At 41.3% G+C, this 144,179-nt stretch overlaps 1 long non-coding RNA gene across 2 annotated transcripts; it reads left to right on the forward strand.

Annotated features, from left to right (window-relative positions):
- The first annotated feature begins 28,369 nt into the window (after positions 1-28,369).
- LOC112545266 (uncharacterized) lies at positions 28,370-105,900 on the forward strand. Of its 2 annotated transcripts, none has more exons than XR_003088731.3 (4): positions 28,370-28,449; positions 59,805-59,867; positions 105,009-105,099; positions 105,651-105,900. It is a non-coding gene; the product is annotated as an uncharacterized LOC112545266 (long non-coding RNA). The 2 variants fall into 2 exon arrangements; XR_003088732.3 differs by lacking the exon at positions 28,370-28,449 and adding an exon at positions 55,096-55,181.
- Positions 105,901-144,179: the final 38,279 nt, after the last annotated feature.

Raw genomic sequence — 144,179 nt, forward strand, 5'->3', positions numbered from 1 at the left:
CCATGCAGCATATAAAAACTCCCTCGCTCAGAGGAGCAAGAGGGAGAAGAGCTTTCTCTTTGAGATCTGTTCCTCTTGGCTCCACCGTTCTAGCCAACTACCTATCCAGCCTGTCTCTTCTCTCTTACACTTCTTTCATATTCTTCCATTCCCCAAGCACTTTAACCTTCCCCAGATCATTGCAATCTGCCCATCAGATTTCTTCCAGGTAATTTACTTGGTGATGCAATGATCAGAGTGCTGGTACAGCTGCTAGTGCCCGGTACTCCATCACAGAAGGTTAAGGGAGTTATGGTAGAGAAGCTGAATGAAACCATGAGAGAAAATGACAAGCTTTTCTCGTGCACAAGAACATAAAACTCAACCCAGGAAAAACGTGATTCAAACAGCATTAGATGATGTACACTGAACATCTGTTCACAGCAGATCCCAATAAGAGCAAGGCAGCCGGAGATGAGCCAGGTCCAGTGGGTACAAAAAGGATGTGGCACTGTATGGGAATGATACATTTTCGGTTCAAGTCCACACCTGGCTTCTGTAGCAGAACCCATCCATCTACTCACAATGCAAGGTCTTGTTCAGTGCTGGGGCAGCTCCATAATTGCAGGCATTCACACACTAAAACAAACACTAATGGATGCTTCTGTCATGAAGCACTGCAGTGCAGGACAGACATTGGCATAATGGTGTGATGCATTGGAGAAAGGTCTGGGTGGAGCTTTTTGCAGGAGCAGCCAACCACTTATGCCTGCCGAGCCCTGTCAGAGATGGGTCACTGGTATTCCTAAATATAAAACAGTCCTCTGGCTGTGGTATTTGGAGTAATGCTATTACTTCAGTGACCATTCCGTAACAGTGCAATCTGACCACAAACCCCTACATAAATCATAGCAAAGACTGTTCTTAGTGATCCAAAGAGATTGCAGTTCATGTTAATGTACCTCCAGCACCAACAAGTAGAAATTAGATATTGTCCAGGACAATTACCAACATTAACTGACACCCTGAGTACTGCATTTTCGCCCATCACCCAGTAGCAGGGGAGGAGGGGATCAAAACATTGCATATATAAAATAGCTGCACTACCTCCTCATTTCAACAGCAAAGCTTATGGAAAATGAATGAGGCTACCGAAAAGGACAGAGCTACAGATGGTCAAGAGACAGATTCCAGGAGGAGACAAAAGCCAAGTGCAAATTATGAGCAGAACCATATTTTCAAATGAAAGATGGGCTGAGTGCTCAGGATGAGATCATTTTTTTGACAGAGTTGTTGATCTTGCCTCGTACTTTAGCACTGATTATGGTCTTAGACAATCTCAAATGTGTGTTTACTGGCTGGGAAAGAATACACAACTCTGCTCTGTGATAGAAGGATGTGACATCTACTGGTTGTGTGATAACGGCTAACTGAAAAACACTGTTACTCTGTTACCACATGTCTTGCCCACCTGCCCATAGGAAAAAGTGGTGGACTTATTTATATTCAGGGAAAAGCAGTGCTTGATTACAGTGAGCTACTATTGACATTTTTAGGAGGTTGATGCCATGGCCGATACAAGCAGCAAACCCGTGATAGGCAAGCTGAAGGCTCACTTTGTGAGATATGACATTTATTGATGAAAGACCCCAATTTGCATGGAAAAATTAAAGGGATTTATACAAAAATAGGAGCTTGACCACTATATCTCCTCCCCAGCATACAAACAAGAATAATGATAAGATGAAATCAGCTGTGAAAATGGCTGTTACTTACACAAGGTAGTTTCTTCTGGTTCAGACCACTGGTCAGCATTTCTGGCCTACAGGCATAGTGTATCACAAGGTGTGGGAGAGTAAGAGTCCAGTGCAGGCACAGATGGGGTGAAGACCAAAACCCTGCTACAGTATCAGTGAGGATAAGCTGTTTCAGCCAGAAGGATGGCATTACCCTTGAAAGGAGATGGACAACAATCAGAAAAAATAGGTATTGAAGTACAGCTGGTCAGTCAAGGACTGACCTGTCCTATAAACAGGCATTCCTGTGAAGGTCCAGTGATTGGAGAGACACCAGAAGGAGTGGACTACAGCAGTTGTGAGGACTGCAGTGGAACCTAGCCCATATAAGCTGATTACACAAGAGGGACAAGTGAGCTGAAGAAACAGAAGGCACTTATGAGAAAGCCGACAACTCCCAGAGACAACCCACAGAGGTCTTCTCAGAGCGAAGACCAAGAACAACCTATACTCCACAGAGAGACAGTTTGCTCAGAGATGGGTGAGAGGGACATAGAGGTCAGGCTCATGTGGTCACCTATTGAGGAGCCCAAACTACCCCAAAGACTAAGGACACAGCAAAGACTGTGGGGAACCAACTTGGTTAGATCCTTGCAACCTCTGGCCCAGGGGACAAAGGGTGGGAAATTGGGCATCAATTATTTGGTTTTATATTTATATTAAAATGTTTGTAAAATATAGGTAGTAGAACTGGAGTCAGAAGGTCCAAAAAAGGCCTAGTATTGAGAGGAAAGAGTGGAACAGGTAGGATGGACACTCAAACTTCCCCACAATACTAGACATGCTGCTGTTTCCAGGCTTGGACTCACACTTTCCTGCATGACCTCACACACAGGGGGAAATGGTGCTGACTTTGGGTGTGAGATACTTTTATTCTATGTTAGCATGCCTTTAAAAGCAGGAACCAAATTATTTTAATTTCAGTTGCCTTACACTAGTAAACTGCTTTGTTGCCCTGAAACATACAGAAATGTAAATGATATTCAAGCATCTTGGTGTGGTATTGGCTGCATTAGCAATTCTTTTGTTATTCAGTAAGGGAAACAGTGGCAGATCATCTAGAGTACAAAGCAGCAAAAGAAAGGGAATAGCAGTAAGTACCTCAGGGTATGTCTACACTACAAAGTTAATTCGAACTAACAGATGTTAGTTTGAATTAACTTTGATAGGCACTACACATACAAACCGCTAGTTTGAACTTAATTCGAACTAGCAGAGCGCTTAATTCGAACTAGGTAAACCTCATTCTATGAGGACTAACGCCTAGTTCGAATTAAGTAGTTCGAATTAAGGGCTGTGTAGCCATTTAATTCGAACTAGTGGCAGGCTAGCCCTCCCCAGCTTTCCCTGGTGGCCACTCTGGGCACCACCAGGGAAACTCATCTGCCCCCCTCCCGGTCCCAGAACCCTTAAAGAGGCACGGGCTGGCTACGGTGCCCGTGCCAGGTGCAAGCCTGCCAGCACCCAGCCTGCAGACCCTGCAGCTGGCACGGCACAAGCCAGCCACCCGCTGCCATCCAGCCCTCTGCCTCTTCCCGGGACCAGGCTGGCGGCTCCCAGGAGCCTGCCCAGGTCCGCAAGAGGCGGGCACCCACCTGGTCTAGTGCAGAGATCGTGGACCTCATCCACGACCTCCGCACTAGGCACAGGAAAGTGGTCGTCTAGGGCAGGATAGCTGCCAGCCTGGCCACCCAGGAGCAGGTTTGCATGAAAATCAGGGTGGTCCAGTGAGACCCCCGACCCTGAGCCTTGAGCTTAGAACATAAGAATGGCCGTACTCGGTCAGACCAAAGGTCCATCTAGCCCAGTAGCCTGTCTGCCGACAGCGGCCAACACTAGGTACCCTGGAGGGGATGGACCGAAGACAATGACCAAGACATTTGTCTTGGGCCATCCATCTCCAGCCTTCTACAAACAGAGGCCAGGGACACCATTTCTACCCCCTGGCTAATACCACTCCATGGACCCAACGTCCATGAATTTATCTCACTTCCCTTTAAACTCTGTTCTAGTTCTAGCCTTCACAGCCTCCTGCAGCAAGGAGTTCCACAGGTTGACTATTTGCTTTGTGAAGAACAACTTTCTGTTACTAGTTTGAAGCCTGCTACCCATTAATTTTATTTGGTGTCCTTTAGTCCTTCTATTATGGGAACTAATGAAGAACTTTTCTTTATGCACCCTTTCCACACCACTCATGCTTTTATAGACCTCTATCATATCCCCCCTCAGTCTCCTCTTTTCTAAGCTGAAAAGTCCCAGTCTCTTTAGCCTCTCTTCAGATGGGACCTGTTCCAAATCCCTGATCCTTTTAGTTGCCCTCCCCTCTCCCACTCTCTGTCTTCCCCTCTCCCACCTCCTTTTCCCAGTCTCCCCGAGTTTTGTTCAATAAAGAGAGTTTCTATTTTTGAACACGTGTCCTTTATTTTGTACATCAGGAAGGGGGCTAGGGAGGGGTAAGTGGAAGGAGGTGAGGTAGGAATGGGGTACGAGCCCCCGATGGGGAGGACTGGGCTGGCTCTGTGGGCTTCGGGATGGAAGCTCTCCTGCAGTACCCCGATTGACTGACCCCCCCCCCCCTCCGGATGGCAGCCTGTGGCAAGTGCAGCTGGGCTGATGGCCGAGTGCTGTGATGTGCCTAGTGTGGGCATTCTGGGAACTCCAAGCCAGGATTGCTTTGCAAGCGGGGAACCCCTGAGAACTGTCTGTCCAGGGTGGGGGTCGGGACCCTTTAAGCACAGCTCTCGGCTAGCCTGAGACCTCAGCTCCATGCTCTAAATCCTAATCTGATGCCCTGCCGGCACTGCTTCCGGCCATCCTTAACCTCAGTTCAGGGTCCACTCAATGTGGACATGCTAGTTCGAATTAGCAAAACACTAATTCGAACTAGTTTTTAGGTCTAGATGCACTAGTTCGAATTAGCTTAGTTCGAATTAACTAATTCGAATTAAGTTAGTTCGAATTAGCGCTGTAGTGTAGACATACCCTCATTAGCAATATTGTGCTACAAGTGTGTGAGACCCCACAGACTTCAAGCCAAGCAATCAAACAGGTTATGCTCAATGGATGGCTGAATAGTTCCAATGAAAATCTTGCTTTGATGACATGTGCCTACAGCTACCAGTTCCTAATTTTGCCTGCAGTACCCATCTCTATCTTTTGCCATCCCATACAGTGCACTTCTCTCTCAATTCAGTACCTTCAAGGTACATGAAAGCTGTGAAACAGCAAAATTATAAAATAATGGCCCCTGCTGTACCCACTCATAGTGTGTAGATTGCTAAAATGATTAGATATATCCATTTTAATGACAGAGGAAGATTAGTAAAACAAACTTAAAAAAAGGTACATGAGAACATATTTTGTGCTATTGATGATAATCAAGCCCAGGACATTTAAAATATTATTTGTATGTATTAGTCTGTGGATATATATTAGGTCAGGTGGCAGGAATTTCTCTTCCATCTTAACTTTGTAAAGTGCCTTATACGGCATAACAGAGGTGCCATAAAGTAGAAGCATCCCGTCAGTTCCTGCTTGCCTTTTTCACAGAATTAGGTATTGTTTGCCGCAGAAACCCCCTGCAGCACCTCCAGCTGTGTCCCTTCCCAGCTCCCTCTCCTCCCTCACCCGCGACTCTGGAAGCATCCTTGTTTTGGTAGCATGCATTATAGCAGTGGTCCCCAACCTTTTGGGGCTCCCGGGTGCCCAGGGGTGGGGCCTTTCATGCAAGGGGCACCCAGGGGCAGGGCTGCATATGTGCCGCATGCCCGGTGCCGGCACCACCCATGCGTAGCACTCCCGGGGCCGGTGCCACTCCTGTGCTGCATGCCCAGGGGTGGAGCCGCCAATACGCCATGTGCCCAGGGCTGACACCGCTCCTGTGCTGCATGTCCAGGGGCAGGGCCACACATATGCCGCGTGCCCGGGGCCGGAACAGCCCATGCGCTGCATACCTGGGGCTGTGCGCCCAGGAGCCAGCAGTGCCCATGCGCTGCGCAGCTGGGGCCAGCGCTGCTCCTGTGCCGCATGCCCTGGGGTGGGGAAGCCCATACGCTGCTCTCCTGGGGCTGGCACAGCCCATGCACTGCACACCCAGGGGCGGGGCTGCCCATGTGCTGCACGCCTGGGGCTGACGCCGCCCCTGTGCCGTGCGCCCGGGGGCCGGGCCGGCCCTGATCAGTCGGCGGGCGCACAGAAATGGCCCCAGAGGCGCCATGGCACCCGCGGGCACTGCATTATAGTAACCCCATAAAGTGGTATTGTGTATTAGTAACCTTATGTTATCTCTATGAGCATATCTACACAGCAGGGCAAAAGTCGAATTAAGATACACAACTTCAGCTATATCAATTGTGTAGCTGAAGTCAAAATAGCTTAATTCAGCTTTTGGCATTGTCTACACAGCAGGAAGTTGAAGGAAGAACACTGTTCCTTAGACTTCCCTTACTCTTTGTAAAATGAGGGCTATAGGAGTTGGAATAAGAAGTCCTCCAGCTCGACAGTCTTTCAAAATAATGGCTTGCTGTGTAGATACAATTTTTTAAATTTTGAAATAATGTCAGAAATAATGCTGCTGTGTAGATGTATCCTAAGAGCATTTCAAAAAAAGATGTCTTTAGTCTGGTTTAAGTAATGGGCTAAAATAGCAGTCAAGACACCATAACTAGTTTTTAAGTACCGTATTTTCCGGCGTATAAGGCGACAGGGTGTATAAGACAACCCCCTAATTTTCTAGTTAAAACATAGGTTTTCGTCTTATACTCGCTGTATAAGACTACCCCCCCTTAAGAGACCAACTGGCAGCGCACCAGCGCCCCTCCGCCTCCCCGGCTTTGCTCCCGGTGTCCTGGTCTGCTGGAGACGGTCCCCAGAAGACCAGGGGCACCGGGAGCAAAGCCGAAGTGGCGGCGGGGTGCCGCGCTTCTGAGGCTTTGCTCCGGCAAAGACTCAGAGGTGTGGGACCCCGCCGCTACTGCGGCTTTGCTCCCGGTGCCTCTGGTCTGCTGGGGACCGTCTCCAGCAGACCAGGGACACCGGGAGCAAAGCCTCTGAGGATGCCGGCAGCGGGACAGCCCAGAGGGGGGGGAGGGGCTCAGGCAGCGGGGCAGCCCAGACGCGCCTGGGCTGCCCCACTGCCGGCTTCCCCCGAGGCTTTGCAAAGCCTCGTTCGTACCTGCAAGTCGGGGACAGCCTGTATACCCGGCGTATAAGACGACCCCCGATTTTTGGGGGATGTTTTTTAGTATAAAAGGTCGTCTTATACGCCGGAAAATATGGTAACTTGGATTAGCAGCTCAAAATTAACCCTGGCTCCCTTTCAGGCTATGATTATCTTGAGGTAGGAAAGCTGAGCTGCTTTGTCTTCACTACTATTTTAACTTGATTAGATTAGTTTGTGATAGTTAACTTGAGTTGGGAGAACACCTTTGTCTGCAGTGTAGACATAGCCAGTGAACTAGTCTAAATTAGAAACTGTTTGTCACTTATTCTAGCAAAGAAGTGCTTTTATCAGTTCCCTGAAAGAAATAAGTTTTACAGGTTGCAGCTCTGAAAACTGGCAGTCTCTAGCCTGGCAACATCCATGGTCATGCTCCATGACTAGAGAACCTGGGAGCCTAATGGCAGGAGGGACGGCAGCCTGGCTGGGGTAGGGACAGAGGGACCAGAGCCCCATAGCACAGTGCTGGGATCTAAGCAGGAGAACCCTGGCAGCTCATGACAGTATGGGGCTGGGGAATCTTGGCCATCTGCAGCACACAGGGTGGGGACTGAAGATATCTGGCCCCCCGTGGCAGCGTGACGTTGGGGGCTGAAGAATTCCTGCTGCCAGCAGCAGCATGGATCTGTGGGCCAGAGAACTTTGGCTGCCCATGGCAGCATGGAACTGGGAGACAGAGAAGGTTGGCCACCCACGACAGCATGGGGCCAGGGCTGGGGGGCTCAGTGGCAGCAGGGCAGGCAGTCCGGCTAAGAAAGTAATAGAGGGAACCAGAGGCAAGGGGCCAGCTGTCTCGGAGCCGGAAGCAAGGGACAACTCCCCTGGTCCAGCAAATTCTCTTGATTGGCCCTGGGCAGATCCTGGTCAGTAGTGTTCAACCAGTAGTGTTTAAATTGTTCATACAATAACTTTTTGCTGGCATAGAAACACGCACACAAAAGAGCACTCTCAGCTTTCACACACATTGTGACCATTACAATTAGTCACTGTTCACTTCGCTCAATTTCAATTTGTTGTCTTCAAAGACAGACTGTTCAGGAGTTTTCAAGGACATTTAACTAATCTATTTGAAAAGGCAAAGTAACAAGTTTTGGAGTGACAGAGACACAAACAAGTGTTGGACAAGTGGAATTTTTTTTTAATTACCTACAATTTTAAAACTGGTCAATTTCCTCCAGACTTTTCAGGGAAAAAAATGTCTAGCCATCTGAATGAGTTACATGATTTTTTGAGCTAAAACAATTTCAATAGCCCACATTTTAGGAGAATAAATTATAAAAATAGGATTTTTTAATAAAACCTGCTTGCAACCATGACTACAGATGAACTACTTCCCCTGTATTTCATCTAAACCTATCAACCTTTTGTTCCTTCCCACTTCTCCATGTTATAAAAAGTTTCCCTTCTCTTCCATCATTTTACATCACTTTGGACAATTAAGAGACCAAATAGTAAATTTGTTACATGGTATAGTCACACGCATCAATCAATCAATCAAACAAACAAAAACAAAACAGCAAAAACCCCAACAAAAAGAACAGCCGGTTGTGTTATGTTACATAATTAACAGGATTGGTCAATAATCATTTTCCCATTGGGACAGTTATTACTTCCCTTATTTAAAGGCACACAAACATATCTTAAGACATGTTGCACTGAAAATCTTAACTATATCAATTTGTAATAAAATACTGAAGCAATGCATTAAAACCAGGCTTATGAATTACAGATGCATTGTAACAGGACCTTTACTTTGCTATTTTGCATAATATGGTGAGATGTTTAATACAATGGAATTTTTATGCAGATAGCTTTTTAAATTTCATAATGTCAGCTTATCTGTTCAATGTCTGTCCAGGAAATATACTAACTGGTAAATAAATGTTTACCATATTTTTATCCTGTGCATGGTAAATTGGTTCTAATTAGGCAGGATTAGAGTGGTATTGATGCATGCATGTGAAATAAAAAGACGACCACTAAAGGCCAATTTACAGTCTCATTATTCACCACATGTGAAAATAAAATAGGTTTGGCATGAAAAATGAGGATTCTTTGTCAGTGATCCAATGACAATACATTTGGAACAAGTTCCTACTTCTCATATTGATAGCAAATATCTGATCTGAAGGAAATGATTCTTTCAGTTTTTGAGATGTGATGCCAGCTCATACTGAATTATGTTGCATTAGTTCATATGCCAAGAAAAAATTATGTGAGACACAGTGTAAAGAATGCTACAAAAAGATGAAAGTTTTAAAGAAAAAAGTGATACAAGCAGGAGTGTCTTCTACTTTTTTAGAGAACTTGATAGATCATGAACTATGGCATAGTCATTTCTTACCCACAATTGTCATATACCATTTGAATATGTAGTGCCTGCCTGCCAGGCAGCTATTGTTGTTACTATAATTATTTGTTTGTATTGTAGCAAAGTCTAAGATCCCACACCATGAATCTGAACCCCACTGTATGAGCATAGTTCAAACACAGAACAAAGAGACCATCCCTGCCCACAAAAAACATATTAAGTCTAAACTCATCAGTTAGTATTTAATAAACAAAGAGAAAAAGGTAATAGCTAGAACTTAAATTTTTTAACCATAATTTTACCATGGTTTATTATGCTGTCACATGATATGATGCTCTCTTGTCATTTATTTTTCTTCAAAGCTGCCTAATAATGAAACATTGCATTGTATACCTACGTTGTTTTCTGCTTCCTGAGTGGAGATGAATGGGGGAAACCTGGGCTGGCTAAAAGTTCTGTATGCATCACTTAAGGCAGGTGAACAAACTCTGAACAAATAACAATAACAATAGAAATGTAGCTAATGCCCTTCACCACACAAGATTCCAAAGTCCTTTATTGCTTCTCCGTTGTTAACGGTTCTAAATCCTGCTGGAAAGGGATAACAAGTGGAGTTCCTCAAGGGTCTGTTTTGGGACCCGTACTATTCAATATCTTCATCAATGATGTAGATATTGGGATAGAGAGTACTCTTATTAAGATTGCAGATGATACCAAACTGGGTGGGGTTGCAACTTCTTTGGAGGATAGGGACATAATTCAAAATGACCTTAGCAAGTTAGAGAAATGGTCAGAGGTAAACAGGATGAGGTTTAATAAGGAGAAATGCAGAGTGCTCCACTTAGGAAGGAACAATCAGTTCCATACATACAAGATGGGAAGCGACAGTCTAGGAAGGAGCATGGCGGAAAGGGATCTAGGGGTCATAGTGGACCACAAGTTGAATATGAGTTAACAGTGTGATGCTGTTGCAAAAAAAGCAAATATGATTCTAGGTTGTATCAACAGGTGTGTTGTAAGCAAAACTCGTGAAGTCATTCTGCCGCTCTATTCTGCACTAGTTAGGCCTCAGCTGGAGTACTGTGTCCAGTTCTGGGCGCCACATTTCAAGAAAGATGTGGAGAAATTGGAAAGGGTACAGAGAAGAGCGACAAGAATGATTAAAGGTTTAGAGAACATGACCTATGAAGCCAGGCTTCATGAACTGGGCTTGTTTAGTTTGGAAAAAAGAAGATTAAGGGGGGACATGATAGCGGTTTTCAAATATCTAAAAGGGTGTCACAAGGAGGAAGGCGAAAATTTGTTCCTCTTGGTTTCTGAGGACAGGACAAGGAGTAATGGGCTTAAAGTGCAGCAGGGGAGGTTTAGATTGGACATTAGGAAAAAATTCCTAACTGTCAGGGTGGTCAAATATTGGAATAAATTGCCAAGGGAGGTGGTGGAATCTCCCTCTCTGGAGATATTTAAGAACAGGTTAGATAGACATCTGTCAGGGATGGTGTAGACGGAGCTTGATCCTGCCTTGAGGGCGGGGGGCTGGACTCGATGACCTCTCGAGGTCCCTTCCAGTCCTATTATTCTATGATTCTATGATTCTATGATTCTCACTTAGATAATTTTCTGTAAATTGTAAAAGTGGAAAATTCATCCATGGGCTCCAGAAATATAGGCTGAGAAACTCTGAACTACAAGGCTATGTCTACACTGGCACCCTTTTCTGGAAATGCTTAAAACGGAAGAGTTTTCCGTTATAAGTATTTCCGGAAAAAGCACATCTACATTGGCAGGATACTTTTCCGGAAAAGCACTTTTTCTGGAAAAGTGTCCGTGGCCAACGTAGACACGCTTTTCCGCAAAAAAGCCCTGATCGTCATTTTAACGATCGGGGCTTTTTTGTGGAAAAGACTACTGTGCTGTCTACACTGGCCCTTTTCCAGAACAGTTTTTCCGGAAAAGGACTTTTGCCCGAACAGGAGCAGCATAGTTTTTCCGAAAAAACACTGACAATTTTACAGTAGATCGTCATTGCTTTTCCGGAAAAGCAAGCGGCCAGTGTAGACAGCTGGCAAGTTATTCCGGAAAAGCGGCTGCTTTTCCGGAATAAGTGGCCCAGTGTAGACACAGCCCAAGTGTCAGACTGCGTCTACACTGCAGTGCTATTTTGGGATACCTGAGGTATCCTGAAATAGCTATTCTGCATCTTTTGATCGCACCGGTTATTTTGAAATATAATGGGCTCACTATTTTGACGTGCCTGTAAACCTCATTCCACAAGAAGTAAGGGATGTTTCAGAATAGCAATTTATTTTGAAATAAGTGCTTTCAAAATTGACTTGAAATAAGCTATACTATTTGCATAGCTTATTTCAAACTATGGGTGCAGTGCAGATGCAACTTCAGAGGGGTAACCGTGTTAGTCTGTAACTGAAAAAACTTAACAATGAATGGTCCTGCAGCACCTTAGAAACTAACAAAAAAATGTAGATGGTATCATGAGCTTTGTGGGCACAACCCACTTCTTCATATGAATGGACTAAGGGGTCCAGGGTACCAATGCATGTACCAAATTACAGTGGTAATTTTTCAGCAAGTCAAAAGAATGCTCTTTTGCTGAATTGTTCAGTCTGAAAGACAAAAGGTATTTTAAATTAATCTACCATATCAGATGTTTCTCCTTGTTCAATTTCTGATAAAGGAATTCTTGCATATGAAAAAAGTTTTGGTTTACCTGGACTTTAGTTATGGCAGAATGTTATAATTTCTTTTGAAGAAAGAGGAGTGTCCAACCCATTGAATTAGGGTACAATTTTCAAACGTATCTAAGAGACTAACGTGCCTAGTGATTTGGGCTTGATTTTAAAGATATTTAAGTATCTAAAGATGGAGAGAAAGGCCAGATGAGATTTTCAAAAATTCCTGGGCACCTATTTCCCATCAATTTTAATTGGAGACAGGTATCTAAGCACTTTTGAGAATTCTTTAGGCACCTAAAAAATTCTCCCAAAGTCACTTAGATCTAAAACCTCAGAGTCTCTAGTTGCCTGACTACACTGAACTTAGGCACCTAAAGACATTTGAGGAGCTGGACTATAAGCATTTTTGAAACTTTTATCTTTATCACCTCTGTATGATGTTGGTTACCTAGCCTTACGTGTAATTTTAGAGGGAGCCTAGGAAATTTCCACCTGCTTAGGGACATGAGATGGGACGAAAGTTCAGCATCATGGAAATACTGCCAGCAACAGCAGCAGTACTCTCATCATACCCTTTACCCTGCTGAGAGCTGTGTGCAGACATGAGGACTCCATTAAGCAATGCTACACCGAGCAAGTCCTTTCAAAAATGCTATCCCAGTCATTCAGCAGAGGGAGCCAGCACATCCAGAAGAATTACCTTTCACTTTGCATCCTAACTCCACAAAAACTATTCTATATTTTCAGGAGAAAGACCCTTGGAATCCAAAAGAAAGTACTACTGGTTAGAGCCGAGAAAAGTTCCACCGTGAAATTCTGTAATTTCAGTGTTTGTTCTTAGCTTGAAACTAGACTGTGACGGATGAACCAGGCCTGGAAACCCCCTGCTGGAGGCTTGTGACCTAGCCACACCCTGCTGCCAGAGAGAGGTCTTCCAAGGAGCCTAGAGTGGCTGCCCAGGAAGCAATCAATCATGGGTCTGTAAAAAGAGCTGGAGACTAGAACAGCAGTCAGTATATCTGGAGCCTTCAAGGAGGGGGCCATCTGGCTCATCAGATGCTGGGGTGTGTGTAGTAGTACCCCAACAAATGATCAGAGGGTGCACCACTCACCAGGTGCTTGAGTATGGCCTACGGCTGAGAGGCAGTCTGACAGCTATGGTTGGAGGGTGGGTGGGGCTCTGTGCTTCTCTAGGAGAGGGGGTGGCAAAAGGGTAGGTCTGGTCTGGTATGGACAGAATAGGATGTGATATGATTGCGTGTAACTTCCACAAGCCTCTGGTTCACCCACCACCTATTGGTATCCTATCTACCAAAGCCCCAGCTCTCTAGCCTGGAGAGGGGGATGTGATGGGCTCCCCCCAGGGTGCCATCTGGAACTTGGGTACCATTGACATTCACCAACCTGGGGTCCCTCAGCACTGTGCTGCTATGACAAGCTACAGACTGCTTGTCACCTGCACATTGAGCAGCCATTTCATGAGCCAACAATAGAGAGGCTTGATACTACAGCCAAAGGACCCCAGAACTGTACCTTCCTGCCCTGGTCCAAATCCCAGTCAGTATGAATTTATAATCCCGTTCACTTCCCCCCCCCCCCCCCACACACACACTGAAACTGCCCTTTCAACCGCATGGGCTCCTTTACTACGTCTTGCTGTGGGCAGCCTTCAAGCTGTCTATAGCACACACACAAATAAGGCTCCTTTGTTGAATTACACAGAGTCTGCAATCAGTTCCGTGTGGGAAGACTCAGCTCAGAGATTGTCTAGCTCTGAAGTCCATACACCCTCTGGAGTATAAACCCACAATTATATTGTCTTGCACTATATAGAGAACTATATAGTGCAGGGCTACTCAACTTTGGAAGCCCCGGGGGCCACAATGATACTCACAGCACATACTGAGGGCTGCAACTTAAGTGTGGTTGCATATACATGCAAATATACATGCAAATAGCTTATTTCACACTGATGGGCATGAATACAAAACACTTCCCACAATGTCCCAGTGGCACCTCTTCCCTAGGGGTTAGAAATGCCAACACCCTGTACCTGTCTGTTCTAGCCAGTCCGTCTGCTTGCGTCTTTCAATGCTCACCCCGCCTCACTGTTGTGGAATATGTTCCCAGTGGAGACCATGTTCAAAAGATCTCACCCCCCAAGCCGCGTGTTGAGCCCCACATAAACCCAAACCATACCATGGGCTACAAAGAAATGATCCGTAGGCCACATGTGGCCCGTGGGCCATGTGTTGAGTAGCCCTGATATAGTGTAAGCTCATAAAAATTGTCCCCTTCCTCACTAAGGAGGTTGATATGCACATTCTCCTCTTTCCCATTATGAATTGCACAATTGGGTTTTAGAATAAACAAAAATAAGTTTATTAACTAAAAAAAGATAATGTTCAAGTGATTGTAAGGGATAGCAAACAGATCACAGCAGATTACTGAGCAAATAAAACAAAGCATACAAATTAAGCTTAATTGTTAAACAATACTGGATATATATTAAAAAAAAACCTCACCCAAATGTTGTTTTAAGCAGATTGCAGGGTTTCTTGAAGATAGACTGCATGGGTTGCAGCTTAAATGTCCAGGTATGCTTTTCACAGGTTAGACCTTTATTGCCTGCATTCAGCCACTGCTCCTCCTCCCCCTTGCTTAGTTCTTTTGTTTCTTGAGGTGTTTTCAGGAGTCTTCCTTTTAAATAGGATATGTATATGGCAAGAATCCTTTGTTTACCAGTGGGATCCCCACACCTTCTTAATGGAAAAATACTGGACATTCAGGATGAAATCTAGTACCAGGAATTACTACAGTGCAATAAATAGAACATAATGAAATGAAATATATAATACATATGTCCAAAGTCTTGTGGTCTGAAATTATAGAAGGTAGAGAGTTAAGTACGCTCATCTGTGGTGAGTTTGTAGAAGTACAGCAACATAGTAAGTTTCATTTGCATAAGCTTTCTACCTTAAAATCTTCCAAGTAGCAGTTGGGGAGTCATGGAAACTGCACTCAGACTCTGAAATGGTTGGATAGTCGGACTGAACTGAGAGGATCAGGGCTCCCCTGCCTTGTGGCTAAGAGTGTATCACTGGCAGCAAAGACAGTGCTTAGGGAAATGACAGATCACTGATCCACCTCCTCCAGTGAGGAGTGTGTGAAATGATGACAGAAAGAACTTCATGATGAAAGATGGCCCAGAGGTGGCTCTTTTGCTGAAACTGTGGAGGGAAGCAATACAGCTAAGCAAACTCTAGCGAGGACCTCTATCACCAGCACAAATAAAGTTGAAATTACACAGATTCAGTGTTTGGGGAAGGTTACTCAAGTTAAATATTTAGTTTTCCCATACTCATGTAGGAGTGTGAACCAGTGAGGTGTGTATTAACTTTAAGAGGAACCTCTAGATATTTGGGAATGGTCCTTGTTGATACCGACAGCACCTGGAAGAAAGATTTAGGTTACAATGTCTACACTGAAACTGGAAGGGTAATTTCCAGCTTGAGTAGACATAGCCTTTTATTTTCAATGTTGCCAGTGCTACTGCAGGTATCTATGATATGAGTTGTGCCAGGCTGCAGGTATCTATGACATCATGAATGGAGCCAGACTGTAGCAAATAGCTGCCCAATTATAATTCAGATTTATACTTGGGCAGCTAACCTCTTCTGCTGCTCACACCACAGTGGTGACCCTTCTATTTTTAGCTTTCTATCACAGAGCTAGTACAAGTATGTCTATTCAGGCTGGAAATTTCACCTTGCAGCTTCATTGTGGACTTACACTATGATTTCCGCAGAATCACAGCTCATTCCTTATTCAAAAAACCCTTGTCTTTCCTTCATCCAATTATGCATACGCAACATAACACTACAGAAATCTTCCAAGGAAAAGTCATTTTGCACAATACAATTGCTAAAACTACTATGTGCAGTATAATGCTGGAGAGAAGGAAGCTTGTAATTTTAACTTTTGCAGCTATAAATCAGTGGTTCTCAACCTTGCCTGGCTACTATGCCCCTGATTTGTCTTGCATACACCCGAGTTACACCTCATTTAAACAATTACTTGCTTGCAAAAATCAGACAAATTCAAATGTGCCACATCATACTATTACTGAAAAAAATGCTTCTTTTCTCATTTTTACTATGCAATTATAAAATAAATTAATTGGAATATAAATATTGTACTTAAATTTCACTGTGTAGTACAAAAAGCAGTATAAACTAGTCATTGTATGAAATTGTAGTTTGTACTAACCTCACTAGTTCTTTTTATTTAGCCTGTTATAAAGTTAGGCAAATATCTCGATTAGTTGATGTCACCCCCCACTCAGAAGACCTTTACATACCCCAGGGGTACACGGACCTCTGTTTCAGAATCACTGCTGTAAATGATGTTATGGAATGAAATTAGACTCCACATTATTTCATCATAGCTTTTGTAGGTTCATCTACTGTATATATGACTTGCTGAATGTTAACCTAAACCAGAATTAATAGCATTTCTATTCATTGTGTCTGATGGTCTTTCCTATTTCCATGATTTCCTGTGAATAATTCATACAATCTAATATACTTTCCTTTTAATTCTGTAACATCAGGACATTTAATTTACGGACAAAATCTGTAGAAAAGTTCCTTCTATCAAATGAATGAATTAACTCAGAATGGAAAATGATCTTGATGGTTAGTTTAATGCATTCTGTCCCCTCTACCACCTCCCTCCAGATGAAAAAGACAAAAGGGGTTTTGTTGCTGCTTATGTTTGGGGTAGGTTTTTTTGCGCTCTCTTTTTTTTTTTTAGTCTGGGCTGCAGCACGGTAAATTCTAATGAATAATTCAAATGTAATGGGAAAACAAAACTTCCAGAGCCCCAGTTACTCATTATTAATTGTAGATTTTCTCCTAATATTCTGCAAATAATATTGCATTGGAAGTCGGTACCCACAAAAATCTAATGAATATGATGTGAAGCATTTTTAAAGTCTTTAACTTTCACCAAAGGTGCAATGAAATTGCCTTGGGTTATGTGCATAGATCATCCCAAGAGTCATAAAATGAAGAAGATCTTTTCTGTTTCTGAGAGAGATTTAGTTTACTTCCAATCTGACTAGCAACCCCAGGGACTTTCACTTTTCCTCTATAAAAAAAAAAAAGCTTTACTTTCTCCATATAATTGGATAATTGTGAAGATGATTAACTTCAGCACCAGAAGGGCATTAATCCCAGAACATGAATAGCACACTTTGATGTTGCTGGTGGCCAAAATGCACCACCCATTCATTTAAATATCACAGAAAAATAATCTACTTTGGGAAACATTGGAGGGATTTTTTTCCCTCTGCTTAATTATTACAGGTATGATATTTTAATGAGCTTTAAATATAATTTAATTCATTTTTCTTTATGTAAATGACTCCAAGCCTTTTGTTCTGGGAGATCAAAGTTGCTTGTACAGCCTCTACTACTCTCAATCACATAAACAAACATTTTCTTTGGCATTTCAGAATTTTTAGCATTTTGGGACCTGTATTACTATGTACCATCTGATGGTGAGGAACTGAAGGTCATTTGCAAATAGTCTCTGAGGATATCATTTAGATAAGTTGTACTAAAATAAGGTAGTGCAAATTTCTTTAATGGCCTATGCAAGGAACCAGAATAGTGTTCCAGTGACATTTAGCATCATGAGAGACATATGAATAAGTGAGGACAACAAGATAACAGATGAAAACACATTTGGATCATAACTAGCTTGGGCTATCTCCACACATCAAAGCACAAATGTATTTTTTTGTGGGTAATGAGGATTAAAAAATCATCCTCCATTCTAAATGTCACCATGTATATATCTAAAGTCTTTTGAAATGATGTACAGTTAATTGTTCTATGATTCAAGAAAAAATATTAATGTATTTTTGCATAGTACCTTTAGTTAGAAGAAGAGCTAATATTAATTATGCCTTATTAGATCTCTTAACAAGGGAAGTAAATATGCCCCTCATATTGTGTACTGAAGCTTTTGACTTTGCCTAAAGAAAGGATGATAAGCAGTGAGGATGAGAAAGGGACTTTAGTTGGAATACTCTGTGCCTTGAAAATGTTCTGAAAGACAAAAATGTGACTTGTACTTCAGTGAAGAGTTGAAGTTAGGTGTATGAAGAAAAAGAGTGCAATAATGTTGTACATAATAATATTGCCTTAGCATTCCCCTGTATATAGACAATATTATTGAGAATCCTTTTTTATATGATTCAGTTGTGTATATTACTTAACTTCATCCTGTATCAATGTCAAAGAGTGCATAAATAGTAAAGCTAAGAAGACAACCCAGGAGACCTAGTTTCTAGTGTGCTGGTATAACTGATCCGAATTTATTTTTACTAATTACAAAGATAAAACACCATGTTAGACTTATAGCCACATGTACTTTCATCATGAATGCCATAAAATGATGATTTACTTGAGCAAGAACAATAATCTGTACTGTATTATGTGTCAAGGCAAAGACATTTAGGAGATGGTTTAGTTAATCTGGAAGATGGAAGAGACCATGGTGTTTAGGGAAGCATGCTTTAATATTTATTCTTCCAACACACTTATTAGTGTGAATGAATCAAGGCTTAAAGATATGCAAATTAATTTTAAAATGTGCACTAACCTTTCAGGAATTTGCATAGTGAATAAAAAACTAACATCAGGGAGGAAACCTTGGGACCACTGAAGTCAATGGCAAAACTCTTAAGCTATTACTCCAGACGCTCCCAGTGCCACAGTTTAAAATCATCACAATATTTTTTGGTTTGTACTCTTTTAAAATTCTATTTTCTTCAATTGCCTATCATTATGTGTACTCACTACTCATGAGCTACATAGCAGGCATGTTAAATATATTAAATGCTTGCCTTTCATCAAAATATCCTTTATTTACTTATTATTTATTTAAAATATTTTACCCTGCCTATTTAAAATATTCGAGACAGCTTACAAAAATTTTAAAAATAATTACATCTATGTCTATATATAAACAGAATAAAATACAAATTAGTCCATTCTATTGCATCTTTACTAGTAATGCAAGAGGATGCAGCAGCTTCAAGGTCAATTATTTTACAGAAAAAATATTGTTTCAAGCATGCTTTTATGAAAAAAAACAAAGCTTTAGTAATTTTTAATATTTTAAAGACTACATCTTTAAGACATGAAACGTTAGTACTGAACTTGATTTTGAAAGCAATGTGGTCTTAAAAATTGCATTTGTAGAAGACTTCAGAAATGCACTAGAATTCTTGGGAAATTCAAATTGATTGGGGGGCATTCAAAATTTCTTGTTTTAAAGGTTCAACATGTCTGGAGTCATAAAGATTCACTATGATGACAAAACAGCCAATCTGGTAGCATGGGGATCTCGGCTCTCTTGCTCCCAGAGTTGGGTGATGCTGATGACAGATGACAAACTTGAGCTGCCTGGGAAAATAACAGTGAGTTTGCATATCTTAGTGTTACCTCAGAGGAAGTTGAGCCTCCTAAAAGGTGAGGTGATCACAACTAAGTAAGGAGGTCGACAGTACTTTACAGGTCCAAGCCTCCAAAGAGCAGATTTAATTAAGAAACATTCAAGGTAATACAGTTATGGAAGTGGGAGATAGACAAGTAATTTAATTGGAACCACCAGAACTCATTAATAGCAATAATGCAAAAGGGAATCCAGGGGGTTAAAATAGGAACATGTTCTATTTGTAACAATGGGGCAGTTTGCCTCGGTATGTCTCTGAGGGCTTAATCGAATGCTTACTGAAATCAGTGGGAAAGAATACACCCACTAACTTGAAGGGGAATTGGATTTGGCCCTAAATTATCACCGCAGGAGAAGTCAAAAACAGACTTGTTAAACCCCTAAGAAATGAGTGTTGAGGATAATCCTCAAGAAAACAGCAGATAGGTTTAGATAGTCCAAAAGGTCTTTTTTAGTTCTCTGATCTGTGACTGCATGATTCAAAATTGGTGTCAGCTAAGACGATGACAAACATGAGTGTTATGACTGTAGTCCTTTAGCTGAAAAGTATAAGTTCGCTCAGGAAAGTAATAGTCCTCAGGCAAAGTGGTGGGAGGATCATATGTTCTCCTACATTGAAGGAAGACAAAAGAATAGATAGCTAAAACTCAGATATAGGTAGGATTGAGAATACAATCCTTAGATATTAAAGAACAGTCAAAAGGCATAAAGGGCAGTTCAATGTGACAGTCAATGCGATAGTCAATGCACAGTCAACAACTTTTGCTTTTGCCAGTGGGTGCTTTGCCTTCTAGCTTCACTGTCTACCATGTACATGTTCCTGCCATCAACTAAGCACTCCCCCCCTTTTTTCGGTGGGTGTTTGAACCAGGAAGCACCCATAGATAGGTGCCTAACAACCCTTTGTGACTTTGAAAGTCTCCCTCTTGAATGTTGGAGTTTAAAGTGGTTTATATGAAATATTTTGATAAACAATTTGCATCCGAAACAAAAGACGTTTTTGGGGTGAGGTAAGCACATACATTTTCCCCTAACCCTATTCTGAACAGACTCCACAAATACTCACTTCCTGCAGACCCTTAAGGAATTATTGAAGCAGAGGAACCTTCTTGAGTCAGTAAAAATGTGTCAGTATCATTCTGCAAGATGTTCTGCTGTCAATCTTGTTAGCAGGCAATGACTCACAGGGAGGGTTAAAAGAACTGCTGCCTTACCTTTTGTACATGAAGAGGGGTTAGGATGACAATCTATTACTTTTTTTTTAAAGTGCATTTAACATTCAGGAACAAAAGTCAACTTGTCCAGTTTTTGGTATGTGTGTGTGTGTGTGTGTGTAAATTTTCTGTGAAAAGAATGTAAATACATAGAGGCAGATCAATCTCTTTCCATCAACCTGGTATTCGCAGCACATTGTGTTTAAACCAATATTATTTATACATACTTACTATACTAATTAGGGCATTCTTATATGCAGATATATTTTTGAAAAACCCCAAACCAGTAGCCACTTGAGCTGATATGAAAAAGCAAAATTAAGCTGCTGAAACCATCCTACTTGTAAGTAGATCAGAGGGAAAATATGTCTGCATAGCTTTAAGTCTAGAGAGCCCAGCATAACTTTTATTGCAACCCAAAAGTATCTTTAACATGCAAAAACTTCTCAAATAATTTTTGGCACAGAATCACACTAAGCCTGTCTACAACATAATGCTTCATCTGTAAACACGCAAATTACTTGGCTTTTAACAATAGTCCTATAGAAAGTGCATTCTAATTAAATTTAAAGGCAGACTAAGGTTTTGTAATTAGGATGAATTATAAATATGCAAGTGTTTATGGGAGTGCTCTTTATGCTTTATAGTGTAAAAATGCATTGTAATTTCTAAAATCACTTCAGACTCTACTGGCACACTTGATATATGCTTCTGAACTGTATTAAAGCCATAAATGGCCCAAACTGTCATGAAAATGAGAAAGCCATAAACATTAGGTAGCACAGGATATAGTGTGTGTGGGTGGATGGCGGGAGGAGTATCATTCAGTGGATAGTGGCTACGTTAGAATTATTTTCTTACATTAACAGGATATAACACCAGATTATATTTATGAAAATATATTTATGGAACAATAATGGTAATAGTAATTTTTGCTAATTAAAAAAAGCAAGAGTACTGTACAAAATTGACCTACAGCAGTGACTCCTGTGCATTTCTCATTTTCATACTCTGTAGGATGAATTCTCAGTCACAATACTATAACCTCTTTAGTCAGTGGAGTTATTCTGCATTTCAACCTTGGTAACTGAAGGCGTTATTTTGTGCTGTAACATTTTATATTAGTTATATGTAACCAGAAAATATATCATCAGGCACACAAGCACAAATTTACAGAATATATAACCCTTTAATAATTCTCCCCATCTGTTCCTCAATATTGAGTGTAGCACAACCAGTTCAAGCTGTAGAACAATCTACTAAATATTCAAAGCAGATTTAAGCTATTAATCAACATTTCTACCCCTACCAAGGAAAAATATACAAAGGGAAGGGTCTTTGTATAATGTATTGACTAATATAGATAGTGCATACTGAAATGTTGAATACTCTTGATAATACTCACCTCATGTGAGGTCCTCCAAACCACTTAAGCTTCACAATAGGCCTGTGTGGAAAGGGCCATCGATATAATGGCTACATGATAAAACACTTTCTGCATTGCGGAGGGAAGCAATGGCAATACCTCTGGGGCAGGTTACAGAAATTTATATGATGTAGATCTAGGGCTGTATGTAGCACACTCTGCGAATATTGTAGAGTGGCTGTGCCACAGTGGGTATCTCTTCAGTCCTGTACCTCAGTCCAGGTAAGGTGGTGGATTTAATTCACCCCAGTGCACTCCACCCACTTAGTGCCTAATCAGTTGTGTTGTATGAGGCTAAATTAAGTGAACTTTAGGTTTAATGAACTGACAAGCGCTTAGGATTTAGACTAAGTGGAACTATTTTTAGTACTGGAATACAGTAAATGAATCAGAGGTCCAGAAGTTCTGTATTACCATCTTGTTTCCTACAGTATAACCTCTGCTTTTATGCTCATCTACTACAATAACTCATAGTAACTGCCTAGTCCTCAAGGTTATGTCTTAAAAGCACTCTAATATTTCAATAATCCATTTTCCTGTGGCTCATTGCTTTTCTGTTTCTCAAGACATTCACTTCTTGAACATTGGCACTGCATTCACAGTCAGTAACCCTGAACTTTAACTAATATCTTTTTCTGTATCTTCTCACTAATTACTACACACACCGTATTCAATAAACCTTATCTTCCTACCAGGCAACTCATTATTTTAAAAACTCTTTAACATTTTAAACTAAGCCATGTTCTTGAAAAATTTTGGTCCAAAGACACCCACCTTTCAGTTCAATACATTTCTACTCTCAGCTATTTTTTTTATCACATGTTAGATTAAGGAAATGTTTCTGAATAGTTTATAGAAGGTTACTAAGTGATTAATAAAGGGTTTAATGAAAGGCTAATCAATTGTTTTATGTTCTAGGTCCATAGTTTGCTTATCACACCTCTTATGATGTGTTCATAATCCCTCCTCTTGTAACACAGCAACTATTAATCAGTTATTAAGCCTTAGTAAGTTATTTATAATATCAGGGATGACATATCTTATTCTCCACTGTGTGCTTCTAAGGTCTTTCATTATGCAGACTACTGCTGTTACACTGATTGTTTCCCTTCCCTGCCTTGACTCCATTGTACTCTGGTTTCCTTCTCCTCAACTACACGGCTGTGTCTACATTGGCCCCTATTCCTTAATAGGGATGCAAATGTAGCACTTTGGAATAGACAAATCCACAGGGGATTTAAATATCCCCCGCGGCATTTGCATTAACATGGCTGCCGCTTTTTTCCGGCTTGTAGATAAGCCAGAGAAAAGCGCCAGTCTGGACGCGATCCTCCGGAAAATAAGCTCTTTTCCGGAGGATCTCTTATTTCAAAAGAGCTTATTTTCCAGAGGATCGCGTCCAGACTGGCGCTTTTCTCCGGTTTATCTCCAAGCCGGAAAAAAGCGGCAGCCATGTTAATGCAAATGCTGTGGGGGATATTTAAATCCCCCGCGGATTTGCCTATTCCAAAGTGCTACATTTGCATCCCTATTACGGAATAGGGGCCAATGTAGACACAGCCAATCAGTTTTCACTATGGTTGCCAGTTTTCACTATGATAGCCAGTGATGTCTTCTTATCCTTATTTTCTGGCACTTTTAACATAGATCACTATTTCCACTTCCATTGGCTTTTTGACTATGCTTTCTTTTTTCTTTCCCTTTCTTTAAAAATTTGCCACTGAGCCCCATCCCTTAGGGTGTGTCTAGACTACATGCCTCCGTCGACGGAGGCATGTAGATTAGACAGATCGACAGATCGGCAGAGGGAAATGAAGCCGCGATTAAAATAATCGCGGCTTCATTTAAATTTAAATGGCTGCCCCGCTCTGCTGATCAGCTGTTTGTCGGCAGATTGGGGCAGTCTGGACGCACCACGTCGACAAAGAAGCCTTTCTTGATCGGCACAGGTATGCCTCGTGAAACCAGGTTTACCTGTGCCGATCAAGAAAGGCTTCTTTGTCGACGCAGCGCGTCCAGACTGCCCCGATCTGCCAACAAACAGCTGATTGGCAGAGCGGGGCAGCCATTTATATTTAAATGAAGCCGCGATTATTTTAATCGCGGCTTCATTTCCCTCTGCCGATCTGTCTAATCTACATGCCTCTGTCGATGGAGGCATGTAGTCTAGACACACCCCTACAGTGGCGTGAGTTTGGAGAGGCTTAGTTTCCTCCAGACTGCATTACATGACACCTACATACAAGATGTTGAAAAACCTGTCCTTATTGCTCTCCTTATTCCTCCTCCTCCTATGCTGAAAAATCCATAATTATTCCCACCATCCAGGCTCATAATTCCTCTTTCTTCCTTCAGCCACATTGAGATCTATGGGTACATCTACACTATGCCCCTAGTTCGAACGAGGGAGGCTAATGAGGGTGATCGAAATTGCTAATGAAGCAATGATTAGCATATTCCCTGAGGTTTAACTGTTAATTCGAACTAAGGGGTTTTATCTTGGAATCACGCTTCTCTGCCATGTGTAGACGCGGGCAGTTACTTCGGGCTCGTCAGTTTCCAAAATGGTGACAGGCTGGGAATATGCTAATCAAGCAAGGGATATTTAAATCCCGCGCTTCATTAGCAATTTCTGTCGCCCTCATTAGCCTCCCTAGACATACCCTCAGATCCTGTTGGTTCTTGCTTTAATACATCTGTGATGGCTAGGAGGAGTGCTGGCCTTTTCCCAACATCCCAGCATTTAGTAACCAAAGGTTTAAACTCAGAGAGCAAGGAGGTGTTGGCAGGGAGACAGGCGAGCCAATGGGGGAAGGTGTTGAGATTTGAAATGAAAGAAACCCTGTTTGCTTTTGCTTTTTTTGTGTGAGCTTTAAGCTAGGAGTTGGGGGGAATAAGATGAATTGAACCAGGCAGAACTATTAAACCTACAAAGAACACTGGGCATGGAAATGGACTGGACCTTGAAGCACGAATCTGAGAATCGATGGGAATGGAATATAAATTTATTTTCTTTGTTTTGTTTAGTTAAACTAATCTGTCTTTGCAGGTTTACCTTTCTCTATGTCTTTTCCCTCCTCAGGCAGCAAAAGAAAAAAAAAACCCAAAACTTCCAAACAGTGAACGAAACTAAAACGTGTCCTTTTAAAATCCTAAGATCTATGTACCTGGTTCAAAATGATCCCACCAGTACTGACACCATGTGAAGGCTGTTCCTCACTCTGGCACTCCAAGTGCAGAAGGCGGGGATCCACCAGAGAACTTAAAATACCTTGCCTCTATAGGCTTCTTCTTAAAAGCTCCCCATGGTCACAGATTGGGAGGCCTTGGGAGGTAGCCATCACCACAAAGTGAAAAAAATTCTTTCTTCTTGAACCCAGGAAGAAAGCACTTGGACTTCTCCAGAGGAGTACTCCCAAACTCTTTTCCCACAACAGAGCTCAAAAAGAAAAAGAGAAAAGCTGCTACCTCTGAGTCTTAGGCATGCACACACAGACCTCTTACCCCCAGGATATAAGAATAAAATCATAGCCTTAAAAAAGGTGATTTTATTAACAAAACAAAAATATATACTTGATAAAGCATACTTGCATACGAGGGCTATGTCTACACAGCAGCGATATTTCGGAATAAGTTTTTCTGGAAGAGTATATTTCAAAATAATGCATCTACACAGAAAATGTGTTTTGAAATAGCACGGAGGGTATGTCTACACTACCCCCCTCGTTCGAACTAGGGGGGTAATGTATGCATACCGAACTTGCTAATGAAGCCCGGGATTTGAATTTCCCGGGCTTCATTAGCATAAAGCCGGCGCCGCCATTTTTAAAAGCCGGCTAGTGCGAACCCCGTGGCAGCACAACTTCACAAATGATTGGTTAGCCTCACCCAGTCAGTCAGGTTTGTGCATGGAACCCTGCGCCTCTGACTGGCCAGAGCTGATTAATCACCTGTGAAGCTGTGCTTCCCAGCTTAGAGGGAACACTGCTGTCTGCCCCGCCCCTGCACAGGCTGCAGTCATGTGCTCTGGAGCCCCCTGTGCTTCGTGGCTGTCTGTTATTGAAACAGGTAGTTCCCACTGGCTGGTTTCTGGACAGAAACTGGCCAATGAGACTGTGCTGGCGGTGGGAACAGCTCCTAAAGCTTTCCCCCTCCCCTCCAGACTCTCAGCTTTTAAAGAGAAACAACCCCGCAGCCGCGTTTCTGAGCAGCATATGAGTGGGGCGAAGCAAGCAGGAGCCTGCTTGGCTTCCTGCAGCGTCCGCGGTCCAGACCTGGTAGCTTGGCAGGCTGGATCCGGTCCATGGGCCAAATTAAACCCTTTCTAAGGCCTTTTAAAAACTTAACTTTGCAGTACACTGGAGCCTGCAATTCATAGAAGTGAACAATTTGGAAATGACTGCTAGGCACAAATAACCATGACTGCCATTGCTCTTTCCCCCCCTTGTGAAAACTTCTCACAAATGGTGCAAATAGGTTGCACAATTTAAATGTAAAAAAGTCTTGAATTGTGGAAGATAAATATTGTACAGCAAGATCACTGGAGTATGTGTCCCATGAGCATTGTTTCCAATTTCTGTTTTCATTGGCAAAATGTACACATTATTTCATACACACATTCGTATACACATTGTATGTAAGTTGTACAACTTGGCTAAATTAATGCCACTGTGGAGTTTAATCCATGGGTATTCAGAGATGCTCCCATTGATAACAATGGAACTTTGTGAATGCACAGCAACCTCTGAAAAGTCAGGCCATAATCTTTGACACTTCCTGACTATTTTGACTTAAACTGTGCATTCTTAATGTTGCATAAATGCAGAATTAAATAAATTTTGCATTTAATTAATACAATATTATGAAATCTTCATCCCGCACATGAAGAAAACAAAGCTTGCTTTTGTCATTCAACAGAACTCAGAGTGACGCTTTGCTGAAGGCTAAATTAAAATAATGTCCATTGACGACAAAAAGCCACTCATTAGGGGGCATAAAAAGATTTGACAGAAATGCAATCTTCCATGATTCCATCAGTATGAAATTGTTGCAGGTTGTCAGCAGCCCCAGCAGCCATTGCTAAATGAAATACGGCAAGTGACAATTACCAAAAAAAAAAAAAAAAAAAAAAAAGGCACTATAGGTTGGACCTCGCTGGTCTGGCACCCTCAGGACCTGGCTGGTCCTGGATGAGGGGATTTGCCTCCCTCCCGTCGTGGCCATGCAGCCACCGGGCTAGGGTTCCAGCCTGTCCTGCTGCTGCCGGGACTGGAACGCCATAGCCAGAGCTGCTGGGGGCAGAGCTCTGCAGTCGCCTGGCTCTGTAGGTAGGGCCAGAGCTCTGTGGGCGGGGCAGAGGGCCAGGGCCAAAGCTCTGGAGTTCCCCATCCACTGGAGCTAGAATGTGGCTGGAGCCCGGCAGCTGGGACCAGGACCAAAGCTCTCTGGCTGCCACTGGAGTCGGAGTTCCCTGGCCGGGGCTGGAAGTCTACGACCATGGCTAGGCTAGAGCTCCCCAGCTGCTGGGACTCCCTGCCACGCTGCCCATCCTCTCCCTTCCCCCCACCACACTTTGGGCTCCTGACTGAGTCACTGGTGCCCTTTATGGTGCTCCTGCCCCACTGCCAGATCTCCTACTTCCTTGGCTCTGTGGTCCAGGGACATCCGTGGTTTATGCCGGACCACGGATGTTGCCAGACCAGGGAGTCCTGGTTAAGAGAGATACTACCTGTATAAATGAGGAGAGATATGCCCACTTTCAATTTATGAGTACATTAAAAAAAAAAACTCTCAAAGAAAACATCTTAATCTTTTACCCAGTACATGTCTCCTGACATTGGGCAAAACAAGAAATATGCTTTGGAAATCAGCCTTCTACAAAAAGCCCCCAGGGAAATTGTGAAAGATGTGTTATCTTGGGTTATACATTGTACTCAGACTGAACGGTCTATGCAAATACCTGCCAGGAAAGCAAAGTAATGTCATCTTTTGTGTGCAATACTTTAAACTCTGCATTCAGTTAAGCATGTAGTACAACAGATTCAGAAATTTCATATTAATTGAAAATGGTTCTTTAGATACATTGAACAATGTACAAACCCCAGTACTACAAGAACAGAAGTAACAGATCATAATTATATTGTCAGCTTTTAACAGTATTAAAGTTGGTTGAAAATCACTTTCATTCTCAATATTAATTTCTTTCAGATTTTATTTCCACATAACATCTACAAATTGCATTGTGCCAGTGTGACCAGGAGATTAACTTGACACATAAGCAGTAAGGTATGTTCATAATCCATTTGGTCTGCTTTTGTCATGCATTCTAAATGCACTTTATGATTAGACAAATACTTTTTAATAAAGATTATCCTGCATTATCTCATTGATATATAAATGATATAACTCCTGGCATTATCTGCTTTAGCACTGAGAACTCACAAATTAATGTCTGCTGATAATATCCAGAACTTTCCTGGAGCTTCATAAAGCAGCAAAGCATGATTACTCTCTGCCCCTTTCTTAAGCCAATTTACACCTCCCATGCAAAAATATATATCCCAACATGGATTCAAGGGAATACATCTTTTTCTTCTCATCAGATAGTTCCCCAAGAAATACTGAATAAATACCATTTCATGGCTAGTCTTACCTCCTTATCTTGGCTGGTTCCACTCACTTTCCTCGTGGAATGAGGTTTAACAGTTAATTCGAACTAAGAGGTTTATCTTGGAATCCCGCTTCTCTGCTGCATGTAGATGCGGGCAGTTATTTTGGGCTAGTCAGTTTCCAAAATAGCGACCGGGAATATGCTAATCTAGCACGGGATATTTAAATCCCGTGCTTCATTAGCAATTTTGGTTACCCTCATTTGCCTCCCTAATTCGAACTAGGAGGCTAGTGTAGATGTACCCAAACTTATTAAAAACAGTTACAAAAGAGATGGCCAAGGCCAAGGACTATGATGAGATAGCCCTTCCGTGTAACACAGGAAAGGTGGAATGGGAAACAAAGGACTTTTTATCCCTTATCCAAGGCATTTGATTTGAAATCTGAATGAGACCACCAAACTACCACTTGTGGCTATAATCAGACATTTTTAACTAAGTTTTCCTTCAGAAATGACAGTTCAATGGAATTTCTATCTTAATACACCTTCTTGCTTACTGTAAGGAGCAAATTTTAAATGCATCATTTGCAAGCTATCTTAGAGCTTTTTATATCACAGGTGTTTAGAGTGTACTGAAATGCTAGTATAATGTCACTTTTAAAGATTGGCATTCTTCAGAGGCTTCAATTTTCATCACTAAAGAAGGCTGATCTCAGACTGTATTTAATGTCACACTTCTTCCCATGACAGTAAGTGACATACACCAGGACACAGTAGTAGGAGAAAAAAAAACCCTGCAATGTGGTTCCTATTCAAAGTGCCCTGAGAGTTTCAGCCTGTTTAGTTTGTGCTGCATCAAGATAATGGTGCTGTATAATGAGAACAATAGGGCATGACAGCACAGCACTGCTGTTGTCTGCTTCATCCAATGGTGAGGTCACTATCCCATGCTTGTACTCTTAACAAATGGTAATGCATCACTGACAGCACAAGGAGGCTGAGTCTAGAGGGAGAAAGTTCTGTTTTATACATATCTATTTGGATAATAAATAGTGAGGAAAAGGCATATGGCATTTTAATTGGATTTGGATAACATTGTCTTTTCCTAAAGTTTACTTTCCGTAAGAACAGAAGAACAACCATACTGGGTCAGACCAAAGGTCTAGCCAGACCAGTATTTTGTCAGCCGACAGTGGCCAATACCAGATGCCCCAGAGGGAGGGAACACAAAAGGCAAGCCTTATGTGATCCCTCTCATGTCACCCATTTCCAGAGGAACAGATGCTAGGGACAATATTCCTATCCATCCTGGCTAATAGTCATTGATGGACGTAACCTCCATGATTCTATCTAGCTCTTTTTTGAACCCTGTTAAAGTCCTAGTCTTCAATACATCCTCTGGCAAGGAGTACCACAGGCTGACTGTGAGCTGAGTGAAGAAAAACTTCCTTTTGTTTGTTTTAAACCTGCTACCTATTAATTTCATTTGGTGACCCCTAGTTCTTATATGATAGGAATAAGTTACTAACTTTTCCTTATACACTTTTTCCATACCATTCATGATTTTATAGACCTCTATCATATCTCCCCTTAGTTTCCTCTTTTCTAAGCTGAAAAGTCCAAGTCTTTTTTAATCTCTTTTCATATGAGACCGGTTCCAAACCCTTAATCTTTTTTGTTGTCCTTTTTGTAAGGGGACTGTTAGCCCCTTACTAGAACTCTGTGGGAGTTTTTTGGTTTGCCAGCTCCCAGTATCAAAAGGGGAAGGGTCCATGAGACTGACAGACCCCAGAGACAATGGAAAGCAGCCAACACTCCAGCTCAGCCTGATCGACAAGTTGAACAGGTCAGTGAGAAAAGCAAGAGGCCAGGACCCATCCTCCCTGTGAGCTGGGATTGTTCAGGGTCTCTCTGAGCAAGGAGAGAACTGAGACACAGCTAAGAGCAGTGCAAGCTGTGTGCAGAAGAAGTCCTGCAGCAACAGAGCCAGACACAGACAGCCCAAGGAGTGCAAGATGTGTGGAGAGACAGTTTTTGCAGCAGCAGAGCCAGACACACACAGCTCAAGGAGTGCAGACCCTGTGTTAAGCAGCAGACTGGCAGTGCTCAGAGAGCCAAAAGGAACAGAGAAGCAATGCAAGGAGCTAGAGACTGGCCAAGCAGCACAGCCTGCAGCTGGATGTGGTGAGCAGCTGGGAACTGCAAAGTGTGGGGAAGAGGCTCTGGACTGGGAGAGGGGTCTGGCCACTTAGAGCTTGAGGCTGTGGGGTCACTGCCAGAGCAAGTGTGTCCAGCCTGCAGCACATCCAGGGCCTCTAAGGAAGAGACTGTGAACTGTCCTTACACTCTGCAGACTGCTGTTTTGATGTCCCTGTGCTACAGAGCAGGGCTGTGTGTTCTCATTTAACCAGTCTCATCTTTTTCTTATTCTTTTCTCTTTAATCAGTTGATGTTTAATAAATTGTATTTGCTTTGAACCTGATGAAATAATCACTGGACCAAGAAAGCATACAGTGTAAAGAGAGCAACTCAGAGTGGGGACACCCTAACTCCTGCCCCTACTGACATTAGACTTACTGGTCTGTAATTGCCAGGATCACCTCTAGGGCCCTTTTTAAATATTGGTGTCACGTTAGCTATCTTCCAATCATTAGATACGGAAGCTGATTTAAAGGATAGGTTACATACCCAAGTTAATAGTTCTTCAATTTTACATTTGAGTTCTTTCAGAACTCTTGGGTGAATGCCATCTGGTCCCAGTGACTTGTTACTGTTACGTTTATCAATTTATTCCAAAACTTCCTCTAATGACACCTCAATCTGGGTCAATCCCTCAGATTTGTCACCTAAAAAGAATGGTTCAGGTTTGGGGATCTCCCTAATATCCTGAGCTGTGTATGCATCATTCCAGGACTAGTGCAACTAATGGTCGGCCCCAATGATTGTCAACTTTGGAGTGTGTTTATCAAAACCCTGAGTAGGAAGGCTGGCATCACAAAACAATGTTAGGTTGCACTAGGAATGAACAATCATGGTCTCAAGCTGTGGTCTGCCAATCCCTGGGGATTGTCTAAGAGATTACAATTGTTAGAACAGTGGGTTTTGACCTATTCACCCACAGGGGTCTCCAGACCATGTTTGAGATTTCCAAAGGGATCCCCACCTCTGTGCAAAATTTTGTAGGGGTACACCAACTAAAAAAGGTTGAGAACCATTGATTAAGGTCATGGTTACTTTAAAGGCCCTATGTGACCGGAATTTCTAGCTGAGAGCACAGGGGGCAGACAGACCTGGACCTGCCCCAGTTGGGAGATATGCACCCCTCCTACAGCTGTACCCGCTCTACCTGAAGTAGCCATGGAGAGGCACTTCTCACCTGATCCCAAGTTGCTGTGGTGAGAGAGGGCTGGAATAGTTCTCTCCCTAGGTCAGCCTGAATACTGAATTCCTCATCCCCATTCCCACCCCAGAGCAATGATTTAAATGAAGCATGTACATTTTCATTTTATTTTCCAAAAAACACCCAAAATTAATAAATTGAGTTAAGAATTCGAACACCACAAAGTAAATCTTCTAGTATTACATCTATATTGCGCTATAGAAAAGAGGCCCAGCTGAGATCAGGGCCTCATTGTGCTACACACTTGACTAACAAAGACAGTCCTAGCTTCACAGAGTTCATAATCAAATGATCTTCTGTATTTGGAAAGCACTGAGTGCTACTCTATTGTAAATGCAAATGATAAATATATTAAAAACATTTGCATGAGAAATTTAGTTCCGGAAGATATGCAAATCTAATCAGGTAATAGAAACATATCAGGTAACTTTTGTGACCAAACAAAACAGCTGAAATATTAAATACAATGAATAACCTGCAGATCAAGATTTTCTCCTTGAACATTTGTTTACCATAGAATTTCACGTGGCAAATATTTCTGAGAAAATAATAATCCTTTCATAGTTAATACATACATAGGAAAAGTTAAAGTACAAAGACAGGCAAATTATTTGTAGTTTGTTTGTGGATTTGTTTGTGAAAAATAAAGTTATACTTCGGGATGACCTACAGATACCAAATTTTGCATAAACAATCCTCCCACTTAAATTAGCAGAATGCACTACTTTGTACACCAGAATATGCTGGGTGAAAGGTTTAAATAATTATTTTTGTTTTTCATTGGAAAAAATTCACGATATGATTAGAGTTCATAAAAAGTATTTGCTAACAATTAAAATCGAGTCACCTATTCAACTATTATTTTAGTGAAAAGACATTTTTTACTGTTATAAATCACAAAATATCTCAAATTAGTTATGAAAAGAGTAATGAAAGATTTACAAGTTTCTGATTCAAATTAACTAGGTATGGTAATTATTCAAGAAAATGAATAATGTTTGAAGTTGAAATCTTATACATTTAAAACTGCTCTTTTACTTCCCTTTTGCAAGCATGTTAATAAAAAATTCTGTTACTTATATTTAATTTGTTGAACTTCCCTATAAGTGTAATCTACACAAAATGACTTTGCCCAGTCAACAACGGGCCTCACCTGCTAGTAAGGTATAATTGAGAAAATATGGGTGTTTTCTTTTAAAACTAGTATTAGTTATTTGCTAACACATTTAGGCCCTGACTGAGAAAAAATCCATTGAAATCACCCATTAAAGTCTAAAGGACTTAAGTAACCTCTTAACTGATGGCTTAATCAGGACTTTGATCCTGTGAACCTATTTAACTTTTATAAATACAAACTCCTTGCATAGTTTGTGAATACACCCTCCTCTCAGGATACAAATGTCCATAGTGCCAACTCCAAGTATTTAAAAGTTATGTCAGGCACCAAAATAATTAAATTAGCTTTAAAATAATTACATTTTTTAAATTTGGTGTTATTTGCCTAAGGTAGGAGCACTTACAGTTACAATTTTCACCCTTCACTTCATATCCATAAAGGATTGAAACTTACATTTTAAAAATAAATGATAGCTAAGATTTTCAGCTAATAATCTAATTCCATCAGCTGAGGTTTTAAGAAAAGCTCCAAATATTGAGAGAGAAAAATCACAGGAGTTGGCACTATGTTGGTACTACCACTGCAATTGAAATTTACAGCATTGACTAGTATAGGTCTTGACCTTTTACAAGAATGAGGCTGTCTCTGGGAATTGCATAACCCATGGGAATGAGCAAAGGTGTCAATGAAGCTCTGATGAACCATTATTCACAGCTCTGATGATGTCACAAAATGTTTCATGACTCTCCAACCCCCTCCTAACAAGCTGGGACTTATGCATTATGGAATGAGATAGACTCTAAAAAGGAAGATGGAAGAGTTCCAAGTATATTCTAGCAGCATACAGTAGACCTTCCTGCCAATAAAGAATAAATCAGGACATCAGAAGGGAAGCACAAAACCAGTCTGGTTTCTAGGACGTCGATAGCTGAAGTCAGAGAAAATAAGTGAGGGGTCTGTCTCTCCCTGTATGCTGCACAGCATCAGAGCAGCTGTGCTGTCCTGATCAGTATCACAGGGAAAGAATCTCTAAATGTTGAAATTTGGGCCTTTTCAGCTGCGTGGTGTTAAGACACTTTGTTGTTTCAGGTTATTTGCATATCATTTTTCCTTAGATATGAGCTTTACATGGCATTCCGTAAACTCAGTTCTAAATGAAGGAGTTAAGTTGCACGTCACCACTCTCTTTGAAGGATGGTTGCTGGAGAAGGACAATGATGCCTGTAGCACCAAATGATGAAATGGAACTTCATTCTAGCCCTAACACTGTGGTTTTAATCAGAGCAAACAGTGTCTTGTACTTGGTTTATGTTCTCCATGGCTGGAGGTCTTTTCATGCTATAAACTCCACATCACTGAAACCATTGTTCATTGATGCAATCATGAAGAAAAAAGTCACATATAAACACCGCAGAACATTATTTCCAGCTCAGTGGACCGGCATTGGTTAACAGAATGAAACTTGACAAGTCACGTTTTCAATTCTCAAGCTAAAGGCTTCTACAGAAAATACAGTCCTAACGAAACCACTTGAAAAGTGTACGTCTCTCTCTCTGATACAGTTTCCATCATCACCAAAATTGAGTATGCACATATTCAGTGCTGATAATAAATTGGGGATGGCAACCTTTGGTCAATTCCTTATTGTCAAAAATTCTCAGGGGAGAATACATCTGTATTTATTCAGTCATACTGTGATTCTGAAAGATACAAATATTGTAAGACAGTTGTGCTTCGGTGCAAGGTCAGGTGTGCTGATAGCAACTGCTGTTACCTTCATGAGAGCTTCCTAGACTTATGCCCTGGAGTATCATTTGGGACTAACAGGAGAAATAACTCAGCTGTCTATGCAGATTCAGATGGAATTTTGTTTATGGCCTTGCAGATTGGAATGAATAGAGGAAGTATTTCTCTGAAGAAAAGGATGGAAAAACCTTTTAGCATATTGGTTACATGATTTTTCCTTCCAGTCAATTCTACAGGCATTATTGGAGAATACACACACTGGTATGATATGACGAAAAGTGACAAAACAGTAAAAGTAAAGAAATTCTGTAGATATATAACCAGTTATCCAATCATGGTTTCATAATGTTTATGTAGTCGAGTATCTACATGGTAAAAAAAACCTACTTTCTCTAGGTAATGGTCCAGCTAAAGTCCTACAGGCTATATGCACAGTTGCATTCATATCATTATAAGACATTGATGTAAGCCTGAAAGGAATCTATTTTGTCTGGCAATAAACTGAGTTTGCAGAGGCACCAAAGGGATCATTTAAAGTTGAATTGCACTAGAAATCCTAGAGAGCCTTATTGCCTGCATATCAATATGAGATTAATTAATCTCTCAATGGTATTACAATAAGTAATGCATGGGAATGAAAAAGAAATGCCCAGAGTGTAGATAGTATAATACTTTATTTTAATTGAATTAATTGGATAGTTTGTCATTTTTCATTATAACTCCATAAGGACTTAAAGTATTTATGATTTCATGTATCTGCAAACGATATTAGTTATCATTCCCGCAAATAATTCAGCTGAGATTTTCGTATATTCGCTGTAGCATATACTAAATAATTAATTAAATTCCCAGTCTCTCTGTCCTTTTGTATACTTTGCCCACTAATGTTAGTGGGAGTTTTATGGATAGTAGGGTACTGTCGTCATCAGAGCCTTAACGTGTCATTTGACAATTTGAGATAATGCTGTGAATTCTTTTGTTATACTTGATGAACTACCTATTGTTAAGAGGTTAAGAGAAATAAATGTGAGTCATTAATCCTGTCACACTAGTTCTTTTTTGTGTGGCCACTACAAAAGGTAGCCTCTACACCAAGAAATCTTATAAACTACATATGTAAAGTAATGAGATGGTGTTTGGTACTTATGCTACTCTTGAGAGCTTACAGCCATGCAATTGTACCAATGCAGCTGTGCTGCTGTAAGATCACTAATATAGCTTCTCTAAGATCTCTCCAGTCAACTTCATTAATCCACCTCCATTGAATGGTAGTAGCTGTCCACACTGGTGCTTACATCAGTATAATTTACCTCATTCATGGCATATTTACACTAAGAAATATTTTTGAAATAACTTATTTTGAAATAATTCCCAAAATAATTTCGAAATATCATGTCCACACTACTGGGAAGCCTTGAAATTACTCTGAGGCAGGCTCCATTAATGTGGAAGCGCTACCTCGACTTAGAGTCCCAGAGCACTGGGAAGTAGGTCGTTTGAATTACGCTGGGGAGCAGTTATTTTGAAATAATGCACCAGGGCATCCACACTGCTGCTATTTTGAAATATTTATTTCAAAATTAGCGTTATTCCTTATGGAAATCAGGAGTTATTATTTCAAAATAACCAGCCCATTATTTCAAAATAACGGGCTCGGTAGTGTGGACACTCTGCTTATTGTTTCAAAATAAGGGGAGTTATTTTGAAATAACTCCTTAGTGTAGACCAGGCCTAGAGGTGATTTATTCACATCCCTGAGTAGCATAAGTTATAAAGACATAAGTGGTAAAATAGACATAGGATTAGTTTCCCTGGAATAATTCAGGGAAATTAATGGTTGTCAGACTTTGTCTCAAGCAATAGCCAAGGTTAGTGATATAAATAAAATTAAGCCCTAAGCAGAAGCAGTGCGGTTATAAGAGCCTTTCCTACCTGCTATGAAAAATACATACAGTTTTATAATGGTTTATGCTTTTATTAATTTTTAAGGATCCAGAGCATGGAAAGAAGTACTTTTTATATAGCATATATAAATTTAAATAAATTATTTATTTAAATTCATCTCTAAAATCCAGATTCTAGCATCCACACTCATGGGACTACTTGTGGAGTGACAAACTATTCATTGGGATTCATAGTGACAAAAATATGACCCCATATCCACATGCAAAGAATAAGTCTTCCCAGAGAATTAGCTTTATTCAGTAGTCATAAGATATTTCAGTTCATTTTTTTTTTAGAATATAAAATATTTTAATGTACTTCAAATATTACCTCTCTGTAACTTTCTCAGTTCCAAACACAATGGTACGCAGAGGACTATGGGTCAAACAAGACAGGAGATTAGCATGTACTTTGAAAAGGGCAGCTCCAACTCTCAGGATGATGCAAAGAGATTATAAACCAACTTCCTAGTGTCTGAAGTGGCACTGATGCAAGTCTAGTATCGCAACAACCAGTAACTGGTTTCAAACAAAATTTGCCATATTCACTCCAAATCATCACTACAATTCTTTCCTTCTCTAGTTACTAACAAAGAACTAAAAACAAAATACCAGTTAAAAATTATAACTTCTGACTGGCTAGCTGAAAATTATGTAACTGCACTTAGAATATGTAATGAGAATGTCAATAGTTAGGACTTTAAAGCTTCATAAAATTGATAGATATTGATGCAGTAGTAAACTTAAATGTAAAAGGCTCTGCTCACTTAGTAGGTAGGTATATATTTGTTTTATGTGTTCTCTCTGCAGTGCCTGACGGGTGTGCTGGTTGTACAATATTCATCATAAAGCAATCTAAAAAATATAGGGCAGCAAATAATTAGCAGAAGAGGAGGGTTTGACCACCTTTCTACTTATCTGTGGATTTCAGACAGACACAGAGGGAAAAGAACAAACTTACTTTACAAGTATTACAATTAGCAATGGATAAATCACTTTGGATTAAATGATTACATAACTGTTAAACATTCACAATAAAATGAAAAATTATTCAAAGTACTTGTTTTTCACATTTTATAATGATACCATTTCCAGAAATTTTTCTGTAAGCCTTGCATTTAAAAAAATAGAAAATGGACACATGTAAGTGAAAATTTGATTGACATTTGAGAAAACTTAGTTTTACACAACAATGATGCAGACCCGCATATTTTAGATGTGAAAATATCACTCCATTGAAATTTTGCATCTAGTGAACTTTGAGGGTCATGAAATCATGTTAAACAAGAGAGCAAAATGTTCCACAGAAAAAAAAGCACAAATGTTAGATTTTGAATTTTGCAGTCTAAAATAAGCATCTCCAGCCACAAGCCACAATGTAAGTCGCAGTGAAATCAACTCACTAAAGGGTTCAAGTTATGTGATTAATTTGAAAACTTCTGAGGCTCAGTGCTACAATGGACTCAACACTTTGGCTTGATGCAGCAAAACAGCTACCCAAATACTTATCTTTAAGGAGATGAAGAATTTCAGAGCCCTAAAGGGTATGTCTACACTACCCCGCTAGTTCGGACTAGCGGGGTAATGTAGGCATACCGCACTTGCAAATGAAGCCCGGGATTTGAATTTCCCGGGCTTTATTTGCATAAGCGGGGCGCCGCCATTTTTAAAACCCCGCTCGTTCGAACCCCGTGCAGTGCGGCTACACGGGGCACGAACTAGGTAGTTTGAACTAGGCTTTACTCCTCATTCCACGAGGAGTTCAAACGAGCGGGGTTTTAAAAATGGCGGCGCCCCGCTTATGCAAATGAAGCTTGGGAAATTCAAATCCCGGGCTTCATTTGCAAGTGCGGTATGCCTACATTACCCTCCTAGTTCGAACTAGGAGGGTAGTGTAGACATACCCTTAGAGAGGAAAGAGAAGCACAAGGCTTGCTCCTTCACCATTTTAGTCAGTGGCCAAACTGCCCCTGAAGAGTATAGGAGTAGACTCACATACAGAGAGCTGAACTGAGTTGGCCAAAAGTCATACAATAGGTCTGTGTTATCCACTCAGCCATGCTGTTAAAATGGTGCTTATGAAGAAGCTATGGTCTTGCGATCATTCAAAATAAGTAGCCAGCAAAGGGCGGAGGGGGGAGGGAGAAGTCCTGGAAAACTGGAAAATTACCATCTGTTTGTAGAAAATGTACGACCTTAAACAGATAGTGTTCAAATACATTATTCACTGAGACTTAGTCACACAGCTCTAGTGAGTATCCTGAATGCTGTATGCGAGGAAGAGGGGGAAGAGGAAGTGTAGATGGAAGATGAAAAAGACAAGGGTAGAGAGGAAATTAAGGCTAAAGTGAAAAACCAGACACCGAGCCCAACTTTCTCAACAAGAGAGACAGAACACAAGCCAGTAGTGAATGAGATACCAATGATTCCACAACCTCCCAGGGAAATTTATTTAGGTGCTTAACAACTCTGCAATTTAGGGAATTTTTCCTAATGTCCAACCTAAACCTCCCATAGCTTCTTTTCCTATCACCAGAGGTTAAGGGAAATATTTCTTTTTACTCTCCTTCTTGCAACAACCTTTTAGATACTTGAAAATTGTTATCATGTTACCTCTTAGTCTTCTCTATTCAAGATGAAACAGACCTAATTCTTTCAATTTTCACTCATAGATCATGCATTTTAGTCCTTTAATCATTTGTGTTGCTCATTTCTGGACTTTGTCCACATCTTTCCTGAAATGTGGCATCTAGAACTAGACACACTACTTCAGCTGAGGCCTAACCAGTGTGGAGTAGAGCAAGAGAAGTACTCCTACTACTGCATACAAGAATGATGTTCATTTTTCTGTTGTTGTTTTTTGCAAAATTGACTCATATTCGGCTTATGATCCACTAGTACTCCAAGATTACTTTGTGCAATACATTTTCCTTGGAAGTCATTTACATCACTTAGGAAACAACAGTTTGCATTTGTCCCTGTTGAATTTAATCCTATTTACTTCAGGACATTACTCCAGATCAAACTACTTGCAACCCCTCCCAGGTTAGTATCATCTGCCAAACTTTATAAGTGTACGTTCTATGCCATTATCACTGATGAAAATATTGAACAGACCCAGACCCAGATCCAGGGGCGGCCCGTGGCTATAGGCCGACTCGGCCATCACCTAGGTCACTGCCTTCAACGGCGCCCAATGATGAGGTCATGGGGCGCCCAATGATGATGCCGCCCCATTGATGGCCCATTGACAGCCGTGCAGGCAGGGACGGTGATTGCTCCTTCCACCTGGGACATCAGCTGCTGCAGCCTGCCTCAAGCCACTCCTGGATACCTCCAAGACCCCCTTGATATGGCCTTACAGAAAGGTTTTCTAACCAGTTATGCACCTACCTTACAGTAGCTCCATTTAGGGTAATCATTTTTGCAAGGGAGCCACTCCACAAATTTTGGTACATGGTCATGGACTGGCTCTGGCCCCCCCAGAAGGGATGGGGCCTCAGGCAGAGGGGATGAAGCTGGAGCTCCAGAGAGAAAGAGAGAGATAGAGTGTGTGTGTGTGAGAGAGAGAGAGAGACTTTGTTCGTGAGAAACAGACTTTGTGACAGAGTGTGTGTGTGGCACAGAGACTGGAAAAGTGTGTATGTGACAGTGGTCGTGTGTGGCACAGACTGGGTGTGTGCTGACTGCTGCTGGCTAAGTTTCTGGGAGAAGCCGAGCTCTGTGTCTTTATGGGAAATCTGTCCTGCTCTGTAGTCTCCCCACCCTGGTTCTGCTATCCTCTGAATCACATGCTTCAGATTGTAGTAGCTCTAATGACTGCGTCTCTGTCTATAACCTCTGCTCTGCAGAGATGGGGTACAGAGGCAGGAGGACACTCTGACTTCAGCACTCCCCTCTCTCCTCTACCCCCCTTCACAGCTAGCAGGAAAATCTTGGAAGCAGCTTGGTTGCAGGGTGGAGCAAGGTGGGGGGAGGGCATCTGAACACATGTACCTCTGCTAATCACCTGGTCTGGAGAGCAATGCTTAGTGGGCTGGATACAAGCTCTGAGCCTGAGTTTGCCCACTCTGATCTAGGTTGTATTTCCCTAATTGGTTTATGAGAAGGTCAGACGAGAAAAGATAGTAAATGATGCTTGTTACCCTGTGAAAGAAAGCTATTAAATTGGTTTGACACAATTTGTTCTTGAGAAATCTGCACTGACTCTTACTTATCACATTATTCTCTTCTAGGTGTTTGCAAATAGATTGCATAATTATTTGCTCCATTATCTTTCCAGGTACTTTGAAATTAAGATGACTGGTATGAAATTCCTCCAGTTGTCCTTATTTTACTTTTTTATTGATGGGCACTGTATTTGCCTTTTTCCAGGCTTCTGGAATGTCGCCCATCTTCCTTGACTTTTCAAAGATAATCAGTAATGGCTTAAATATTTCTTCAGACAGGTCCTTGAGTATTATAAGTTGGATTTCAACATCCCCTAAATGATTTGAAAAGATTTAACTTATCTAAGTAATTTTAAACTTGTTCTCCTCCTAATAGTTGAGGCTCCAACTATGACCCACACTCAACAGTTAAAAGAATTTTTGAAAAAAACAACCACCACTGTGGAGCACACAAAACTAATACAAATTGTTCTCTAGTGAATTGTCCCTATGCAACTCAGATGAGGTCAGAGAAGTTGTGTAACCCCACAGAATGTGAACATAGGCTGTGTCCTTGCTATGATCTATAGGTGAGACTCCACTGCTGATGTACACACTTAAGTAAGCTCTTATCAAACTAGTGAGAGTCTAGATAGCAAATGTAGCCATGGCAGTTGGAGTCATGACTCAGCCATGTCTTCACTGGCACTAATGTACACTAGCTTGAGGAGAGCTATCATGAGTACACGTAAATGAACAGTAGTATCAAACCCAGATCTCATAGCATAGATGCAGGGTAGACATAGCCTAGTGAAAGACTGATCAATGATGAAGCTTTGCAAGCTTATATGACATACCCTTTCATCTATGTGTTGTATGAATCCATGATGGTATAAGATTCCAAAAAGATATGAAAATGGTATCACTGTATTAGAAATTTATTATAAAATCCTGATTGCTTTGCTCACACCAGACGTCCTGCTGACTTTAGCAGCACTACTTGCATGAGAGCACTTTACTCAATTTTTCCCTGTAAGTGTCTAATGTGTAATTTGGGATTTAGATTTTTTTCCCTTTGGATTCAGTTGTTATAGAGAGTAGCATCCTGCAGTTTTCTAAGGGTATGTCTATAGAGCCTGCTGAGGGAGAAGAGGCTACTTTTCTCTCTCCTTTTGTCTGTAATGAAACATTATCTTTATGAAGTCTCCAGATTTTATGTTAAGGAAATTAAGATGGCAAATGATATTTTCCATTTTGCACAGTCGTGTTGCTTTATAATTGTTTTTGGCTTCAGTTCAGATAGTACTTGAAAAAAATCAATACATTTTATCACTTTTTAGTGTTTAAAAATATGATCTATTAGTGGCTCTGCTCATTTGGACAAGATTTTATTATTTCCTTCCCCTCACCAACCATCTCAGCTATATCTTAAGACATTCCTAGTGAGGTTATAGTTTATTAAATAAAACTCATCTACTTGGAAGTCAGAACCTAGAATTTTAAAAGGATGCTTACAGAAGTCCACATGCATTTGCATCAAACACCCACATCTAACCAGAGTTGCTCTAATGTGTTCGATGTTTTGCATGATCAATTTCAGTATACACAAATGTCCACACACATTGGAATTTCCATACAGGATCAGACTCCTAGATCTTTCATGTCAGGATGATTTTTTAATTTGAAAACAAATCAAAGGATTCTCTCAGTGATACCTGGTTAAACTAGGGGTGATGTCACATAACTAATACTTGGATAACAGTATTCAGGGCAGATGGAACATGGGGAACTGAAATTCCGATTCTCTCACTCTTACAATCCCAGAATACCTTCACTGAAGCCTGTAGAAGTAACTGATGAAAAGCTGGTGTAAATTGAAAGGAGATTAAGGAACAGAATGATCAAAAACACCATGTCCATGCAGGCCAAATTAAAGCACAGACATTATAGGCCTCTGCTTATGACCTCATGCCCTTGAGCGTAACACTTTGTGGGCTATGTAACCAGGCGCCTTTCTGCCACTCTGAGTCTACACCCAGGCTACGTCTACACTGCAGGCTTCTTGCACAAGAATTGTTTTGTGTAAGAGTTCTTGCGCAAAAGCGCGTCCACACTGCCATGTGCTTCTACGCAAGAGCATCCATGGCAGTTTGGACGCTCTCTTGTGCAAGAAAGCTCTGATGGCCATTTTAGCCATAGGTATTTCTTGAGCAAGAAACCCCTGTTGCCCATCCACACTGCCTTCTTGCGCAGGAGGGCTTATTGCTTAGGGGGAGAGGAATAACTCTTGCGCAAGAAGCCATCTGTTCCAACGCTTAAATGTAAATTTACTTGCGCAAGAATGCACATGCAGGGTAGACACGCCGGAAGTTTTTGTGTAAGAACGGCTGTTCTTGCGCAAGAAGCCTGCAGTGTAGATATAGCCCTGGTGTCTATTATAGGGTGGAGGAGGTATGTGTTGTACCCAAAGCAGGGATGCAGCACAAGTACCATAATCTTGATCTTAAACTTTACTTCTACTTCTGCAAAAAGTGAATTAAAAAAAATACCCTTACTTACCTCACAAGGGTTTTGTGAGGATTCAATATTTGTAAAGAACTTTGAAGATGAAAGAACTATATAAGTGTTAAGTAGGCTTCTAATTTTACTCTCTTCATGTTATCTACAAGGGAATTTTCCTTTCAGGTTTATTTTCCTTTTTTCTTCCCTTAATTTTATTTCTCTTCCCTACATCTATTTTCCTTTTAGCTTCATTTATAGCATAAAAAGTGATCTCTAATTTTCTTTGAGTCAAACTTGTGAGCATATTTATTGATGTTTTCTAGATCATTTTTTATTACTGATTCAGATTTATGACTAAAACAGCTGCCCCATTTCTTTTGTTTCCCTGTGAAAGAGCTCCTTGCATTTAGCCATGAGACCAGTAGGAGAAAGGAGCATAGCAAAATAGTGGACTATAACATGCTGTTGAAGCCAAAAAAAGAATTTTTGCTTAAAAACAGACAGCATGATACGGTCTGTTGTTTTGTTCCATGTTATTACTAAAGCAGTTTTCCCCAAAATACATCCTAATTCATTATGGTCACTAAACTGTGATTCTGAAACACTAAGATATGGAATTAGAGAGAGAAGTTAGGCTAATTAAATTGGCCAGGACACTTCAGGAAAGCATTTTGGGCCAATTTAATTGGTAGTGGATGAGGGAAAATTCAGGAACAATTCTGTGAAATGCTGTTGTAATTATGTGTAAGGAGAAATGTTGCCCTTATTTTCAAATTTCTTAATTAGGAAAATGAAGCAGCAGCATTAATAACCTTTGTAGTCCACAAATATGGAAATGTTGGATAAAGTTTGTTTCATCAAATTTTATGTTAATTAGTCAATTACAGGAAAGTCTATATACATTACTTTATACTCCCCTCCCCCAGTGCTGTTCTTAGGATTTATGGGCCCTATGCAATACCATTAAACTTGTGCCCCTATGTCTGATGGCAGCTGGGGAAGATGACGATTTTTTAGAGATGTGATTTTATAATCTTCAGCAACACACTAATGACATATTTTGAAAACAAATTTTAAACTAAAGCCAGAAACTGATAGTATGTACGTAGGGGTTGGCAAATGCCGATTAAATGGCTTCATTACCACTTGAATGGCTCTTTCACAGGTTCAGTGTTCTGTTAGTAGGTCTGTCAGGCTTTTTCACTTTTTAAGTTAACTAGATTCTTTCCGAAGGAAGCAGAGCCACAGAACAGGAACAGGAATAGATGGGTGGCCATTAAGACCCAGTGCCAAATTTTTGGGCGACCTATGCAACTACATATTCTGCGTATGGCTAAGGATGGATCTGGCCTCTCCTCTCCAGATCTATGAACAAAGAAACAAAGAAAGAGGTGGAAGAAGAAACAAGAAAGATAAACATAAGTGGGAGGCATGCAAATATTCCAAGAAACAAAAGTAGCCAGAGGATTAGGGATGGGACTGACTTGTACTCTCCAACTTGAAAAGCAAGCATTTCTCTTTATTATCCAAGTGATGTGTGTGCATTTGTACGCGCATGTGAGTGTGCACACTTCATTTTACCACACACACACAATCCAAAATGGTCAAATAACAGAAAACTTATGAGTCAGGAAGAATACTAGAAACAATTTTATATCTTCAAAAGCGGCGAAGAGTCCTGTGGCACCTTATAGACTAACCGAAGTGTTGGAGCATAAGCTTTCGTGGGCAAAGACCCACTTCATTAGATGCATGTAGTGGAAATTTCCAGAGGCAGGTGTAAATATGCAGGCCAGAATCAGGCTAGAGATGACGAAGTGGATCCAATCAGAGAGGATGAGGCCCACTTCTAGTAGCTGATCTGGAGGTGTGAATACCAAGAGAGGAAAAGCTGCTTTTGTAGGTAGCTAGCCATTCACAGTCTTTGTTTAATCCTGAGTTGATTGTGTCAATTTTATACCTTATAATTCAAAAGTACCTTTACAGGTTTCATGTAGTATTAGCTCTGTCTGCCTACCCATGTAGCATCCAATCCAATACTAACCTAATAAAACTGTTATATTTTGAGAGTCAAAGGCTTAATCTCTTGAGTTTGTGTCCATGCTGGTAAAAAACCTACTGCTGACAATGTATATCCATAACTGGTAAGCTAAACTAGATCTGAATATAGTTTAGTTACAAGTGTAACCAAGGACAAAATATATTCAGCACAGTTTCTGAAACCATGTGTTTTTAACATCTTTAATAATTATTCTCAGTGGCTTCAAATGAATACTCAAGAAGCTTAGCTTGAAACAATAACAGTAATATGGCAGTGAGCAAAGATAAAAGAATATTATAGATGCTAAAGTGTGAGAAACAGGCCATATGTTCCCCCAAAAGCTAAGGAAAACTTGCAACATTATGTGACTGCTATAATTAAGGGATACTGCATGGTGTAAAAGGAATGAAGGACCATTTATTCTCTCATTTTTAACAACTAAAAATACATCTAGTTTATTCCAACATAAAATCAGGCTATAGAGACTCAAATGTGAACCATCAGACCCAAATTCAGAACAGGAGCAATTAACCAGGTAGCTCACACACCAGACTATACCTATCATATGACAACATGCAATAATTTGAGTAGAACTTAATTAACCCAAATATTCCTAAAATGTGAGTATTGTACAGTACTGTTAAGATTTATTTAAACAAATCAACAGCTTTGCTTCCTAATTTTGTATTAAGCTGAGCAAAGAAATGAATATGGTAGGCTTGATTCTTAGGACAGTTACAACAACTTCAGACCCTTGAATTCCATGAAGCACTCCTCATTTTTAAGGCTTGTTCCTGTGAAGTAGTGAGGGGGTGTCATGGAAGATCATGACCATCTTTCTGGAATGACTTTGTGCTCGTGTTCTAGAAGTAAGTCTAAAATAATGGTAAAAATGGGTGTTCTGTTAAAGGGGGAAGTTAAAATTGGGGTTGAATTCCAAATTATACTACTGGGGGCTCTCATCTTGGCCTCTATATGACAGACCAGTATGAAAATGTGTTAGTGGATGGTGACAATGAAATAATTGTAATAGAGGTCCTAGACAAGACAGAGTGAGACCAGTGATTGTAAGGAGAGACAAAGAGGCCATTGATCCTGACTAGGGTACTATATTTTGCTAAACTGTATGTTAGAAGACCTCCACCCATTAAGGAATTTCAGTCTGAATTGAGAGATTTGTAAGAGCTCTGTGCAGAACACAGATCCCTTCTCAGTCAAGTTAGAAAAAGAGTTCAATTCTTCACTATGTATTGAGCACAGCTTGGGTACAGCTGAAGGGTGGGGGCTGAAAATGATCCTACTGTGACTCCCTAATTTTACTCTCTACAGCCCTAGTGTAACTTGTGGCTGACGGGAGCATCTTAAAGTCTTGATCCTGGAGAAGACCATGCACTATCAGAGAATCAAAGCAGAATTTTACTCTTTTCTCCCTTCATTCTCATCCCATCTGCTTCCTCCTGTCATTGACCTGTCTCTTGCTCCTCCTCCAAGCCTCATGCTGGGCAACTCCAGCAGAGGAAGCAGTGGGTGGCAGAATCAATGAAAGAAGCAACAGAGCTGCTTGTCAGCTTTACTCTGATTTGAGATTCTTGATACAGAGGACAGGACACAGGTTTTCATGGGGTTTTGCAGTACAAAATTAACTTACCAGAATGGAGAATCTGGCCTCAATTCTTTTAAAAAAATATTAACCTAAACGTTTTATTTGAAAATCTTCCATTTTCTTTTGGACCCAGTGGAAAAAAAGCTGAATGGGTATGTTCCAAACTTGCAAAAACATCACTTTGGAGCCATTTGTGCCACGTTTCATTTTAAAGTCTGAATTATAAACTCCTGAAAATAGGGGATTATTATGGAAAGGATGACACAACCTTGACTATAATGTTATCAAAGTGATGTTATAATGTCAGTGCCATGATTGAAAAGAAAAATTGTTTTAAAAAAATGTTTCTAAACTCAGTTTGAAAACTACACTACCTGTGTATCCTGTTAATAAAAATACACTGCCTTTATTTTAGTGGGACATTTTGATAGCATATTGAAGACAAATACTCACACAATGCTGCATCATGCAGCCTTTTAAATGTAGGTTTTTATGCACTATAGGCTTGGGAAATTTTTTTGAAGGGATATCAGCAATATCAAAAATTCAACAAAGAGAAAAACAAAAGTCATTATTTAAAATGTTCACAAATCTTTTCTGAACAACATGTTATATTTCTTGGTATGTGTCCATTAAAATTATATAATAGGATTCTGATGTAAAGGTACTTTCAGATGTATAGTGACTCACATTATATTTTAATACATTATAATAGAGACTGCTAATTATGATTACATGATATGAAACTGGCTTTTAATCTGGGATATAAAGGGGATCTAAAGCTTTAAAGCATTTATAGGGGAAAAATATCATAAAAAGCTTTGCAAGGTACAAGCTCATAAACTGTTGTAGGCAAATAAACATTTCTACATGCCAGCCTCCTCAAACTGTACTCATAGAAAGTTCCCTTTTTTGAAAAGTGCATTATCCGTACACACAGATTTGGATATAAAATATGACTCAATGCAATAGTAAGTGGTTGGGACATCTTTGGAAGGAGACTTCTTACAGCACATTGTCATAAGTACATAAATATCAATTAATACATAGCAATCTAATTCCTATCTGATTTATGACTGCTGACATTTTTTGAACTCAGGAACTAAGAGGCAATAAAAATTGTCACTGTGGCTAAAATGCTTAGTGTTAATTTTGAGTTTCTTCCTTGGGCTCATGCTTTTCCTCAGTTATGTGTCTAATTTCCTTGGATAACGTTCTACTGATGTTAACATCCATAGTAGATTTACTTTATTTCCCTGCTGTCTGCTAGGACTTATATGGTGTAATGAAAGCATTTATTTTATAGTGCCTATAGAGACCAGCTTTCAATTGACCCACTACTCTAAACTTTATTAGAGCTTAAAGAATAAATGAGTATAACACAGAAATCCTAATTCTTTTCTGCACTCTAGTTTATTGTAAATTCATGTTCAATTGAGAGATAGATAGATTGTCATAATTTGTGACTTGTACAAGAAAAGAAATGTTTTGAGAACATTCCGTTTCTCCTCATTTAGAGGCAGACTGTGATCTAGAGGAGTGAAGTTATATCTAAACTACAAAGCCTAGCCCAGTAGAGGCCCTAGTGTAGATGCAACAAACCGTGGCAGAAGGAGTTTTACTGAGGGCATAGGAACATAACCTCCCTGAATGACAATGATGACAAAAGTTGAATTTTTTCAAAAATTTAAAATCACTTCTTGACTAGCCCAGTGCGATTTGTAATAGCTGAGATATAACCCCCACTCCCTGCTCAAATGGGCGTATAATGGAAACAGTGAGAACACCTTAATTATAGGGCACCACTATAAAATCTATATTCATGGAAGAATTAAAGTGCAGTTCTCCTTTTTAAGTGGCCTTTCGTCACACAGAAAAGTGCAATTAGGAATTGCATCTTGGCAGGTAAGAAGCAAACAACTCTCTTCAGTTCCAGCTCTCCCAGTTGTTGGGGAGCAGATTATTTGTTGCTATAGTATTTTCTCCTCTTGTTTTTACAGAGGTCAAGTGCTTGGATATAGTTCAGCTACCAGAAAAATCACAGGTTGATAGGACCAGAAGCTCTCTCAGATTTCAACATGCTTGAAAGTGATGTAAACACACAGTACCATGGAAAATGTTTCAGTCCTGCAGGGTTTTTGTGCTAGCGTCTTCATTTAACAATGATCTGTTTGCTTATTTTGTACTTATGTAACATGCAGTCCATTGCAACATCCTTTTTATACTGTCAAAGGTGTTAGGATTGTGGGGGGAGAGCTTTGATCCAAAGGCAATCACAGATTTCATTAATGCCAATGGGCATTCTCTAGTCACGGCTTCGTCTAGACTGCAGGCTTCTTTTGGAAGAAGCTTTTCTGGAAGAGATCTTCTGAAAAAGCTTCTTCCAGAAGAGAGCATCCACACTGCCAAAGGGCATTGAAAAAGTGATCTGCTTTTTTGAAAGATAGCATTCACACTGAATGGACGCTATCTCTCATTTAAGCTGTGATTACTATGGACGGAGTGGCCACCAGGGCACCTGTGCTTTTTCCTTTTTCCTCTTCTTTTGAAAAAACTCCCTCTTCCCCATCCACTCTCCTTTTTCTGAAAGAGCTCTTTTGGAAAACTCCCTTGTAGAAAGAGTTTTACCAATGTTAGGAAAACCCCTCTGTTTTGAAAGAACGCGATTGCAGTGTGGACGTAAGTGAAGTTTTTTCAGAAAAACTGATGTTTTTCTGAAAAACTGTAGTGTAGACATAGCCTCTGTCAGGCTCAGTGGTAGGAGCAATGAAACTCTTTATGTAGTGGAACAGTTGCAGACGATAGAGACTACTCCTGGAGCCATATTGCCATACATGAGCAAAGCTAACCCAGCTAGAACAGGGCATTTCTCTTCAGGGCTTGAAGACTGAACTGCTGCCTGTGTGTGCTGGAAGAAGAAAGCCTAGGGAAGGAGGCATGAGCATGACCTTGGGAAGAAGAAAGATGGAGCTTCTTAGGTAAGTCTTCACTGGAACAACACTATTGGAGAATTTCAAACAGGAAATCTGCCCGCTCTTTGTATCAGAAAAACAGGACTTCATGTACCTGGCTCTGTATCACTGATTGCTCATCCTCATGAAAGCAAGACCCCAAGTATTGACTGTTTACCCTGTCCAGTAGATAGGACACTAGCCTCAAAGACCTGGATACAATCCCCATCTCTGCCACAGACTTCCAGTGTGACCAGACCAGTCACTTAGCTTCTCTGTTTCAGATTGTAAGATACAGATAACACTTCCTGAACTCAGAGGCATGTTGCCAGGCTAACTACATTAAGAGGTTCCTGGGTATTATAGTGAAGGGAGTCCAAGAAATATCTCCAGATACTTTTCCAAGGAAACATTCCCCTTTTAGCTGGACCAAAGCCACATATTCAGATTAGAACTGAACCTTAAATTATGTTTTGATGCAAGGTTTTGCTTTGGCTCCAACTTTTCTGCATAGTGTTAGGTAGCATTTTATCCTCACTTTGAATGGCTTTAAATGATTTACAGGAAGTGGAGGGCAACAGAGAAACAAGCCCAACATCTCGGGCCTTCAACTACCCCAATGTGTGGAATGGGGATAATTGATATTCACCCCTTCTTTGTCCTCCTTTTACACCATTATTTCCTGTCACACATCACCTCCACATTGAATTTTCTTAGGAGTACTATTCTGCCCAGGAGTGGAAAAAAAAATTACAGGGAACATTATGTTTGACCTGTCCTCTTCATAATTTACCACTTCCCCCATCTGTGTGTCATCTGCAAAAATTTTTAGCAATGATTTTGTACGGTCTTCCAAGTCATTTATATAAGTGCTAAATAACATAGGGCCTAGAACAGCATTTATGATACTTCTAGATTGACACCTGATTCAACTTGTAGGTTTCGAATTTACAGTACTCAGCCCTGCAATGGAATAGATTGTGGTTACAACTTTCCAGCTTACAACTGTAAGGAACCAACTGTGTTTTAAATTCAAGGATTCCCTGTATTTAATTTGTGCCATGTAATTTTTGTATCACCCCAGTTTCTCATTCAAAATATTGTCCCATACAAAGTCAGATGTCTCACAAAAAAATCTAAGTATCATACATCTGTGCTATCACCTTTATCAACCAAATTAACAATCTCCTCCATCATTAGACAGCATCTATCTCCATACACCAATATTGACCTTCCTTTAACTATTTATTAATTGGCTCCCATATCAGCTGCTCCATTATTTTGCACAAGATTGGTGTCAAGATGAAAGGCTTATAATTATCCATATGGTCATCTCTACCCTTCTTAAATATTGGCACAATATTATGTTTCTTCTAGTCCCCTGGAACTTCCACAGTGTTGCAGGTATTACTAAAATCAATGTTAATCAACTAGTGAGCTCTTCCAACATCTTTTTGAAAATCTCTTGATGCAAGTTAGCTGTACCTGCTTATTTTAGTGTTTAGCTTTAGTTTCGACAGTTTAACGTCCTCCTAAGTTACTGTTGGAATGAAAATATGTTATAATTGTATTTTATGAATATATCCTCTCTTTTTCCAAATATAGAACTGCAATATTTATTGATTTCTTCTGCATTTATTATTGACAATTCTACAATTTCCATCTAGTAATGGAACAATACTACTGTTAGGGTTCTATTAGTTTGCAGTATATTATTTTTCATTGTGCTTAACTCTACTGATTATAGATATATATTTGTGTCCTTTTGATTTCCTCGTCAGGTTTTGACAGTTCTTTCCTTCTAATTTATCTTATGTTATTACCTTTCTCTTTTCCACTTCTGATTTATTAGTGAGTTTTTAGTGGCTTTCCCTATAAGCCTATATAAGTTTTTAGCAAAAGTAGCCTTCCTTCCCAATTGCAGCTTTTGGGACACCTTAAAAAAAGGAAAATTTATCATTCAGATATTTCTGTTTTAGGTACTCTCTTCCAGCAGATTTGGCTTACTTTAGTTTTTTAATTTTTGAAATTGGTCTTTTTAAAGCATGAGTGTTACAATCTGGGATTTTTTGTGAAACAAAGTAAGTGCAAACAACTTAGCAGCCATTAAATTTTAATTCTGTGATCAGTTAAGATCAGTTATAATAAAGAATTCTATGTTGGATTTGACACTTTTGAAATTTTCATTTAGAATTTCTAAAAATTCCAAGGTCATTTTAGTACTAGATTCATGAGGACTCAGCATATGTTGCTCAATTCAAGTCACCCAATATAATAATACATGTTATAGATCGATGCTTAAAGAGACAGTCATCTTGTTGCCTCATGTGCTTTGGTGGCCTGTACAGAGATGAATTAGTACCCACCCTATATTTGTTAGAACACTGATCAATAAGCATTCAAACCATTTGTTTGTCAGTGACTTGAAATGGGTAATGGCATTTTTGAGAGAGTGCAGTTTTCCCTCTACTTTTTGTCCACTGGATCCTATCTACCTAAGGTTATTTCTATTCTTAAAATGCTACAGTTGGAGCAGTGCAACTATGCCACATCAGCAGTTCAGTATAAATGCTTACAAATAGAATAGTCTGGATTACTTTGGATACTGGGTGCAAGCAAACAATGTGTATTTCAATAGGACTAAATTTAAGGTCACACCTCCAGGAACAAAAAAATGTAGGCCAGGCTTACAAAATGGCCTCTGTTTCCTGCAAACTTAGTTAAGTATCAAGCCAGGTCTGTTTCACTCAATAGTCACTTAGACACACTTTGATAGAAGAATCTCTGGACCACTCGGTCTTACAAATTCTGATAGTCACAACAAACAGGAAGCTCCTGACCACACAGTGGAGTCGATTATTATTTCCATTGAGCCCCTACGGGGGGCTGTGATAGTACCTAGATCTTATAAAACTACAGGATCCGCCCAGCTAGAAATTCCACCAGTGTGGACTAGCCAGGGCATCATGTTCCCCTTCTTGGTAACTCTGTTTATAGGGATTGTCAGCAGGAGAGGCGGGCATGGTCAGAGTGCTGCTGCACATCAACTATAGTTGGCTGAAACAATAGCCCTGAAGGAAGAAGAATAAGCAATTGATATTATTTAGAGCAACCCTCTCGTTGCATCAAGTACACCCGGGCTGATATAGAGTTCCCAAAGTCCATCTTGACCACACTTATATTGGGTGCAGTTCAAAATGTCATCTGTTTTCTTTACTGATGTTAGATCTGTTTTCTCTATTGACAGAGTGAAACAAAGACTGTTTAGGTTATTTTTGTTTTTTAAATATCTATATGTTGTACTGTTAGCTTAATTAAAACATTTCCCCAGTATCTGCAATTTAAACGATCTCTTAGAATTCTATGAAAATTGAAAGAACCTACTGAAATTTATTGTGGTTTGCTTGGAGTTAATATGTAATTCAACATGCAATGGAGCATGTATGGTTTTCCCAAGCAACATCTTATGGAGTTGATCAGCTCACAATGGAAGTGAGTTGAGACAAAATTCATACCCATAAATGGTAGAAAAGGGTAAAGAACCTTCTGTTTCATGAGCTGATTCCTTCTTTAGACTCACTAATTTTAATATCTACTGTATGTGTAAATGTGATGGTCATCTATGCTGAGACTTACAGTCAAGATTGTCTATAAGCTTTTAAAATTGTTATTCACATGCAAAGCAACTATGTTAGTGAATCCTTTAGCTGTGAAACTGTAAAAACAGCATTGGACTGTTTTTTTCCTCTGTGCCTTTTATTTTTCTTGTTGAAGTAACTCTTCCTGATAATCTTGGAGTACATTCAGATATCAATAATGTACAGTGATTTATATTTTTGCTAGTAAGTTCAGACATAAGGTAAGCCTGTGGCAGATTAACCTAACTGATCACCAAGGTGGAAGGTTAACAAGGGCTATAAACTAGGCAAATGTTTAGATGTGATTAAAGTGAGTTTTCTAGGGGAAACTGTACCATAAGGACATTAGTACCCTTTTAAAAAGCCTCTGCCTCTTCTTCACTGTCAGGTAGGCAAAATGCCCTCTAAATATCCATATGTTTTGGATGAGTTCCAGACTGGCTGAATTCACAGCTTTGGTTCATCTCTAGTTACTGCAGTAAGGTGATGTATGGTAATGGAAATTTCACTGAGGAATGGCAATTTAAAGCAACAGAAAATAATGGTAAAAATATTTGGCTATATTTCTCATTACCATGAAGAATTGCAACTTGAGACTTCATGACATGAAAAAGCTGCTTACTCATCTCCTTTGATGAGATCTGAGATATTTCTAGAAAAAGGAGTAATCGAAGGCGGACAGATTCTATCTGGTGTTTCTTCAGGTGCCTAGTGGAGTGAACAGAAGCAAGGAGCCTTTCCTCCTCCATCCCTGCTACACAGAGTGTATGTGTTGCCATGGAAAGGGAGAATAAGGAATTGGCCCAAAGCTTTGCCCCCTCCCATACAGACTTGCAATAGTCATCACGGGTTGGCTGCCTGCATGTTGTCCCTTACTCAGCCATCCTTAGACTCCGGCTCGTGACCCTGTTTTAATGGTATTCCCAGGGATGGTATTAGACTTGCTTTGGCCTAGGATTAAAACAAGAGCCCAAGCACCAAGTGGCTTCAGCCTTGGGTGGTGAGGCTCTGGTTACAGGCCCTTGGGCTTTTTGCTCCCTGCCTAGAGCAATGGAGCTCAAGTGGGCTCAGGATTTGGTCCCTCCTGCTGGGGTCCTGGAGTAATTTTTATTGTCAGATGTGTGTGGGGGGAGGGAGGAGTGTCTCAAGTTTGAGAACTCATGATCTAGTCCAGAGCCCATAAGACTTGAACCCAAAGTTCTGGAATGTTCAGATGTTTCTAATGGCTATGTTTGAAAGACAGGCACTAACTGAATCCACCTGCAGTGTCCTAACATTGGTAGCATGTCTCTCAAGGGCAACAATCACCTGACTGAAGGTCTTAGTATAAACCAAAACCATATTTCAAGAAACTTGGGTGATGCTATGGCACAAGTGTCCATAATCGAGCTTTTACACCTTCCTCTGAAACACTGGGTACTGGCCATTGCTGGAGAATCTGGAATGGCCAGTGGTCTACTCCCATATGGCATTACCAGTGTTACCATAAGAACACTCAAAGGTGCAACTTTTTTAATGTAGATGAATTTCACGGCATATTAATCCCAAATCCTGGAAGTGAATGAGTTTCACGTGCCCTGGGGGATCTTTGGGTTCAAGGGAGGAAGAAGTGATTCCTAACCAACAGCTTCAGCTCTTCCCCTGTTCCCTTCCATTTCTGTGGTGTTATCTATGTGTGAAGCCCACAGCCTTAAAACTCAGGAGATATATCTGGTCTTTTTTCTCCTGAATGGAAAGCAGTGGTACAGGAACATTTTTAAGGGTGGGACTGCTAACACCCTTCTTACCTCTATCTCCGCTCCCAGCTGAGGCTAGGAGCAAAGTCCTGTCATAGAATCATAGGTCTGGAAGACACGTCAGAAGGTCATCGAGTCCAGCCCCCTGCCCAAAGCAGGACAAATCCCAACTAAATCAAACCAGCCAGGGCTTTGTCAAGCCAAGACTTAAAAACCTCTAGGGATGGAGATTCCACCATCTCCCTTGGTAACCCATTCCAGTGCTTCACCACCCTCCTAGTGAAATAGTTTTTCCTAATATCCAACCTAGACCTCTCCCACTGTAACTTGAAACCATTGCTCCTTGTTCTGCCATCTGTTCCTACTGAGAACAGCCTTTCTCCATCCTCTTTGGAACCTGCCTTCAGGAAGTTGAAGGCTGCTATCAAATCCCCCCTCACTCTTTTTTTCTGAAGAGTAAATAAGTCCAAATCCCTCAGGGTATGTCTACACTACAAAGTTAGTTCGAACTAACGGACGTTAGTTCGAACTAACTTTAATAGGTGCTACACTAGCGCTCCGCTAGTTCGAATTTGAATCGAACTAGCGGAGCGCTTAGTTCGAACTAGGTAAACCTCATTTTACGAGGACTAACGCCTAGTTCGAACTAGCTAGTTCGAACTAAGGGCTGTGTAGCCCTTTAGTTCGAACTAGTGGGAGGCTAGCCCTCCCCAGGTTTCCCTGGTAGCCACTCTGGCCAACACCAGGGAAACTCTATTGCCCCCCTCCCGGCCCCGGACCCCTTAAAGGGGCACGGGCTGGCTACGGTGCCCGTGCCAGGTGCAAGCCTGCCAGCACCCAGCTAGCAGACCCTGCACCTGGCACGGCACAGAGCCACCCACCCGATGCCCCCCAGCCCACCCCCTCTTCCCGGGACCAGGCTGGCGGCTCCCGGGAGCTTGCCCTGGACCGCAAGAGGCGGGCACCTTCCTGGGCTAGTGCGGACATCGTGGACCTCGTCCACGATCTCCACACTAGGCACAGGAAAGTGGCCGGCTAGGGCAGGAGAGCTGCCAGCCTGGCCACCCAGGAGCAGGTGTGCATGAAAATCAAGGGGGTCCACTGAGACCCCCGACACTGAGCCCTGAGCTTACAATGGCCGTACTGGGTCAGACCAAAGGTCCATCTAGCCCAGTAGCCTGTCTGCCAACAGTGGCCAACCCTAGGGACCCTGGAGGGGATGGACCGAAGACAATGACCAAGCCATTTGTCTCGTGCCATCCCTCTCCAGCCTTCCACAAACTTTGGGCAGGGACACCACTCCTACCCTCTGGCTAATAGGACTCCATGGACCCAAACTCCATCACTTTATCTCACTTCCCTTTAAACTCTGTTCTAGTTCTAGCCTTCACAGCCTCCTGCAGCAAGGAGTTCCACAGGTTGACTATTTGCTTTGTCAAGAACAACTTTCTGTTACTACTTTGAAGCCTGCTACCCATTCCTTTCCTTTGGTGTCCTCTAGTCCTTCTTTATGGGAACTCAGGAAGAACTTTTCTGAATGCACCCTCTCCACCCAACCCCTGCTTTTAGAGACCTCTATCCTGTCCCCCCTCCGTCTCCTCTTTTCTAAGCTGAACAGTCCCAGTCTCTGTAGCCTTTCTTCATCTGGGACCTGTTCCCAACCCCTGATCATGTTAGTTGCCCTCCCCTCTCCCAGCCTTTCTCTTCCCCTCTCCCACCTCCTTTTCCCAGTCTCCCCGAGTTTTTTTCAATAAAGACAGAGTCAATGTTGGAAGAAACGTTATCTTTATTTTGTACATCAATAAGAAGGGGGGCTAGGGAAGGGTAAGTGGAAGGAGATGAGGGAGGAATGGGGTACGAGCCCCCGATGGGGAGGACTGGGCTGGCTCTGCGGGCTTCTGGGGGTGGAAGCTCTCCTGCAGCCCCCCAATTACTCCCTCTCCGCAGATGGCAGCCTGCGGCAAGTGCAGCCGGGCTGATGGCCGAGTGGTGTGATGTGCCCAGTGTGGGCACTCAGGGCACTCCAAGCCAGAACTTCTTTGCAAGCGGGGCACCCCTTAGAACTGTGTGTCCGGGGTGGGGGTCGGGACCCTTTAAGCGCAGCCCTCGGCTAGCCTGAGACAGCATCTCCATGCTCTAAGTCCTCCTTTTATGCCCTGCCGGCACTGCTTCCGGCCATCCTTAAGCCCTGTTCAGAGTCCACTCAATGTGGACTTACTAGTTCGAACTAGCAAAACGCTAGTTCGAACTAGTTTTTAGTTCTAGATGCGTTAGTTCGAACTAGCTTAGTTCGAATTAACTAATTCGAACTAAGTTAGTTCGAACTAGCGCTGTAGTGTAGACGTACCCCCCGCCTCTCCTCGTAGGTCATGTGCTTCAGTTCCTTAATCATTTTGGGTTCCCTCTGCTAGACCCTCTGCAATGAGTCCATATCCTTTCTGGAGCAGAGGCTCAGAACTGGACACAATACTCCAGATATTTACTTTTCTAGATCTTCTGGCAACGCTCCTCCTAATGCAACCTAATGCAGAGATAGCAGCTAGGACCTGAGGTAGGAGGCTGGCACTGGAGCCCCCAGCATGTGGGGCCATCAGTCAGGACCCAAGGCACGGAGCCAGCAGCAGAACCATTGGTGCACAAGCCTAGCAGCAGAGCCCTGGGCACACTGGGCAGCATCTGGGACTATGGTTGCTGAGCCAGCAACAGAAATCCCGGAGTAAGGAGAGGCAGCCTGGACTCTAGGCACTAGGCTGGAAGTGCGGGGACTGCTGCAGCATCTTCTGCACCACTAGTTCCCATGCCTATGATGGAAAAAGTGATTGCATAACCTGCATCTCCCTTCTGGTATTACTGACATGCTGGCCCTAGCATGTACTCACCCTCAGCTGCTTCAAGGATCTTCAGAGGGGACACGCTCATGTCCGAACCCCATTTCAGCAACAACAGGAAGGGGATCATTGCTGTTGGCATGGGAGAGTGTTCTCTCTCAGTTGGAACAATCTGAAATGACTCCTAGGGTTAGCCTGGGAACCCTCATTCTGAGTTTCAAAACCTAAGCTCAGGGAATGAAACCTGATGTGAGCTGAAACAGAACAAAAGACTGCCTACCTCCTGTGAGGCACAACAGCTAGCTTTTTGCACAGCTCTAACTGATACCGGAAATTAGTATTAATATCTTATTCTGTTTTAAGGAACACTTTTCCATCACGTGTTTCTTTTATTACGAATGTTTCTCCCCGGTCCTTTTTAAATTGAAATGTTAATTTACACTCTTTTTAATTCATGTTCAGATGGTCTAATTTTGTTCCATCTTAATAAATGATAAAAGGCACATGAACAATAGATGAAAATAAACTATTAGACATCCCTGCACTTGAACAGTCTGATTATAGCAGTGTGCCTTTTGCAAAGTGTTTGTTTCATAAGGTTCACTGTTATTTAGTCTTCAATACAGAATTAGAATGACGTGGTGAAAAGGTGTCATGCATAAGGCATACATCAGAGTGAGAATACCAGTTTTTACTATCATTTGTATAATTTCCTGATAACCAGACAAATGGTGCAAATTGAATTATGCTTCTTGGTTTGTGGTTATGAATGATTTCTTCCAAATGTGATACTCTAATGTGCAACACCCATAAAAGCACAGCACATTATGTGAATACTCTGGGCATTGTCATTCCACAACTGATTACTTCTTTGATCACACTATCGCTATGTCAGCCTGTTTAAAGCTCATCAATAGGAATAAACAAGCTCAAAGTGTTTGTCTTGGAGTGACTGCACGAAGCAGTCCGCAATCAAGACTGAATGTTTAAAAGACAAAGCACTGAACAATAAAAGGTTAACTTATAACCTCTGGTAATATGATAAAATGTTGTTTGGGTAAAAACATTCAATCAAATTCAAATCTGACTTTTCTTCATACAAAAAAGCCTTTTCAGTGCAAATTGATCTCCTCCCCAAAGTGCAAGACATTCAATAGCATTCAGGATGCCCTATTAGATGCCCATTTTCTTTACATTTCATATGAAAAGCATGTCTAAAGTGAAAACTGGCGATGTTTCATTTTAAGAGGCAGCAAGTAGCACAGATGGGCCAATCATTCAGTAATCTAACCGTTTTGAAAGCCTCTGAGTAGAGCCAGTGAATCAAAGAGTAAATCAGTGGAGCACCAGTCTAAACCACCCTGTCTGTAATTGCAGGCTGCACCTTGGAAAACTGGATACTTCATCCTGGCACCAACTTTTGCAACTAAGAACAATTTGGTAAGTTCAAAGGTTGGGGGAGGAGCCATATCATCTGCACATCAGCAACAAACTTTAGGATTGTTTTTATGGCGATAAAGATTATGGGATGGCAGTCACCATCTTAATCTAAGATAATGATTAAAGCTGTTTACTGTACAAAGCCACAGAGAACAGATGCTGGAAACAAATAAGCATACCTATGACTGGTAAAGTGCTGGACTGAGGCAGTTTGGTCCTACACTCTCATTCATTACTGCAGGTATTACCAGACTTTATATTCCACTAATAAATGCTAAATTTTTGGCCAGATTGTCTGCTGTGACAGTTGCTTTGCATGCCATTGCTGGTGGAATCTGGCTATGGAGCTGGCACTGTCTGAAACTGGGAAGATGAGTCCAAAGTAAAGCTTATCCCGCCAATACTTTAGAGGCTCCTTCGTTACCTGACTCCTTGTGGCAGAGTAGGGACATGGCTAGACTGATGTTATGTGCGAGAGATTCCTGGCTCTGGGTTTAACATTTGGGGCAGTTGGCAGGCAACATATGTTGGAGAAACTGACTTGAGCTACTTCTGACTGACTTGCGGAGCACTGCACACAGCCGCCTCATAGTCAAGGGAGTGCAGAAGCGTACTTTGTGCATTTTTTGCCTTCCACTCTGAGATGTGCTAAATATAGTTTATTTGGACTCCAGGATATGGGTCTTACTCTCTTCCTTTGTAACATACTTGTAAAATTCTACATAAAGTTGTTTGTTAGAATATATAAGCTAGATATTGATATGCATAAAGTGCATCCTAATGATATACCTCAGCACATTTTTATGAATTGTATGCATGTGCTAAGCATTAGTTTACATTAACTGAAATATGGAGGCAGTAAACACCTACTGAGAATGCTTAATTTTAAAAAAATCATCATGGTAGCAGTGTGTCCCTCGTAATTCTAGATAATATGTTTCTGATTACCATTTGCCTCTCAGCTCCATAATGTGAAAACAAACGCAAATGTAAGTCTCTGTCTATACTTATGGTCATATGTCATCCTATCCAACTGGGCAATAAAACAGCAGGATGAGGCTGGTGTTAAATAATAAAAAATGTGATGCATGAAGAAGGAGGTAAATATGTGCTTATTTAAGTTACGACTATCCATACTGTTTCACTGTGCATTTTTGCATCATCTCTGCAATGAACAGAATAAGCTGTTACACAGTTTACATAGGTTTCTGTAGCATTCTGAATATATGAATAATTTATACAAGTCTCCTAGAATTGACTCCAACTATTACCAGATTAATAGGATTTAAAGATAGGAATACTGTGAAAAAGTTGAGACCACCGCAAAGATCTTGTCTCTCTCTTTTATCATTCTTTGGAACTAGTCTACTTAAACCTCAGTCTCAGAGGATCTACTGAGTCACCTAAAAAGATGGTTCTATTTTGTGATTGTAGCAGGGCAGCTGCCCTGTACTGGCCCTTTAAGAGCCCAACCCCAGCCTGAAGCAGGCCCGGGAAGTTCAGCCCAGCTGGGCGGCGTTGGCCAATTAAGGCCCAGCTGGGAGCTATAAAAGGGAAGGGCTGCTTCAGCCAAGGCAGTGTGAGCCTGGCTGCCGAGGGAGCAGGACGCTCTCTGGAGCTAGGGCAGGGCTAGAGAGTCAGGCTGGGCCAGGACGCTTGGACAGCCAACCGGCCAGCCTGCTAGGCCTGCGGCAAGGCGGGGAGCCTGGCTGCCGAGGGAGCAGGACGCTCTCTGGAGCTAGGGCAGGGCTAGAGAGTTAGGCTGGGCTAGGGCGCTCGGACAGCCAGCCGGCCAGCCTGCTAGGCCTGCAGACAGGCCCGCTGGAGAGACACCAATCCCCCGGAAGGGGGGCTCAGAGCGAGTGACTTGGGCACTGCCGGAGGGCAGTGTGGCGAAGAGAGCAACGCGACTAGAAGATTCGAGAGGGGAAACGCCCCGTGAGCGGAGGCCTGTGCGGGCGGAATGGACTGATTCCGGGGACAGATGACGGACCCCCGCTACGGTGGTGAGTGACCCCCTCACAGATGGTGGAGAATGTGGGTACTTGAAAATACGCGACCCCGGCCCTGACGTAAGGGCTCCGCGTGTGCCTCAGTGGACCCTAGTACACAAAAAAAAAAAAAAAAAAAAAAAAAAAAAACCCCACGCAAAGAGAGAGAAGTTTGCGGGGTTCCCTCCTCCCCTCTCGGCGAGCTCGGGCGGGAGGGCCATGGAGGGAGAAGCAATGCCCGAAGGACTGACTAAGGGGCGACAGCCACCCGTGAAGCTTCGAGCCCAACGATTGGCAGCGCAGCTCCTACAACAGCAGAGGCTGGTACAGCAGCTGGACGCCCAGTACCGCCAGGCTCTTCAGGAGGTGGCGGAGCAGGATCCGGCCGGTATGGGGGCCACCCTGACTCCCCCGGCTAGCTCCCCATCCCTGACTACGGGGGGACCCGCGGGGGACCCCGCGTTGTTTGCCCTCCTCGACTCGGGATGCAGCCAGACACTTATCCGCCCCGATGTACTGCCTGACACCGCGACGCCCGAGGGGGAGCTGCAGCTGCAGTGCGTCCATGGGGATGTGAAGACCTATCCTCAGGTCCGGCTCCCCTTGATGGTGCGGGGAGTCACCCGAATGATGCGAGTGGGCGTGGTGCCGCACCTGCCATACCCTATGGTGCTGGGTCCCGACTGGCCAGGTCTTACAGCTCTCATTAAAGACTCACCGGCGCCGACCGAGGCCCGCGTGGAACTCCTGGGGGAGGAACTCCAGGCAGTCCGACCGCAGGGGTCGCTCGACAGGGAAGGCCCCGCCGAGCGCGACGCATCTGACCTGGCCGACCCAGGGCGCTCAGACACGGAGGACGTGCCGGTCGTGCTGGACTCGGCGGATTTTCCCCGTGACCAGCGGGAGGATCCCACCCTGCGGGAGGCCTACGTCCAGCTCGCTGCTGTTGATGGGACGGTGGTGGATCCACAGAGGGCGGCACACTGGCCCCGGTTTGAGCTACGAGCCGACCGGCTCTACCGGGTTGGGCGGAACCCGCAGACGCAGGAAGAAGAGGCCCAGTTGTTGGTACCCCGGGCCCATCGACGAGCCGTGCTGAGGTTGGCGCACGACCTTCCCGCCGCCGGGCACCTTGGGCATGAGAAGACCCTGGCCCGAGTCTTGGCTCGCTTCTTCTGGCCTGGGGTGTACCAAGAGGTCAAAGACTACTGCCAGTCATGTCCAGCCTGCCAGCTCGCCGCCGCTCCCGGGGTGCCGAAGGCTCCCCTCGTCCCTTTGCCCGTGGTAGGGACCCCCTTCGAAAGGATTGCCTTGGACATAGTGGGGCCCTTTCCACGGAGCGCGGCTGGATTTCGATATATTTTAACGATCATGGACTATGCAACCCGGTTCCCTGAGGCCGTTCCCCTTCGAAACACCCGTGCCCGCACGATCGCGAATGAGTTGGTGAGGATTTTTGCCTGGGTGGGGCTACCTCGGGAACTACTGACAGACCAAGGAACGAACTTTACATCCCGGTTGCTGCGTCAGGTCTGCGACCTCCTGGGTATTCACAAGCTACAGACCTCCGTCTACCACCCCCAAACCGACGGGCTGGTAGAGCGGTTCAACCGCACCCTGAAGGGGATGCTGAGAAGATTCCCTCCACCGGACATGAAGCACTGGGACCAGCTCATCCCCTTGCTCTTGATGGCGGTGCGAGAGGTGCCACAGGCCTCCACTCGATTTTCCCCCTTCGAGCTCCTGTACGGCAGACGACCTCGTGGCGTCCTCGATCTGGTTAGAGAGACCTGGGAACGGACCCCCTCCTCCGCCGTCGGGCTGCTGCAGTACGTACTCCGACTTCAGGAGAGACTCACGCAGGTGGGGGCCTTGGCTCAAGAGAACCTACAGGCGGCCCAGCGAGCGCAGGAGCGAGGGTATAACCAGGGAGCCCAGGAAAGAGTGTTTGAACCCGGGGATCGGGTGCTGCTGTTACTCCCCTCAGAGGAGTCAAAGTTGCTGGCCCGCTGGCAGGGGCCGTATGAGGTCTCCCGACGAGTGGGCCCAGTCACATATGAGGTTCATCAGCCGGACCGGCGAAGGAAAAAACAAATATACCATGTGAACCTCCTCAAACCTTGGCGAGAGCGAGAAGGCATGTTGGTCGCGCCCTACCCGTCGGAGCCCGTGTTAGGTCCTAGGGTCCCTGACGCCAAGGAGGAGGAGGAGACACCCCAGCTCGCGGACACCCTGTCACAGAACCAACGGCGCGCAGCCCAGGTGCTTGTCGAAACCTTCGCCAGGACCTTTACCTCGCGGCCGGGCCGAACCTCGGCGATAACACACACCATCCGAACTCCGCCCGGGCAGGTCGTGCGGGAGGGAAACAGACCTCTTCCCCGACGGATGCGTGACGTCGTGGAACAAGAGGTCCGCACCATGTTGGAGTTGGGGGTGATCGAGCGATCCCGAAGTGAGTGGAGGACTTGATAGGGACGCATGGAACTGCGGCCCTGCCTCGTAGCGGGACGGGGCTGGGACTTCTGAAACAGGGCGGGCAGCAGGGAACCACCCCCCCCCCCGGGAGATAGTTAAGGGGGAGGGTGTGTAGCAGGGCAGCTGCCCTGTACTGGCCCTTTAAGAGCCCAACCCCAGCCTGAAGCAGGCCCGGGAAGTTCAGCCCAGCTGGGCGGCGTTGGCCAATTAAGGCCCAGCTGGGAGCTATAAAAGGGAAGGGCTGCTTCAGCCAAGGCAGTGTGAGCCTGGCTGCCGAGGGAGCAGGACGCTCTCTGGAGCTAGGGCAGGGCTAGAGAGTCAGGCTGGGCCAGGACGCTTGGACAGCCAACCGGCCAGCCTGCTAGGCCTGCGGCAAGGCGGGGAGCCTGGCTGCCGAGGGAGCAGGACGCTCTCTGGAGCTAGGGCAGGGCTAGAGAGTTAGGCTGGGCTAGGGCGCTCGGACAGCCAGCCGGCCAGCCTGCTAGGCCTGCAGACAGGCCCGCTGGAGAGACACCAATCCCCCGGAAGGGGGGCTCAGAGCGAGTGACTTGGGCACTGCCGGAGGGCAGTGTGGCGAAGAGAGCAACGCGACTAGAAGATTCGAGAGGGGAAACGCCCCGTGAGCGGAGGCCTGTGCGGGCGGAATGGACTGATTCCGGGGACAGATGACGGACCCCCGCTACGGTGGTGAGTGACCCCCTCACAGTGATTAATGGAAGCTTTCTGCATGTATTAATGTGTCATGTTTTGGCCCAAAGAGCACCATACCTTTCAAACAGAACAAAGGTTTCCCTCACTCCTGTCTGCAAGGAGAGCATGAAGCTCTGATAGCAAACCTGCATTCTAATGCAAGCTACCTTCCAAAATAAGTGACCTGACTTTTGCTGTAATGAAGATTATATTACAAACTTCATTCTTATTTACAGTAGGATGCCTTAACACCACTCTGGAAGTGTGAAGGGATTTTAAAATGTGTGTAAGTTAAGGCCATATTATGGCTTCCATCTCTCTTCCTGAATGGTGAAAATGAAAAAGAGGCTGTGTGTGTTGAAAGTGGTGTTTACAAGCATTCAACAGTTCACCATAATGGTTTTGTGCCAATACAAAAGTCAATAACTAAATTTTGTTAATCTTGTTTGATTTCTAAATGTTATAAAAAAACCACAAAAATCCAGGTACAGGGGGAATACAGAAACAGGTCCCTTGTGACCTGGGACAGTTTGCTTGAAATACTGTGGAAGGACATTTCTTTCAAGATATTCATGAACTTATTCTGATGGGGAAGTTATTTCATTTATAGTCTTCAAAAATGTTAGCCAAGTTTTCCCTGACTCTAATGTCACAGGACAGGCACCGATCACTAAAAGTTAACACAAGCTTACATACTCTGTGGGATCAGTCCTAGAGTACTCAGCTCCTTGTAAGATCAAACACTTGGAAAGTATAAGCATGATTACACTATAGGTCACTTGACTTCTTCAATAAAATGGGTTGGACTCTGGTTTCTTACAAGTCTTAATATCACAATTAATGGACTCCATCCACAACATACGATTTTCAAGTGAGAACTTTAACACAGAGACCGAAGTTTAGATAAAATTAATTTTATCCCTAGTCCTATGGAAATTTTCTAGCCTGTGGATGGAAGACATTTGTACACACGAATGGCCCTTCTGTAGTTGTATTCCAAAACAAGTTGGCTGCTGCTTTTTCATGCAGTGGAACTATCAGAAAATTGTGTTGAGTTTTGAAGTCTCAAAAAACACAATATGAAAAAGGTATCTCATTTGATTTTCATATTCCATGCAGTGCCTAAAGTGAGCAGAGCTCACAAGACCTGATCTCTTGACCTTTTCTCTAACAGGACCTGATTATCTGAAGTAAAACAAAGAAAAAATACATGATTCCATGCAGTTGAACAAGAATAAAAAAGACAGAGAGGTTGAGCAAAGAACTACAAGTTTAAGGAAGTAAAATCTGAAAACACTTAATTTGAGAGCCTGACTATTCATGTTCTGCACGTTTTTACTTTACTATCCTGCTTTATCCCTTGTGATCTTCCCCCATCTCTTACCTATGTTAGTCTCTTTCTGTGCACTGAATATATAATATACTAGCACAAGACAGATGTACTGATAAGCATGTCAGCAAGTCAATCTCATCTCTGCCAGGATATAAATTAGAATTAGGTTTCATGATGCCCAATCTTAAATAGGTTTTCCAATATTCTTTGGGCCAATCCTTCCTTCTCCCAATTGACAAAAATATCAGGGATTAGTTATTTCATCATGTAAATCAAGATGTAGTTCACCTTTAATGGACATAACTTTTTGTATCACTGTTGGGAGTGTAAGTGCAAACAATGGGACAGTATTAAAAAGCAGGACACAAGCCCTTTATTGGTTGTAAGTTCTAAACTTAGATTTCACCAGCAAGTCAACTGCACCTAGGGCAAACTTCTCAGATGCTTTAACAGCATTATCACTGAATCACAGGCAGTCCCCTTAGATAATCCAGTCTTTCTTGACACTCAGGTGAATGTATCTGTGATAGATGGCACCTTACACTAAGAACCACAGCAATAGTGAGGGTAACTCCTGATGCAAAAGGACCAGTCATTTACTCCAGGTGAATTGCATTTTAAGTCTCACACACAAGCCCATGCGTGTAGCCAGTCCTATATTGAACTACATGAAGATCCATTCAACAGGAAATTAGCGTACATCTACACAGCAACATTGTCTGTGTCTACACAGCAGGCAGTTATTTTGGTTTGGGGTTTTTAAATCTCCCGCCTTCCACATGCTCTGAGCAGCAAATTCAGGTGAGGGGAAGAGTCCATTGCATTTCTCATCTTCAGAAGAAGAACAGAAAAAATAGAGTCTTTAGTCCTTTTCTTGGTAGCTTCTCGATCCAGATATAGGCAGTTTCCAGCTGTAAGATTCAGTCAAAATCTGTCAGACAGTGGGTCTTCTTTTGCAGGAGGAGAATGAGAATTTCCGTAGAAGAGCAGTAGCTCTTCACACTGATTAAAGTCCCTCTCTTGTATTCAATATAGTTATCCTTTTAATATCTTGGGACCAACATGGCTGCCAGATGGGTAAGGCAATAAATTTATTTAGACCAACTTCTTCTGGGGAGAGAGAGACAAGCTTGAGAGCTACACAGGGCTCTTCTTCCAGTCTGTCCAGCTCAAAAGCTTGTCTTCTCAGCAACAGAAGTTGGTCCAGTAGAATGTGTTACTTCACCTCTCTTGCCCCTCTGTTGAGTTATAGTCACCACAGCTCACCATACAACCATTCAAATATTACAAGATGGAATTCTGGTATTAGAAGTAAAATTAATGCATGCATTGTGCACAAATTATTCAACAGATTCTAAACACTACATACTTACTTTTATCTATAATACATTCTCTGTCGATATGACCTTGCAAGTGAATCAGATAGATGCATAGATGGAATCCATTAAGTGCTCAGATGAGACATGTGTGGCTTGGCCTGTGCTGGCATCTGGTCTGCCAGCATCATGGTTTCTGCATGTGACTGGACTGAGTGGTGGGTGATAAAAGACTCAACAATCTTTTCGGTCAGTGAGTCAAATTTTTCAGTGACAGCTACATCTTAATGAACTACTTATCTTGTAGCCCACCTCCCATTTGTTTTGTGATCACATAGTCCACCTTCCTTGTAAATCTTAATGACAACGTCCCTGTGGCAAGTGCAGCAATTGCTTCCATGAGAAAGCATATCATGTATTTTTAGTTTTTGTTATGCCTTTTAGAAACTGCATACAAGGAGAAGAGCCAAGTGTATGGGACCATATGGCTTGCTGCAAACCACTATACAGTGCTCATTTGGAACCTTTGCTTTCAGCCTCAGCCAAAGGAAAATGAAGCTTCCTCTATCTTACCCCTCTGGGAGGTTTAGCTAGCTCACTACTGAAGTGCATTGATAAGGTGCACGTTATTTGGAACCTCACACTACATAGATAAATAGTGTTTGGAATCCACTGTTTGAATTTTCCAGGACTTTAGTTCTGAGGATGCCAGTCCAGTGCTTTTTTCACTGAGGCTTTCATCCTCTGAGCACTTTACTTACAAGAATAGTGAGTGCTTCACTTCTTACATAAATAGTTAACTTGATTCTAACAGAGCTACTCATCTGAACAAAGTGAAGCTCATGTGTAAGTGTTTGAAAGGACAGGTTCTAAATTAAACTTTGCTTTTTTAAAAAATTCAAATTTCAGTGAAAGCGACGAGGAGTCCTGTGGCACCTTATAGACTAACTGAAGTGTAGGAGTCAGGCCTGTTCATGATGACAACAGCACCTCCTTTGTCAGCCTCTTTGATTATAATGTCAGAGTTGTTCCGGAGGCTGTGGATGGCATTGCGTTCTGCACAACTGAGGTTACCAGGCAAGCAATGCTGTTTTTCCACAATTTCTGCCTGTGCATGTCGGCGGAAGCATTCTATGTAGAGGTCCAGACTGTTGATCTACAACCCATCCTGGACAATGATCCCTCGCTTTCACAGGCCTTGGGAGGTAGGCCGGTCCTTGCCCACAGACAACCCGCCAACCTGAAGCATATTCTCACCAGCAACTACATACTGCACCATAATAACTCGAACTCAAGAACCAATCCTTGCAACAAACCTCGGTGCCAACTCTGCCCACATATATACACCAGAAACACCATCACAGGACCTAACCAGATCATCCATACTGTCACTGGTACATTCTCCTGCACATCTACCAACGTAATATATGCCATCATGTGCCAACAATGCCCCACTGCTATATACATCGGCCATACTGGACAGTCCCTATGTAAAAGAATCAATGGACACAAATCTGATATTAGGAATGGCAACATACAAAAATCTGTAGGGGAGCACTTCAATCTTCCTGGACACACAATTGCAGATCTAAAAGTAGCCATCCTGCAGCAAAAAAACTTCAGGACCAGACTTCAAAGAGAAACTGCTGAACTACAGTTCATCTTTAAGTTTGACACAATCAACTCTGGATTAAACAAAGACTGTGAATGGCTTGCTAACTACAAAAGCAGCTTCTGCTCTCTTGGAATTCACACCTCCAGATCAGCTGCTAGAAGTGGGCGTCATCCTCCTTGATTGGATCCACCTTGTCATCTCCAGCCTGATCCTGGCCTGCATATTTATACCTGCCTCTGGAAATTTCCACTACATGCATCTGACGAAGTGGGTCTTTGCCCACGAAAGCTTATGCTCCTACACTTCAGTTAGTCTATAAGGTGCCACAGGACTCCTCGTCGCTTTTGCAGATTCAGACTAACACGGCTACCCCTCTGATAAATTTCAGTGACTACACACTACCTAGACCTAAAACAAAAAACTTCAACTTGTGTGATTCAAGATATCTAGCAATTTTAAGAATATACATAAAAAGAACCATACGTGGAATTATTGGTGCTTTAACTGACACACACAAAATTCAGACATCTTGGGAGTCTGGAGTCACATTTAAGAAGTTTGAAAGCCTGAGGAACACAATTTCCATGGAGAATCAGCTTCATCATTGATGCTGTAACCATATTTACAGTACTTTCAAATGTTTATTCAGTGTAGGTATTTTCTCCATCTCATTCTGAACCAAATTGAAACACAATCAAGATTTGCACTGGATCCTAGATTTGTGGCCCTACTGTTTGATTCTATAGAATTTGCTCTTTTCACCTCTTGTATGGGTTATTTAATGAAAATGCTTCTTTCTGTTTGTGTGATTTCATATTTCTCCTAGCCTATTTTTCAAGTGAGATTACAAAATCCTGTCATTAAAGTAGATCTTATTAGCAATAAATGACTATTTTGATCCAGTGTTTCTTTGAATTCAGTGATCAAATTACATTTATATTTTTTCAGCTTCTAGATCACATAAATCCAAATAAGATGCCTCACAATAGCGAGGATGTGCTTGAAGTCCGACATCACTGTATTTAAATTTATCACCATTTTAAGAATGTTTCCTCAATAGAATATACAGGCAGTCCCCGGGTTACATGGATCCGACTTACATCAGATCCCTACTTACAAACGGGGTCAGGCAACCCCGCACTAGCTGCTTCCCGTCAGCAGACCAGGGAGATGCGAAGCTAGCGCCCCCCTCCCCAGCAGACCAGGGAGACGCGGAGCGGCTTTTCTCAGCAGACACCTCAGCTTGAGAATAAAGGACTGAGGGAAGTGAGGTGTGGGAGAATAAAACTGAGCTCTGGAGAAATGTTTGGCTAGAATTTCCCCTACAATATGTACCAGTTCCGACTTACATACAAATTCAACTTAAGAACAAACCTACAGTCCCTATCTTGTACGTAACCCGGGGACTGCCTGTACGTCTTTTTAAAGAGTTATATCTAAGAGCAAGTGTGCTATTAAAATAAAAATGTGAAAAGTGATTTGTCCACTTAAACTGAAGTGCTGTTTTATGAAGTGCAGGTTATTTTTTTTAAATGTGAAGATACTGGCAAAATGAGTCACCCTGCTAAGAATATAACTCAACTATCCTATGTTTAGCTGGGTGCTCGCCATGTTCTACATGTCTTGCCTGTTACAGCCTTATCTCCTACTCAAATGATGCAGAGCTTCTATCATTCTACCAACTGTGCTAACCTGTCACAGATATATCATTGGCATCTGAGCCATGCTGCATTTCCTAAATCAAAATTTAGAATGCAAACTTCTGATATGGTATTAGATAATGTAAGGAACAGAGATGAATGAATGGTGAGGGAAAATAGACTGTTAATATTAGCTCAGATTCAAAAGTTAATTTTGATATGATCATTTTTGTGCCCCTTTCATACACCCTTTCAGAGAATACTGAATGGCTTAGAAACTGGTGAGGCTCATGCTCAAATGTTGAATAGTCACCACTTTTAATTTAAGTGAAAATTCACAACTAAGGCTGTGTTGGCTCATCTGTATAAATGATGCAGTATTGTTTCTGCTCCCAGAATGAATGGTTTGAGGGACTAATTGATGTAATATAAACTGTGAATTTTGCATACAAGAAGGATATTTTCAAAAGTAAAAAAAGTAGTAAAGCAATGATGACTTTGGGCATTTTGGCTGTTTTGTATGTGTTACAGGTTGGTTTGTTTGTTTTTGCCCAGATCCCAGAAATTCAATATTCACTGCAGCAAATACATTGGATAATACTGTGATCTGTACTCAAATATTTGAAAAGATGAAATTCATTAAATTCTGAGTTATTAACTCACTTTTAATAAGTCTAACAAAAATAGTGACAAATTAACTTTACATGCCCATCTTTATAGCCTTTAGATGTGTGAGAATCCCACTAATTTTACTTGCATAAAGAGTGCATAAAGAATCCCCGTAGGTAAGTTATTTAAAACATCTTTGATCCAATGGGATGCCCCAAAGCAAGTACAATTTAAAGGCAGAGACAGCAAAGAAATTTATGCCAATGCCATGATTTATTTTTTAGAAACATAGTAAGACTGTAGAAAACCATGAGGCAAGTAGTTTTACCTTAGCACAGAGAATTTTCATAACTGCTGTGCATAAATTTTAGCAGTATTCTTATGTGATCGATCCAGTTCATTGTCACCTAAGGGCTTTATTCTATATAGACTGCTGTATATGCCCATACCTTTTCTACCTCATTTGGCTTTTGTGCCTGACAAGATGGTGCTGTTGTTTCCTGACCCAAAAGCATAAACAATATGTGCCTTGCTCTGCTCCTGGGAAGAATTTAGCCTATGGTATTAGTAAATGGAACTTCACTCCCTCGCACTTCTCCTTTTTGTAATAAGCAAATGAAACATGTGTCCATAAGCAAATTATATAATTAAATAAATGAACATTTTAATTATCATAGGTGAGGATCTCTCAGATTATTAGTTTTTGGTGGGGATTTTCCATATAACCCTGTCACAAAGGCAGGTTCTCTCTTTGGTTGATATGGATGAATTGTTTGGAGTAGCATATTAAAAAAAACATGCAGAAAGGCACAGAGGATCCCTCCCCCCCATACGCTGTCTAATATTTCAATTCTAAAAAATTTGGGGTGATGTAGATAAAAGTCAGGAAAGCATCTAAATTGTTGTTAGCAAATCCACATTGAATCATTAAGGTTCTCTCAATTGCCGTCTTTCAGCTTGGGAAACAGAAATATTCAGAAAGAGATAAGATATCCTCAAAGGAAATATTCTATAATAAAATGAGAACAAAGAACTTAAATCCTCAAACTTCCTTATTAATCTCAAGACAGTATCTACTAATAAAGAGGTGATATTGGTAGAAATGAGCAATGAGCCTTCTATCAAAGAAATATTAGCTATAACTTGGCCTAGCTGCAATCCTGAAATACAGTACTCACTGTGGAGAAAGAATCCAATATTAAATACATTTTGTTCCATTCAGCCAGGAAATGATTAGTGTTTTTTTTTAAATGGAACATGTGCCACTTCAGAATGTCAACTCCTTTTCTATTGAGAATGATACAATATTGCATTCAAAATTATAGGCAGAGATTATATTTACCCACTTTGGTCAGCAGGGGACTGGTTATTAATATGTAAGTTGGAATGAATAGCACTGTTTTTTGTAATGTCTGAATGTTTGTATAACTTTGTACATAAATCACTGGGGGTATGTCTACACTACCCCGCTAGTTCGAACTAGCGGGGTAATGTATGCATACCGTACGTGCAAATGAAGCCCGGGATTTGAATTTCCCGGGCTTCATTTGCATAAGCCGGCCGGCGCCATTTTTAAATGCCGGCTTGTTCGAACCCCATGCCGCGCGGCTACACGCAGCACGGGCTAGATAGTTCGAACTAGCAAGCCATTCCGAACTATCTGTGGAACGAGGCGTACAGATAGTTCGGAATGGCTTGCTAGTTCGAACTATCTAGCCCGTGCTGCGTGTAGCCGCGCGGCACGGGGTTCGAACAAGCCGGCGTTTAAAAATGGCGCTGGCCGGCTTATGCAAATGAAGCCCGGGAAATTCAAATCCCGGGCTTCATTTGTACGTTCGGTATGCATACATTATCCCGCTAGTTCGAACTAGCGGGGTAGTGTAGACATACCCTGGGGGACTAGATCAGGCTGAAATATTAAGAAGGCACATAGCACAATAAAGCAATTATTGCAACAGTAGCCACACAGAACTTTTTTTTAAGAATTAATTTACATATTAATTTCATATGTTCACATTAAAAAAGCAATGGTGTCCTTGAGTGCCCACCAATCAGACTAACTGTACCCCTAACCAGTAGTTGGATGTTCTGCTCCTCATTCTCCTGCAATCTTGCGGAGGCCCTCACGCCACTGCAAAGTGGTCATTCTGATGTAACAGCATTTTGTGCCCCATTTGCAATGGCATGAATATTTACACAGGATCCAGGATAACACAAAATCAGGACTAACATGTGGGTGTCCTCCTGTGTTCTCTCTAAACTGTGCAGGAGCACAGCTTCACAGGTGATTAATCAGCCCTTCCCAGTCACCATACATGGAGCTGACTGATTAGGCGGGGCTGATTAATCACCTGTGAAGCTGTGCTGCCTCAGGGAGGACATAAGTCGGGGGGGGGGGGGGGGGGGGGGTTTCAGCCCTTTCCTCACTTACAAAAATGGTTGTAAGTGCAGGGGGGGGGGTCACAATTTGAGCCATCGTAAGGTGGGAGGTTCCTGAAATCTCAGCTAGGGCTTAAATACGTGTTTTAAAGTCTGTAGTTAGCAACCCTGCCTACAGAGTAAAGGGACAATCTCTTCCCTGCATATCCAGGAGGAAGGAGAATGACACCCTTTGTGTGGTTTATACTTTTTTAACATCTGAGATGCCTTTCAGATATGACCTGATCCTGATTTTACTGAAGTCAATGGTAAAGCAGCTATAGATTTTAATGGGGGCAGGATAAGTCCTGTCCAAGACTAGCTCTACTTGAAAGCAAAGGTCAGACTCTAGTCCCCTTTCTATCAGCAGCAGAAAGGGAGTGGAAACCTCCACCAAGTTTCCTCATTTAGTGTGGCAGATCCTAGCAAGCACAAAGCCTGAACACCAGTTCCCATGACTTTATCTAGGAGCTCCAGGAGCAGAAGGCAGCAAAGAGAAGAGATTCTGAAGGACTATGGACAGATGGCACAGTTTACAGGAGCATTGAAGCTACTCTAGCCTGTGCCCAGAGTCAGGGCCAGAGAGAAAAACGAAGCATAATCTACTGTAGTCAGTATAAGTAGAATGTGACTTTAGATAGTCTGTCCCACAGAATGGAATCATTTATCCACAAATGCTGAAGGTTCAGATAAAAAACCCAAAGCATATCCAGGGTTTTGTCCACATTTTATTTAACTATTTGCAAATATACCATTATTTGAATATAAACATTATTCACGTTTGGCCATGAGAAACACTGCTGGCATCACATTACAGATTTCTGAAAACTTGGTCAGCAAAGGTATGACATACACACATGACAAGGCACCTATTCTTCCAAACGTAATTAGTATAATTCTGCATAAAATTGTATTCCTGCATGCACTTAGGCTACTCTGCGCTTTGGAAACATAGTGGCCATATTGACTGAAGTTGCAACCAGCAGTCACCTTTCTGCATTAAAGTAAGGAATTTTGGCTGCTCAGTGATGAGCCATTAATTTGGCTTCAAAGCAATTTCAGCTCTGGGGCATATTACTTGACTCAGTTATCAAGATTTTTCCTCATCTCTTGAAAGTTCAGCAATATACTATAGGCCTAGCTGAAGCCTAGCTGTGCTCTGTGCCAAGAAAAAACTAAAATCCAACGTCCTATTGAGAGATAAAAGCCGGATATCAATCACAGTAAGGAGAGACATATAATTTAGCAGTACCTTTTAATACATTATAAAATTCAGAAGATTAAAAGATCGGTTCAACAATGCACTAAGAGGAAAAAATACAATAATGTTCTATTTCTGCAGCATACCAGAATCTCTAATCACTGACAGTGCTAATGAAATAAGTCTAACAACCCCAATGTGAGGTTGTGAAATCCCATTTTAACAAATGAAAAGCTGAGACTCAGGCCATGTATACAGTACATCCGGCAGTTCGGCTTCCCTTAAATCGGGCTTGGCACTATTCCCAAAGCGGGAGGCCGACAGGAGCAAATGCTCCCATCAGCTTTCCTTACTCATGGCAAGAACATCCGTACCAGATGCCAGTGGGGTGCCCACTGAGTTCAATTTAGCAAGTCTTAACTAGACTCACTAAATCAAACTCCAGAAGATTGATTGCAAGAATGGCAAGCTTCTGCAGAGTGAAGACGTGGCCTCAGAGAATACGGGACTTATAGAAAGAAATTCAGTGCAGTTCTAGGGTAAAAGGGAGATTTCCTGATTCTACCTGTACTTTAATTACAAGACCATCAGTCCCTCCAAAATTAAGAAAGTCATTAGAATTTCTCTTCTGCTATTTTTAAAAATCAATCATCAGAGTAAGCGAGTGGTTGTAATGTGCTGATTTATTATTAAGGATTCTGCTATAATTATATATATTTCCCACGAAAGGATTAACTTGACTATTTTTTTCCTGAGTATATCACTGCTGAGGCCCTGCAAATGTGCATCTCTTGTGTGCCATGAGACTCTGCTGCTCACTGATGTTCCATTAATTTAATTGGAATATCAATTTAGAGTGTCAGAACACAGAGAATGAGGAAATATTTCTTGACAGTGAAATCTATTATGTGATGGACTAGCCTCCCAGATAGCATGGATTATCTACTGGAACTTTTTAACCACTAAGGAATCAGATTTATCATGATGCTTGTATTTTGATATCTTCCAAATATTAAGATTTTGGATCCATCAGAAGGGTTAAATTCCCAGAAAGTTTGTATTACATGAATTTTCCGCTTATTAGAAGAAGCCACCTTCACTTAATATTGCAAGCATCTGTTGGATTCTCTCCTCACCCTGCAAAAAAACTATTCATGTTATAGATCCAGCTTTATAAACTCAACCAAATGACAGATGAGTTGCTAAGGAATTTTCCATCTGGACTGGGAGAGCCAAGAGGTAATATATGACAGGAGCTCCACATGAAGAAATATGGAGGCATTCATTTATGGAAAAGTGAATCCATTGCCAACTGCATAAGTCTGCTTTCTCATATCGGCCCCATTAACTCTGCAATGAGCTGTTGAAATAGCAATGCAGTTGGAAGCTACAATACAAGAGGCTAATTGGCTGGCAGACATATATTACCTATTCCAGTCTCATGAAGAGAGTGAAGTCCAGAACCTTTGTATGCATAACCATCTTGATATAATGAAGTCAGAAAAACAAGACAAAGACTTGTGGGTGCTATCACGGAGCTAGTGTATCAACCAGCTCATGAACCACAGCTGTAGAAAGAATAGCAATATAATGCTATTTTGGGGGCAGCCTAAGCTTGTCCATACTTAAGGTTGTGATGAAATTCCACCTGAATAAAAGATGGAAAGCTTTCTATTTTTCACCTCAGCAAGTGAATTTAGCCTCCAATTTTAACACATTCATGCTTCATAGGCCAGCTGAATTTACCATATTACCTTTTTTTTTTACCAAAAGTTTAAAACGAAACAAAACTCTTGAAGTTTCTCCTGAGAGTTTAACATTTTTTTCCAGAACCTTAAAACTGGGGCTGCTGATTTGTCATGGAGGGAAGGGGGTGTCACAAAGCAACTTTTTGTTTATCCATTACTTTTTTGCTGGGTTTATGATTCATCCACCAGGGATGGCACTCGCATTTCCACGGAACTGGGCCCAGTTCTCTAATCTGAGCATTGTAGTGCTGCTCAGATTTGACCTGCCCAGCCCTCTACCATGATGGAAACAAGAAGTAGGGGGAGCAAACTTGAGTGGCCTTGTGAACTAGCATGCCAGGTCTCAATGCCCAGGTCAGAGAGCTGGTTTAAACCCGGCAGGACACGAGAGTGGTGGGAGCCATCTCTCTGTGAGGTAAGTGTGGTGCAGGCTCAGTCTCCCATCCTCCTTCTTCTGGGACCTCCCCTCATACCAGGTCAGGATTACAGTGTTTACCTACTACAAACAATGCTGTAAGTTATCAAATATAAATCTAGTAATCTGAGCTCCAAAATGGTAACTATATCTAAATTATAATCATAGCTCTAATAAACTTCTTTCTGCTTCAGTTTCCTCAGCCATAAAAACCAGAGTGTGACATATCACTAGAAAATGTTTCAGGTGCTTTGAAGATGCCAAGCACTAGTATATATACATATGGCTAATAATAAAGTAGACTCAATACTGCTCTCATACCAAAGGCCTCACATTGGTCCAGACAGAATATTTAAGACACAGGAACCCTGCAGTAGAGGAACTGCAAATATTGGTGATATGTGATATGGTAAAATACTGATACGTCATCAAGTGCCAGAAAACCCAAATCATAGAAGAGTTAAGGGGTGTCTAATGCAGGAGTCTGAAACTGCCAGCCCACAGGACATCCCTAGCCAGAGCAATTGTGCAATCCAGCCTGGGAGTCCCTGTAGTAATCCAGCCCTATATGGGCCCTTACCACACATTACTGAAGATAGAGAGGAGGCACAGAAGATAATTGAAAGGTATCAGATCTTCCCTTTGGAAGAACGGGCTCTAGTTACAAATCTGTCCGATCCAAAGCAAAACACCGAGTTTTGGAATAGACTTAACAGCTTGTGGGAAGTATTCCTCCAAATTCTCAAGGAAGGAATGCCTGCCAACCATCAAGCCATATTGGCCCTAGGCATTTTGGTTGGAAACATATACACAGAACACAACGCAGGAGTAGGAAAGGGCTGCCAAGCAACTTCAGGAGATTGTCAAGCCCTTGTTACCGAATAGATAACTACAGCCTCTCTGGCTGGAATCGCAGGCTACCCAAGGATGTTTCACAATGCACAAGTCGGGGCTGTCCAGAAAAAAAAAAGTTAAAACCTTTCCCTCACACACTGTTATAATTGGCTTGAGGGCGTGGGAGGACGTAACCTAAAAGCCACCCTAAAAGCCAACTAGTGGTAATTGAATTTGAAGATGTAATCATTATAAGCTAAATCTGCCCTAACAAGGAGACACATTCTGCAACATAAATCTCCTTACAGAGCATGGTCGAGTAATCCACCCCAGAGTTAGCAGCATAGATCAACTGCTGCAGCATGGATGTTATGAAAACCCTATACTGAGAAGTTTAAAATTAGTAATAGCTGACTGCAATAATACACATTTGGATTTACCTATTGAAAAGAATTAGGAGGTGTGGAGGCTAATGGGAAAGCCCACCCTCCTTACCAAATTAATACTGGACAAACCTGTGTCATTGAAAAAAAAAAAAAGGTCATTTAGCAGGAATCAGGACAGATCATAAGACAATCAGGACAATCCAGCCTGGGTAATCCTCGAAGCCGCATCCTCAGGGGGGTGTCATGGGTGGAGAGGACGGAGCAATGATTGGAATAGTCTGGGCTTGAGGAACAGTAACAGACAATCCCTCCCTCCTCTCTGGCCCACTGGGACTCCTGGGTCAGATCATGCTACTGCTCTGGCTGAGAATTGCCTGTGGACTGGGAGTTTCAGACTTCTGGTCTAATTAGAATGGAACAGATAGGCTTCTCGCCAAATGACATAGACATAGTAGACAGAGTGAATTTGAGCAAGTGGAAACAAAGAATCATATAGAATCATAGAATACTAGGACTGGAAGGAACCTCGAGAGGTCATTGAGTCCAGTCCCCTGCCCTCATGGCAGGACCAAATACTGTCTAGACCATCCCTGATAGACATTTATCTAACCTACTCTTAAATACTTCCAGAGATGGAGATTCCACAACCTTCCTGGGCAATTTATTCCAGTGTCTGACTACCCTGACAGTTAGGAACTTTTTCCTAATGTCCAACCTAAGCCTCCCTTGCTGCAATTTAAGCCCATTGCTTCTTGTTCTGTCCTCAGAGGCCAAGATGAATAAGTGTTCTCCCTCCTTCTTATCACACCCTTTTAGATACCTGAAAACTGGTATCATTTCCCCCCTCAATCTTCTCTTTTCTAAACTAAACAAACACAATTCCTTCAGTCTTTCCTCATAGGTCATGTTCTCTAGACCTTTAATCATTCTCGTTGCTCTTCTCTGGACCCTCTCCAGTTTCTCCACATCTTTCTTGAAATGCGATGCCCAGAACTGGACACACTACTCCAACTGAGGCCTAACCAGTGCGGAGTAGAGCGGAAGAATGACTTCTCATGTCTTGCTCACAACACACCTGTTAATGCATCCCAGAATCATGTTTTCTTTCTTTGCAACAGCATCACACTGCTGACTCATTCAACTTGTGGTCCACTATAACCCCTAGATCCCTTTCTGCCATACTCCTTCCCAGACAGTCGCTTCCCATTCTGTATGTATGAAACTGATTGTTCCTTCCTAAGTGGAGCACTTCTCATTTGTCTTTATTAAACTTCATCCTGTTTACCTCAGACCATTCCTCCAATTTGTCCAGATCATTTTGAATTATTACCCTATCCTCCAGATTAGTCGCAATCCCTCCGAGCTTGGTATCATCTGCAAACTTAATAAGCGTACTTTCTATACCAATATTTAAATCGTTGATGAAGATATTGAACAGAGCCGGTCCCAAAACAGACCCCTGCAGAACCCTACTTGTTATGCATTTCCAGCAGGTTGTGAACCATTAATAACTACTCTCTGAGTACGCTTATCCAGCCAGTTATGCACCCACCTTATAGTAGCCCCATCTAAGTTGTGTTTACCTAGTTTATTGATAAGTATTGTAAAGCAGGCTTTTTCTGTCCATGGCCTTCGCGTATAGCCCATCCTGCCACACAAGGCCCCTCACACAAAACCCAGATACTCAGAGGAGCCTGGGCAGCACAATGCAGTTTTTGTGAATGGAATTTGACCTTATAGGCATCCTGGAACTCAAAGGCACCAAGAAAATAGGGAAGTAAGCATAACTAGATAACGCCTAGCTGAATTTACAGATAAGCCTCATTTGACCGTAGCTTGACCAGTCTTAGGGGCAAGGGGAAAAAGTAAACATAGGGTAATAAAACACAGTTGTCTCACACTAACTATGCCCCATCTGGTCCTGTCCACGAGGGGATCGCGCATACATCACGAAAATTCCTATAGGGCAGTATTGTCATACTACCTCATCACTAGCCTATCAGGCCCTGCCAAATGCAGACCCTAGCATGGCACAGACACCGAAGTTTTGTATAAAAGACCCTCAATCCCTTTGTTCAACGGAGGTTCCGTGTATTGAGGGCACGTGTCTTTTTTTTGCCCGGCTAAAGGATTGATCACCCTGAGGCTGCCTCCCCACCCTTCGAGTCAAATATAGGGGTGCACGAGTCCTGAGCATGCTCCGAGTTCTAGTGTGTCTTTCTGTTGTTATTGTTACTGGATTTGTAAGTATTGCTTAAATGTATTAGTTATTGGTTTAATTAATAGTTAGATTGTGTTAATTTCACTGTGTAATTCTGTAAAGCGTATCTAAGTTCTGTTAACCACACTGTGTAAATTGTATAATTTTGTGTTGTCTAGTAGTGTTGTATTTAGGTTAAGTATAAGTGTTAGAAATAGAAGACCCAGAGTTGTTAAGTTGTAAAAGTAGATTTATGACTAACTCCACCAGCTGTCCTAAAATAACCATAGAGGGGCTGGCTTTGGACGGTTCTTTTATTATCATTACTTTGGCTTTGTTTTTTGTATTTTTTATTTGTATGCTGCGTTGTCTTAGGCAAGTTAGGGATAGTGATTTGATATGAGTTGAATTGTAATCAAAGAAGTTTGTAATTAGTTAAGTACAGCGAAGTTTAGGGTTTTCTATGCAGTAAAAGTATTGAGCAATTGCTAGTTTAAACACCTATTTGGTAATTATTGGTTTTGACCACTTAATAAAAATAATTTGTTTCACCATCATCCAGTAGTTTTCACTGGGTAGTCAGCTTTAACCCTTGAGGCTCTCATCACATCACCGAACCAAGGTGCAACAATAAGAATATCATGCAAGACCGTCTCAAATGCCTTACTAAAGTCTAGGTATACCACATCAACTGCTTCTCCCTTATCCACAAGATTCGTTATTCTATTAAAGAAAGCTATCAGATTGGTTTGACATGATTTGTTTAAAAATCTGTGCTGGCTGTTCCCTATCACCTTGCCACTTTCCAAGTGTTTACAGATGATTTCCTTAATTACTTGGCTCCATTATCTTCCCTGGCACAGAAGTTAAACTAACTGGTCTGTAGTTTCCTGGGTTGTTCTTATTTCCCTTTTGATAAATGGGCACTATATTTGCCCTTTTCCAGTCTTCTGGAATCTCTCATGTCTCCCATGATTTTCCAAAGATGATAGCTAGAGGCTCAGATACCTCCTCTATCAACTCCTTGAGTATTCTAGGATGCATTTAATCAGGCCCTGGTGACTTGCAGGCATCTAACTTTTCTAGGTGATTTTTGACTTGTTCTTTTTTTATTTTACCTTCTAAAACTACCCCCTTCCCACTAGCATTCAATATGTTAGGCATTCCTACAGACTTCTCAGTGAAGACCAAAACAAAGTCATTAATCATCTCTGCCATTTCCAAGTTTCCTGTTACTATTTCTCCCTCCTCACTGACCAGTGGGCCTACCCTCTCCTTGGTCTTCCTCTTGCTTCTTCCTTTGTCCTTTGGATGGTGGAAAGGAAGAAGTTGGCCATGAAAGTCAGAGAACAAACCTTCATTTTAAATTAAAATCTCATGTGCAGTACATGATTTGTAGGACACTCTCTCCCATGATTTTCTATCCAACTGGGATATCTTTTTTAAACACCACCCCGCTTAATCTGTTTTATCACAACACAGCAAGTAAAACATGAGGCTGCAGATTCCAGTACTACATTTCCCTAAAATTATCTGATTTATTTTAAGATGTTTGATAAATAAGCAGCACCATGAAGCCCATAGTAGAGACCATTTTCTCTTTAAAAATAGAGAAAATACTGATAACTGGGTCTACTTTCATACCTTAACTCCATTAACAAGGTCTACTGACTTGCTCGAGCTATTTTTTAGCCCAGCTGGTATTTTTTATCTTTGCTGATTAGGAAATTAGATTTTTAAATCTCAATGGCTTAAATCCTGGCTAAATTTAAAATTTACTCTGTGAGCCTTGTACCAAGCAGCATCTATAGCCATACATCACTTGCTGTGCTTTTCTTCCCAGAATTTGCATTGAACAAACAAACAAACATACATACATTTTAAAATTCACCAACTGACCCTACTCAAAGTCTTATAGATATTGAATAGAAATAGGAAGGAAGTAGTTGTCTAGGATTGTTAAACACTGAAGATGCATATTGTAGAAATACCTAATCAGCATCTGATTCCCATTGTGCTATGACATACACACACACACACAAGAAAATCTCGTAGTCTTGATAAACAAGGCAGAAAGCAATAGACAAGTGTCAGTTACATACATTAGTTCTTTCCTCACAGTCAGCCGAAGCATCTCCTTATCCTTCTGTCCACATGCTTGAATCAATGTGCCCCTCCCCAATGCTAATTTAATATGATTTGATTCTACAGAACCTGAGATTCTTTGCATTCTACAGAAATAGACTCAGGATCACCAGGGTGGAAGCAACTGATCAGATGGATGCTTAGAGGACCGAACTGCTTTGCAGTTATTATACCTGACCTCCAGCACCTTGTCTTATTTCAGGTGCCGGGGTGCCTGGTTGGCTTCCATCTATAACTGGGGCCTTTGTCCTTAACAGTGTATGTATGTTTGGTACAGGGACCTGGGTCCTCCCTCTCTAGAAGGTCCCAGATTAGATCCTTGTAGGAAGCAAGACCAGAAAGGTACTCCCTGCAGAAAGATTAACTCCATTGCCAGGAGTACTTCCTACCTATGTGCAGCTTCAGTCTGGCGCACAGTCTCTATAGTACAGTCAATATTTGAACAAAAAGCATTCAAATTAGTAGGGCCCTGCAAATTCTCAAGAGGGGGCACTGCTTGGAGGATACACTGCCTGCAGGCCTAACTCACTTCATGATCCCCTCTCAGTTTCAACCTTCTGTCCACCCTTAGTGGGCTTCTGAGCTTCTTTTATCCTACCCTCCAACTGGAACATGCTGGGCAGGTCCAGAAGGCTGAAGCAAGATGGCTCCGAGTTGCCTTTTAACCACCGTTGGGCCAAATGTGGGGTTTGTATACCCCATCATAATTCCTCTCTTATAGGGTCACTTAAGGTCTCATTCCTGAGTTATATCCAGTTTATTCTTGGCACAGCTGACAGAGGGCACAGTGATAATAACCAGCTGTAAGTCCTAGGCTAGCCTGGAGTAAAAAAATTCCTCTCATAACTTGAGGTTACTCAAATTTATGTCAGTTGCAATGCAAAGCAACTAATCTCAAGCCTCAAATGTCTAAAAGCCTCTTTGCAGCTCTTGCAGGCAATTCCAGTGAACTTTCTCCCATACAGGCAAGGGTGACACAGCAGCCAGTATGTACTTAAAGGATCCCTTGGATCTGGGAGTTGGGAAAAGCTGCTCTGAAGATACGTGCTGTCTCATTAATATTGTTTAAATATAGCTTAGGAGTGTTTCAAAAGAACGGTGAAAAAATAAAATGGCTAATTATCTAAACACCCACGGTATTTGAGTATAATGGTATTATTTGATAAACTACAGTGACTATTACATACACTCTCACAAACATAGGAATCATTTTAATCCAAAGGAGGATGTATGTGCATTCCTCTGGAGCAAGAATCATTCACTAGGAGCAGATGCTATTCCTATCACAACAGATATGTTTGCAACCATAGGAGGTTGGATATAGGTTGGGTTTATTCTTAATTTTTAACTCCTTTGTGCAGTGCAAAACGGACCAACAGCACTGTGAGCTGTGTAACGTTCAGATTTTCTTACCACTGAGCTCCATGTCCAATAAGAACCACCATCCCTTTATATCTAGTATCCACAACTATTTTTGTATTGATAAGAACTTCCAGCTTTTTTATGCTTTACAAACAATATATGGAGTAATCACTCAAGACCACTTCACTAGTCTAAAAAAATATAAATTTCAATCCTGAAAACAATCTGCTGAAAATCCAGTAATTTATCAAAGTTTATCTAGATTTTTTTCAGAAAGTATTCTTTTACATTTTAGGATATAAACTTAGGACAAGACTGAGAAAAATCTAACATTTTAAAATTATGGCCCAGGTAATAAATGCATGCCTAAATTTCCTCCTGCTAAAGAAAGGAGGCCAGCATAGTAAATGTTACCTAATTTCCCCTTATTACTTCAGTAATTCAGTTATACAAAATAGTGACATTAATTCAAACAGAAAGGTTTGTTTGCTGCTGTGATTTTCTTTAATGATCCAACGTAGACTTAGCGTATGTCTACACAGCAGCTGGGAATGTGCATCCAAGCTCAAGTCGTCAGACCCTCACACAGGGAGCTGACAGACTCGCCAGGACCCTGGGCAATGTGTGCGGGGTGGCTCCTCTTTCCCAGAAGGGGCATGGCTAAGGGCAGACAGTGCCTCACTGGCTGGATAACCATTCTCAGACAGTAGTTAACAACTGTTCACAGTCATGCTAGAAGGGCATATCCAGTGGGATTCTGCAGGGCTGTGTTTTGGGACCAGTTCTGTTCAATATCTTCATCAATGATTTAGATGATGGCATAGAGAGTACACTTATTAAGTGTACAGATCATACCAAGCTGGGAGAGGTTGCAACTGCTTTAGAGGATAGGGTCATAATTCAAAATGATCTGGACAAACTGGAGAAATGGTTTGAGGTAAGCAGGATGAAGTGAATAAGGACAAATGCAAAGTGCTCCACTTAGGAAGGAACAATCAGTTTCACACATACAGAATGGGAAGCAACTGTATAGGAAGGAGTACTAAGAAGCAAACATGATTTTGGGATGCATCAACAGGAGCATTGTGAGCAAGACACGAGAAGTCATTCTTCCGCTCTACTCTGCACTGATTAGGCCTCAATTGGAATATTGTGTCCAGTTCTGGGAACCACATTTCAAGAAAGATGTGGGGAAATTGGAGAAAGTCCAGAGAAGAACAACAAAAATGATTAAAGAAAACATAAGCTAGAAAAAATGAGCCATGAGGCAAAGCTGAAGGAATTGGGCTTGTTTAGCTTGGAAAAGAGAAGACAGAGAGGACATGTTAGCAGTTTTCAGGTATCTAAAACGGTGTCACAGGGAGGAGGGGGAAAAATTGTTCTCCTTGGCCTCTGAGGATAAGACAAGAAGCAATGGGCTTAAACTGCAGCAAGGGAGGTTTAGGTTGGACATTAGGAAAAACTTCCTAATTGTAAGGGTGGTTAAACACTGAAATAAATTGCCTGGGGAGGTTGTGGAATCTCCATTAATGGAGATATTTAAGAGCAGGTGAGACGGACATCTATTAGGGATGAACTAGATGATGCTTGGTCCTGCCATGAGGGCAGGGGACAGGACCTGCCCCTGATGATTTCTTATCTTGATGATTTCTCGAGGTCCCTTCAAGTCTAATATTCTATGATTCTATGCACTACTGGTGAACAACCACCTCAAAAAAATCAGCTCTTTACACATTTATACAATGAGGGTCTAGCCATGCCCTTGTCAACTATTAAGATTTGCACCCAAGCATAAAAAATGAATATGGGTTAATCTCTTCTGGACAAATTTGGAAAATTCTCAGCAAAGAGAGCCACTGACATAAGAGAAGCTTTAGAAATACTGATATGAAAAACAGGCTTTTTTTTCTAATCTAACAACATATTTTCCTGGAAAAGGAGGCTGAGGAAAGGATAGTGGAATCACTGATGTTTGAATTTTGGAGATAATCAGCCACAAGCATATGGCCATGCTGTGGATGATCTGCAGGTAAATCATCCCAAAGGGCGACATTCTGCTCTCTGTTTTACTGACACAACTCCTGTTAACTCCAAAGGCAGTTATGTGATTGCATCAAATGTCAGAATTGGGACCTCATGTGCAGTACATGTGCTCACATTTCAGGCTTGACAAGTGTCACACTTCTATACTATAATTATAGCAAATAGCCTGTGGAGTCAAGGTTGAGAAAGGTCTGTCCATCAGATGTTGACTTTTGAGAACATTTTCTAACCTGTGCAAGTGATTTATAAGACAGCTCCTTAGTAACAGGGGGGGATCTTGCTTTACAAAAAGATCTAATGTAAAAACATACTACATGGTGAGACTAATTCTTTCCATTGCTTGTGTCATTTTTATTTCAGTTGTCTGGATGACACACACAATCCCAGTTATCGGTCCATACAAACACTATATAAATTTTTGTTAGTCACTAAGGTGCCACAGGAATACTTATTATTTTTAAAGTTACAGAACGACATGGCTACCCCTCTGAGACATATAAACATAGGCAGTAGAACAAGCTGCACAAGTTTCCTCATGCCATCTCACCATTATGCCTCATCTCTAATCTGCAGCCCTATGAAGAGAAACAGGTAGGCCAGTGGTCAAGTTGTTCCCAAACAGGTTCCAGACGTTCCATCTTATAGGCTGTGTCTAGACTACATGGCTCCATCGACGGAGTCATGTAGATTAGGGTTATAGGCAAAGGGAAATGAAGCGGCATTTTAAATAATCGCCGCTTCATTTAAATTTACATGTCTGCCGCGCTGAGCCGACAAACAGCTGATCAGCTGTTTGTCCGCTCAGCACGCTAGTCTGGACGCTCCCCTGCCGACATCAAAGCCCTTTGTCGGCAGCCCCGTTATTCCTCGTGGGATGAGGTTTACAGAGGCTGCCGACAAAGGGCTTTGATGTCGGCAGGGGAGCGTCCAGACTAGAGCACTGAGCGGACAAACAGCTGATCAGCTGTTTGTCGGCTCAGCGCGGCAGCCATGTAAATTTAAATGAAGCCGCGATTATTTTAATCGCGGCTTCATTTCCCTTTTTCGAATACACAAATCTACATGCCTCCGTCGATGGAGACATGTAGTTTAGACGTACCCATAGATATGGAACAGGGGCAGAAGGTATGCAAGAGGCTATCACCACAACAGAGAAAGATGGAGATGATTTGTTAGGAATGCTAAGCCATGATAATACATAAAGAATCACAGTGAGTTGAGGAGCCCCTTTGTACTGGTACCCACACAAAATGAATTCTGTATTTTCAGCTGTTCATTGACACCATTTCAAAATTCAATTCATACCTGATGCTCAGAGTCAATGAACTGCTGGAAATACAGAGGGTTATAAAGCATATATCCACCTCCAACTTGGTGAATGGATACTAGCAAATCCACTTGACACCTGAATTTAAAGAGAAAAAAAAGTCTTATCCAGAGCATGGGGCTATCCCAATTTAAAACCACATCCTTCAGATATCATGAAGCTGCTGTCATTCTTCAGCCACTGATGGACATAGCGCTATAGCTACCTGGTTTGAATTCAACATATTGGGGCCCAGGAGAGAAAGGCCAAGATCAAGCACCACTGTCCAGGCCTGAAGCTGAAGCCTGAGCAACTTCAGGGGCTTTTCAATGGCCCCTGCAGCATGGGAATCCATGCAATTGCTCTGCTTGCTACCCTAACACCAGCCCTGCATGGCTGCCTGCATTGATGATATTGTCATCAACAGTGAGAGCTGGGCCATGCATCGGAAGCACAATGCAGTGGTATTGCAGAATCTCAAAGAGATGGGTTTGATGGGCAACCCAACTAAGTGCTGACTGGCCACCCAAGAAGGCACCCTCCAATGGTATGCTGTGGGGGCAATGGAGGGGCAGCTATGACTCTTGGTGGACAAAATCCAAGTCCTGCCTGGGGGTCTTGTCCCTTGCATAAAAAAGCCCGGTAGTTTTTGGGACTAGCGGAATGCTATCAATGGTTCGTCCCATACTTCACTTGACAAACGTGGTAAAGACACAACATTCCAAATGGCCTGTTGGACCAAAAGACATGAGGAAGTATTTAAAGACCAGTTGACCTGGGAACCACCATCATTCCACACAGATTTCTCACAGCCCTTTATTTTCAAGACAGGCATGTCCAATGTCAGACTTGAAACAGCACTCTCTCAGAAATTCAGAGGAGAATAATACTATTCTCTCTCTCAGCAGGACGTTGCTCCCACAGGAGGAAGCATGCTTGATCATGGAGAAGGCAGCCTTCATAGTGAAGTGGGCCATAGATGCTCTGCGCCATTATTTGTATGAGCAGTTCTTCTGCCTGTTAACTAACATTGCACCATTCGAGTGGCTGAACTCAATGAAGGATAAGTCAGGCATCATGTGGTGGTAGCTGCCACATGCAGGCATGGAAAAGCTTCATGAGATGGTGGGGACATGAATCAACCCCTACGCACCACACCCCAGGGTCTCTGAGCAAAACTGTGTGAAGGGTTACCCAAACCCTATGCTGGGCTGGACAGGTTAAAGGATACTACTAATCCTAGGTTGTCCCACCCTCCAGAACATCCTCCTATCCATCCCTGAACAAGGGATTGCAAAGGGAGCAACCCAGTTCAGGAGGAGGAGGCTGGAGAAGTAAGACTGTAGTAAGACTGTACACTGAGCCTAGTTGACACAAATGGTTTGGTTATCTTTTTCTTTTCACCTTATTAAGGATGAAAGCTGAGAAAGGAAATGAAAGAAAGAAGTGATCCAGGAAGTGTAACTCAGAGGGCATGTTTGGAGGCCAGGCACTGCTGATCCTTTTGTAACTCAGAGGGCACTAGGTTGGAGCCTGGTGGAGTGGATGGATTTGGGCTGTCCTAGCACTGTTCCCACTACAGGAGCGACTTCAATTACTTGTACTCCTTACTGCACCTTCGAGTAGAGAAGAATCAGGACTACAAGATTGACTTACTGGGAGAGGGTACTGGGGAGCACTAAGTGTAATAATCACTAGGCTACCTACCCCACCAGGAACTCTCTTACAGAGAGAGAGTGAACAATGCAGTGGGAATGTTCAAAGCTGGGGAAAATAGCTTTCAAAACTAACTGTAAGCCTAGGTGTTTATCTTTAAACATTCTCTTAAGTCCTTTTAAAGTCAACCTATGTATGTTGACCATCTTCCTCAAGTACTGCAGATAGGGAAAGAGGAGTCTTTGCTTTGCTATTTAGCACAGTGAAGCTGTTCACGCGGTGATTTGTGGGAGGCCTCCTATTTAGAATTCTGAAAGAACACTGGAGGCAAGTTTGAGCCAACTAACTGTGATGGAATTTACCAGTACCCAGGAAGGGATGAATTTCATCAGAGTTAGGGTAATTGGCTCGAGCTCTCCTTTCATATACTTTCAGAATTTTAAACACTTTCTCTTCAGAGGCATCCCTGCCAGAAATGACTTATCCCGGGGCTAATAAAAATACTCCCAAAGAGAGAACAGCTTTCACTTTTTTGATGGACCAACTGCACAAAAAGTTATGTACTTTCAAAGTTTACCAGAGAATGCTATTTTCCCTTCCATGCAAGACTTGCAACAAGTTCTTCACACTTCAGTTTTTATAGATGGAACACACCATAGTATATCACATATAATCCTCAGGCTTTCAAGCAAATACACCTAATATAAAAGCAGTCTTGTCTCCTATTATGCTAATTGGTGTAAGAAATAGTTTTGTAGAAATGGAAAAACAAATGATTTTACAATTATCCACTTTCTGCACCCCCTCATTGCAAGCACACACATCCTCAGCAGACAGTAGAATGCAGCTTTTCAATTGAAAAACCAAAACCAAAATAAAAACCCAAACCTAATATATTTTTGACATTGAGATACATCTATTAAGTAGTACTTTAATCAATAGGACTATTCATGAAGTATAGTGGAGCTGTTTGTGATATTATGTCATATGAGTAAGGACAAATTCTTCCAACATATTAGTAACACATCTCTGTCCATATTGAAGAAAAGAAAAGAAAAACATTTTCTTTCTGATCCAGATGCTTACTGCTGTTACATATCTAAATTCGCAGCACATATTTGGGAGTAAGCAAAGTTTATTCCATGAATTTTGCTAAAACTGGGGGGTAGAGATTAACAACCTATTTAAAAGTCCGAGGAACAGTGTACCCATCAATATTTAATGGTAATGTTGAATGGTTAGTTCAATTCACAAATAAAAATAAGGTTTGGAAATGTAATGATTACAGTGCACTTTAGTTATAATTACAGTGCGTGGACCAGGCAGTGTTTGCTTTTTTATCATAAATCATTATTTCCCTTGCTTTGGAATAGAGGAGTTTCCTTATTTCCTGAGCAAGATAATATGTATATTGTCATCAAGGTGATAAAGATATTATTTGGATTGGTTGCTGTATAATGAAAGGTTCATTAGTGCATTAAAAAACAGAGAGCTTTGCTAGGAAATGCTAATTTGTCATAGTGAGGAATATTTATCTGCTTTGCAACTCGAGGGAATTTAAGTTATTCTTGTGGAAATGAGTAATGTAACAAAATAGGAGCCAGTAATCAAAAATAAACACAGATCTTCCAGAATAACACAGCTCTATCAGAACTTTGTATATTAGATATGAAAAACATTTTTGTTAAGTAACTGATGCTAGACTCCATGTGTTTCATACCAGTTTATTGCCTCAGTGCCTATCCAGATGAACAACATTTGCTGCTCCCCCTCCCTCTTTTTTTTCCCCTAAGTACAAGGCTGATATAGGTTGAACTTCTCTAGTCCAGCACCCATAGGGCCTGACTGGTGTCAAACCAGAGAATTTGCTGGACCAGGGAGGTCAATATTGTCTAGCAGCATTAGCAACACTTCCACTGCTTACTGGGCCCTTAGAAGGCATTTATGAGTTAATTAGCACTAAATAACACAGAAACATTGACAGCCAGGACTGGTGGATGTAAACAAAATTTATGGCACTGTGGGAAATTTGGTCACACCCATGATAAGCGGCTATCTGGCTAACTAAAATCATGCCAGACCATGGATGTTGCTCGACCACAGAGTACCGGACTAGAGAGATTCAACCTGTGTTGCTGTGTCTTGCTGCCTGTTTGAAGAAGATTCTCTGTCTCACGCATTGTGTCAAATGTAGCCGTATAGTGAACAAGATCTATCCAAGTGAGGGAGAAAGCTTAGAGGTATATGGCTGGTTTCTGAGTGACCAATTAAAAACAAAAGCCAGAGACAGAGGTACATGTGGATATTTAATGAATGTTCAGAATACTAAACCTACTTACATATGTATGTAATCTTATTTAAATGAATAGTGGTAGAAATGTAGCCGTGTTAGTCTGGTGCCACTGAAACAAAAAACAGGACTGTGTAGAGCTTTAAAGACTAACAAGATGGTTTAATAGGTGATGAGCTTTCGTGGGCCAGACCCACTTCCTCAGATCAAATAGTGGAAGAATATATATGGTTGTGACAATTTTCTTCTACTACCGTATTTTCCGGCGTATAAGACGACTTTTTATACTAAAAAACATCCCCCAAAAATTGGGGGTCATCTTATATGCCGGGTATAAACATACAGGCAGTCCCCGACTTACAGGTACGAACGGGGCTTTTCTCGCCCCGGAGGACACGGACTGCGGGACCTTGTGGTCCCGCCGTCCATGTACTCCGGGGCGAGAAAAGCTGCTCCGCGTCTCCCTGGTCTGCAGACCAAGAAGACGCGGAGCAAAGCCGCGGAGGGGCTCCGGCAGCGGGGCAGCCCAGACGTGCTGCCCGAGCCCCTCCGTGGCTTTGCAAAGCCTCGGGGGAAGCCGGCAGCGGGACAGCCCAGATGCACCGCAGCTGTCCCGCTGCCGGCGTCCTCAGAGGCTTTGCTTCCAGTGTTCCTGGTCTGCTGGAGACGGTCCCCAGCAGACCAGGGCACCGGGAGCAAAGCCGCAGCAGCGGCGGGGTGCGGCGCTTCTGAGGCTTTGCCAGAGCAAAGCCTCAGAAGCGTGGCACCCCGCCGCCGCTTCGGCTTTTCTCCCGGTGCCCCTGGTCTGCTGGGGACCGTCTCCAGCAGACCAGGGACATGGGGAGCAAAGCCAGGGAAGCGGAGGGGTCCCGGAGAAAGTAGGAATAAGAGATCCTCCGGAAAAGGGTTTATTTTCCGGAGAATCACGTCTAGACTGGCGCTTTTCTCTGGCTTATCCCCAAGTCGGAAAAAAGCAGCAGCCATGTTAATGCAAATGCCGCGGGGGATATTTAAATCCCCCGCGGATTTGCCTATTCCAAAGTGTCTAATCTGCATCCCTTTTCCGGAAAAGGGGTGCAGCATAGACACAGCCTCAAAGTTTTGTCAATTATTTACATGGAAGTAGGATCAGACTCCTAAGTAGCAAGTGTGGATTAACATCAGGCTAAATATTTGCTGTTTGAAAACCAGTGGGCTGAGCAAACAAAATAGCTTCCTTTGAGATGAGAAGAAGACAGACTGAAAACATTCTTGTCCCATCTTAAGGAGCAATGGTTTTGGTGCTGCTCTTTTGTCCTCCTTACTTTGACAATGGCAGGTACCCTTTTGAGCTGCTAAATTCCCCTGTTCTTTTTGTTTGAAGCATACCTCTTTCTGGCTGCTTGTCTTTACCAAGCCCAGTGTTTGGTTTGGATTAAAGTACAGGTTGGACTTCCCTAGTCCAGGACCCTCGGGGCCTGAGCAGTCCTGGATGAGGGAATTTGCCAGACCAGGGAAGGTCCCCTGCCACTGGCCCCCTCAGCCTGCTGTCCTCCCCACCACCAGCAACTTTGGCTCTTCAGCCATCCGAGTGACACAGCTGCTCAGGCCCTGATGCCAGAACAGCGTAATACAGCCCTGGCCGAGCTGCCCTGGCTGATCTGCATTAGTGACAGCACCAGCCCCACTGCCAAACCAGCATGCAGCCCCAATCGGGCTACTGGTCTGCCCTGGCCCCAGCTGGGTTGCTGTGGCCCCAAATGGGCTTCCCCTGCTGGGCTGCCACAGCCGAGCCTTACTTCCAGCCAGGCTGCCATGGCTCTGCCCCGGCTGCCGGGCTGACACACAGCCTCGATCGGGCTGCTACACAGCCTCCATCGGACTGCTGTGGCACCAGCTCTGCTGCTGGGCCAGTGCATACAGACTACCCCAGCCAGGTTGCTGGGCTGCTGCTGCCCTGCTTCCAAATCCCTGCTACCGCTGCTGGGGCCCTGGCACCACCACCACCACCACCAGCCTCACCATCTGCAGAACTCTCAGTTGCTGGCCCTCCTGCCCCGGGGTGCTCTCATTCAAGAACATGGATGTTGCTGGACATCCTGGTTTTAGGAGGTGCAACCTATAGTAGGGAGTCATTAAATCCTTTCCTGGGGCCTCCTATAGATTTAATAACAGCCTTCCTTAAAAAGCCCGTGACAATTTTATTTGCTTATCACATAATTTATAAAACTCACACTTAAAAGCTACACAAGAGTGAACATCTCAATGCTCCAATAATCTCTTTGAGCATATCAAAGTAGTAAGTAAAGAAGAAACTTCTCACAGTTTATTTTTGACTTCAGAAAAGTCTTGGCTAAGACCTTGCGCAAGTGTTTCCTAAAGAAGCTGATTGGTCACCAAGGCAAAGGCAAAACATACCCTGGCTCAAAACCTGGCTATGAGACAGAAAGCAAAGAGTGCATAAAATCATCAGTTTTCATCATGGCAAAAGGTTAAAAGGGGTGTCTCAAAGTTCCGTACTCATTCATGTGTTGTTTAATATATTTACTAGTGATCTGGAAATGGAGGTGAGCATTGAGGCGGTAAAATTTGGAGATAAAGTTATTTAGGTTACTCAGGACCAGAGGGGACTGTGAGGAAACCCAACCAAGCTACAGGAATGGGGGACATGTTGACAAAAGAAATTCACTATTGACAATTGTAAACTAGAGCACATTTGAGAGAAAAAAATGTGACAGACTACTCAGACATCTTACTGGGTTCTAAATTAACTTCATCTATTCAAACAAGGCATTTGGGACCATTGTTGATGTTCAATGAAAGTGACTAGTCAACATGCAGCTGCTATAGGATGCATAAGGAAAGGGATGGTGAATAATAAAAAGACTATTGTATTATTGTATGCAATACTGGTCATTCCATCTAAAAAGGATATTTCATACTGAAGAATGTTCAGAGAAGAGCAATGCGAATGATTAAGGGACTGGAAAAAATTCATAAGAGAGACTGAAAAGAATTTGATTGTTCACATTACAAATGAAATGAAAAAAGGGGACACGATAAAATCCATAAAATAATGGGTATTATAGAGATGGTAAATCAAGAGTTTCTGTTCTTCCTGTCCCATAAAGTAAGACCATTGGGCCATTTAATTAAACAAAAAGGTGGGGAAATTCAAAGGAGAAATTAAACTATGGAACTTGTTACCAGAGGTAATCACTGAGGTCAAGATTCAAAAGGTTTTAGACATTATAAGGCTATCAACTATGAATAAAACATGCCCCCCACATCCTCATCCTTTCCCCCACATGGATTTCCAAAATTTAGTAAATATACACCGTGACATCAACAGTAATATTGAAACGTGAAGAATGTATCAGCATTTTGCTTCATTATTAACCTTGTTTTGTTTTTTAAACTACCTGTTTGATAAGGACCAGATCCTGTAATCAGCATACTTCTACTGATATCAATGGAGTTGTTCTAAATTGCCATTCCCTAATATATTTTCCTTTGTGCAAATAAGTCCATATTACATCACCACACACTTAAAGGACTCAGAATGCATTGAACGAGCTATAGACTTCTTACTACTTATCAGTGTCTGTGTATTTCTTGTTAGAAACAGGAACATTTTTGGTCTTGCCTAAAGAAAAGATATTTATATAGAGCCCAACGCATGCTTGATATTATACAAAGTAAAAGACAGGTCTCTGCCCTGCATGTGTGTAGGAGTTGGAGATCAGGTGGGGAAGAAAGGAGATCACTAAAGTGAAAATATCAAAAAGGTTAGGTATTTTGGTTTTGCTCTGGTATCTTATCTATACCAGAGAGAGCCTCCCAATCTTTTCTGATTCCCATTTTGCTTATTGCAAGGCACCCATGTTGGTGTACATGAAACAGAGAATATTATATCTAGAAGAGTTTCTCTAATTTTGTTGATTTAAGAAATGTCTGCTCTAAGTCACAAAAAGTAACTGTGATTTACAAGGTTAGCTAACTAATCAGCTTCATTCAGACAGGAACGTCGATCCTCATTATGATTTTAAAGACTAACTGATATGCAGAGGTACTTAATCCAGACCAACTGAGTTTTTCAATAGTATACTGCCTGTCTTCATTTCACAATATTTGCATTTGGATTATATAAAACATTTAGAGATGATATTAAGTGTGGATTCATCACCATTTACTGCAGGAGCAGTCCTCTGTTCCACACACATTTCAGGCTTTGTTTGTGAACTGCTTTTCAAAACAATTATCAGAAGCCACTGTGCCTGGGATTCCTATCACATCAGAGTAGAATGGTGCAGGTGTGTCATTTCAGGAGGGACCCCAACATGTAATTTAGCTCTTGGAATAGTAACATTTTCCAGATTGCTGTAGATGACATGTGGCCTTTTGATATTAATGAACATTTTGCCATTTAATTTGAGGCAGGATCAAAGTTATAGAGGATTTGATACTCTTTTATACACAAGCGCCACTGATCTTGTCAAGCTCCACCCAGTTTTCTGTGATGAGATTTAGCCACTGCATCTCTTGTGACCTTTTAAGCTTCCCTGTATCCTTGCCATATTGTTTCCTCCCCTGGGGTTTCTGGCATAATTCTCGGGCAATGACTCAGTCTTTCATCACATATATCAAAATCAGCCTTTTATAACCTTCTTGTTCCTCTGTTAGGTATTCCTGGATCTACCTCCTCAGGTGGCTTTGTTACTAGGTGACCTTTCCTATGACAAACTAGGTATCTTAATTAGAAGGCTGATCAACAGAAATAGGTGTTTGTATTTAACGAGAAGATCATCCAGATTTAATGACCCTCTGTTAATAAATTACAAGGTCAGAAGAGACCTTTGTGATCAACTAGTCTGACTGCCTGATTAAATTATCACAATATAATTTCTACTTGAATCAGACAGTATCATAAAAAGGACCATGCAACATATCCACCCATGATTTAAAAATTGCTGCTGGTGGAGAATCCACCCAAAATCTTTAGTTGTCTTAATGGTTAATCTTTTATAGATTGTCTGGTTTCAACTTCCAGCCAGTGGATCTTGTTACACCTTTGTCTACAAGAGGGTAGAGCCCATGATCAAATGTTTATTACCCATGTGGGTACTTACGCAATATGATCAAGTTGATCCTTAAACTTCTTCTTGTTAAGCTAAATAGATGGAGGCTCCTTGAGTCTATCACAATTAGTGATGTTTTCTAATCCTTTATTGTGAGCCTGTATCAATTCAAACTGGGCTGAAATTCCAAGGTGTGGGCCACTGACAACAAAGATGGTAAAGAACATCTAAAATGGTATCTGCAGTCTGGTATAGATACATAAAGACGGCCTCTCTTATGGAACAGAATTAATACATTGTACATAATTTTGAGAATCTGTGCCACATAAAGGGCCCTTAACACAGCCACAGTGGTAGTCTTGGTGTTAATGAGAATGAAGCCCAGGGTGTGTATGCCTTGCTTGGCCACAGTCTCAAAAAGATTAAAGTGTGTCTCATGGCAGCAAGGGAAAAATCTAAGTCTGTCTGAGTAAACTTTGAAACTTTTTTGTTAATATAGCAGCTGGACTAGAATTTTATATGTTTCCAATTACATTCCACAGTCTTGTAATTAGGGTGTAAACTGTGGTTTTAAAATCAAACCCGTCACTAAAGGAAGCAAAATTGGACAGGAAGCTTCTTGAAGACAAAGGAGTTGTGAAGGCAGCTCCTCATGCCTTCCAGAGGGTGAAAGGAAACACATCCATTGCTACACGTGCCAAAAAAGGGTTTAACTGGATGGGTAAAGAGCTCGGTATCCGTAGTTCCCTCTTTGTTCCATTTGGATTTTCCAGATGTGGCTCTAGAAACTACGGTCTTTTTATAGAAGAAATCCAAGGGCTGGGATTGTGCTTTGGTCAGAGTATGTAACCAGCAGGGCAAGGTGAAAGCACACTTATACAGACACAATCTCACATTGACCACTGTCAGTGCTCTAATGGCTCTGCGAATGCATACTTGTTCATTTCAATTCTCAATGGTAATGATAACACATATACATTTACGGTCCTGCCCACTTGTAGTCATTAGATTATCTATTTTTCAAGAGAAAAAAAAGGGGCGTTACTGCTAACAAAATTCACATTGGAAAAATTACAGCCTGCTTATTTTAACCCCCTGCCCACGGCCCTTGTATCAACTGGAGGAGATATTCCACATCATTTTCTGCCTAAGAGAGTTATGTAATTTGGCTGCTTCAGTTTGTAAGTTAGTCACAAACAGCATGGTCACCTCAGTATCCTAAGGGGCTACCTGATCTCATATTGAAGCTGAAATAGAAATAAATGAGACTTACTATTTTTATTCTACTTCTCTACCCTCAGTATTCTTTTCAAACACACACAAACACCAGACTTTTAAAAGAGGTTTATGTGACCTCTCCCAACAACTCAGAAAGTTAGGGTAATTTTAAAATTATCATAAAATTTGGATACACTGTAACAAGCCACACAATGTTGATGGTATGTCCTGTTCTACCAATGTGAGTGGGTTTGCTAGGAATTTGGCTGATTACTTTTTTTTTTTTTTAAAGTGTTTAGTTAGCTAAAGTGCTCTGAAAAAACCCCTATAAAAGCCAGACTTGAATATCCAACACTTTAAAGCCTGACTGTGCTGGTATGAAAAGAGAAACAAAAAGCAATAAAAAAATGAATTGTCTGTCTTAGTCAGTGCAAAATAGAGTCTATATTGTTTTCAAGTTATTTTTTAGTGGAAGATAGATCTTTTGTTTGACTATGACAATTGGGATTATTTGTCTGAAGCATTATTCTCTATCGTATTTGTCCTTATTATCTAAGCAAATAAACATTTAATTGATTTGGAGATTAACAACCTCCAACTTTATGCAAAAAATTAAGTTCCCATTATATTAATGGAATGAAAAAGCTGCAGACTGGAAAAAATATTATTTACTGAAGTTTTGGTGAACTTTCTGGAAAAGCAGCCATCACACTGAGATTCATTGAGCCTAAAGTGTACATAGTCATTGGCCCCTCCACCTTTTTTTTTTAAATGAAAATCTAATCCAAACCTAATCCACAGTAATTGTCTAATAATTTTAACTATCATTAAATAGTCACATTACTCTCTTCCAAAAGATATGCAAATTGATTAACTCCATCCTTGCAAATATTACTTTTCATGGAAAACCCACTCATAGTGTTCTTCAAAAACTTTCTCTTTGCCTTAGATTACTGGGAACCACAGCTTGGCAGTCTTCATGTTCAGTAACACAGGTTGCACCTCTATAAATCGAAACTCTCTGGTCCAGCAACATCCAGAAGGACCACAAATGTTCCAGGATCAGACAGTCCCGTTGGTGGGAGGCCAAGAGCACAGTGTGAATTAGAGGGGGGGGGGGAAGGGAGGGAGGGAGCAAAAAGGGAGGTGGGCAATGCATTGCCCAGTTGGGCTGTAGAGGAAACCAGGAATCTTGGAGGGGGGGGGGGAGAGGAGGAGGGTAGGACAGGGGATGGGGCTGGCAGCAGGAGGCCAGAACTGACCTCCCTCGTCTGGCAAACTCCCTCATCTGGGACCAGTTAGGTACCAAGGGTGCCAGACCAGGGAGGTCCAACCTATAGTTTAGATTTGGTCTATACTTAAGTTAGATTGATACAGTTACATCAATCAGTGACAGGGTGATGTTAGCAGTTATAAATAGAGTTTCTTTAAGAGTCAGTCATCTGTCCACTTAGGGTACATCTACACTGTATAAAATATTCATGGCATGACCCTGGCTAGCATGGGTCAGCTGACTTGGGGTGGGGAACTTAGGTAAAAATTATCATGTTGCTATCTGGATAACGGCTAGATGCCAGGTGCCAAAAGCTTGTGAGGGAGGGTCTCAGAGCCCAGTCACCAACATGACCCTAAACATCTACTCTGACAACTACATCATCTACTTTTGGGGGTTTGACTTGATGACTTCCTGAGGTCTCTTCAAACCCAATGATTCTATGCTGTTCTCAGGCCTGCAGCCTATGCCCTGTGAGACCAAGTGAATTGACTCAGGCGGTGAGGATAGGTGCTGCAGATTTTTATTGTAGTGCAGACACACTTTTAGAATATGCAAAACACTGTGTAGTTACAGTAGGAGAGACTTAGGCAGTCTGATTGAGGTTGAAAGGTTAATGGACATTATTTGCATATGCCTGGATATACAAAAAATAATAAGACAGACACTTAGCGAAGGTATTCTGGTGCAATAAGCATGTGTATCCTGGGCATGTGATCCAGAAGGAACCTGCTTACATTGAGGTATAAAAACAGTCACATCCCTAATAAGTGCAACTGTGTTGACCTAACCCCAGTATAGATGTAGCGGTCAATGAGAAAACATTTCCAACAGTGGAGCTACTACTGCAGGGGGGTGGTGTTCCTACACTGTTGGAAAAATCTCTTTAATCAGTGTAGGTTGTCTACACTATGAGGACATACTTCTAGAGCTATAGAGACATGTCTGTGCTGGTATGATCTTCCCATTGTAATCATACCTTGATTCTTTAAGCAGTCACACGGATTTAAAAATGGAGTGAGGTGCTACGCTGAGTAAAGCTGACAATCTATTTACCCTAAATCAGTAGTTTGCTATAGAAAATGCACAGTACAAGGAAATAGTTAGGCACAAATTCAGGCATGGAGGTCACTATTTATGTAAGTCCAAATTGGCAAGTTTTTAGAAAGCCACTCTAATTTACTCAGAATTGGTCAGGGTCTTGAACTTGAAGCTTTCATGAACTGAAAACGTGGGCAAATGACCAATGGTTGGGTAATAGCCTATAATTAATAATGCAGTATGTGAGAAAATTTATCATCGTATGGGTAAGATTTAGGGTAACTGGAAGACTCAATTAAACTGCCAAAGTGAACTAGGGTGTGCTCTATTACTATATAGACTAAGGTTTTAATTAAGATAGAAATGCCCTTTTTCTAGAGGTGTAAAATAAATAGCTGAGGGCATGTCTATGATGGGGAGTTATTTTGAAATAACACCATTCATTTCAAAACAACAAGGTGAGCATTCATACTACCAATCCCATTATTTTGAAATAATGGGCTTGTTATTTTGAAATAACTCTTGTTTGTGAAGAGGGATAAGCTTATTTCAAAAATAGTTATTTCAGGAATTATTATTTTGAAATAACTTGGTAGTGTAGACATAACCTTACTGAAGAATCAATTTAAGATTACATATTTAGGATGTATAGCAGAAAATAAACTTTGACCTTTTTAACAATGGAATTGTGTTCTAATATAAAGACAAAATAGTGAACTTACCCTGTCTGGAGAAGCAAACCGGTAATGTATCTAGTCATTGTGAAATAAAACTCTGAAAACTTTTTCCCTTCTAAATTTGAATGAATTTTAAGAGTTTCAGGTCATACCTCTGGGGTCCCACACAATGTTTTGCTGAATCAATTCAAAGGAACCATTCCACTGATGCAGTCCAATAAAACACCCTTGCAACATAATATACTACAATTGATTTAGGTAATTTTATTTCAGTAACCTAAGTAAAGATTAGGACTCTTGTGTAAGTCAATCAAGAAATAAATGAATATAATATAACTAAAACAGCAGCCTAGAAATTCTGTAAGTTGCAGATAAATATTTCTTGGTTACCTGCACTTCTAACAAGAGTAGATCACTCAGAATAATAAAGAACAGGTCCATAGGTTTTACTAAGCACTTTTTTCTTGTTCTTGTCTTAAAGGATATTGCCTATGTAGTATTATTTATGATTTACATTCTTTTGTCTTTGATTACTATCCTGCACACCAAGAGCTGCTGTTCTTTTCCAATGGACAAGTAATGTTTTGCTCCATTTTAAAGTGAATTGAATGTAACCTATTTTCTCTCTATTTCTATTCTTTTTTAATATAACAAGTCAACCTATATGGTATCTTAATCTACCCGAGCATCATTTCAGCACAATGGTACTGCCCAGTCCTGGCCAGTTCTCCACTACTGCCATTGAGGGAAAGAGGGAGAAAGCTGGTCTGGAATCATGTAGTGGAATCACCTCTCAGCTCTGTTCTTAGCCTATGTCTACACAGCAGTGTAATTTCAGAATAACGTTAGTTATTCCAAAATAATAAAGTCTGCATCTACACTACAAGTAGTTATTTCGATATATTGTCAAAATAATATTGAGCTGGAGGACTTTTTACTATGACTCCTATAACTCTCATAGTATGAGGAGTAAGGCGAGTTAGAGGAAGAATGCTCTTTCTTGGACTTACTGCTGTGCAGACAGCACCAAAAGCTGAAATAAGCTATTTTGATTTAAACTATGCAATTGACATAGCTCAAGTTGTGTAGCTTATTTCAGCTTTAGCCCAGCTGTGTAGATGGGCCCTTACACTGCAGGTGCTGGAAAGGTCCTCTTTATTCACACTCCTTGCAGTTGGTAAATCCCAGTTGGGTTTAGAGACATAAAATATCATGTGAGGAAAGTCACCTTTGACAATTTCAGAGGGAATATTATAGGAAGATTGATCGTCAACAGATAAATTATTATTCCTGGAGATGTATCATTGTAGAAACAGAATAAAGTGATTCTTTTCTGAACCCCCCCACCCTGTTGACAGCGATGTAATCTAATTATGTATCTATACTATGTCCCTGTCTGTGAAGTTTCCTATATTGTGCTTATCATCAAAAAATCTGAGTGCCTTCCAGCAATGTGTTAAGTAAAACAACTGCACATCTGTCACATTTGTTCTATCATCCCCTCCCCAGGAGAAAAAGCATGCACAGTGCAGTGTCTTGTTTTGGAATTTTTTGTTTTTATTTTGGTTTTTATAATACTATTGTGATTCCCCTGGAACCTTTTCCACTTAGTTCCTTAAGAATTCAGTCCAACTCTAATCTGGTGTCTCAGTTCCTTTATCTGGCTTACAGCAAAGCTATTCTGAGTTGATCAGACTCAAGTGTAATGGAGGAACATAAGCATATAACACGTCCAAAATTACACAGTGAACCTCTTGCTTTATATATATATATTTACTATACATTGCATGTATATGTTTTGTTACTTTGTAGAAACCAATCTCTGTAGAGCATGCACAATTTACTCTTTACACCATCTTATCCATTTTTACCTTGTCCATTGGAAATGGCTCCCTAGTCATCCTTCTCTTATCTTAGCTAGTGTGGACATTATGTTTCCAGCTTGCTTATCCAAATCCCCTTCTCTCCCCCGCTCCCCAAGAAATGAAGACTCATCCAGGTTCAATTACTCATGTTGGGCCGGGCCTACACATACTCATTGCTCATTCATATTGGAGAAGGCAAGTTACAAGAAGTGCACCTTGCACTTTGAATGGAAGATGAGGATTTTTGTGATAGTGTTGTGGGATGTTCTACTCACATCCAGAGTACCTCCTCCTGGCTGCATCTAGGGATTAGCTTTGCCAGGCTAACACACTTTCCTGTGATTCTGTCCCTCTATCCTTCCTGGGACTTGACTGCTCCTGCTTCATTGTGTTGGCCCTTCAGCCAGATCATTGTTGTTTTCCTCTTTCAGGGATGTATTTAAGTCTTTCAGGACTTATTGTCCCAGGCAGTCTTCCCATTCACTGACTCTTCATGGTGCCACTTCCCCATTGGCTGGGAACCCAGGCCCATCCTCTACACTGGGTTCCAGACCATGGACCCTCCAATAAGCAGTTAAGGCATGGGTGGGTTAGTCCCTGGAGGGCTCCACTGCCACATTTATCTGTGCCTCTGCAGGTATCAGAGAATGGCAGTTCTTGTTGGCCACGAATTGCCATTCACAGCCAATGCAAGCAGCAGGAAACAGCGTCCCAATCCATAACTCTTCCTGCCACTTGCATTAGTCACAAAAGGAAATTCGCAGCCAACCAGAGCTGCAAACCTCTGATACCTGCTGAGGTGCCAGTAAACATAGTGGTGGTGGCTTGCCAGGGACTAACCCTGCAGGCTACTATTTTTTTATTGCCCACCCCTGAGCTAAGGTCTTCACAGTCCAAAACATGACTGCCATATCCCTGGGCTACTTCCTACCTTACCTTCTCTCACCCTGAGAGCAGCTGCATCCCATAGCTGCCTTCACCTACTGCACTTTTTTCAAGTCCCTCCTGTCCAGCTGAGCCTCATCTCTAATTAATCCTTGTTGCTTGGTTTCTCCTCTAACTGCAGTCTAGGTGGTTAACTGGCTTACCTGGACATCTTACCCCATCAGGTCTTGTGTGGGATGGACACCCCATCACAGATGGTTGTTCATTCCCTTGAGAGTTCATTTCATAATCTCTGACCAACCCTCTGAGAAAGATCTGTCTCCTGCAAAGAAGAGCTTTGCTCTTGGTATAGAAAGATCCATTGTGCCATGGGAATATAGCTGTTGACCCTGGTTTTCTCCTAGACCTTTAAATATCCTAGGCCTGGGCCACAGAGTGATTTGAAGAGAAAGACTCAGATCTCCAACTTGATGAAATATTTGCATGTATCTATCAAAATTTGTGTAACTATGTGTGTCAATATTTTCTATGCTTTCTCTCCAAATGCAAACAGTTGGGCATCACACCAAATGGACTGAAGGTGAAAAATCCATTGCAATCAACATACTGCACAGACAACTGTGAGAGATTATGAACCTCGTTATCTCTAGCCTGCATATTTATACCTGCCTCTGGAGATTTGCACTACATGCATCTGATGAAGTGGGTCTTTGCCCACAAAATCTTATGCTCCAATACATCTGTTAGTCTATAAGGTGCCACAGGACTCCTTGTTGTTTTTGCAGATCCAGAATAACACGGCTACCCCTCTGATACTATGCTTAGTGGGAACATTTTAAAAATGAAATTAACATTAAGTACATTCACAAGATTTATTTTTGGTATCTACTGTTTGTGTCTGTTTCAAAGCAAGGATAAAACACATAAGGTGCATTGACCTTAGTTGTATTTGGACAGCCAAATCTTTTAGGCAGTTTTAAAAATATCAGGCACAGACAACATGAATATATTCACTCTGCTGGACCTATTCTTACTACAGTACCTGTTGCTTGGCTGCTAACTGCTTTGGGAACAGGAGCCAAATCATTAGGTAATGTAAATTGGTATTAAATTGTAAGTTTCTTGGGGCTGGGACTGTCTTTTTGTTCTGGTTTTTTTAGGTGCCTAACATGGAGGGGCCCTGATTCATGACTGGAACTCCTAATTGCTCAGACTATACAAAAGACAAATAGTAATGTCAACAGTGGATAAAAACCTAGTCGTGCAAATACAGGATGATAAGTAGTAGTATCTGTTAAGATTTTCTGAACATATACTCTCAGTAAATTCCAGCTCATTATTCCTCCCAACCTTTTTGAGGCTTTTTTTGTGTGTGCTCTTTATAGCTAACTAATTTCAAGCTTGTTGCTCATTAGTTATACAGTTTTCTTTTCTTTTTTGCTTGATTAGTTGGAAACACACAAGAGAAAACTCTGCAAGGAGATTGTAGACTTAGAAGTAAATTATTGTCAAGGTACAAGTTAAAATCCTTTTGAATAAGGTAAGCAGATGATCCCATTCTAAGCAGATGATCCCATTTGGAGTTCAGCCCTGCCAAATCTGCAAATGTTAAGATAACAGCTAGAAAATGAAGAACATATGCAATTAGTTTTTTCAGAAATGTCTGATAGCTGGTATTATAGATAGATATTGTTTATTGGAAATGGAACAAAGTAGATTACAGAAATTGTAGTCTGAGTTTCAGAAAGTGGGATGGGAAATGAAAATAGGCTAATGTATTAAAAGATGTATTGTGAAACTGTGGTTTAATGGTCTACATGTACAATGAACAAAGAAATGTTATAATGACTACTTGCCAAGAGAATAATGCAAGTGATCACTCGATCCCTAATGATCCTGTAGTTAAATTGCCCTGGGAATCCCCTCAAAGACACCTCATAAGCAAAACATAGTTTAGGGAACACAGGATGCCACTTTATTAAATAAATAAACAGGAATATAAAAACCCAGCGGGAAATTAATATGCTCTTTGTAATAAAGCTTGGCTATAGTTGCTAATTCTGACATCAGCCATTGTATCTTAATTCACAGGCTTCAAAGCTGAACATTTGTCAAGCCAGGAATATCATCTGGCACCCATGCCTGGACACATCACTTACATGAATCTATGCTCCTGCCTTGAAGTGAGGGTTAAACTGAATTAAACTAAAGGAAGTCTCTGCTAATGAATTTTGTTTGGTCAAGGTACCCAGGAACACCACCACTCTGGGATTCTGAATATATCACTATAGATATACTCCTCACCTTCTTACCATCAGAGCCCAGTCAAATAATTATCCCTGAAAAAAACCTCTAAGTCTGCCCCTGGAGTTGTGATATAGTATAGTACAGTTTGGAAAACTCAAACACAATGCTGGCTTGTCCCAAAGTAAGGTTGCCAGCCCTCCAGGATTGCTCTGGAATCTCCAGAAATTAAAGATTAATTAAAATTATGTCATGTGATAAAACATCCAAGAATACATCCAGCCAAAATTGGCAACTCTAGCCCAAAGAGTAAAGACAAGACAACGGTAAATTAACATCACAAGAATGTTCAGGATAAGAACCAACCACTCACCCTAAGCCCAGCGCACAGGAGCAGGGAGGTTAGCAGGGCAACCTTGCTGAAGCAGAAGAAGAGGCATTTGAATGGCCCTTAGCTCCTTTCCCAACCTAAATGAAGAGGGGTGTAGCTCCCTCCTTTCCTCCTAGCCAATAAGGCAGCACCTTAGAGCCCGAGGCTCAAACTTTGGAATGGCCTGACACAAAGCAGGGCTATGATTGGTTGTGAGGAACAAGTAACCCCTAGAATCCACGTAGGGAAATCTCCAACAAATCCAGTCCAGTTGGCCAATGCCTAAACAACCTGCAAATGGAATAGAGGGGCTAATGGGGATATGAGATGAACTGTCTAAGTACAAACCTGCCTCATATAAATATTGTGCATACATAAATCTATATGGTCGCAACATATATATTAATATGTATGCATTAGGATCTGGCTTGTGACCCACTTGGGGAAACTTATTTACATTGCCTCACTACAAGGGCAAAATTATACAGCAATGAAGCATGAATTTGTAACAAATGACACTTGCCAAGTTTTTTAGTTCTATTCAGAGGCTATCACTCAGTTTTATGACTGTGGTAAATATTAGATTGTTAAGACTGGAGGTTTCCAGTCTTAAGTGGGAAAAAGTTCATGATAAGGGAAAATAAATTAAATTGATGGTTTTGAATTCAAGTTTGGCAGGACGATGGCAGTGGACTTCATTTAAAGAGAAAGAACTGGTGGATGCAATAGTGAGTTAAGCAGGGGACACAAGCAATAAAGAGAAATAGCACAGATGGATTAACAGGTGGTGTGGGCATAGCACAAAGAGAAGATGGATGGAATACTAATAGTGGAAAAATATGACCAGATTCAATAAAAAGTCAGCTGAATTGCAGTGTAGGATACTAAATTTTGGAGAGCAGAACCACAAATCCATCTGGGACATTTACTGTTGATTCAGGATCTTGCCAATGCCTGCGACTAAGTCAAGAAAAGCAATAGAAGAAATAAGATGGTGAGGGCTATCAAAAGATATTGACAGCTGATTACTTTTTTTGCCTAGGATTTCAGTGGGCAGTCTGATGGTTGCAAATTTTGGATAGTAGCTTTTCAGTAATTATCAGGATATCTGGTAACCCAGAATGTAAAATTGTATGATAGAGTCCAAGGAATCCAATCATTCCCCCACCCCCTTTACATTTAGTAAGAATGCACACTATGTTTTTCTTCCAAACACTTGTCTAACACTTTTAGAAAATGAAAATATTAACTGAAGTTGTTAATGTAGCATTGCAATCAAGAAATACTGAAAAGCTTTTGTGGAGACCTTTTTTCAGAGCTAAAAATCAATTCCCATAGGCTCACTGAACAAGAAGATAAAAGACAAACAGTAGAAATAATTGTATTTAGATAATTTCCAGAGTTTTCCAATAAGACACTGATGTTGGTGCTGTATAAACTTTTTTTCCCTTAAAGGCTAAATTTGCTGCAAGTTATGCTATGGGACAAATCCTGTTCATCTGATTCATGCGAGTAGTCTATTTAAGTCAATCCTTGCTTAGTCTTATGTAAGTAAATATTCACTTGAATAAGGACTTAGTTCTCTGTGTTGTTATTGTTTCTGGCATTCTGATTGTCTTGCTATAGGCTTAATGTGAGCATTAGTTTGCTTTTTGGAAGGAATCTCAAGTGTCATTCTCCCTGATATTCTTAGCTTTACATTTTTCTTGTGTTGTGTTGTAGTTTTGTTATAGTCCATTGTATTTTGAAACCATATAGCTAGGAAGTCAGTACAACACATTGTTATCTTATCTTTGAACTTTTTTGAAGTACATTATCAATTTTAGGAACTTTTACAGGTGCTCATTACCCCAGTACCGCTCATTCCTTTAGTCTTGAATCCTGAACACTTGAGTTTATAGGCATTTATTCTGGGGTTTTTACTAGGCATACAAGTTACTGTAAGATTTCTGATATAAATAGTACACAAAGTTTTACATTTATCCTTGACAATTTCACCAGTCATGACTGGCAATCAGAAGATCACCACATGTCTGCTTTCTTTACCCCTACAGTCTTCTCCAAACACCATTCCACTAAACTGTAGCTCAGGTCCAAGAGATTGAACCCAGATTTTAACCCCCCAAATTCTGGATTAATAATGGCAAAGCATCTTTTAGGCTAAAGCTAGTAAATGAAAGTAATGTTGAATGCAAAAAGTTTGAGGTAAATCTGCTAGTTACAAACAGGAAACCGATCAGTTGTTGTTCATGTCCACTGAAGATAAGAAAAGTCAAAATAATATACTTAATCTGCAACAAGGGAGATTGAAGTTAGATATGAGGAAAAAAATTAACTATAAGAATAGCTAAATATTGGACTGAGTTATCAAGGAAGGTTGTAGAATCCTCATCAATGAAGGTTTAAGAAGAGGACAAAAACTGGCCAGTGATGGTCTAAGAATCTATTTGATTCTGCCTCAGTTGAAGGGGTGATAGAGGAAGAGGAAAAACTTGAGGTCCTTCAAACCGTAATCTTCTATAAAGTCTAAGAAATCAGGTTTTATTTACCCCTTCTAACGTAGAGGTTGACATTTCCATACCAGGCTGGTATGACCAGATGGGGTTTATTAGCAAGAGAAAGCATTTATTATATGAAGTACTGCCCTTCTAATGGTTTGAATGAAGAAGGCTATTTTAAATAACCGATGTATTAAAATGCAAATGTTGCAAGGAATTTGTACTCCTTGGTCATGCCTCTTCAGGATTTTGGAACCTTGATGGCCAGCTCTGTGCTCTTTGGCGAACCAAGGAAGGCAGATTTCTTGTAGTGCCATAGTTCCATTGCTGAGGAAGATTCAAATTTTTAAGTGTCTATCAGATGTTCATGTGTAGTTGAAGAAATTTTTAAAGATGCAACAGAGTTACAAATAGGCTGTGCAATTTCACACATCTGGGTATATTTTAATTCATAGTTTACATGATCCCATTGAAGAAAGAATACTGATTTTTTTGGTTTTTAAAAATACTTTGGTGGAGGTGGTCAGGAAAGTGATTTTTTTTCCTGTGAGAAACTGAACAACAAAAATCCATTCATCTTTTCTGTTGGAAAGTTTTGGTTTTGCTATAGAGGATATTAGTGTCAAAAGAAAAAAATGTACATTACAAATCAACATTTTGAAACAAAAAATCATTTTGGCTTTTCCCATTTCAAGTTCCTCTTCCTCCCAACATCTATTTTTAAAAGTTATCAAAATTATTAATATGATTAAAATCATTTTGAAATGTCATGGGGGAAAATAATTTGTATTTTTGTTAGAATTTATATTCTCCTATGAAAACTTAATTTTACATTAAAGTATATTTTTGGATAAGAGGGAACTTTGCTCAGAACATTTTTTGTTTAGCACTATATTTTAGGAATTATTTACTTTGCTCTTGCTGAAAACCTCAGCTATTAAGTCACCCATTAGTCTGTGGAGTGCTCCAAAATCATTGTTGTACTAGAGAGATGAACTCTTTAACTCTCTGCTATTTATTAGACTATTTTCCAACCCCCAAAATAAAACTAAATGTTGAAGATGAAAAAAACCCATTAATCCTCCTTTAATAGTCCTGTCCTCCAATTCTTTATAACCTAGAGACAAATACTTTATAACCTAGTGACAAAAGCGCTTTTCACAAGATATTCCATAGATGAAAAACAGCTCTAATAGAGAGAAACTTTCACTAAAAACTGTCAGTACAAAGCGATTTTCTGCATATCTTATGAAATTTAACAGTGTGTTTAAAACAGCTTCATTATAGTTTAAAGGGGAAACCCTACAGCCTTTATTCAGGACTTGCTGAACTAATGAGAATTTTGCCTGAGTTAGGACTGCAGTTGGGATTTTCAAAGATATCACAGGGATTTAGGTTCCGAAATCTCAGTGTAGTTCAACTCTCTTGCACTCCTTGGAAAAATCCCATCGAAAAATAAATCTTCCCTTAATCTGTATTTACTGGTTACAGTTTGCAAACTTTATCTATCTACCTATATATATTAGAGTGCATCCTGTCTATCTGTGTGTCTGTGTGCAAGTCCATTTGTTCAAGAACACCTCCTAAAGAGAAAGAGCTGAGACCACCGAATTTGGTATGCAGCTTCCTCTTCTCCCAACTTAAAACAAGGTCAGGGTTTGGTTGTGCCAAGAGTTGGACAACTGGAAGCACTCGTAAAGGGATGGTATTACATAACATTGAAAGGAGGAGCTGTTTGGAAGATATTAGGAAAACCTATATCACTAGGGGTATGTCTACACTACCCCGCTAGTTCGAACTAGAGGGGTAATGTAGGCATAACGCAATTGCAAATGAAGCCCGGGATTTGAATTTCCCGGGCTTCATTTGCAATTGCGGTATGCCTACATTACCCCACTAGTTCGAACTAGCGGGGTAGTGTAGACATACCCTAGGAGAGTGGTGAAGAACTGAAATGGGTTACCATAAATTAGCAAATATAGCATGCATCCAAGTATAACACACACTCATGTATTACCTGCAGTTTTTCTATTGTATGTAAAAAGTATATTAGAATACTTGCGGGCGTACATAACCCGCAGGTTTTCGTAAAGAACAATAAATGACCGACATCTGTGTTGGCTTCTTTTCATTAGGTATAAACATAGTATAGAATAGTAGGGTATGGTGGATCATCCTCTCTGTTTATAGTATCATTGAAACCCTAAACTGTCTACGGTACCGTAATCGTCCTGACTTTGAAGTTGTCAGCATTCGCCAGTACAGCTATTGCTTGCATGAAAGGCAAAGCCAGTATAATTTTGTCAGTCAGTTAACATATTATCACAGAACAAAGTCATCAACTATCGTATCAAAGAGACTTCTACCGCCTTCATAAAAGAATATGATGGTCTTCGATGTTGTTGCCACTTGCCAGCTATAAACATTGGAGAGTATGACATCATGCAACCTGATAATACTGGGTCTTGGTATACCGGTAATGAACCATGGCTGAGGCTGCTGAGCTATAAAAAGCAATAAGCACTACCCTATTACCAGTATATAAACCTACACCAACCACAAAGTTTTAAAACTTTTTCAGTTTATAACAAATATAGTCCAAGAAAATATTTTTAAAGATGCCTAAATGCAAACCATATACAGCCGATTTTCAACTATCTGTTGTTAAATATGCAATAGAAAATGGCAATAGAGAAGCAGGCAGAAAATTTTCCATTAATGAAAAGTCTGTTTGCGAGTGGAGAAAAGAAGAAGTGGCTATTGAGAAATTAAATCCTCACTAAAGAGGAAAGAAAGTCAAGTGGCCAAATCTAGAAGAAGACCTGGCGAAGTGGGTTCTTGCACAGAGAGATAGCCAAAGTGTGGAAACGAGTCTTAAAATATTACTACACCATGATACCAGTAATATGAGTAAAAATTAAACTGCATAACAGCGGACATATATATCCGGGGAGGGAGGGGGGAACTTGGACAACCCATGGGCTATATTTGCTAATTAACAGTACTGAAGGAGGTGGTAGAATCTCCATCCCTAGAGAATTTTAAGTCCCAGCTTGACAAAGTCCTGGCTGGGATGATTTAGTTGGGATTGGTTCTGCTTAGGACAGTATGTTGGAGCCAATGACCTCCTGAGATCTCTTCCAGCCCTATAATTCTATGAGTGACCACTGGGGGCAGTGAGCCTGCAAGGGAGAGCTATCCTGCAGAGTCTCCACTGGGAGCAGCCATACCATCAAGTGAATGGTCAGGAGGGCTGGAGCTCTGCCACCTTGCCTGCCAGCACACCAGCTAAGTAGCCCCCCTGTTCCAAACCCTTCCCCCATCCTGGGCCTTGGATGCAGTGCTGGGGGGAGGGGAGAAAACAGGTACCTGTAGGCTGGGAAGTAGCAGGGTGGGGGAGAAGAGAACGGGCCCTTGGTGGACAATGGGAGGAAGAAAACAGGCCCTGTGTAGTCTGGGGTTGGGGAGAGAACGCTTCTCTGGCGCCCAGACTCCTGCACCCCCCCCCCACAACCCCAAGTCACTGCCCTGAAGACCCAGGCAACACCAGCTAAATCTGCTAGTATATTATAATCCAAGGGTCCAGATAATTTACTCCCTTTGCAGAGTTTATCAATCATTCAGTCAGTCAGCAGGGGAGGAAAGGGGCCCTGTCTCCAAATTCCACTAATCCTGGTAGATCTGCAGAAGGTTTTGTGCCTCTTCTTTCCTCAACCAAAGTGTGTGATATAGGGCCAGGGTAGTCCATTTAATAAATATTATATATATCTCTATGAGCCATGGATAATATGCTGGTTCCTTTGCAAGGCATACCATGCTTGAGTCATTAAAATAAAGGGCAATTAATGTAAAATCTCACAGCTGGTTATGCAGATATCCAGTCCTTTGAGTGTTTGGCCTACTAGGGGAAAAGGGAAGTGACTAGTTTTACTTGTTTTCAGTAAGCTGGCTTTTGGGGCAAAAAAGTTGAGCCAAACAGACTCGAGGGACTTCTTTTTGATCTGGCAGACGTGACCTTCTGTCCAGCAGAGGACTCCAGTTTCTTGAAGGGTTGGAAAGGCTGGAACATGCCATGGTCTCCTTAAAACCAATGTAGGAGATAAAATAAAGTGTTGTAATCCCTAGATTTTTTTTCTTTGTATGTTTTTCTTCTTAAATAAATGTCCCCTGCTTTGAATAAGCTGTTTGGGACACAAGTAACCAACAGAATACACTGATCAAAGCCATTATAAAGAAAGCAAAGTGCAGGGAGAGGGGAAATGAGGAGATGCTGGATTTTAGTCATAGCTCATTGGGGAGAATCACAGTGAGTGGAAGGGATGCAGCCTAGACCTCAATCTAGAGGATCCCTCCCCTGAGAGAAGTGACTGCTAGAGGTTTGAGTCCTGAGCAGGCATTCCTGGAGCAGGTATTGGAGGAGAAATGGGCCACAGGTGCAGTTTTCCTGAAACTAATATTTCTGATTTCAGTCCTAGGCAAGATCAAGAAGTAGAGAGGAATACAAAAATGAAGGGAAAAAAATGTTTGTCTTATCTCAAACACTCAGAAAGCTTGGATTTTTTTTTGAGGAGATTTGGATCTATCCTTATTTTAACAACATTCATTAGCCAAAGCCTACTGGAAATATTATTTGTATCTTTTTCTCTAATTATCTTTACTTTTACTTCTAGAAGATGAGGCTTGAACACATAACAAAACAACATAAATCATTCCTCTCTCCCTGGTCTCTTTGCCAAACTCATTTTTCTAATAAGGGTATTTAGCCTAATTTGTGTATCTTTTAAAAGTAAACTGTGCCTATTTTACTCATTCATCAGATTAAAAGGTTACACATTTGTCACCATAATATGCTTTGAACAATAAATATTTAAAATTTTCATTTAGTTGGCAATTCTGAGGAAAATACAGGAGGTAGTGATTTTGTAGAAAAGCTGTGAGATTCCAGGGGCAGTGTAAGGCAGGGGTGGGCAATTAAATGGTGGCAGTTCACAAGGGTTAGCTCCTGATGGGCTGCTGCCACTATATTTACCTGCACCTCCACAGGTATTGGCGATCACAGCTCCCATTGGCTGGGAATAGTGATCCACAGCCAATGGGAGCTGTGATTCCTTGTACCTGCAGAGGTGCAGATAAATACGGTGGTGTGAGGGCCAACCAAGGGCTAACCCTAGCATACCAGATCTGGCTCATGGGCTGGTATTTGCACAACCTTGATGTACAGGCATAATACAACAGTATATAGGAGCAGTTTCCATCCTGCATTCATATTTGCTTAACACTCTGAAAAATAATCCTTCCATTTAACATTGACCAATTATGTAAACTGAGTGGTGGGCTGATTTCAGTTACAGGCAGTTCCCGACTTACGCGGATCCTACATATGTCGGATCTGCACTTACGAACGGGGCTTTTCTCGCCCCGGAGCTCACGGGCAGCGGGTTGCCACCCGTGTCCTCCGGGGTGAGAAAAGCTTCTCTCGGTCTCCCTGGTCTGCTGGGGAGGGGGGGGTCCATCACAGCTGCTGGACACCCCCAGCAGACCAGGGACACCCGAGCAAAGCTATCGCCTGTACATCAATCAATAACATGGCTGAGGGGGTTATGCAGTTTTCTGTTACAATGGATGATCCCGGTGTATGAAAACTTTAAAAACAGTTTGAAATGTAATAGGGTTATAATATAATTGTCCTTTGTAGCAAATGACAATAAACAGTACAGACAGTGAAAATATGAAAGGTTGGGAGTCAAGGACTCAGGAAGTAAAAGAAATACTTCAGTATTAACAGCCAAAAAAGTAAGATCCTGAATCCCCTTCTCTTTCGGCTGCTAGTAGAAAAAATACAAAACAAAAACTAGGATTGAGGCTGAGATTTAAATAGTTTTAAATTATTTTAACATTTAACACAGTGATTCTAGAGTGCATATTGATCAAATCTGTAGATGACATGAAGCTAGGAAGGATTGTCAACAATTTGAAAGATATAGCTAAAATTCAAAAGGATCTTGATAAATTAGGGTGGGTCTACAATTCACCGTAACTCAAAATAAAATATGTAATTTGAACTATGCAAATTGAGTATCTTATTTCGATGTTATTTCAAAATAGCTTATTTTGTCATTTTGCACTGTCCACCAAGTGCCAAATTTCAAAATGAACCGCTATTCCAAAACATCCCTTACGCCTCGTAGAATGAGGTTTACAGGAACGTCAGAATAGCAAGCCTGAAATAATGGGCTTGTTGTGAAGACGCAGGATAGCTATTTTGTGATATTCTGGTATCCCAAAAAAGTGTTGCCATGTAGATGTAACTTCAATGAACTGGGTTATAGACAACATGAAATTCAACAAAGACCAATGTAAGGTGCCACACTTCAGAAAGAAACCCCCCCCCCCCAAAAGCACAAATACAGAATGGAAGATAACTGGCTTGGCAGCGGCACTGATGAGTAATAATCTCAACATGAATATGATGCTGTTGCCCCAAAAAAAAAAAAAGAATGCAATTTTAGGTTGTATTAAAAGAGGCATAGCAGGCAAGTCACACAAGGTGATAGGACCTCTGTATTTGGTGTTGGTTAGGCTTTAGCTGAAGAACTGTGCCCAGTTTTCATCATTCATTATATAGAAAGGATGTGGAGAAATTGGAAAGGATCCAGAAGCGAGCAATAACTATGATCAAAGGTATGGGATGAAAGCCATATGATAAAACTCTGAAGGAATTGGATATGTTTCATTTGGAAGAGAGGAGATCAATGGGGGTCTTAATAGCAGTCTTCTTTGAAAGACTGCCTTAAGAAAGATGTTCTCTTTTGGTATAGACAGCTGGGCAAGAGGCAATGGGTTCAAACTACAGCATAGCAGATTTAGATTAAAACTCAAGGGGAAAAAAAACTTCCTCACTGGAAGAACAGTAGGACAATGGAACAGACTGCCTTCACTGGAGGTTTTCAAAGGAAGATGGATAGCCATGTCTCTTGGATGATTTAGGCATAACAAATCATGCATTTTGGCATTTGGTATTCCTGCATTTGGGTTAGGTTAGACTAGATGACCCTTGCAGCTCCTTCTAACCCTATGGTTCTATGGTCCTACCTGGGCTGGGATGCTCACTCTGAGATGTAGTGTAGACATAACGATAGCTAGCGCTAGGGCTATGTGTACACTATGGGTTTTTTCTGGGATATCAGAGGTATCCCGGAAAAACTCCACTGCGTCCAGGGAGCATGTCTTCTCTTCCACTTTCTTTTTTGCAGAAGAGCAGATGCGCTCTTTTAGAAGCCCTATCTTCTTCCTCCTCCCACGAGGAAGAAGGGCTCTTCTGAAAGAGGAGGCTTTTCCAAAATTTGGCCTAGTGTAGATGGGCCAAATTTCAGAAAAGGCTCTTCCGAAAATCTATCAGAAAAAGGTACGCAAACTGCGGAGTACAATTTGCGTACCTTTTTCCAATAGATCATTGTATTATAGACATAGTGTAGGAGGTTGAGCAGAGGTGGGCTGGTTCAAGGCGTACCTTAGAAAGGATTGTATACCTTTATTCCTGGGAAACATCTGCAGTTGTTGCATTTGGAGCCATAGTAAAATTCCAGCATCACCTTTAGGCTGATATCTTATACTAATCATATAGTGTGCTAATCTTTTGTATTCTTCTGCTATTTCTTCATTCTAACATACACTAAAAATATTGACAATTTTATTTTCCATATAGACTGAATTTATCTGAGACAGTTTTTTTAATGGTCATATCCCAAATTTGCTTTTCAAATAATGAGGACAACATGGGTATGTCTAGACTACAGGGTTTTGTTGACAGAAGTTTTGTTGACAGATACTGTCGACAAAGCTTCTGTCGACAAAGAGCGTCTAGACTACATCCAGTTCTGTCGACAAAGCAAGCCACTTTGTCGACATAACAGTGTGGACGCAAAGGACAGTGTAGATGCAATAATGCCTTCTATCAGCAGAACTCTGTCAACAAAAGGCGTTATTCCTTGTAGAATGAGGTTTACATACGTCGACAAAACTGCTGAGTTTTGTCTACATTATGTCGACATAACTCAAAGGCAGTGTGGACGCAGGTATAGTTTTGTCGACAAAAGTCCACTTTTGTCGACAAAACTCTGTAGTCTAGACACACCCCATGTTGAGAATTTGATGCCTAGCTCCTTAATTCATATTTTGGCACTTAAATAAAGGTGGCCCTATTTTCAGATGTTCTTAAATCCTGTCACCCACACTGAAGTCAGAGTCACATGTGTGCACATCTCTGAAAATACATCTGTTTTGCATATAGGAACTTAACTTCAGGCACCCACATTTCAATATATCATCTTGGGTGTGCAATTGGAAGCACTAGTTTTTGCCCACCCCAGGACTTAGATTTAGGCTTCTAAATTGGATAGTTAGTTTTGGACTTGCAATTCATTTTTGCTCTCAATTATTGGTTTTCTAGATATGTCTAAACTTGTTTTAAATGTAACCACTAAGAGATGGGATTGAAACCACGTAAGAATCAGCTATGAATACTTTTCAGACAGCGTGATTTTTTAAAAAAGGCAAAGATCTTTGAATTTTGCAGCTTACCTTAGACTCCGTGGAACAAAAAAATACAGATGATATATTTAGGACATACTATGGATAATTAATGTGAGAAAGAACTTTCCATAAGCAATGCAATATACTGAATATGTGTGGGCATGTGCATGCACAACACACACAAATAAATTCTATGTATAGATATATATGGAGAAACTCCTGGGAGAGTTCAGAAGAATTGTGTAGATGACCTTAAAACATACAGAGTAACCTCATTATCTACATTCTTCCCCAAAAAAGCAAGGCGTAAATTCAGTTTTAAGAAAAGCTAACACTTTCCATTCTGTTTTAAAGCAATTTCTTACCTGGCAGATGGATAATTTTGTCTTCACTTACATCTGTTGAGGTGCAAATTAATTTTTGCTTTCGATAGCAAGTTATCCCTTTTTGTAAAAGAACTTGTAACAGTAAGATATAAGTTTCTTTCCAAGCAAGATGCTTATGTTTAACGCAGAAATACATGGGATTCAGCAAATAATTTGTTTGCTTAAAATTAATTTGTACTTTCTAGTAGAATACACATTCAGAAGGACCAAATACTCGGTAGTATCATCTTAAATATTCCTCTCTTTTGTTACCTATTCCTAGAAAGAAATTACATTTTAATGGTTTTATACTGTATTAACAGATGAAATAGCTTGGATTTTATATATTTTAGTAAGCCTTTTAGAAAACACCAATAGCAATATTCAATAGGCTACTGCATGCTCCCTATATATCATACTTGTACAGTACTCCCAGCAGTATTATAACAAAGTCAAAAGAGAATCAAACAGTAAGATCATAGTAGCCCAAAACTTACATCTTTATTCAAAATATGGTGGAATTGTAATCTTTGAAACAAAATTATAAGTTTGTATACTTAAACACTACATCATTTTATATATATATATATATATATGAATATGAGAGAGAGAGAGAGAGAGAGAGAGAGAGAAACATTTCAAGTTGTAGTCCTTTTTGTGTAATATTGTACCTTTGAATAGACTATTGTATTCTCATATACAGAAACTGAGTTTTGAGTCTCCTCTAATTTACCCCAGTGTAAGTCAAGACTAGCTTTACTGAAATAATAGAAGGAACATTAATTTATAATACAAGACTAAGTGGAAAGAACATTAGGGCTTTAAATTACTGTCATCGTCTTAAGACAGGAGTGTTAAATCATGGTAGTTATTTTTATGCAGTGTTTACACAAGTGACAAATGTAAATTGTATTAACATTATTAGGCTGCATTTTCTTGTCATGTGACACTTTAGTAACATACAATACGTAGCCTTAAGTGCATTAATTTATATCTATATAAAAACAACCTACCAATCATGTTACCAATTAATGACATTCTGAAGTGAAAAGGTACTTATTACATAGAATTATGTAAATGTTTTGACTGCTTCTGATTTATTATAGTTTTTGCTACCAGAATTTGATGGATACCATAGTAATCCTGTAGGGATTTATCTCATTCTTTAAAAGTAGTGCAAGTCATCAAATTAACATATGTATACTTGCCAATGATGTTGGATGTCACTGATAGACATTCATAATCCTTTTTGGTAAGTGATATAGTGGAAGCAAATATATTCAAAGATCTTTTTACTGATTTTTTTTGTTGATACACATAGCTTTAAAACATAAACACACCTGCTTTAATACCTTGCTGTATCAGGGACTTTCAAATCAATTCTTTCCTTTAGAAGAAAGTGTCCAAGAGACATTCTGGTGGTTTTTCCTTTTGCTAGTTAAAGATCAAACACCTTTGTTTATGTTAGTAAAAAAAAAGACTACAATTTCACTCCCAAAGTATAATGTGCACATAAAAGTGTGATTTTTAGAAGTTGGTAAAATATAAACTATTTTTTACCTGAATACATACCATTATTTCTCATTGAATTTTGTTTTCCTGCCACTTTTCTGCTGATCTTTCTATCATTTTAGTTCTTGAGGTATTTAAAAATTCTTTTTAAACTGGAGAAAGTGAATTTTATTCACCCCTTATTTGAGGGTGCCTGAACCATTTTTTGCGTATACTTTCCAGTCCTCCCAATTTGCTATAGGGTAAAATAGAGGTGATACATATGAAACATAAAACTAAACTGCATTGCTGATCTAAATGTATTTTAGAGAGATAAGGTGGGTGAGGTAATATCTTTTATTGGACCAGCGTCTGTTAGTGAGAGAGAAAGCTTTTTAGCCACACACAGCTCTTCCACAGGTCTGAGAAAGGAACTCCCAACATCACAACAGAATGCAAAGTGGAACAGGTTGTTTAGAAGTTTGCTGCGATGTTGGGAGTTCCTTTCCTAGACCTGAAGAAGCACTCTGTGGGGCTGGAAAACTTCTCTCTCTCACCAACAGAAGCTGGTTCAATAAAAGATATTTCCTCACCCACCTTATATCCATTTAGCTCAGCAATATAGTTTAGTTTTATGTTTCATATGCATCGCCTCTGTTTTAGCCCAAAAAAATTCAGATCTTTGTTCTCTCATCTGGCATTCTGAAACAGATATATACACATGCACTTCAACTATAAATGTATAGTTATAACATTTATTACATTGATAACTTATATTACATTCTCTTTGGACAGAGAGTTGACCAGTATGGGAAGTTGGAGAGGTTAAGATATATTCAATACATTTACATTAAATCATTTCATAGCTCTTCATATCTGGTACACAGACAGGTATGCCCTCTTGGCCACCTACCAGACTGCTGTGAAGAGAATCAAAGGCTCTGGGACCCTGGACCTATCAGTGTTTTAAGCTTCCAGAGCTGAAGAGTGTCCAACTGCAGTCCAAATCTCAAAGACCCTGGGCACACAGTTGGGGTGCAGTCCTGTAGTCTAACACTCTCTTCTGAGAGCTAGAACCCGCTGTTCAACTGCTTAGCAGCTTGGGGTGCAAGATAGACACGTTAGACTGACCTACAGTTAAACACAATGTTAGTGAAACAGATCCCCTCTTTGAACTTTATTTCAAAGTGTGACGCTTAGGGTTTATTGTTTAACTCTCAGACACACATGATAATTGAAAAGCAGATAATATACACACCCTTGCTGTTCAGAAGTCTAATTAGTTAGCCCTACAAAATACAAGAAAGTACAGATTACATAGAGAACAATTAACATCCTAACTGCAATGGCCCTTTCTAGCTCCTCCTTCCCTGGAGCACCCTCGGGGACTATCTGTGTCTGGGAAGGCTGGCAGGCAGGGCTTCCCCTGCCTCATGCAGGCTGTTACGTACTCAGCCATTTCTCACAGGATCTCTTTCCCCTATGATGCAGTCATTGTTTAGCCAACTTTTATGTTGTCAAGGCACAATCATGAAAGTTAAACATTCTCCGTTGTTCCTCAGTTGGTATGTCCCTGCTGCATGCCCCGTCTTCAATGGTGAGTCCACATACATAGACATAAGCGTTCTATGTTAGTAATTTCATGATGCCTCCAGAATTCATAAGTTGTACAGATAGACCCCCTAAACTCATCATAGGAAACAACATTTTTATGATACTTCAGCCAGCTGAGTTCCAGATAGTACAGCATTAGATCAACCAAAAAACCAGGACCTACAGCATAATGTAACTCATGCCAGAACATAATATATGCTATGAACATACATACATACTATCAGTCCTATATAATGCTATACACAAGTGCAATTGCTTGAGTGACAACCTAGGGCTGAGCTAAAAAACTGATTTTACCATTAGTGGAACAAATTTTTTTTAAAATCCATTTGATTAGAGATAAATTGGTTGAGATTACCCATATTTCAATGTAAAATGCTAAACAAGTTGGCCTAGTGCCGTTGAACCAGAGCTATGTAATGTCATTTCTTCACAGAGTTGTTTTCATGCTACCAAACAGTTTATTATTGGTAGGTCAGCTGCATGTTCAGACTTATATAATCTCTAAACTTGTAAAGCAGGGGGAAGGAAAGAAGGAATACAGCCCCAGAAGCACATTCAGAAATCAATCTACTCCAGAGGCCTTGAATGTTTGCTGAACCTAAAATTGGTAGCAAAGACAACATCAATAAAGGCATATTGTATGATTTATAGAATGATTATTGCACTTAACCTGAACGGCTATTGTGTCTTCCCAATATGGACTGAAAGGAAAAAATGAATAGCACCACAATAAATTACATTTTTTTTTGAGAGCACATAATTTATGGGCAATCTGGCATGTCTCAGAATAGATATAAGCTCTCAGTTCAGAAACATGGGAAGTAATTTATCCAAATGGATTAAATGCAAAACAAAAATCTGCCTCTGTCTAGTAATATTTTAAATTTTAAACAACATCTTTTTACAAAATCATTTCCCAGAAAATAAATAACGATTCCAGATTTATGAGGGGCGTTTATTATGATGATTTCCAGAATTTTTAATTTATTAAGAAACACTCAATAAAATACAAAATCAAGTCCAACTTGAACAAGGACTATATGTGCTTTACATGCCTCTGTAAAGTATTTCCTGGGTATCCAGCACAATCTGATTCTAATCTTTAGTTAAAAGACCACCTTACCACTAACAAAAATATGTTGGCCGGTTCCTAATATCATTTCTTATAGTACAGCAAAATCCTGAGTGTGGACCACACAGGTTTCAGACCAGGCTGCAGTATCTCAGGGAAGCCACTCATCTAATTTAAACCAGATTGTGATCTTCTGAGGTGGTCTGCTGTCCTCTAGCACTGAGGCAAACTGGAAGTGGTTTTGTCCAGTATAGGATGGGGAGGGAAGGGAACTCCATTTTGAAGAACACATCATAGCGACCTCACACACACAGCATGCAATGTCACAGCAGCAGGGGCAGGGCCTCAAAATGGCTCTGCCTGTGCAGTGTGATCTTGCATGCATGGTGAAAGTGTTGACATGATGGCTGGGATGAGGTATGTGCTCCCCACAATGGTGTGTGGCCCTGTGGCAAGTCCTCAAACACAGTGTATGTGAGCTGTCTCGCTGGCAGGGTCCATCCGTGCCATTCCAAGAATGTCCAGTATGTGGGAATGTGTGTGGGTACCCTAAGTACCTATGATCAAGGGCATGCACTCAGCACCTACATCAAGAATGGCTTCCATACCAGACAGAAGACAGGTGCAGAATTCCTAGACCTCATAACTGCATATAATAGAGTCTGGCATGAATTGATCAGAAAAGTGAATTAATCTCTGTGAGGTAGTAGTGTGACAGCTCCCTTTCCTTCTAGGCCAGTGGTTCCCACCCACCAGTCTGCAGACCGGTGCTGGGCTGCAAACTGCTGGCTGCCAGGCTGTGGCACACTGCAGAGCCAGCATGAGAAGGGACTGCTTAGTCTCAGCTCACATTGGCCCCAGGAGCTACCCCCCGCTGAATACCACAGCAAGGGTAACTCCTGGGGCAGCAACAGGACCGATGAGCCCTGTTTCAGGGAGCCCTGGCTAGGTGGGGCAGCAGCAGGACCGGCAAGCCTCATCCCCGGGGATCCCCAGCAGGTGGGGCAGCAGTGAGATAAGTGAGCCTCTTTCCCAGGGATCCCTGGCAGAGCGCAGCATAAGTGGGGCAGCCAACAAACCCAGTCCCTGGGGATCCCCAGCAGAGCATGACAGAAGTGGGGCAGCCAGAAAGCCCCATCCCTGGGAATTTCCAGTCTGACAGGAGAGAAGCGAGGCCACAGCGGCTGGGGAGCTCCACCCTCAGGGAGCCCCAGTGGGCTGGCGCCCAAGTCCAAGCCATGCAGGCTGCAGCGCAGTGGCAGTGGGGCTGGAGCAGAGCCAGAGACAGGGGAGGGTGGGGGGTATCCTGGGAGACCAGGGGCAAGAACTTCCCCATATCTGGCAAATTCCCTCATTTGGGATGGGTCAGGTCCTGAGGGTGCTGGACAAGGGAGGTCCAATAGTAAGGCCTGCAGGAGCTCTTACTACATTTGAAATGCAGCGCCACAGTGGGGTTAGTTCCCAGGCTGATGCAAGCCGGGATTAAGCAGTCCCAGTTCGCGCTGCCTCTGGGACTGTGAAGGTTGAATAGGCATTTTAATTAATTAAAATAATGAATATGCAAATGTTTCTGTGTCAGTCCACCAAAACTTTTTGAATGAGTTTGCCAGTCCACGGTATAAAAAAGGTTGGGAACCCCTGTTCTAGACAGTCCCTCTGTTTGCTATCCTAACCTCAATGGGTGGGACATACGCTCTGTAGTTGATGCTGTGATGTCCTGTCCTTTTCAATATGGGTATGTCTACACTTGCTCCCTAGTCTGAACTAGGGATGCAAATGTAGCATACCGAAGTTGCTAATGAAGTAACATTGCACAAGGAGTAACGATAATCCGAGGGAAGGGGTTTCTTTCAGAATACCACGTCTATACGCGGTGAGTTAATTCAGACTAGTGGATTTTTTAAATGGTGACCGGCCGCAAATATGCTAATCAAGCACGGGCTATTTAAATCTCGTGCTTCATTAGCAACTTTGGTATGCTACATTTGCATCCCTAGTTCGGAATCGGGAGCAAGTGTAGACATATCCTATTTGAGCAATGCCCTCTCTTCTGTGAAATGCCTTCCTCTTGGGTTTTCAGTTTTACTGCCTGAAGCTCTAATTAGCAAAGTCTCTCCGGTAGGCAACTGTTTCTGTCAGCTCCTTCTGTATCCTCCTCACCATCTCCTATGCTCAGTCCAAACGGAAGAGTTGTTGTGCAAGTATGTGGGGTGGCTGCAGAGACCAGTGGTCACCTGTCCTTTTGCAAAGTGTCATTCTGCAATGCAGGGGTTGGAGCAAAGAGTTGGTACTGAAATGTAGAGCAATCTCTCTTTGCTTTATGTCAAGTATATATAAAAAATAAAGGAGTTGGTACACAGAAGTACTCTTTCCCTTGATAAAATCAGCATAGGGGCTGGGTTTGTGGAGGGCTTGCAAATATTGTAGATGTACAGAACATTGCCCACTGTATTTGTGGGGTGATTTTAAGCAAGGTTATATTAAAGTGGGTTTCAAATGTCAGTGTGAATGCTGTAGATCATGGTCATTCTCCAAAAGAACATGTTGGGGCAGCGGTATATGCCTATCACAGTTGTGTAACCCAAAGACAAAAGTTGTATCCCCCTCCACATATCTGTTTAATTAACAGCCATCTGAAATGAGTATACTAGGAACAGATGTCTTGTGTATAACTGATTCTAGACAATTTCTGAGAAAAAGATCCCAAAACACCATTTGTATAAGCCTGACAAGACGTATATTCACTTGGATCTTGATTTGAATAGCAAAGTGATTTGATCCACCGTTCAGCTAAATCAGATATCCAAATACAAAATGCAATTCACTGAAACATTGTGCAATTTTTTTTAGCCCTACAGGGAGCGCAGTGTCCAGAAACCAATGAATATATGTATTTTTAAAGGTGGCAAATATATTTATCACACTCTTCCTTTCGCATAGTAAACAATCAGGAATAATTCAATTAAAGTTATGATGAGAAGTTAATATAAAATACTACTATAAGGTTAAAGCTGCTTTTCTACATGGATTACACTGGTTCAGAAAAAGTAACAGAATGAAGTTTGTCAAAAAAAAGATATTTAAAAATAATTAAATGTGCATGCATCAAGTGAATTCTATTACTGGGTTATAGGTATGCCTTATTTGTGACAGTTAGAACATAATAATATAAATGGGAATATTTTCCACTGAAGCCCCCCACTGTACTATATTTCCTCCTCTGTCAATTATGTTTCAGTCTGCTAGGAGCTGCTTTTACACCACCATCTTTCCTCCAAAGCACTCAGAGTGCGTTTGAACAAGCTGCTCACTTCATCTGTCATCTTTACATAAAGAGACCTTCTATATCCTGAATCTCCCTTGGTCAGTGGGCTGCACTGGGAGGCAAGTGGGTCAGGAAAATGGCCTACTCACACTGTTGCAAGGCTACTGACCACAGTTGGAGATGTCCCAGAGCATGATAATTATAGAAACATTAGGGAAGAATGTAAAGACCACTCCCCTTTCACCTAAAAAGACTGGAAAAGTTAAGCGAACAGGATCCATTGAAGAGAGATGAGGGGCAAAGATATTTCTACAAACATGAAAGTTTGGGTTTGTTGAATCCTGGTGACCTTCACCTACGTTCAAATGTTGCTCTCAAACTTTCTCTCAGCTCTGATTCTGTCATCTTGTTCTGGCTTCTTACTTGCTCAGTTATTTCAACTTTGTGGTTTACTAAAGATCTGTTTTGTACTCGTTCTTCTATCTTGTACCCAGGATGGGAAACATAAGATCAAATTGAAATAAATGTCCTGCTGATGGAAACTAATATAACTCCACAATCACCTGATGCCTATTTATATCAGCTGAAGAGCTGAACCAAACTGAAGACGTGAACCAAAAAAAAATGTATTTTTTAGACTTATCAAATTAATATTTAAATGTGATATTCAAATCCTTTGGATATCATAAGATTTTGCAATATCGTTTATTTGTATTCATGTGCTTCCTGAGTTCTCTCCCTTACTGTTGTTTTAAATCATCCCTTGGACACATGTTATTCTATGGTTAACACTATAGAGAATACTCAAAAAGTTGTTTTAGTCTATTCTTCTAAAACTCCTAGCTTATCTCTGGATAAATGTTTTAACAAAAGGTAAAGACTGTGGAATGTCATTTAAGCTGCAAATTGCTTGGTTTAGAATTTGCTAGAGGGTAGAAAAAAGAAAAGCTTTTCCTTTATCTCTTCCTTAATCATCATTAAATCCTCCTAAGAACCAGAGCTCGGCAGGCAAACAGATCTAAAAGGAAGAAAATATTTTAAAATGGAGTAGAGGATATATGCAGCCTAACCTTGGCAGTGATATCTTCTCCAGCACTTGTCTCTGTCTATCAGATTTCTCTCTGTCACACCATCTGAAACTGATACCCCCGATGCCCTTCTAGGCAACACCTCTCTGTGTCCCAGCTCATTCTCGTCTGTGACACTTTCTTTCAACAAGACTCAGGCAGGCTTTTAAATAGAAAAGGAAAAGAAATCTGCCTTTACTTCCTTTCAGAGTTGATTTATGAGGAAATATATATTAATGCAGTCTGGTTTAATTGTTTCTGCAGAAGTTTTCTACCTGAGCAGAGGCTTAACTTCATGACTCAGACATGTAGTTTTATACTGAGCTTCAAAGGCACATGGCCTGGGCAAGATACAGCTCTCTCTGCATATTTGTTTGCCTCATTCAGATCAGAGACATGAATTTCACATTTAAAGTATTTACATAATTCAGTGGTGTTGTGTACTACCTTATTCATGAATATCTGAAAAGACAAATTGACATCGCATATCAAATAGGATGCTGGTAAAGAGATGGCAGTGAAGTATTTCTGACAACCTAAGACCTGCTGAAGTTTGGACTCGGTAGAACTTTATGACTGATGGCAGAGTCAGTAGGTGTCACTTTAATTAATTTTCCTTCTGTGACGGCACCCATTCATACTGACACTGGAAAGACATTCATATAACTGGTACAGTCGCATGAATTCATGGGAGATTAAAAAGAAAAAAATCTCTGGTCTTTGCTAGGAGTACTGAGATCACTCACAAAGAATAAATCATAATTCTAAGAATTCTAAGGAGGAGGACAAAAGGGGATTCTAGTACCATATGTACCAACTCCATGGGTGCTGTGGGGTTGGAAAACCCACAGGAAAAAACAGTGGCTACTCAGCACCCACCCATGGGCTTTGTTTATCTCCCTCCCAACTGCTGCAGATTAGCTCCTGAACAGCATGAACGAGGCACTGGAAGGGGAGGGGTTAGAACACATTTGGGGACACAGATGGGAGAGGCAGAGCAGGGGTGGGAAGAGGTGGGGTGGAATTGTGTGGGAAGGGTTGGATGTGGGTGGGACATTGGGTGGAGTGGGGGAGTCAAACACCTTTCAGGAAATGAGAAAGCTGGCGCCTGTGCACAGTACTACTATAAGATGGAACAAGTGAATACCTGACAACTCCACTTGAGTTTGGCCTGATGGAGGGGTGGTTGGGTCAAACCTGCTTCTCTAAGCAAATGCCTTGTTCACTTATCACTAGGCTGATCCCTATTGAAAAGGACACTATTAACAAAGGGATTAATTGCTTGATCCAATCCCATTGGTTGAAGGAGAAATAAAACGGGTGTCTAAATCTTTCCATGTTTTCATCATTAGTACTAAAATCTGACATTTTAAGTGAAGAAGTTAATTTGCTGCTGCCAAAATTGAAATATTCGATATTCTAGGCAGCTCATTTGTGGATACTTCCAGCACAACTTCAGTATTTATATGCTTAGCGTAACACAGCCTGAATTCAAAGGCTGAATGAGTTTATCTATCTAAGAATACCTTCAGAATGTATTGCATAATATCACTCTGGAAAAGGATTGTGTGAGATTATGGCCCAAAGTAATTAGTCTTCCTTAGCTCGAACACTGCAGAGTAAATACCAATGCCTAGCTCCTATTTAGTATTTTTGGCCATTTAGTACTGAATGAAGAGCGGCTTGACAAGTTGGTACAGAAAATGATGGAAACAGCTAAAGGCAAAAGAAGAGATGCTATTTTATAGAAGTTACACTGCAGAAGTGTTACTCTGTACTGCATGCTGCATACCATGTGAAGGAAGTGGCTAGTCTCTTCTTTCACAGTATTACAATACTCCTTAAAGACAATAATCTCAAATAGGAGGCACAATCTTTGAGAAGACAGGAGAAAATAGGGACTGATGCTCTTTAGATTTTGCAAAACTGTAACACCCATCTGGAAAGCCGTTACAATTTAGGTATGCCCTTGATTGCTTTTGGAGCAGGGGTAGGGAACCTAAGGCCTGGGGGCCAGATGCGACCCCTGCCTTGCTTGAATCAGCCCCTGAGGCTCAGGGTCCCCCCCCCCCCACCAGCATTGGGGAGCCTATGCTGGCAACCCAATCCCCCCATCCCATCAAGGGGCTGGACCACACAAAATGCATTATCCTGGGCTCGCCTAGGCTCTGGTGTGCAAGTGGAATATGGGGAGTGTCTTTCTCCTTCTCAGTCAGGGGGCCACACCAGTGAGGGTTTGGTTTTTGGGTTTTTATTGCTTCTCACTTGTGTGGCCCCTAGCGGCTTTTTCCATGGGTCAGCAGCCCCCAACCCAAAAAAAGTTTCCTTGTCCCTGCATTAGAGAATCACTTTTAATTGTGCTAGGTTCTGTACACGCAACATACCTATGTATTTCTGAATCATAGAATCATAGAATAATAGGACTGGAAGGGACCTCGAGAGGTCATCGAGTCCAGCCCCCCGCCCTCAAGGCAGGATCAAGCTCCGTCTACACCATCCCTGACAGATGTCTATCTAACCTGTTCTTAAATATCTCCAGAGAGGGAGATTCCACCACCTCCCTTGGCAATTTATTCCAATATTTGACCACCCTGACAGTTAGGAATTTTTTCCTAATGTCCAATCTAAACCTCCCCTGCTGCACTTTAAGCCCATTACTCCTTGTCCTGTCCTCAGAAACCAAGAGGAACAAATTTTCGCCTTCCTCCTTGTGACACCCTTTTAGATATTTGAAAACCGCTATCATGTCCCCCCTTAATCTTCTTTTTTCCAAACTAAACAAGCCCAGTTCATGAAGCCTGGCTTCATAGGTCATGTTCTCTAAACCTTTAATCATTCTTGTCGCTCTTCTCTGTACCCTTTCCAATTTCTCCACATCTTTCTTGAAATGTGGCGCCCAGAACTGGACACAGTACTCCAGCTGAGGCCTAACTAGTGCAGAGTAGAGCGGCAGAATGACTTCACGAGTTTTGCTTACAACACACCTGTTGATACAAGTAAACTGCTATCTATTTTCATATATAACCTAGAGGATAAGTGAATATTCTCCTGATGTGATTATATGAAACTTAGCTTATTCCTGGCAGGGGCAGGCACAACGGGAGCAATCAGGGGAATGCCCCCAAATTTAGGAATTTAGGAATGCCCCCACCTGTAGGAGGAGGAAACAACAGGGTAGATTGCTTCTGACGAACCTCCTTTTCCCTCCATGCTGCCACTACTTCCTTGCTGCTGGAGTCCAATATCTTGCCTCTGCCTCCATCACTGTTTCACCTCAGGGGCAGTCTGCACAGCAGACCTCAGCACTGGGACTCCAGCAGCAGAGAAGGGAGAGGAGCTCAGCCAGCAACCATCTGCCTGGCTGCTTCTTCCCACCTCAGCCTGCAGGGACATGGGAAGAGCCACTGCCAGCAAGAGCTGCTGCCTCCTTTCTGCTGGGCATTCCAGCCAGAACCATCCTAAGAAATCTAGGGAGAGGGGACACACAAACCTTTCATTTATGTGTGTTTAATGCTCCCCTCCAAAAGCAGACAAATTTAAATTCCTGCACATGCCCCTGAATACTGGCGCATCACATCCCTCTTCGTGAGAGTAAAGAATTATATGTAAATTTCAGAGTTCCTAGAGATTCAGAATGCTTAGTCATCATTACCGCTGCCAGTTGTACAGAGGAGAGTTTACACTCCCAAAACAGATAGAATATGATTAAAGATGGTGGAGGTGATGGCATCTGAATCTAAGGTTTTTGGCTACAGTTTGTGGTTCAGATTTAACAGGGTTAAAATATCACAAACTATTCTTGAGAAAGCAGGATAAAAATTACGGAAATCTTTCAAGATCAGATGATACTGAATAATAGAAAGTGTGTTATCAGCAAAGTCATAGGGGCAAGCGATAGCCCAGTTTCTCTCCAAAATTAAAAGGAATCTAAATTTAAGGTTTCATTTGTGTCCCATCTCTACCATGAAGCTTATACTTTTCTGTGGGGTACATTAGGGGACTAAAGTAGATCAAATGAGAAGAGAATTTTGTGATATTTCTTCTGGTCTTGATTTTTAGGTTATGGATTAGGAATCACAAGATCTGTGTCAAATCCTGGCTCTCTACCAACCTTCTTACATAAACTTTGGCGAGTCACTTAATCCCTTTCTATCTCTTTCCCATCCCTAAAATAGGGTAACATTTTCTGACCTTATAGGGGTCTTGTAAGGATAAATAGACTGTTTGTAAGGGGAAAAAAAGCAGGAAGGAAAAGTCTCTCAGCATAAGCCACTTTACCACAGACACTTGATGGTTATTCTAGGAAAATCCTAGGGTGGGAAAAGAACTGCTCGGTACACACAAGATGAAAAAAACTATAGTGAGGATTAAAAAGGGACTTGATCAAGAGGGAGAAAGGTTTTTGGGACTGTTGTGCATGGGAGCCAAAGTGCAACCGTGTCTAAAAAAATTAGATCTAAGCCTTTACATAAGATAGATGTGTGTACGCTATTTTAAAATCCTTTTTCTCTTATGCCTATGGCAAAATACACCGTACTTGTGCCTTAAGTCTTTCCACTATATATCACTGGTCCCAGACTCACATGAGGAAGAACTGTAGGTGTCCAGACTCAGTTGGACTTGCTAGATCAGTGATCCCCAACGCGGTGCCAGCCCCTGGGCGCATTAGCGGTGCCAGCCCTGGGTGCGCAGCACATGGTCGGTGCTGGCCCTGGGCGTGGCGGTTAGGTGGCTCTGCCTCCGGGTGCGCAGCGTGAGGTCTGTGCCGGCCCCGGGCGCGCAGCGTATGGATGGCGCGGCCCCAGGCACACAGCATAAGGGTGGCACCGGCCTTGGGCATGCGGCACATGGGCGGCCCTGCCACCGGGCGTGCGGCGCATGGGTGCTGCTGTCTTCTAGGAGCGTGACACAGGCGCCGGCTCTGGGCACACAGCGCATGGATGGTGGTAGCCCCACCCCAGCGAGCACAGGACATTAGCTGTTCCGGCCCCGGGCGTGCGGCATATGGAAGGCCCCACCCCCAGGTGTGTGCGCAGCCCCAAAAGGCTGGGGACCACTGTGCTAGATAAACACAGCTGATACACAGGGTACTGTAGCCCAGAGCCCAGTTTAATAAGAAATTTCATCCTAGGATAAGGAAAGACATGAGACCTTCTATCTGAAGGGTTGCATTTAGAAAGACCAGAAAGGGGACAAAGGAGTTGTGAGCCCGATTACCATGACATAGGATCAGAACTTCAATTTACTCTATTTTGAATATAAATAAATATATTTTGAGAAAAAGCAGAGCTTTCATTGTTTGATCAGAGAATACTCAAAAGAGGCCAGTTTTTCAGGGATGAAAGGCATTTGAGTATTTTCTAAGTTACAGAATCAATGTGGCTGAAATAAAGCACACCACAGGTAAATTTTATTGCTCAAGCAAATAATCAGACAACCTGATCTGAGCTGAAGCTCTTTTCCTCAGCAATCTCCAACTGCTTTGCTTTACAGTATTGCAACACATGCCTACTGTCCAAATGTTAAATTGAATCTGGTACATAGGAAATCATCTGGGAGGGTTGTTTCATTCTTTTCAGATGCAACAACTGGAATGCCAGAAGCTCAGCTTAAGGCTAGTCAAAAGATTTCCATCAAAATGGTTTCCAAGCCCATATAGAATAATGGGGACAAGGCTCCTGAACTACAACTCCCATGAGGCACCATGGCAGGCAGGCAAATAATTTAATATTTACTGGCCCAGAGTGGGGATATCATAGGAACATATTTAAAGATCCACCAGTGAGGCTGTTTTTTTTTCCAGGAAAAATGCTACAAAGATGCCTAATAAAATGTGCATGTTTATAGTGAGGATCGCTAATAAATGCTGGAGTTGTAGAAAAGTCCATGGTGATTTTATTCACATGCTGCAGTATGCACAGTAATACTCTCCTTTTGGGAATAAATGATTAGGTGGTTAAGTCTGATCCTAAGTAATGACCTTTGGAATGATCCCAAAATTATATACAACTCCTGGGAGATGTAAGTGGCTTACCGAGCATCAGTAAGAGCAAGTTGTATATATATTGAAAGCTAGCGTAATTGTTAGGGAATCAATTGTTAAACCCTGGCCATAGGGAATGAAAGAAAGAGTGGTACATGTGACCTGACTGATATGCAGATAGTTAGGGGCCAGGTTAGATGGTAGCTGTGGAAAATTACAACCCATTAAGATTTGTTTAAGCAATATATGAAGAGTTTCATAGTTCAGAGACTAGTGAATATACTATGTGTGTGTATTAGCAAGAAAACTGAATGTATGATGATAATATCCTCCCATTGTAAAAACAACAGAAAGGTTAAGGGGGGAGAAATCTCCAGGAGGTTCATCTCTTCCACCTTTTTTAGGAGGAGGAGGAAGGGAAGGGCTATCACTTTTTTGGTATCAACCCCCCTAAACACAGGGGTATTCAAAGAGCCCAGGACCACCAAAAGTGAGTCACTGCACAATCATGTTGGCTCACAGGCCCTGTCCTCCCTTTCCTGCTCTTTAGCAGCACAGCTCTTAGGCAAACTTCTGGTCATGGGCTCTTGGTTCTAAGATGTACCTTTACAAGTAGAATCTACACTTGGAGAGGGGCCATGGAAAGTAACAGTTTGGAGATGTTTTCTCCCTGTTCTCTGCAGTGTGCAAGATAACGTACATCCTCCTAACCCCACTCTCCTTCTTCCTAGAATCAGATGCTTTTACAGGTCTCCAGCCTGTCCTTTACCATAAAAAACCTGGACATCTGTAGACAATGCTAAAACCGTGCTATAAATGGATAAGCCTCAGTTAGAAGTTTAGTATCACTCAGATTGTCTCAAAGAGAGAGTAGAATCTATTACAAAGATTGAAACAAAGACTGAACCCAGATTAGATTATAGCAGCATACATCATTCAGACCCATCTGATTTTTGTACTCTCATTATTTATCCAGCCACAGAATATCCATAGATCAGTAATTGTGATTTCTAGCCACGAAAATTTCAATTTTCAGTTATTACATATCTGGGAAGAACTTGCTGAAAAAAAGTGAAAAGATGCACATCTTTGGTTCTCCTCTGATCTTCTTCTTCTCTGCTTTCAATCAGGGAGCAGAAACAATACCTCATAAGGTCGGGGAACAACTATAGAGCATGAATAGCTAACAATGAAGTCCATTGAAATAACTTGCAAACCACAAAATTGTCTAGAATAAATTAATGTGATGTGTTTGTCTCACCAGTGCAAGCATTTTAGACAAAGCAGGGGAGGCAATATATTTTACTTAACTAACTCCTGCTGGTAAGAGACAGAGGGAAGGTGGTCCAATAAATGATATTATCTCACTTAACCTGTCTCTATATTATCTATAGATTGACATTGCTTCAACATTACATGCAACAATTTTGAATTGGAAGATTTTTGTGGTAATTTAATTAGAGACAGGATTTTATTTGTTGAATGCATTATTTCCAATAAATAGATCACTCAGCTCTACTTATAACTATATCTGTTAGCATAGTGACTCATGGCCACGTACAATATTGGAGTAAAATGCAAACATGGCAAGGGGAGTAGCTGACCAGAGTTTCAGTAACAGAGTGTAAGTACTGAGCTCAAATAGAAGTTCATGAACTGTAACAAAAGGCCAGATTTTTGGAAGTAGTCAGCACCCAACATGGTGAGAGAAACTAATTACTTATTTTGATATTTAAGAGAGAACTGCGCTCATTAGAAAATCTGGCTTTTATTCAAGTGTCTGAATGGGAGCTGAGTGCTTATAAAAACCTGGTCTCAGGTGTGGGTGCTGAGCCCAGGAAAAATCTGTCTCTAAGGGTATAGCTACACATCACCCTTACCTCAAAATAAGCTAAGCAATTTGCACTATGTGCTTCGGTGCTATTCCAAAATGTCCTTACCCCTCATGCAATGAGGTTTACTGAGACTTTGGAATAGCAAGCTCATTATATTTCAATATAACAGGCTTTCTCTTAAGTCACGGAATAGCTCTGCTGTGTAGTCGTAGCCTTAGTTACAGCAAATCCTTAATCCATGTGCTCCTTTTGATGTCAGGAGGAGCGTCACATGAAGATCAGTCTCTTCATTGGTAGGCAGCCACTATGAGGTGAGTCCACATCAATCAATAATGCTACTTTTGGAACTTAAATTTATTTTAATCTACCAAGCTTCATCTTGCTCCCATTAAAGCCAACAGAAGCTTTCCCACAGAATTCAATGACAGCAGGATTGGGTCAAAAAAGACTTCCCTTGAGTTAGTTCTGAGTGCAAGCTTTTAAATAAACTTCATTTTTAATTCACCATGAAAAAAATGACCTCCTTCCTACATCATCATCTCCTGAGGTACTCTTTTCCCTGGTAATAATTTTACATATTCAAGGATCCAAAGGAGAATTTTTTTACATCTTGAGAATTGAGCCAGGTTTCTTAAAGGTCTTCATTTGCAATTAAATACATTCTCCAAATGGACAACTGAAATTATCAGTTTTCCCAGTTTGATGAATGTTTACCACAATGATAAACTCTTGATAATCTGATGGAGAGGATGATAACGTGTACATTTGGGGATACAGAGCGTCCCCACTATAAGTCACCCTGGTATACATCCGTTCCACACTAAAGTCATTGATGCTTGTAGGAACTGATATGCTTTAAGTCCTCCCATCCCCTGCTCTTAAGTTGCATGCAAAGGAAAAAAAAAAAAAGAAAAATAGCAAATGGAAGTCAGCAGCGGGAAAAAAATTCCCCTCTAAGTGTTTCACCATAAGTCCAAGTTTTTTGGAGTGTATCTTGGACTTATAGTGAGGATGGCCTATATCACATTGACCTTTGAAGAGAAGCTGCTCCTTTACTTCTACTTCTCAAGCTAATTTTACCAACAAAAAATGGAATATTTTGTCTTCTATGGCTCCTTAGCTTGCTGCACTCCACCACTGCCATAAAACAGAAGATAATGTATTCTGTCAACAGAGTGAAATAATGTTGCTAGGTAATAGAGTTTGAAATGTTTACAAACCTATAAATGAAAACTGCTCCATTAATATGAATGAATATAATCAAATTCCTTCATGATAATTGCTACATACATAATATTGCAAACGAGCTATTTTTAGTACATTAGTTACAAGTTTTATGGGCTCGGAAAAGAAGTGACTGTTCATTAGCATTAACTTCTGTTATGCAAAAGGATGTTCAAGATCCTTTCATTAAGAGTTGAAGGCCCCATTCTTCAGGCATTTGCCAGTAGGCTGGGTCTCATTTTAATCAACTGTCTGTGGAAGAAAGACAGAAAACAATGTAATTCCATGTTTTAAGTCACACCAGGTATTGGGCTGCTGATTTGGGAGATTGTTATATCACATCACACTTGCCTGGTTTTGTGTGTGTTGGGTTACCAATATCAGAAATTTCATTCTCTCAATGCTATAATTCAGAGGAAAACTGAATTTCCTCTTACCCAGCTGGACAGAAGTTGATGGAGTGTTCACTCTGTGTTTTCCAATTTTCAACTGAACTGGTATGGCCAGAAATTAAATGTGCATCTAATGTAGCTGGGGCACAGATTTGCTCCCTGAAGCTTGGGGGAACCCGGGACTGAATTGTGTTTCCACATCTCAATATGCCCCTTGATTGCTCTTGGACAGTAGTACTGGAATTATTTTTATGGTAGGAATGCTGAGATGTTCCCTACCAAACTTGTTCATTCCCCTCACCCCTTCCCCCCAGGCTGGGATAACACCTAGGCCAATGCTCTTTGACAAGATGGGCTAGACACCATTGTAGCTAAAAGTTGTCCAGTCCATCTAGTCAGGAAGAGTTTGCAACTTAGCCAAAGCTAAAGGCAACTGAAGAGTTGAGGGTCAGCACTGAGACCTAGCACAGCAGTGCAGCCTCCAGGGCTGGTGGCCTGGACTCCAAGGATAGCAGGCTGTAGAGACTGGGGAGGATCATAGTAGGTGGGACCACAAAAGGGCCATCCAGAGACTAGTACACGGAGCTGGCTTCTTGGTCTGGGGAAGCTGGGTGAAAAACCCAAAGGTACTGCAGCATCCTGTGTACCCATATTCCCTATGGGTGTGTCTAGACTACTGAGTTTTGTTGACAAAAGTGGACTTTTGTCGACAAAACTATACCTGCGTCTACACTACTGCTGAGTTCTGTCAACATAACATCGACAGAACTCAGCAGTTTTGTCGACGCTGTTAAACCTCATTTTACGAGGCATAACACCTTCTGTCGACAGAGTTCTGTCGACAGAAGGTGTTATTGCCTGTAGGGTTGCATCTAGACTACAGGGTTTTGTCGACAAAGCAGCTTGCTTCGACAGAACTGAATGTGTCTAGACGCTCTATGTCGACAGAAGTTTTGTCGACAGTATCTGTCGACAAAACTTCTGTTGACAAAACCCTGTAGTCTAGACGTACCCTATGTCTATACTTTTGGGGAATTCACTCATGGCATGAGTGTAACCCATTTACATGATGAAGACATGAGAAAAAAAATTATCACAATTGGCTGGAGAAAGAAAAAGTGGGAAAAGTGAAGGGATCCAGAATGATGGATACAAATTGGCTTAACTATGAGCAAAGCGTTGGGTGGAAGTATCCAATATACAAATTCCAGGTGCCCAAGTACCAGAAATGTCACTTGCAAAACTCTTGCATCATTATGAATGCAATGGTAATGCACCTGAGTAGGTATCAAAGCATGAACTTCTAGATCTAAATGCATGAGCTTCTAATGCAAGAGCAGAAAGAAATCTCTCCTCTCCTAGTGAAAGCTGTATAGCAGTCTAATCAATCTCTAGTGGCCTAGCTATACCTATACAGGAACAGAGAGTAACACCAACCTGATGCGGTTCAGATTAGATTAATGGCTTGATTACAAAATCTACAAATTTCTTAAATTTAATACCTTCAGCCCACCTCCCTCTGCAACACACAAATATATGTAAGAGTCAAGTACAATCTGACCATTAGGCTGCAAGAAATGTGAGGCAAGAAATATTTTTTCATATATATTCTACAAAGTACCATGAAAATTTTCAACATTGTATATCTTCTATAATAGTAACTCTCTTCTCTTGCTTAGATAAAACAAAATAAAGTCCAGCCCCATAACAGAAAATATAGAATTAAAACTCATTACAATATTTAATACACAGTAATCAAAACAGTTTAGCTCAGTTTAAGATACTGATCTTAAAGCAGAAGATGAATAATAGGGAATATGGTTGTTGGTACGATTGTAGAGGTAGCTTCTTCTAAAAGCAATATGCTTTCAATGACAATTTGTGTGCATGGAGAGAGAATTTGGTTTCAACTTTTAGTATTTATATAGTTTTCTTCATATCTGAGTAATGCATTTGCATTGCACAATTTGCATCAGGCATTGAACTTATGAATACACACTTAAAAATGTTGCCTAAATGCACAATGCATATGCCAATATGTCAGTATTGGGGAATGAAGTATTTTATCTATCAGAGCCATAACAAGCAGAGGCAAGCTAGAATTACATACAGCCCCCAACCAACATAACTGGACAGTATTTTTAGGTTTGCAAAAACAGCTTTGGCTCCAAAGACAATATAGACCTTTTGCACTTCTACTAAGACTTTGACAAAACACAATTAGTGGCATTGGTTGCTAGCCAGCACATGAAGCCATGCACATTTTTAAATGTTACAGGAGAATTCCCATTTTAACCCTGGAACAGAGACCAGGAAAGAGAACAAAAACGCAAAATAAATGAAAACACTTTTTTGGAACTTTACTGTACCCGGAGATTTTAAAGTATAAATAAGTAACCAAGGCCCTGTCCCAAACAGCTTACAATCCAATTTAGCCAAGGCACAATACATGAGGCAACATAACAGTAGTGAATGGAAGGAAAAGAAAATAGTGGTAACAGCAGTAAGGTTATGTGGTTACTCAGCCAGAGCATGAGTGCATTTAGGTAGTGCGGGGTTTGTCTTTAGATAGATCTTTTGATGGATTTGTTTGTGATAGGTCAGTTTGGCTGATGATGACTTTCCAGGGTCAATTCAATTTAGGCACAGAGAAGTTCAGTGCTAAAGGCTACAAATTTTGTTTTATATATATTATATATATGGTTGCATATTTTCATTCTGTGGAATAACTTCGATTGTACAGCTCCAGATATATAGCTGACTGCAAACTATAGTAATAGTTCTCATTTTAATGAAAAGCTACCAGGCAAGGCAAAATTTATTTAAGGTTTATTTTCACAAAAATAAATCCTAAACTACCTTTGGAGTCTCAGCTTCTAGAACTATATTTACTGAAGGGAATTGACTGTGGTAGGCTGAAAAGATTCACAGTCAGAACTGTAATCACATAATGGAAGCAGCATAGGTCTTTTATGAGTGGATTGGGGGAGGAATTCTGGTCTAAGACTAAATAATTGTCTACTACAATCCTCCTCCGTAATGTCCTGCACCCTAGCAGCTCCCCTCCACACACTCCATGAAACTTATCTATTTTCCCATCAACTTCAGTGTGTTGTGGATCAGGCTGCCACAGCTAAAAGAAGATTTCCAGGGAGATAGCATGATATACATAAACTGCTACACTACACTACCCCAAATCTATGAGTTAAGATAACTCTCTCCCTTTTGTATGATTTTCCCGAACATTAGGTGCCTTCTTCCCAAGCTGGTTATGTTGCAAGAGTGGTCTCATCTTTTTGGAAATTGGAATCTGCAGAACTCCTGGGAGAGGTCTATGTAATACTGCCGTGCCCTTTCCAGGGGTGACTCTCCCTTATGCACATCATACCTTCTGGGCTTAGAAAGTAGAGATTGAACATGTACAGGTGAACCAAACATACTAACTTCATAGCTAGTAAGACTAGAAGGAGCCATTATGATAATCTAGTCTGACCTTCTGTGTAACAGTCCATAGAATCTCACTCAGTATCTCATCCAGTAGTCTGGATCACGACCATAATTTGCTTGAGCTACAGCATATCTTTGAGAGATCCAGTCATGATGTAAACACTTCTAGTGATGTACAATACACTCTCTCACACTAAGTTGTTTCAATGGGCAGTTACTTTCACTATTACATGTTTGTGCCTCATTTCTAATTTGTCAAGCTTCAGTTTCCAACCGTAGGCTTCCATAATGCCTTTTTCTGGTAAAGAACAATTGCTTTCAAGAAATGGCTTCCCCAAACAGAAACTTGCAGAATGTAGCTGGTTTCAGAAGAATTTATACGTACCAAGCTACACATCATACCATCGCTACACTGCTGTTTATAATTCCCTGAACAGGCCTGGATTTCTTCCCAAGCTGGGCACAAGCAAATCATGTATGTTTTAAAATATTATATATTCAAATGTATACACCAAGAAGCAAATAATGTAGGCCATACTTACCTGGGAAGCAATGTTTCCAGAAAGATATGGTGGATAATCATCTGACCATATAGTCCCAGTGCAATGTGATCATTGGATGAATAAATGAGGGAATTTTGAGTAGAAATAAGATTGTTTTGCTGGTTTATTAGTACTGTTGTGACAGCTGCTGGAATACTGTTTCCAGTTCTGGTGTCCGCTGTTCAAGAAAGATGTTGAAAAATTGGAGAGGATTCAAAGAAAATTCACAAGAATGATTAAGATAGATTGAGCTCTTTGACTCTATTTAGATTAACAAAAAGAAGGTTAAGGGGGTGACCTGAGTAGTCTATACGTCCCTACATATAAGCAATTGTTTAAACAGTGGGCTCTTTCAAAACATAAGATGATCCAATGGCTAGAGGTTGATGCCAGACACATTCTGAATGGAAATAAGGCAAAACTTCTTAATGGTAAGAATAATTAATCTTGGATCATCTTGTCAAAGTTTATACAGTCAGGCCCCGACTTATAAACTGGTTACGTACCAAACACCTGGTCATAAACTCGATTTGTTCGTAAGTCGGGAATACATACTTTTAAATTCAGCCATGCTGTTCGTAAGTGCGGATGATGCGTTTGTAAGTCGGGGACTGGCTGTAATAAGGTTAATAGGAGGTTGGTCGTAAGTGCGAATGGTCGTAAGTCGATGCGTTCATAATTCGGGGACTGCCTGTATTAGATTCTCCATCACTTACCATTTTTAAATCAGGGTTGGATGTTGTTTTTAAAAGATATGCTGCAGAAATTTTAGCCTTGTGATCTATAAATACTCAAGCTAGCTCACTGAAAGCAGCACAGATGTGTATGTGAGAACGGGAATCTCATCCCTTGCTCATACTATAGGCTAAGGCCACATCTACACCAGGGTACAATGATGAACTAAGGTAAGCAACTCCAGCTATGTGAATAGCACACCTGGAGTCAATGTACCTTAGTTTGAGTTACCACAGCATCTCTACTGCGGGGGTACTCCTCTTACTCTTTTTGTGCTAGTGGAATACCGGAGTCAACATATCTTTAGTGCAAATTAATGAGATTCTAATTTTTTTCTTAGGGGACTAGATTGCTTGAAATTTTACCATAGTTACTTGTCCTTGATTTGGACCAGTGGCTCTCTGCTATGAAGTCAACTATATCATTCTTCTGTTGAACTCTTATCCCTTCTGGAAATATTGACAGAACACGATAACTATTTACTTACATCTGGGATTTCTGTTTTATTGAGCAAAGACTTTGTTTTACTTTGCAACTTAGTTTTAATACCACTCATGAAATCTCAGACTGAATAAATATAGTCATTCTTGCAATGACCCCTATTTGGTATTTGACACAAGAACGGTGCACAGACACATAATAGTTCATCTAAGCCACACCTTGAAGATAAACTTGGACAACATGCAAATGATAATGTTTGGTTACTCATCCATGCCCAAGAAATCAATGTATTTCCCTTTCCATTTTAAAAATGTAGTAAATAAGTAGGTGTCAATGCCCCTCTGCAGTGATAGGGTGGATTGTCATGTAGAAGATCTGGTGAAAAGAAGTGGTGAATATTTTTTATGGAGGAAAAAGTTGACATTTACAATTTTCAGTTGAAAAGTGATTTTCAGCATATACTTTGAAAAATTGTTTGCTTTGTTTGGAAGGTAGGATTCGGCACATAGTAATATCTCAAAAAAACAAGGTGAGATGAAGGAGAAATCTTTAATAAAACATTAAGCTGAAGATAAGAGTCCTTGGCCAGTGGCACCATGCACTCAGACTAAGGGCATAAGTAGTGCTTTGTATCATTCAACAGATTCCCTGCTGGCTGATTGAAAAATGACAAATGGTCTGAAATGAGACTCCTTTCTAGCTTACCTAATCAGAAGGGTATTTGGACAAGGGAGTGGTTCAAAAGCAGGGTGTAAAAATGCCCAAGAGTAAATGATGTGTAATTACATGCTATTGAGGAGGAAAGATGCAAGTTACTTTTAGCAAATTAATGTATGGAAACAAACTAGCTTTTAAAATTAAAGAAAAACAAGAGGCCAAATTATGCAGTTACTCTAAGAGAACCGAAATTACTCAAATGGCAGGAAACAATTGTCTAAATGCAGGAAATAGTCTAGTGAAGGTAGAATGCACACAGCAGGCAGAGACTGAATTAATTTTCTCTTCCCTTTTCTCCAGCATGGCACACCACCTTCTCCATTCAAGACTGAAATGACTGCAGTGGTTAAAATAACACCATACACATAAGTCATAAAAATTACTTGTCACATTGTAAATGCACATGGTGTTGTCCTGCCTTTCAAAAGAGATGTCAAACTCTCCAGTGCCAGGCCACATAAAATATAGTGACAGTGGATAATTTAGCTCAAGATATTTCATCATCCAGAAAGTTTTTCTGAGACAGATGGACAGATAAACCAACTGCATTCATTCGCATTTACTACTTGCTTTTTTGGATCCATCAATCATGGATCCAAAAGAGGAATGCAAGTTCATGCCAATTTTTTTCCTGTGTTTTTAAGCAGCCGATCCAGGATTTAACATCTTTCCAGAGATGAAAAAGGTAGAGTTTAGCTGTCATTTATTTGCGCACAGGTAAATTCTTTCCAAACCCGGTGTGTCTTAGCATTTAAAAAAAAGGAAATATGTTTATTACAGAGCTATTCCTGCCGTTAAAAACAAGGATCAGTTTACTGGTTCCTTAGATGTAACCTCACTTTTCTTTTTAAGGTGTTGTTTTTATTAGAACATGGTAGCAACAAAGGAGTAAATTGTAAACATTTATCATCTAAGCATTGCATTTATTGATTTTCTCATATATAGCACTTTGGGTACATAGTGATATATGTTGGTACCAATGAAAAACGAAAGGTTATAACAGTTCACTGATTATGGATCATCCCCTGAGAGAGCAAGGAAACTTGTAACAAAGTGCCTGACTTGAACGTTACCCATTTATTGTGTTTTAAATGCACTTTGTGGATCCTTAATGCTGCGGGCCAATTTCTTTCCCGGAATAATTCCACTCAAGTCAAGAGATTTACACCAATAGTTAATTTGCCTCTCTGTGAGTGCTTGTTTCTCTGTGTGAACATCTTGGTTTATTGGAAAGTCTCCTTCAGTAACTATGGAGTACGTTGCATCGTTTTCAGATCATAAAGTAAATCATCAGTAACAGCTCAAGTAACATATGACACACAATTCAACCGCCTTCTATACCATGAATATAGATAAGGCTTTATGTACTTATTTCCTTAGGGCTAGATTTTGGTCAGCCTGAACTCAATCAGGAAATGGGAGGAGAGGCTAGAAAGACCCCACCGCTCTTTGGGTAATTACTTCTTGTGTGATCTAAGTGTAGGCGGGGAAGAATTCCAGTCTGACATCTCCCAGAGTGCCTGGCATCCGAAAGGATGTGAGGAAAGTAGAAGTAGGTGTAAGCTTCATAGGCAGAAGTATGCTATATTCTCCCCGATTTGTCAGAGCTCCATTGGCATTTTGTCACTCTGCAGTGGATTTTCCACAATGCCTCTCGTAGGATGGAGATGATCCACACTTCCTTGGTGCTGAAATGTGTCAGCCAGGCATAATCTAGCCTTTAGCGTGATGGCATTTATTCTAACTTCAGATCTTGCCTCCTCCAGAGGAGTAATGTAGTACATTAGGTGTATAATTTTCTAGTCATGTCTGACTTTTTCTTAAGGTGACATAAAAGCAACAACTGACGTTTTCTGACAGGCAGATTGTCAGTGTCATTCCAAATGAGCGTTGCCGAGACAGATCTGCTTACAAATGTCAGAAGCTGGTGAAAGGGAGGCAGAAGAAAAGGAAATCAAGCTTCTGCATTTGCTGATATGTAACTGATGTTGTTATACAGTATGCAGCACTGAACAATGTGAAAGGGAAGGTATAATGTAAAAGGCGGTTAGGCTTGTTCTACACATGCCACTTATGTCGATAGAGTGTGGAAAATCCACACCATTGAGTGACGCAGTAATATCAACCTCACCCAGGGTGTTGACAGGGCTCTGAAAACCCTCCCACTGGCATAGGTAGCATCTTCAGGGAAGCACTACAGCAGTGCAGCTGCAACCTTTTCAATATAGACAGGTTCTTACATGGCTCACAATTTGTTGTCATTGCCAAGACGTGCTGACATTTTTCAATGGTTGTAATCACAACCATTATATGTTTCCCTCTGTGCCTCATGTAGTATGCACTTTATCCCCTTCCAAATGCCCAAGGCTCTGAATGAGCTTTCTGGAAGGTATATTTAGTTTTCATATTTACATTGCAAATATAGCAGGGGTAAACACATGCAACTTGGTGAAGCATCGCTGTCCTCGAGTTTTCATTCATCCATTACACTGAAGAGGAAAAGCCTGATTGTCACAGTTACTGAGCATCCAATAGCAGCCGCTGATTTCAGTCAGTCCCAAGCTGAAATACAAGTTCACATCTTTTCTTAAGTTTGTGAAAGTTTGATCCACTTTTTAAATAAAACAAACATGGTTGGGGGGGGGGGGGGGAGAAGAGGAAGGCTGCGGGTTTCTATGCACTTTCCTGTTTATGTCCTGAAGGGAAAAAGAAGAAATCCGCAGCTAGTGAAAATCATCATGGGTCCACTGAACCTGGTTTATCACTACAGAAGATCATTTCTG

This window comes from Pelodiscus sinensis, chromosome 2, assembly GCF_052426305.1.
Source record: "Pelodiscus sinensis isolate ZL-2025 chromosome 2, ASM5242630v1, whole genome shotgun sequence".
In the NCBI taxonomy this organism is placed as follows: Eukaryota; Metazoa; Chordata; order Testudines; family Trionychidae; genus Pelodiscus; species Pelodiscus sinensis.